Genomic DNA, 119,298 nt, shown 5'->3' on the forward strand with positions numbered 1-119,298 from the left:
TGGAATGTACAGAAGTGTCTTACCCTGGTGTTGCCCCTCAACCCTGCCTCCTGACACAAAAAAAACTCACCTGAGTTTAGTGATGCTTTCAGCCCTGACTAGCTGGGGCATGGATTCCTTTTCCTGGGTTCCTTTTCCACTTGGGCTGATGATCCACCAGCATTGCAGCGAGGAAGCAGGCTAAATTACGTGGGTGCTGATCATCCTCCACTATTTCCCCCATGTACCCAGAAGGACAAACAAGTTCTCCCACAATTCACTGGGAAAGACTCATGCAGCAGCTCAGGTTTCTGCAGCACACAGAACCCTGGGGGTGTTTCCCATAATTCCTAGCAGCGCACAGAGGGGAGTGGGGACCAGTGAGTGGAGCTGTGTCAGGAATTCTTTTGTAAAAAGAAATTGTGTCAAAAAATGCAAATTCATCAAACCTGAAACTTCCCGCAGGATCATGTTATTTTCAATGACTTATTTGATATAGGAAGGCAGATTAGGGGGGAAATGTTTTGGAAAATGTCAAAATAGCCCATTTCAACAATTCTGGAAGGAAACAGTCCGACTTCGGGTTCGCAGCGACTTACCTTTTGAACTCTTATTTAATTTTTAGTTACATTTTTAAGTGGAACAAAATGAAATGTTTCAAAGTTACCAACATTTTAAACATTTTAAAAGATCCAAACCAGCATTTTTTTCCAGGGTTTCTGTTCAGGCACATTTTCAAGATTTTGACTGCCCATCCCAGTTCAGGAGGGGAATATTTTTCAAATGCTCTAAAATCCTTGTGGGTCAGGAAAACCATTTCCCACCCAGTTCTGTCAGCGAGAGCACAATACACAGAACACAGTAATTTGGGTTCAACTTTGTAGTGTGGCTGCTCACACCTGGGCTAGGCTAACCTAGGTGCTCAGTCTACCTGGGGGCCAGCCACCTAGGCTAACTCTGCAGTGAAGGCACCTGTCACAGCTGGGTCATGGGCAGCCAGACCTAGTGGTCAGAGCTGGAGTCCACAGTCATAAGACAGGAGTCGAGAGTCTGCTGATTCAGGCTACCAGCAGGTCAGAAGTAGGAGACAAACTTGAGATCAGAACCACAAGTCGGTAGGTAACCAGAGTCAGGCCAGGTCAGGATACCGGGAGGTCAGAGGCATGAGACAAACGGGTGATCAGAACCACAAGTCAAACACCAGGAGTCAAGTCGGGATGGGATGCCAGGAAGTCAAGCTCAGGGAGCAGGAGAAGGGTGGACCTCCACTTGTTCAGACAGATTCCTGTTCCTGCTGCTGGCTTAAGTAGGGTCAGCAGGCCAATCAGCTGCTCTGGGACTCCGCCAATAGGATCTTAAGGGTGGAGCCTCAGACTCGGGCTGGGGTTGATGGGTCCTAGGTAAGCAGTTATCAGCAGGCTGCCAAGTGGAGTGCATGGAGAAGGTCTGATCCTGCAGACTAAGGTTCAAGGCTTAGGGCTCATGACAACACCCTATGTGATAGCATCAAAATAACTGCTATCTCTCCCCCAAAACCAGTCCAAAGCATTTCTCCTACCAAAGGGCATCGGCATAAATCCAGTCTGATGTTTGTACACTGAGAGAGAATGAGGCAAAAAGCCATTGGAAAAATGGTCTGAAAGTGCATAGGTGAAATCTATAGCCTCAGCATCTCCAAAATGCCTTTTGTGAGTTTTGTCCCAACCTTTCCAGACATAGTCTCCCTCAGGATGAATTGTGGCATGTAAAATTTCAGGTGGTTTGGATTGTTTTAGAGGCAGTTTGTTTGTTGATATTAAATTGGATTTATAGCTGGGAAGGAAGGAAGGTAGGGAAAGGAAGAAGAGAAAACCAGCTATGAGTCAAGTCACTTAATGCAGTACTGGAAGGGCTCAGACACTTTGGTGATGAGGGGAGGCTAAGGAATAGACAAGAATCTCTCCATAAAAATACAGCTTTGCTGTAGCCCCCTTCCATTTGAACATCTCCACCTTTCAAAGGTGAGGATCTAAATCTTTTATAACTGATTTAGGATCCTCTGGCACATTCCAAGACCCCTGATCTAGCACCACCTGTCACGGAGGCAGGCAAAGCCAAAGAGAGATCTTTGCCTCCTTTGAGGGGTACATGAAGCCCTCCCAGACTGCTTGGGCTGCTGCTGGTAGCCATGCCTGGAAGCTAATTGCTGAAACCGCTCCTTGTGGCTTTCCTGTGAGGAGATCATAGAATCATAGAATATCAGGGTTGGAAGGAACCTCAGGAGGTCATCTAGTCCAATCCCCTGCTCAAAGCAGGACCAATCCCCAATTAAATCATCCCAGCCAGGGCTTTGTCAAGCCTGACCTTAAAAACTTCCAAGGAAGGAGATTCCACCACCTCCCTAGGTAATGCATTCCAGTGTTTCACCACCCTCCTAGTGAAAAGGTTTTTCCTAATATCCAACCTAAACCTCCCCCACTGCAACTTGAGACCATTACTCCTTGTTCTGTCATCTGCTACCACTGAGAACAGTTTAGAGATGATTGAACCTCCCTTAATGCTGTAGTTCTTGGGGTCTTTAATGTCTCTAAAGCCTCGTCTGTCTTAGCACCAAAGACAGCAGTTCCTACCAGAGGCAAATCCAGTATTTTTTCTTGAACCTCTGTGAAAAGACCTGAACTCCTGAGCCACAGATTTCACCACAGATTAAAGGACGCTTCAGATTCAAAGGGCATCCAGGTGAGTCTTAGCCTGTATCCCCCCATGTGGGGCCAGATAACCATTCCTGTGGGATCGTATGCCTCCTCTTTGTACCCCCTCCCAACCGTTGGCTGCACGTCTCAGGGAGGAAGGCTCTGTTCCACCCCCATCATCCCCGGTCGAAGCCCCCTGGCATTACAGCTACTGCTCCTGGAGTTCCTGCCCCAGGCGCAGCTGAGAGCAACTTTTCCTCCTTGGCTGCTACTCATTCCGCTCCTGGGCAGGTGTTTAGAAGTGGAGAGTGTGTGGCTGAGGGTGCTGAGCTCCCTGTCTTGCTCCTGGCTTTGCTGAGCATTGAGGTTGCTCAGGGGACGCCCAGCACCTCACAGAATCAGGCCTTTCACTTTACGGTAGAATGAAACAGGAAAAAACGGGGCCCTGACTATCGGCATCGCGCACCTCAGAGCACTAATGGGCATGGAGCGGTTCGTTCTCCCCAGCTAACCTACATTTCCACAAAGCTTTCCTAAGGGGGTGGAGGGCTGGAGAGGAGGGAAGATGGTGGTTGCCATGGTTACTCTGCTATCATTAACTCCACCAGGAACCTGCCAGGGGTTCTGGGTCTCATCTGCGGGAGTCGCCGTTGCTCCATTACAGTTTACATGCTGTAATTAAGCAGCAAGGGGATCACATCTGCTGACACAGCGGCTGCGTGAGTGGCAGGAACCTCCAGCTGCTCACTGAGTAGTGAGGCTGCTAAAGAGCTATGGGCCTGTCAAATGCAGACAGCGCTACCTGTGGCCAAAGTGTCAGGCTGCCAGTCCCCCTCTCCTGCAGGACAAAGTAATCCGGGAGGTCACACAGGCAGACTGTGCCTAGAATAAACAGACGGTTCTTTGATGTCCTGCACATGCAGCTGGGAATCCCGGTACAGGGGGAAACGGGAGAGTCCTTCCAACTTTTGCACAAGCATTACCTGGGCAAGGCAAAATCTCTGAGCGGGCAGCTGTGCTGATGCGACACTGAGAGTGTGGCTTGAGGATGCCAGCTCAGACTCTCCTATGTTTACATGTATTCACTACATGAGTCTATTTCAGGGAGAGCTGGTAGCTCTGTGGATTGGCAGATAGCTGGCTTATAGAATTTTTCACCTCTAGGGTGCTAGTTCAAATACAAGCCAACAGTGACTGCAAGTCATCACCAGCTGATGTCTGTCTGTTGGGGTGGGCAAAATTAATTCAGTGACCTCAGTGGACAAGTGTCCCCATCATAGGGCCCACCAGGCCAGTTGGCCTAACTGCCCTGTGATGGCTGGCTCATGCCACCTTTGTGGCTTGTGAATCCCAGGGGCCAGCAAAGAGGAACTTTCACATTTGTAAACCCTGACAACTGCCATCCGCACCAGCTGGAGCTCAGAACCCAATCCCTCCCGCCCGCCCCCAACTCCAGGCCCTGCAGCTTGTCATCTTCTTCCTCGCTGTTCTGTGCAGAACACGGTGGCTGCACCACTGCCTTCTATTTTGCTGGTCTGCTGCAGTGTTAGCTTCTTCCCAAGTCATTTTGATAGCTTTCAATTCTGCCTCTATTGCGTGTTTCCATGTTATCCTTGGTCTAGTCACCTCTTGATCTGGGGGTTCTCGTCCACCTGTCCAGGTATGTTGTTCTGCTCTTTCCTCCATGTATGTCCTAACCATCTCCATTTTCAGTCCGGAATTTCCTGCCTATCGGTTTCTGTTTCGTCCTCCTCCAGAGTGAGTTTTTCTGGCCATCTGACACTGAGATTTGGCTGCAGAATCTTGTTTCAGAAAAGCAGGAATTTAGATAGGAAGAGCTTACTAGGTTCCTTGCATACACTTATGTTATACTGGCCCCACACCACCTGTACAAGGGGAATTCTCAGCCCAGAACTGGGGGGTCAGAATCTCCTCACTCCCCAGCTGTTTTATTCTAATTAAGGCAGCCACTTGTTCTTTTCTCCGTGAACCAATCGTGTCTGCTGCTCTGCTGAGTAAATCCTGCCTCGTGGGAGCCAGGCAGGTTCCTCATCAGTTCGGCTAATTAACGACGGGGTTAATACACTTTGCAGTTCTGAGGGCAATCGCCTCTCTCTCTCTGACAGCAAACTTCAGGACAGTTTCTCCCTCCTGCCCCCTAACCACCCTCCCTGCAGAGATAATCTTAGGGAAGGCTCACAGGAAAAGGCAGGAGGGGAGCAGCCCCTGGTGCAAACATTGAGGGGACGGGGGAAGAGCTGATGGATGGGGTGGCTGAGGTATTAAAATAAAGGCTACCCCTAATAGAATATGAACTTGCTGCCCCTGCAGAACAAGGCAGAGGCTTCAACCACAGGGCTGCACAAACTGTGCTAACAAGGCTTAAATTAGATATAGGTGAGCTCAGATTTTCTTCTCTAAGGGCCTGCTCCTGAAAGGCATTCTCCACTCCCACTGACTGGGGTGAGAGCTGAGGACCCTCAGAGCCTGAGAGGGGGCTCTTGGCACCTTGCACAGGGGGCAGGGCTTTGGAAAGAACACAGATGAATGGGGTTTGCAAAGTAGTTTGTGAATCATCCCAGCGGGACCCATCCCACTAACCCCTTTGCTTTACAGAGTTGGCGTGCCCCTGTGTCTGGTGATCTAGTCAGAGCCTTGGTGGTACAGGGCTATGCTCAGCAAGCACCTGAACACTGGTGGGGCGGCATTCCAGTTGGTGGGTGGTTTGGTTCCTCCCCTAGTAGATCAGCAGGGCCTTAGTGGCTTGGGGGCAGGCGGGGCAGAGACAGCCTAGCGCTTAGCAGCCTGCGTGAATTGCAGTGCAAGCTGATCAATGACCCCAGCGCCAGAAGAAGAGCATCCCTCGCTCATCCATGCACATTTAAATTGAATTGCTCTGCAAATGAGCTTACTTAGGAGGGCAGCCTGTGGCGCAGAGGCAATTTGCAAACTAACAGTTCCCTTGGGGAGCCCTTTTCCCGCTCCAGGCCAGGGAGAACAGCAACGTTTGAGACCAGACAGATGCTTTGCCACTAGCTCCCCGTGAAGAGAAGCGACACCCTGAAACAAGAGAGTCAACCCAGAACAGGGTTGTATTGTGCTTTCTGTAGCACCATCCCCGTCTGCAGGGCTTCACAAGCGCTCAGAGATGCAGCCTTTGCCCTGGGATGCTGACGCTAACTCAGAGTGAAAGATTAGGGTCAGGTGTGGGCGCAGCTGGTGTCAGAGAGGAGATGGGGGGTGGTGAGGCAAAGGGAGGGAGTGTATCTCAAAGAGGTGAGATGGGGCAGTTAGGGGGCACCAGATGGGGAGGCCTCCTCAAGCACGGGGAGCAAGGTAACAAAGGTGGAAGGGCCCATGGGAATTAGTCACCTAAATGCCTATGAGGATCTGGGCCAAGGTCCATTTGTGGGAGGAGGAGCTAAAGGGAGCGCTGCAGAAGGGGGCTGGGTGGGGAGCAGAGCTATAAGGGTCATGCGTTCGTACAACTCCTCAAAGGGGAGGAAGAGCAGCAGAAGCAGATCACTGCGAGGGCTGGGAAGGCGTCCCCATCCGCCCATGAGCTAATGTGCTGTAATTAGCTAAGTGCCTGGTGGTGGGGAGGGAAGGATGGTTTGCTGAGGTATAGATTACCTGGCCTTCTCTTCCCCTGCCAGGCCCAGTCTGGGATGAGCTGTCAGATTCCTGCCCACATTCCTAGACTGACTGACTGTCTTTTCCACCCTTCTTACAGCGGAGTGGAGCAAACTGCAGTGAGGCCCAGCTTGGGCAGGTTCCTGGCATGGAGCTCACCGGCCTTCAGGCTACATAAGTGCCCCGTGCACCACACCATGTTGCTGTTGCTGCTCCTGTGCCCCGAGCTGCCCAGGGGTCATAACCTAAAGCCATCCTTGCCCCCCATTGTGCCAGACCGGCCCTTTCTGGTGGCCTGGAATGCGCCAACGGCTCGGTGCTGGACTTCCTATGAGGTGCCCCTCAGCGTGGCCTCCTTCAGCCTCCTGGTGAACGCGCAGGAAGACTTCACAGGCGGCAACGTCACCATCTTCTACTATGACCAGCTGGGTCTGTACCCCTACTACCTGAACACCACCACGCCGCCCGTGGCCGTCAATGGCGGCTGTCCCCAGAACGCCAGCCTGCTGGACCACCTGGACAAGATGGCCAGCGACATCGCCGCCACCATGCCCTCGGCCTCCTTCGCTGGCCTGTCCGTGATCGATTGGGAGAACTGGAGGCCCCAGTGGATCCGGAACTGGGACAAGAAGAACGTCTACCGGGCCATGTCCGCCCAGCTGGTGAGGCAAAGGAACCCACGCTGGCCCGACGAGCAGGTGGAGCTGGAGGCTAAGTGGGAGTTTGAGACGGCTGCGGCCAGGTTCATGGTGGAGACCCTCAAGCTGGCGCAGTTGCTGCGCCCCGGCGGCTGGTGGGGCTACTACCTCTTCCCCGAATGCTACAACTACCACTACTGGGATGACTTTGAGAACTTCACTGGGGGCTGCCCCCAGGTGGAGGTGCAGCGCAACAACAAGCTGCTGTGGCTGTGGGAGCAGAGCAAGGCGCTCTACCCCTCCATCTACATGGAGGAGGTACTGAGAGCCTCCCCGCAGGGCAAGAAGTTTGTGCAGGCCAAGCTAAGTGAAGCTCTGCGTGTGGCTCAGCTGCCCTCTGCCAACCACTCCCTGCCTGTCTTCGCGTATGCCCGGCCCTTCTACAGCTACACCCTGAAGGAGCTAACCCAGGTGAGATACCGTCCCTCCTCCTCCTTCCCACTCTCTGGGCATAGCAACCCCTGCAACTAGTCAACAGTAGGGAGCAAGTCCAGGACCTTCAGCCCTGACGGCGCTGGGAAGGAGCAGGTCACTGCTTTGTGCATCAGGCAGGCCTGGGGGAACGGGAAGGGACCATCAGGAATTTAATTCCATGTGAAGAGTTTAGCTTCATGTGATGGGGTTTCCCCCCTAGCCGTTCCCCTGTCCCCATCATGGCTGATCCCACATTAAATGCCAGCCACTGTGAGCAGGGTTCCAGGACGCTTGCACTGCACCACCATGGGGTCAGGGATCCTTTTTAAATTCTGCTATCCCCACTAATGACTAACTCCCAGTCCTGGCTTGGGCATGAATCCCTACTCGACCCCAACTAGCAAACACCACTTGCTAGGAGGATTCCAGCCATCCCATGGGCCTGGCCTTAGCCTTTGCATAACTGAGCTAACAAAGGCGGTGGTTACCCCCAATCCTGCATAGTGCTAGGGATCAGCGTGAAGCCAGCAGGATTGAGGGTAACCACCACTCTGCCTCTTAGCAACCTGACAATGCAGAAGCCCCAGCTGCTGCCTAAGTAAGTTTCTTGGCTTGCACTGGGGAAATTCATCAGAAATTTCCTTGATTCGGCTGGAGCTGTTTCTACCACCCTTTTGCTTAGCTTTGTTTTTCTGCATGTTTTTTAACTCAAATGGTGTTAAAAGTGATTCCAGTCTTGTTTACACTGCAGCTTTGCCAGAAGTCTAGGTGAGCATCAGTGGAAACGTTTGATTAAATACAGTAGCCTCTATGTAGACCCAACCTGTCTATCTAGGGTTCTCCATTTGCTCCCCCTCAGTCCCTGTCCATCTGCGGTCTCTCACACGCTGCAGACTGTCAGTCTTTCAGAGCTGAGGCGGGGGGAGAGAGAGTATAAAGATGGATGGTCAAAGTGGGGCAATTAACATAAGATCCCTTGCTCCGCCAGCCCTCACCCTAATCTTCCACCAAGCCTCTCTTGCTGTTTGATAAAGTTAATCTAACAGCATTTAAAGGCTGGGACCAAGAGTGGAAGAGCCAAAAGCAGGCCTTCCAGGGCTCACGAGCTTTCCAGCTGAATCTTTCAGGCCCAATGCATTGGACAAACAGCTGTCTACATGGAAGCTCTGAATGGGTCCAGGTATCGCTAATTACAACCGGCTAAAGAATGCGCTCAGGGGGATCAGCAGGGTGCTACAGAAGGATTTACCTTCAGGTTACTGGTTCAAATCTGGAGCAGACAGGGACTGACCCAAAGCTGTTCCTAGTTTTCCACCCTGGAACGCCACAGAGTGAACGGGCTACGGAAGCTAATCTCCCCCCTCTTTCCTACTCATGGCCCCTTCAACTCCTGGCTCAGGCACAGCTGCGGGCTGCCATAGGGAGCCTTGCGCACCTCTGCTGCCCCCTCTGCCCCTGTCCTGTGGAAAGCGAGCTCCTGTTTCCAGCACGGTTGCTCACTCACCCTCCATAAATTCACATGAGTACTCGTCCCGCCCCCGCATACAGCGTTCTACACACTCAGTGAATGCTAAACGCCTATTACCCCACGCTCCATTTCCCAGCACTTTGCCCGGACCCTGGCTCGGCCCCGTCGTGCTTTCATGCTGCAGTGGGGGCTAGAGCTAGAATAAGGCCAGCTGCGCGGCGTGAGCCGTTGTACACTGTACAGCAGCGCCGTTAGAAACCCCGATTCTTCATGGGCACCTGTCACTGGGTCTTAAAAACTCACTCCAGGCTGCAACCTGGGGTATTAAATTTGAAGGAGCCCTTCTGCCTTTCCCTCCCCTGAGGACCCAAAGTGGTTTGGACTCGCACTCCGAACAATGAAAGGGAGGAGGCCTAGCTGATATCCTGCCCTAGAGGGGGCTATCACAAACCCAGAGAGGGCCCTGCCCTGACCACCACTGAGCACTTCCCAGGCAGCAACCCCCTACACAGGGCCTCACTGCTGTTTGGCAGCAGAACAGGGAAAGGAACTGAGTCACCTTGATGCTCGTGGACCTGGCTTTGCCGGACTCTCTCGGCTGCCCAGCCAGCTTCTCTGTGCTTGGCGTTCTCACTGGGCTGCTGGTTTCTCTTGTTGCAGACAGACCTGGTGTACACGATCGGGCAGGCAGCAGCCATGGGGGCTCACGGGATTGTCCTCTGGGGAGGTGTGGAATATTCTCGCAACCAGGTAATAAAGGCTGCTTGTGGAGTTACCATTGGCTGTTCACGTGATTTTGGGGGTGGGTGGGGGGGAAAGGGGAGACGACAGGGGGCATGCATGCACACCTGCATCTGGGATTGGGGCCCTTTACTTGCCCCCCAAATGAACACCCCATAGCTCCTCCCTGCCTTAGCAGCAGGGGGCTGGATGCACCTCCCCCTGAGTACTGCTGTTATGTACATTTGAGCTGGCCCTAGGAGTGCTTGGGGCGACACGGGGCAGATCCAGCTTCCAGCAGTGGCAGCAAACTGGCCAAGGACTGAGTAGGCTGTTGAAAGTGAGCTCCCTGCACCAACGATCCCTACTCTTAAGGGCTGAGGTGGGGCCCAGCACCTGCCAGCTAAATGCCAGTTGTTGCTAGAAGGTGGGTGAGGGTTTAAGGTAACATTTTTTTCACTAGAGGTTGGCCTGAGACCTGCCAGCTCATCACAGGGGCAAGCAAACAGCTCTTGGAGGTTAACTGCAGCCTGGTACACCGGTTTGGAATTGGAGCAGACAGCTTGCTGTGAAGGGAACTACAGCCCATTAAATAAAAAGGGAAGCTGGTGTTCTGCTTAAGGCACTGAACTAGGCCTCAGGAGAGCTGGCTTCAATTTCCAGGGCAGTTACAGAGACCCCATGTAACCTTGGGCAAGTCACTTAATCTCCTTGCCTCAATTTCCCCTCAGCAACATGAGGATAGCAGCACTGCCTTTGGCTGTCTTGTCTATTATTAAATTCTTCAGAGCAGGGCCTGGCAAGTTAGCTTTGGATGATCTATTTGCCATAAACCCACGCTGATCCCCTCTTTTTAATTCTTTATTAACAGAGTATACAACGGCCATTTGCCCAGAATTGAAGTCAGGCTGACAGGCCTACAATTATTCAGCTCATCCCATTAACCCTTCTTCAGTACGGGCATAACAGTAGCTTTCTTCCAGACCCATGGAGCTTGGTCCCTGTTCCAAGATTTATTAAAAATCAACAATGGATGCAAATGATAAAGAGCTGCTGGTTTAAAGATGTCTAACTTTAGTAGTTGCTGTTTAACATCCTCCTTAATTGCTTGTTATTAGTCTTCCAGCAGCAACAAGAGGCCTCAGCTGGATCGCTATGGGCTCCTGCTCCTAGTTGAGGTCTTTTAGGTACTCCTAGCAGACTAACAACAACAACCCTGAGGAGAGAAATTAAAAGTAATTTACATTTTCAAATGGGATTACTCAATTCCACAATTGAGAAAGGATACACTGCTTTAAAAAAAAAAAAGAGATCTAATAACAAATAGGAAAAAAAGAAGGGACGGTGATAACAATTAATGTAAATTAGAAGCCAGACATTTTAGAAGATTGATAAGGGAAGCAAAAAAACCATGAGAGGAAATCTATTGCCAGGAGAGTTAAGGACAGCAAGGAGATTTTTAAATATCAGGAACAAAAGAAATCTTAACAATGGTATTCAGCTATTACTAGGTGGAAATGGTAGAATTGTCAATAGTAATGCAGAAAAGGCCCAACTATTCAAAAATATGTCTGTTCTGTATTTGAGAACAAGCCAGCTGATGTATTGATATCAGATGATTATGGAATACTTTCCATTCTAAATGAAGGCGGCTATTGAACAGCAGCCCCTAAAGCCAGGCACTCTTAAAATCAGCAGACCCAGCCCATTTCCACCCAATACTTTTAAAAGATCTCTCTGGACCCTTAATGTTGATTTTTTAATGACTCTTGGAATACCGGGGAAGTTCCAGAAGACTGGACGGAAGCTAACATTGTTTCTGTATTTCAGGGTAAAACAGGGTGACCCAACTAATTATAGGCCTGTCACCCAGAATTTGATCCCAACCAAAATATTGGAACGGCTGATAAGGGACTCAAAGAATTTAAAGGAGGGTAATTTAACCACTGCCCATCAACATGGTTTATGGAAAATGGCTCTTGTCAGACTAACTGGATATTAACTTGATAGTGCATTACAAGTTTGGCTGATAAATAGAGTTGATGTTCTATACTTAGACCTATGTAAGGCATTTGACTTGGTACCACATAGTATTTTGATTAAGCAATTAGAATGATACAAAATCAGTATGGCACATGTTAAATTGATTAAAAGCTGGCTAGCTGTTTAATTACATTTTGGAACTTGGGAATCATCATCAAGTGGGTTGTCTGTTGTGAGGTCCTGCAGAGATGGTTCTTGGAGTAGGTTATATTACCTTTCTATTTGGCAATGAAGTAATTTCAGTGTGACAGCTACTGGAATACTGTGTCCAGTTCTAGTGTCCTGAATTCAAGACAGATGTGGATGAATTGGAGAGGGCTCAGAGAAGAGCTGCAAGAATGATTGCAGGAGTGGAAAATATGCCTTACAGTGACTGAGCTCCTGGAGTCTGTCTATTTAGCTCATCACGGTGAAGGGGTGACTTGATCACAGTGTATAAGTACTTACAGGGGCAACAGAAATTTAATAGAGGGTTCTTCAACATAGAAGACAAAGCGATAAGATCCAATGGCTGAAAATTGATGTCAGACAAATTCAGAATAGAAATAAGGCATTTTTTTAATAGGAGGGTAATTAACCATACCAAGGGTTGTGGTGGATTCTCCAGAACTAGAAGTTTTAAAGTCAAGCCTGGATGCTTTTTCTAAAAGATCTGGTCTAGTTCAGTCACAGCTTTTGGACTTGAAGCAAGAATTAATCCAGGGAAGTCCTATGGCCTGTGTTATATGGGTGGTCAGGCAGGATGATCACACTGGTTCTCTTCTGGCCATAGAATCTAGAATAGCACAGCCTGTCTCTGGTGCATAACTGCTTTAATTTTCCTTCTCCAGCCCAACTGTGTAAAGATCCAGAAATACCTGACTGGCACCTTAGGCCCTTACATCATCAATGTGACCAAGGCAACCAAACTCTGCAGCCAGTTTGTCTGCAACAACCATGGCCGCTGCCTTCGCAGGAAGATGGATTCGGACAGCTACCTGCACCTGGACGCGAGCTCCTTCCAGATCCGAGTGGACAGAGCCACCCATGGACCGCATGTGTCCGTGAAAGGAGCCCTCACCACCCAGCAGAGGGACAGGATGAAACAAGAGTTCACATGTCACTGCTACCAGGGCTGGAGTGGGGAACACTGCCATTCCCAGGGGCAGAGCAACCGGCTCTGGGCATGGGACCTGGGCATCCCCATGGTGGTGATGTCTGCAATATGGACGTGGGGCATGTGACCCACTTTTGCAACAAATTATTTTCCATGTGAATTTGTGAAGCCTGTGACATGACGTGAACCCCGGAAAAAGGAATGACAAGGAAGGAGGAAAAACAGCAGCAGGTTCTGTGCATTGGCAAGAGGTCTGGAAAGTTTCCAGACATTTGTGAATCCCACCAGCTCCCATGACCCCCTGTATGTGACCCCTCCTTCCCCAAAGGGGGTGACACAGTGTAGATTTTTCCCAGCATTCTTTGCAATATTTGCAGGGTGCTATCACATTCCTCACTTAATTCAGTGACTTTCTACCAGCACAGAAGCAGCTTTAAAAATATTTATGGTGCAAATTTTCCTGAATCACAGCCAGACAAAGAACAGTTTTCTATTGCTCCTTTTTAAAATATCACGCTGGTCAGGATTAGCTGTTTACAATAGAGTTACCAATGGCCACACTCTTGCCTCTTCAAGAACCAAACATATTTAAATACATTCCTATTTATATGCAGAGTGGACTTATCCTACTCAGATTGTTTTTAGGTGCCTTCCCAATGTGACCGGTGCTATTTTAACTCCTGGATGTGTGTGTGGTGTTGCACTCCCTCTCTTTAAGAGTGTGGGCTGATTTTTTTTAAATTAAATATTTTCCATGTGAATACCACGTTTGTGGCATACAAGCCTGGCCCCTGACTGCTCCACCTAGCCTGGAAGTGCAAGCTGCCCCAGGAATAATCTCCAGCCTAGCTTGGAGCAATCCCCTTGGAGATGGGCAGCAAAGCTGCTAACTGAAGAGGACTCCTGTCCACTAGGAAGCGCCATGAGACTAGGGAGGAGACTTTCCAAGGGCAGTCAGCCCCCCAACTCCTTTTGAATTTACCTCCCTTAGGCACCTTTAAACAGCCCAGCCTAAACTCTCTTCCCACAGAGTACCTCCCCCTGAACAAAGGCTGAAGTGGTTTGAGTCGTGGGAATTCTTTACTCACCTAACCAGGAGATTGCCTCTGACTCCATTTTAGGTAGTCCAGCATCAGAAGACGCTTAGGCCATGTCTACACTACTAAGTTCTGTAGGCTTAACTACATCAGTCTGGGGTATGAAAAAACGACTCCCCCCAGCCGACATAGCTATGCCAGTAAAACCCTCAGCCTAGACACAGCTATGCCACAGCAGAGAGCTGCTGCTGTCATAGCTAATGTCCTTGGGAGAAGTGGTGTTCCGACACTGGCAGAAAACCCCCTTCTCTTGCCATCCATTACAGCCACACGAGGGGCTCCTTTAGTATAGCTATGCCAGGAAAGCATTTACAGCATAGACAAGGCCTCAGTTGCCCCCTGCCCCCAAACAATAGCACTGCAAGACTTCCTTTCCCGTTGCAGACTGCCCTGGAGCTATATCACCCCTACGGAGAGTCAATGAAAACATTCCACTTAATTAGCCACAGCTGACACATTTACACCTTCTATCACTCCATGGCATCAGGGTGTGCTCAACATGGGCCAGTCCAGGAGACATTAGGAAGCATGAAGGGGGTCAGGGCAGAAGATATGAGAGCTCAGTCACCCACCTGTGAGATTGAGGCATTTGTCCTTACAACAAAAGAATGGAGGTATCATTTCCCACAGCGCTTTAAATTCTCAGCAGAGACTCAACAGCACATAGAGTACAGCTACTCCTCCCCATTAGCCTGGACACAGGCTTGGGCCTTGAGCCAGTCTCTTGCTACCACCACACCTTGTCTGAACCAGGGGAATCACTAATTAGCAGTTGAAAAAGGTTGAAATTAGGGTTGAAAAAAGCAAGCTGGAGATACTGCACCAGTTGAGCTAATCAGTTTATTCCTGCTTGAAAAAGGGGTAAATACCAAATTGGTGCAAACTCTGCCTTACCTTTGTCTACACTTAGAGTTCGTCTGGACTCTGATTTAAAAGGGGACAGTTAGACACGTTAGCAGACACATTCTATAACTCTAGAGTAGATGAGACAGCCTAGACTTCAATGTGAGTTAATTGGTAGACAGGAACCCAAGCCTATACCCTAGGATTCAGCTCCACCCATTTAGAGCATGTTAAAATCGACAGGGTCTTGTCTACACTAGTTTTAGAACATGCTAGCCAGCACCTTTGAATGATGCACCTTCAAACTCTAATCAGCTTGTCCACAGCCAGCTGCTCAAACTGGGTTCTTCCTGAAGGTAAACTCGGTCAGCTCAAACCACGGTTGTATTTTAGTCACCCTGGCCATGCCCTTTAAAAGCATGGAAAACAGAGTGGAGAGTCAGGTCTGGGCCACCCCTGGGAACTCTGACAGGCACAAGTTTGAGAGGGCATTTGGAAACCCACTGCAGAGGGGGCCCTGCCTCTAGCACAAGCTGGAATCTGCTCCCTCTCTGTGTACTGGTGCTCGCACTTCTAGGCCCAGGCCTTCCAGGAAACTGGAGCAGGGTTAATAATAAATAATAATAATAATAATGCAGTGACATGCTTAGAGCGATTAGTTTGATCCTCCTGGTGTTTTGCTGCCTGAATGCCCAGCCTCCTTTTCCACAAGGATTTCAAATACTCGTTTGACCTGGGGCCCATAGTTTTACTACTCACCCATCTGCTCTGGCCCCTCGCCCACTGCCTTCCTCTGCTACAGGACGGCGTTCCCTGCTGCAGACGGCTGAGCCCCGCAGAAGGGCCTGTCCACACTAGCACACTGACTATGCTGGGGGATTGTGTGGGAATCAGAGTGCGCCTCAGCTGTGTTACAGCATGGCATGGGAGTGGAGCGAACGAGTGGTCACAGCCACACTCCCGACGAGTTACACATCCTGACTCCGGGAAGCTACATGAGCATGGGACAATCACACAGGCTCCACCCACAACACTTATGTACAAGGTGACAGTGGGTCTACCTAGGTCTGTATATACAGAGAGCGCAAGCTTCCAGGCTTCCCTCGCAGTGGGTGCCATATTAGTGTCCTTTTAATCCTTACACGGTGTCAACAACAGAGCTTCCTCTCAGAACTAAGTGGACAATGGGTGAGCTAGAACAGACTCCAGCTCAGTTACCCATCACTACACCACACAGCTAACGAGTCAAACTAGTCTGGCAGTGCCTCAAGAAGATCTGTTATGAAAATGCCAGTTATAGCCCCTTCTCCGATTACAACTGCACCAAAATAAGTGCCCCAGCCCGCCACCAGCAACCTCGAGTGTCTTAAGCATTCTGTTGTATGGGAACTACAGCAGGGTCAGAACTAGCCCAGTTCTATTTGAACCGCTATAGCCTTTGGGATGCTGCTCTTTAAAGGACAGTTGTCCAGACCCTGAGTTGGACCAAGGGTCCTTGCAGTCTTAGTATCACAAAGCAGAGCCGATGCTTTTTAAAACTGTTAAAGGATAGCTTTGTACAGCCCTCTCCCCTGGGGAAATTGTTCTGTTACAAGTCGTTCAAGAGGAAGTCTCCATGAATCACCAGCGCAATAGCTGTACAGCATCTGATCTAGAGAGATGACTGCCATGAAAGTGATTCTTCTCCAGCCCAAAGCTGGGAAAGAAAGGTGTCATTTAGAGCAAGGAGCTGGGTAGCTGATGTTAGCCTAGTCCAGGAAATAAGTGGATGGAAAGCGGAGCTATAAAAGCCACCAGATCCTTGATAGAGTACGCGGACTTGAAGCTGCAGATACACAGAGCTCTTTGGGGCAGGGAATATATCCTCATATACATTTGTCTAGGGTCTATCACAATAGAGACCCAGTCTTGAGGGGGGCTTTGGTCATTACTGTAATATAAAATATTGAACAAGAGTATCCACCCAGAGACTTTATGACGTGTAAGAGAAGAGTCCTACAGAACATAGTAGTGAAGGAAATGGAGTTTTTAAATCAACTCTCAGAATTCTAAAGCAGGGACAATTTTAAAAAAACTCATCAAGTTCTATGGGGCAATGTAAAAGCTCTATTGGAAAGACTCAAGTCCCATGGGTTTCTTAGGGTAGTTTCCACCTGGGAACTAGCCCCCTTCTTATAGGTTAAGTAGATTTTTAGAGAGGATGTAGAACAGACATGAATTATCTTGCTTCAACATTGCTAGCAGCTAAAAGTTACCCTGACTAGGAGAGAGAGTTAACGATTATTTAAGAGGGGCAGAGGAGAAGGAACGAGAATTTCCAAAAGTCAGTCTGGTTTGGTTTCTCCCTTCCTATCCTAAAGTTTTCTACTGAGGAATTCAGCTCTGGCAATGTTTTGAAGAAATATAACTAAATTCCATGTTTTTACAGTGACTTGGAAGAAGATGGCAAAATAAACTAGCAAACTTGAGTGAAGCAGCTGCTAGGGGGAGAAACAACAGAGAGTTTATATTACAAATTGCAGCATTACAGTGTAGACTTCAGAACATTCATTTCATCCCTGGGTTACCGTCACTGCACCTAGGGCTTTTGCAAGGTGAATTACGGGCCCGACCTGGCACCTGTCAAGTGTGGGTGCACCAGGCCCTACCCAGGAAGGACTGTGTTAGCGCGAGGCAGGGTGCGATAGCTAGAGATCTTCCACTCGAACCACAGCAAATTGTTTTAAAAATATTTTATTCTTTAGAAAATACAGTGTTGAAGACAGTGTGTTCTGCTTCTCCTCGGCCCAAGCTCAAACCCACACTGCCGCCCAGCCTGCTCCCCCTCTCCCGCACAGGCTACGTCTGCCACGTGGCTATCGCTGGTTCAGCTGCGCAGCGGCAGCTCTTGTGCACATAAGGCAAAGGCCACTTCTAGCACATGACCTGGCAATTTTATCACCATGACCTACTGGTAAAATCTCCAGAAGCTGACAGAATCTTGCCTAGGGCTGCCCCTGCTGCAGCTGTAAAGACTGATAGCACCACTAGAGAATTTCCCCCTAAAAATCCTTAGTGTAGACAAGCTCACAGTACTAGCAATGTGTGCCGTTTGGGTAGGCACTGGAGGACTCATGGGAACCCTGAGAAATCCCCCATCCTCCTACAGAAGAGGCTCATGTCCAGTTATCCTTAACCATGCAGTTGGCAGCTGAGATAGCCCCCAGATCAAAATCAATTCCATTTGGTGCTGGTTGTACCAAGAATTTCACCATTCAGCAACATCTGGATGGCCTATGTGACACCCAGGACAGACTGGAAACCAGGTCTTCATAGATTTGGCGTCCTCAGGACAGAAACCAACCCGATAGCATCCTAGCAGGAGGAATGAGCACCTCAGCCCATTGCTCCCACACATGCCAGCTCTGAGTTGGCCTGACTAACCCCGAGAATGTTTAAGCTGGTGTAGCAGGGGACTCAGAAGGCCTACAGAGCCGCCCTATGGTAGGGACTGATGGAGCTATTCAGAGGGCAGAAAGTTCATGGAATGAGCTCTGTGGTCCCACTCTCCACCCCATCTGTCTCTCTAGGGAAGGATCAGAGAATGTGACTCCAAGGCTGCTGTGACATCTACACAGTAGCCTAAGGAGCTCAGGACAGTTCCATCAGTGTGCCCTCCCTAAAAAAGCAACTTGAGGGCAGAGTGGGGGTAGGTGGTCCTTCCTTCAACTCAAAGGAAATGGGGGTGAGGGAAGGAACTACTGCAGACAGCCCCATTGTGGAAGTGGCAGACAGACAATCTTCAGGCTACATGACTCCTTTAAGTTCCTCAATGAGCCTCCGAAGATCCCAGACACTTTCCATGCCCAAGGCCTGCCAGACATCATTCCCAAACATCTGGTGGTCAGAGTCAACAACTCCACCCCAGGCACAAATTTAGAGGGGGGAGAAAAGTGGCTTCATGGTTACCCCTTCATCCCACATGATTCCAGTTACTCCAGGACCAGAATTTGCCTTAAGCATGGGGTTACTTTATGGAACAAGCAGGGCATGGAGGGGAAGTAGTGACGCTGGCTATGGGCTCTCTCTTCCTTCACTGAAGTTCTGATAGGTCCTATAGCTACATTTGATCTGGACCTTCGCCGTTACTACATGACAATATTTTGCATCAACAGAGCACAACAATGGGATCAAAACTAACTGACGAGCCCAAACAACATAAGGTCTAGATACAGTCTGGGTGATCTAGTTTACATTGTAGACTCTTTTCTAAAATGGATTAACTTTTTTTTAAAATGGGAGAGAGACTTAGGAGACGGACATCAGTGAATAGGTCAACAGCTACCATCACCCCAGATATACTTAGTGCCTACAAGATGACCAGGTCTCCATGTCTTTTCCTGGGATCAAGGGTGGCCAGAAGCATGTAATCCAACACTTCCTAAACACTTCCCATGAACCCTCCATGCCCAGAGGAGGATGTGGAGATCAATTCCTCGCTCAGTGAAAGAGACTAATACTCTCCTAACACAGCTGTTCCAGCACTTGCTGTCCTGGCCTACTATAAGCTCCTGAAAAGTGGATTGTGCACACATTCCTGATGGAATGAGATAACATGAGGCACCAACATGACAAATTAACCCCCTGCCTTGACAGAACACACACAGATCACTTATTCACTGGATCTCACCGTGGCAGAGGGATGCCCTGGCAGGTGTTAGTGTCCCACAGCACAATATAAAACATGGGTGGAATAGGTCCTTGCATGCATAGGATACCCACCCCATATGTGGACCCTTTCACATAACTTTCCCAAAGGTACAGAGCTATGGTACAGATAGGCGGACAGTTCAGCAACATCCAGAAATGTCAGCAATGGCTGTGCAATTAGAACAGGAGCCACAGAAGATGCAACTACATCACTTCACGAGGAAAGCAGGAGTCCAGGTCTGTAAAGCCATTGACCTCTAGAGAGAGGGAGGAAAGGATACTTCTCTCCCTCCCACATGGCTGGATATTTCATGGTTTGGTCACAAGAGAATCCCACTGACTAGTTCCCATCACTCTTGGCAGGAAACACAAGAGTTCTACTGAAAAGCCAGGGAGGTGAAAACCCAGCTCGGACTGGGACCTGTTGGATAGTCTGTGCTTGGGAAGGTGAGTGAGGCCCCTAAGCTAAAATCCCTGGCAATGACTGCCTATGTCTCCTGCCAGGTCAAGACTTACCCCTAACCCACTGACAGGCATCAGGAAGTCGGCTGCCCCAACGCTGCCATGATCCGCTCCAGGCGGTAAGGCCAGCAGCCAAACTCTTGGGGGCTAAAGGACTGCTGAAAACCTAGCAACAAGGAGACAGATGGGCTGACCCAGGGGGCTGGTAAAATCCCTTCCTCACCACCTCCCTGTCTTGCGCTGTACACCAAGCCACCACCATTTCCTGCCCAGAAGGGACGAGCTGACTTCAATCCAGACTCTTCCTCCTCAGGGACTGGGACGATCCCTGCTGCAGAAAAATCAACCTGGCTGACAGCTCCTTCAAAAGTTTCCATGGCAGCCAAGAGAACAAAAATAAACAATGGCTTCGAGTCTAATGGAACAGACTGTGTAGAAAGGCCGAGTCCCCTCAGATGTGATACAAACAGACGAATCAGAGGCTGCCTAGGGGGCGGAATGACGTGTGCATTAAATATTGTGACCCACAGGAACAAACATCTACTAGGTGGATTTTCAAAAACTGCAACTCTCCCCCTTTCCCAGCAACTGTCCTGACGCTCTAATATGGCCTGGACAGCACAGCACATGCTCCTTCCTCATCACCACCACAGCTCACCTCACCTTTCCTCATGGGCCACTGCTCTCACCTCTGTCCCTGGGAAACCCTCTTCCTAGACACCTCTTCGCCCAACCTGGTTTACGTGGATCTACAACAGTCTTTTTCAGGCACCAAGCGCTCCCGGTCAGGGTGAACGGACAGCCCTGCTAACCAGAGTGCAGAATGCAACAGATAAACCTGCTGCTGTTAATGTTCCCACAGCCCAGCAAAGCCGCACTGTTAATGATCAGTGTGACCGCGTACTGTAGCCCACAGCTATAAGTGGCTACCCCCTCTACCCTGGTGGATGAGTGCAGTGCTGGAATGAAGGATGGGGATGCAACTGCTGGGCATAATGAAAGGTTAAACCATCGCGTGAGGATGAATGAGGTTATGGGTGGACTGGGATGCACAATGCACACCTGGTTGGCTGTGGGTTGCTACCCTGTGTTCAGAAGTCCCTGTGGCTTTGGACAGTGAATTCAGGACTGAATGAGTGTCAGAGGTTCAGGAGTGGATCTTGGTGGCAGGATGGTAATGCAGCCGTGGGCTGGGAGTGAGGGTCACAAGATACATTCCTGCACCAGTGTGGTACGGTGAGGCAGCCCAGAGCCAGGTACTGGAGATCATGGGTCCAGTGGATCTGCCTGGGTTCAGCTCCACTGGACCCATGATCTAGTGAGGTGGCTGGAGCTGCGAGAGGATCAAAGCCCAGGCAAAGAAGAGCTGCCAGCAGGGGTTGATGGCTCAGGGCTAGCCTCCCTTGTCCTCTCAACTCAGCTGTCATGAAGCAAACCTGAGACAAAGGGAAAACAGCACTTGGTTTAACTGCCTGCCAGAGAATTTCACACATCACAGGTAGGATACAGCTTGAAATGTCTTTAGTAGAGCAGAATCCAGTGCCACAGACCTAGGACAGAGGGTTGCTTCTTCTGGGCTGCTCTGTCAGAAAAACCAATGGATGGAAATGGAGGTGACAAGAGGAGCCTTCATACCTGGATACACAAATCCAAGGCAAATCATGGACTGTGAAACACACAGAACAGCTCTCCGCAAGCCACAGCCTTTCCGCCCACAGGTGAGGAACTGCCTGGCTTTCACTCACCTAGGCAGCATGCCATTGCTCTTGGGGGGTGCTGATCACAGACCACCTGCCCCTTGAGTGCATTCACGCCAAGCCTGCCAGCCTCAGGGTGAAGTTGCCCTACTGTTGTTGGGAATGCCAGGGCAGCGTTCCTGCCCCATGTTCCCCAGATCCCACACACCAGTAGAGCTGCTGGGCCCCTTCCTCAGGGAAGCAGCTGTCTGGCACATATGTACCAGGGCACAGGCTAGCTGAGGACACTGTTCCACAGAGGGGAGTTGTCAAGATTTAGGGACTTGGACACAGAGAGCAGAGGTCTGTAGCAACACATTCAAGGTGAGGGGGAAAGCCTTTGGCTTTCACCATCAGATCAATCCCTACCAGGATTTAATTCCAAGGCCGCTGCATAACATGGCTTATTGGTAAGTGAGCCCTTCAAACAGTGCAGGCACCAGGTAAACCAGGTCACAAGGCAGGTCAAGTCACAAGAGCATCAGTTTAAACATCATTTCAGACTAGAACAACCATTCTGCTCAGGAATTACACAACAAAAGAGCGAGGGGGAAAGAAAATAAAAACACCCACAGACCCCTGCCCCCAGATTCTTTGCCCCCTCCTACTCCCCGAATGAAGCTAGGTGTTCATGATTTTACTAAAGAAGAGGGGGAGGGAAAGCCTCTCTGGGTTCAGTGGGCAGGCTCAGAAGTAGAGACGTGGATCCCGTGGAAACGACCCTTCTGGGTTCCATCGGAAGTTCACAGGCCTGTTCCTGACCCAGCTTCCTGCCCTTTGGGATCTAACTGTCCTCGCCGTTCTCCCCTGGCCCTTTGATCAGTCGCTTCTGTCCCCGTTTCCCCACGGGGCCCCTGGGCTTGGCGAATGCCTGCTTGAAGGCATGCTGCTTGGGGTGGACCTCGTCGTACAGGAACTCCGCAGTCAGCTCGGCTCCGTCGTCAATCTCGATCTGGCACACAAATGGCACAGGAGGGGGGGGATTAACTCCACAACACTGGTTTCTGATGCCCTCGAGCCATTGTGAGGAGAGAACGGGGGCCTTCTCCCCCCTCAGCTCTGAGACAAGAGCCCCTCACCTCTGCACCTTGATGACCCATGGAGGAAAACCAACTCCCTCCTTCCCACTCACAGTGTCCTCTCCACTCCCATCATCTGGCTGGGCTCAGGGAGCTGAGACTTCTTGTTCTTCAGAGCCATATGGCTTCCTGGGGCATCACTGACACAATCGCCATGCTCCAGACAGCCTTTGGCGGGAAGCAGTTACCTTGGCACCATGCCACCAGCCAGCCTCTCCACCATACATTCAAAATGCTTGCTCTGTGGCTGTCCGCGGGACCGTAGCAACGGATATGATAGACAACACCCCTAACACCTACACATCAGTGCAGGTGAACGCTAGTTCAGATTTGCACCCACTGTGAGGGGATGGATCAAAGGGCACCAGATCCTCGCAGTGAAAGGCCATGAAAAGCAGGAGGAGGAAGGACAGGGGCAGCCAACAGCCTCACATAGCTGAGCTGGTGCCTGACACCCAAGAGGCAAGATTTCAGGCCAGACAGAAAACCCATCTCAGACCCCAAAATAAGCCCAACCTCCATTGATTTGATGCTGGTTTTTAAATCAGACATTTGAGATGGGAAGAGACTTATGAAGTCCTCTAGTCCAGTGTTTCTCCCCATCCCTGACATCTCCCTGAGGCAGCAAGCCAGTCTCTGGGATCCAAAAGGCTGAGAAACACTGTTCTAGTCTATCCCTGAGGAAACAAACAGTCCTGCACTGGCCCCTTCAGTACATTCTCCTGTACACTCCCCAGGCCACCCTGAAATGACTCAAGGGATGGGGCTTTCGCTACTTCTCTTAGACGTCGGTAGGACAGCGCCTTTGGATGTTCACATTAAATGTTCCCTTGCTCAATTCTCAGGTGGGTTCCCTTTGGAACACCCAACAATTTCACTGTCCTCCAGAGAATGGCAGAAAGGTGTGTATCTGCTCTCTCTGTTGTCCAGCTGGGGGGCATGACCTGCTGGCCTAGTGTTAGGGGACAAGGCAGGAAACACAGATTTACCTTCTTTGTAATCTCCAGGGAGAACTCCTGCTCCACAGTGTCGAGCAGCCGGCTCTTGCAGCTGGAGTACAGCATACGCTCCTTAATGCCACACCTGTACCCGGGCATGGAATAGATGAACACTGCAAGAGAGCGAGACAGTCAACATAACCCCAGCCTCAGATGTTGAGGAACATCTGCAAACGGAGATCCACCAGTGAGAATCCAGCCCTAGATCCCGCCCAGCTCGGCCCTGCATGCCCACAAGAATGCCACACATGTAGTCCCGTGCCAAGCTCGCTACCATAGACAGGACTGAGACAGCAAACCTACCATGGAGAGGAAACGAGGGGAGGGGGAGGGGGAGAACACACAAAACACCCAGAGAAAGACTCCTGTAGCCAAACAGCTTCCTCCTCCTAGGACTAAACATTCCGGTGCCAGCAACCAGACTGCCCCAGATACATCTTTGGCATTGGCTTCCATAGCACTTCTTCAGTATCAGTGTGGGTCAGGGGTCCTGGTTTAAAGGGGGCTTCTGCTGGCATGCGAGGCGCTGGTGGCAGGTGAGTGGACAAACGCCCTTCAACGGAAGGGCATGAATGGGAACTGGTTCAAGATCCCCAAACAGCTGAGGGTAAAGAACGGCATGGCGAGAACAAAACGTATAGCTATCTGCCTGCCAGGATGACAGCAGGCCAGCAAAGGCATCCGCCTACTGACTCATTCACTGGAATAGCAGTGGCCCATGCGGAGGGGAAGGTAGGCTTGGCTCCAGCCAGAGATTACACAGGAAAACTGTACTGCACATGTGGGCAGAACATAGAGCAACGCCACATCTGCCCAGGGCAGGGGGGGGACTGGGGTCCGACCCAGGCGTTGTCTCTCCTAGGGGGTACTGGTCGAGAGGGCTGAGCACTGTGCAGAGCTTACCCACAGACTCCAGGTAGTCTCCCTCATGAGAGTGCTTATACAGGAAGAAATGATAGCGAGCGGAGTCCTGGGGGATCCTTCTGGGGAGGTCTGCTAGCTCCGTGGCATTGGTATGGACCAGGTCAATAGTCTCCCGCTCAAGATCCAGTTTCTGGTTAAAGGGGAGAAGGGGAAGGGAGAAAGAGTTCAGAGTAAAACACTGAAATCAACGCTCAGAGGCTCAGCAGACTCAAGGAGAGCCTGGGGGCCGGGGCAGGAGTTGGGGGAACTGAAAAGTGCAAGGGAGATGGCCACTGCCTCCTTACCAGCTGGATGTAATTGATTTTCTTCTGCTTTAACAACTGGATGGCCTGCTGCGCATCAGCCTGCAGTGGGAAAGCCAGGCCCTGCAGAGTCTGATGTTTACTCTCCACACTGATCTCGGTCTTCACCTGGGAACAGAGACCCCAACGTCAGACTCGACCGAGACGAAGCCAGCAAGGAGGAGGAGAGGGGTTGGATAAAGGGAACAAAAAAAACCAAACACAAACTGCTACTCTAACCCAGCCAGGATGGGTCACTCACAGCTCACTGAGCAATAGGATCTCCCGGGGAGCCCTCGCCAGGAGAGCAGTGCCTGCCAGGATGGCATGCCCACTGAGCACCAGTGCATGCAAAACCAGCTGCAGTGCTTTCCAGGCTGATCAAAGCTGATTGATTCCAGCAGGGGGAACACCCTTTGCTTTGCCTCATTGAGAACATTAACCCCAGGAAGAAGGGTCATGGCCTAGCTGGCCAGTGCATGTTGTGTGAGAAACCAGCCCCAGAGAACATAGGGGGCCAGGGCTGCAGTGAGGAGTGATTCTGAGCAGCACACAGACACCCAGTCAGCAGAAGCACTCCAGAATCCTTGCAACTGACCAAGAGACTGTACACTCCCATCCCGGACTCACGGGCGTCCCCCTGCCGTGGCCCCTCGAGGCTGCACTATTGCAACATGCTGCCCCTGGGGAGGGCCCTGAAGGCCACCTGGAAACAACAGCTGGTGCAACATGGAGAGTCCCACCTGCTTAGTGCAGCAAACCATCCAGACATCACACTAACTCTGCCGGACCAGGTACAAGCCAGTGTCTTGCTGCTGATCTCTCAGGTCCTAAAAGGACACGAGGCACTCACCCCCTGTGGCAACTATATTCAACGGGGACAAGGAAACTCCTTCCCACTGGTGCCTGGGACAGGGCACTCTCCGAAGAGGGCCCTCCGCTATGGGATTCACCACCGATGGAGATCATGTTGAGCCTGGGGCTTGCCACCATTAACAAGAAGCAAGACAGGCCACTTTCAACACCTCTCCTCTTAAGGTCAAGGGGATGACCCCGCTAAGGGCTTGAGGAACTAATCTCAGAGATTGCACCAGTAAGGAAGCTGCTGAGAAGCAAAGGGAGAAGGGATAGAAGATTTCTTCTTCCCCAACCTTAGGATTCACAAGAACGTTAAAGCTAAGCAAGCAACTCAGACACCACCATCACAAGCACCTTAAGACATACCATGTAATAAAGTAGGTGGGTTATTGACCTAGAAACCCCTCATGTCCCTCATTCTCATTTGAACTTCTTCAGAATTCAGTAGCACCAGCCTGTTGCCCAGGATCTTGAGAGAGGCAGGAGAGATTCCAAGCCTGCTGCACCCTTCAAACCGATACATTTACATGGACATACAGGGGAGAGTCCTAGTGAAAAGTCACAGATGCCACAATGCCAACAAAATTCAATAGTCATCTAACTTCACTAAAATTCTCAGTTTTCTAATAAAAATACAGCCGTCAGACAGCCAACACTAAATCAAAACACCAGGCACTGGGCTGCTTATCACAATGGAAATTTAAGACTTCCCAAGGCAGGGGGATTCTTTGGTCTCAAGCAGCCCTGCTGTTCATTCTGGAGGGCTGGTTCAGAGATTTACGTGGCGATGTGAAGTGAGAGGCAAGGACCACAGAGAATCTACTCTGAATTCCACCCGGGGAGAACCATCTTCCCACAGACTTTCCAGGGCAACTTATTCACGTGGGCTGCTGTGTTCAGAGAAAGGTCTCAATGATGAGTTTTCCCCACAGCTAATCCCTGCCTAAGTGGATGAGTGGTGAGGAAAGTTTTCACTGGGGGAGATGCCCTCAGCTCATCATTGCTCATGGCTGGTTATAAATAACTGGCTGCATGAGAGAGACAATCAAGCACACGGGATTCTGCAGCTGTCATTGGGGAAACTTCAAATGAAACAGGAATGGGAAGTGACTGTGGTATTTTCTTGCTCAAACTGTATTTCCATTCTCTAGCATTTGGGGGGTTATGGTCCATATTTCTCAGCCACAAAAACCCCTTGTTGCACAATGGCTTTAGCCAGTTTTGCCATGCAAGGACATCTTCAATAGAGCTCTGAGGAGAATCTGCTTAGGGTCTCATGAGACGGCAACATCCTCGGTTGCCGGGTCCTCTACTGCCATCCCAGGACTTGCTCTGCAACTCTCCAGCTTTGTTCTGTGCTTGTACAGCACCCAGCACAATGTGGTCCTGGGGTTCCCAGGCGCTACTGCAATAAATAATCTCTCCTCCAAATTTTGGTGTTTTATGACATAGCAAGATTTTGCTTGCGATTTTTCATTCTCAATACAGGCTTCCAATGAACAATCGACTGTGATGTTTGTGCACCATTAGTTCTGGATAAAATAAGTGGATCCCCCATCCCCCACTGAGAATGCCACAGGTGATAGTGAAAATCTCTCAGAGCAAGCCCTGGAAAGTGGAGGTAAGCAGCAGGCACATGGCCCCTTATGTTAAAGTCTTACAGCGGACCACCCTAACAAGGAATACTCTGCATCAACAAATCCACTTCAAGGGGGGGGGGGGGGGAAGCAAAGGAACCACAGATTTTTCCATTGGAAATTCAACTCCCCCCCCACCAGGTAGCTTACTCTTCACATCTCTCTCAGCAGTGTGAGAGGCGCTGCTCAGAGTACAGCTTCCGTGTGCAAGTGTTTAAAAAGAAGAGACAAAAATCCCACTCAGGAGAGGAGGTGAAGAATGAGAGAAGAAAGAATCCCTCAGACACAGCTCAAAAGCACAACACAACACAGCGTACCTCCTCAGGGCTGGGGAATTCTACCAGCGCGGGGCAGCACCAACAGCCCACTACTATCTGTCACATGGAATACAGGGAGACGGAGCCACGTCAGTGACAGAGAAGGCAGAGGAGAGAATGGCTCTCTGAAAAGCCTCACACGCGCTTCAGCTCAGTGACTAGAGGCTGCTAAGCACCGAGAATACCGAATGTGCTCTGAAAGCCATGTTGGAAAGGCTGCCTCCCATTGGGGCGCAAGGGCTGTTCCACTCTAGCTGGCCCTGGTTGTACAGTGGTTTCCATTGTGACTCCCAGATTCACCTACTAGCAGCTTTCTGAAAACACTCATCTTTCAGGTTCAGGCTCTGCTTCCAGGGGAAGGTATTTTACTTGAGCAAAGATGGTTCAGCCATTTTTGAGTGAGGAAAAAATCACTCCGCACTTTCCCTTAATAAACAATGACTTTTTAAAATAAGTGACAGTACAGCCAAAATGGCTTCGAGCCGATGGATGAAAAGCACCAAGGAAATAGTCACCTCTGCGTACCAGCGCACAGCCAGACCTCACAGGGACATGGGTTTGATTTGGTGGAGTTATCCACATTTGCAAATTGCATACTGAGCAGTCAGAGTGACTTTTGTGTGTGCTAATCTTTACAGCGCTGCAAACCAGCGAGATTGTGTGTGCCACAATCTATTACTGATAACACTGTTAAGCACTTTTCAGCCATAGTGCTTTATACAAGGGAGGCAAGTAGCATTATCCTTTTTATACAGCTGGGGAAACTAAGGCATTCGAGAGATTAAGTGACTTGCCCACGGTCACACAAGGTTAGGGACAGAGCACGAACTAGAACTCAGGTCTGTCAAACACACACTGAATGTACTCCCTGAATCACTCAGAAGTGACCAGGAACCCTTCACAAATGGGAGTATCTGGTAAATGATACCCCCTCCCCTTGCTTTCCACCCCAAATGTGGCCCCCTTGGGAAAATGTGCACAGCAGGGCTGGAAGCATGGAGATCCCACTTCTTCCTGCCCTAAAATGATTCTCTGGCCTTCACAACCCTTATTTAGTGACACCTCAGAGAAAGAGGAACAGGTGCAAAGAAGAGCTACCAGGATGATCAGGGGAATGGTGGGCCTATCCTACGAGAGGAGAGCTTGGCTCCTTCAGGCTAGCAAAAAGACGACTGAGGCAATATTGCTGCTTTCTATAAATACATCGGGGTAAATATCAGGGAGGGTGAAGAGCTATTTAAACTAAAGGACAAAGTTGGCACAAGAACAAATGGATATTAACTGGCCATCAGCAAACTCAGGCTGGAAGTTAGAACATTTATAACCATGAGGGGGGTGAGGTTCAACAGCCCTGCAGCTCACTTCTGGTTTATGTCTTATGGTCCTAAAAGCTCATGCTTCAGAACTTCAGCAGGAGGGATCAGACTAACCCACTCCACCCTGTATATTCGGTTTGTTTTTTATATCTCCTTCCTCTGAAGCATCAGGGATGGCCATGGCTGGAGAGGAAGGCCAGGTGGGCCAGGGCTCTGAGGTGAACAAAAAGATTCTGTGTCTCAGGTGTTGGACTGGCTGGTTCTTGCCCACATGCTCAGTGTCTAACTGATGGCTACATGTGGGGTTGGGAAGGAATTTCCCCCCGCGTCAGATTGGCAGTGACCTTGGGCGTCTTTCCCCTTTGCAGGTCAGTTGCCAGGATTATCGGAGCATAACTCATTTCATTGTCTCCCTGCTGCAGCAGGGGCCTTGGGCACTGGTGGACCTTGGTCCCTCCTATTCTCTGCCTGTGGAATACAACCATCTAGTCTCCTGCGGGCTGCAATATTTTTGTCTAATTTGGGTTGCCGGGTTTAGTATGCAGGTGGCTGGGTGGTGTATAATGGCCTGTGAGATGCAGGTGGTCAGACTAGATGCTTTGGCGATCCTTTTGGGCTTAAACTCTGACACCCCAAGGGTAGGAGGTAGCAAATATGACCATGAAGTGATTTGCCCAGGGGTAGCTTAGCAGCTCATTCCCTACAGAAAATAATCCTAAAGGACTTGGGAGCATGGGACTGAGTAAAGCAGGCACAAGAGGAGACTCCAGAGCAAGACAGAGGCGTGGGGAGAATGTGCAAAATATCCAGAGGCCAGCCTACCATCTCAGTGCTAGAGTCCTGCAAGCAGGAGTCCTGGGAGCATGGGGAGAGGAGAAATCAGTTCAGCAACTCAGAGCAAAACAGAGGGGTAGCTCCCATACATTTCTCAAACAAACAAAGAGGGTGGAGAACACTGACTAAGGAAGGGGGGTGTCTGGACAAAGTATGGCACACAGAGGAGAGTGTTTTAAAGGAGAGGAGGGGAATGGACACACCAGAGGAGAGAGGCCTACCATGTCACTGCTGGAGGCCAGGGAGCGCAGATCCTGGGAGCACAACAACAAAAAAAAGCACAAGGAAAACATCAGTGCCAAGCAACCCACCTCCAGAAGGGAGAATACATTCACACCTGCTAATGGGATTCTGCATGGGTGGGATGGGGGCTGACAGAGCTAACACAGAGGGAGGTGGAGGATGAAGAAGACTAGAAGAGGACTCTGGACACCTTCAGCAACTCTTTGTTGTGGCCTGCTCAGCTCTTCAGTCACCACTGACCCCTCACACATTTTGGATGATTCTCTCTAGAGCAGTGGATCCCAAATTGCAGACCATGGCCCAGCTGTGGTCCAGGGCACCTCACAGTGCTCGGAAGAATTAATGAAAGCCAAGAAGTAGGAGACTGGGGAGTCAGAAGGGGAGGTGGATCCATACAAGGATCTCTCTTCTGAAAAAATAATGTTCCAGAAGCAGTGATCTAGAGGCCTTGAAGAATCAAAGACCAAACATACCTCAGCACCACAGAGGGCAGATGGCCTTCAGGCCAGGGCTGAGATTTGTTTAGTGGAGCAATGTTAGGTGCTCCATAAATAAATATTGTTGGGGGTCTGAGTACCCATCTCCTGCCCAGATCGACGCTCACACAAAAGGGCATCTGAGTACCATCTCCAAAGGCAGGACTGGCATGAATAGAGAGCGAAGGCTTCAGCATAAGCTGTAGAAATCGGTATTAAAATTGTAATGCCCTTCAATTAATTGGTCCAGCGCTCTCTCAAGAGCTACCCAGAGTATCACCATCTGAGACCTAGATCTAGCTACATTAGAATGGGATGAATATCTAATCCAGGACATCAACACCCCACAAACGTTGCCACCAGCTAGCTCTTTCGTTACTAACTTCAAACAAAGGCTTGAGGTATATGCAATGTGTTGTAACAAACTGTCTAGTGTGTGCATATCACTGCCCCCTACTGAACGACATGGGCACTGACTGATTGTGTTTCATAGGCTCTACCATGCTAAAAGAGAAACGTCACAGGAACAGCGCATCAAGTGGCCATTGCGTATGGCAAATTGGCAGCTTCAGTGGCCATGGATGTTACAATATTACAGAACCTAAGAAACTTTCAGGTTCCAGCCATTAACTCAAAAGTGTTGAGCTGAAATTTTCCATCGCTGGTCTCTGCCTGAAGGTGAGAGAGTTGCAACAAAATTTTATCAAGAGATTTTGAGTGGAGGGAAAAGAAATACACTTCTCCGTTTAAAAATATTCCAAAATAAAAATAAATAAATAAAGTTCAATTAAATTAAAAAACCCCACACTTTTAGACAGGGCTACAGGACAAATGTCTGAAGTTTGAGTTCTATGACCATGCCACATTTCATGGAGCTAGTCCTTAGCTTAGTTAAAAATGGTTTGAATTTAACCACTATATTAGTATTTGAAAATTAACAGCACGTTAGGTAAGGTGCTTAATTCTAGATGGGTGCACTTCGAACAGATGCAGTGAAGTTAGGGAAGTGGGCATGTTGATTCAAAGAGCATACATGCTTGTCTGGCAAAACTAACTAGAGGAGCTGTAAGCTGCAGAAAGCAAATCGGAGTGGAAAAAGGAATTCACTAGCACAATACCTCCAGATTCTAATTTTCCCTTAAAATGCCTAGGAAATTAAATGAAGGTGAAGGGGATCAACGTTAATGCAACAGTAAGGCTGAAAGATTGAGTGCTCAAACGTCAGCAAATCCCAAAAGGTTTAAGGTTGCTCTGGCAACATTAAATATGTCACATACCATAATCGCAGTATTCTCTCCTCCTTTCCCTTAATAGATTAAGGCTTACATTTAACATCTATAGACACCATTAAACATACAGGATGTGCAGTAAGGCAGAGTTAACTTTATATTTTGGAATTCCTGATGACTTGGAGTCTTTGCATCAATGCCACAAAGTTTGCAAGATCAATAGTTTTTGCATTTAATTATCAGTTGATTAGATCCATTCCCAACTAAGGCAGCCCTGGCTGGTTCTGAACCCATACACAAAACCGGTATTCCAGAGAGACTCTGGCTGTGGCTTCATTTAAAAAAAAAAACAAAAAAAAAACCAACCACAGATGTGGGGTTTTAAACCACATGATAACAAATATGTGTTAGCTACTGCACTGTAAAACTGTAGTGGAAACACAAGGCACCTGTAGTTTTTACCATGAGGAAGCCAGATGGGACTAACCCTACACCCCTGACCTGTGGTTCATCTAACCTAGCTACCTCACTGTAAAAACTACAACACACCTTTTTTTGACAGTGAAAACCAGACCTCCATGAACCTATTCTCTACCGCAATGCACAGTAACGGACGGTTGTGCTCTAATAAATCAAACAGCTCATCCTCACTGCTTCACCTTCTACATTCAGACCCCAACTGGGTTTGCCTTGTTCCCACCGCTCTTAAGCTATTTTTATGGCTTATGGGATACCACAGATGCCTCAGATTCCAGGTCTATTATAACAGCAGAGAGTGCAGGATTCCCATCCTGAACAGATGGGATGTACGCTGACTCTTGCCACAGACCTATCAGCAGATCCATTAGCAAACAGCTGTAATCTTTGCTTCCTGCATGTCCCAGATATAGTTTGACCCAAGCTGAAGGCCATTGCATGGTAGTTCAAACTCTCTAAAACTGAAATCGTATTTTCTGACTGTGTAAGCGGTGTTCAAATCCCCAAATGTTTTCACTTTTTTTAGTCTCCCCATTGCATTTAAAGAGCAACCTAATAGCAGCTTCTTATGGACAAAAAGGAAATTATCTGTTTCCATGTATTTCACATGAGCAGCAGCAGTCATGTAAGATGCATGGAAACATTCTCGAGGTCTTACACCATATAAGAAGTTTCCCATGCTTTCTGCAAGCCAAACATGCACAGAACTCATCCTGTCAACATGAAACCCATGGATATTTCGCTTCCTATGAATTCTAAAAAGCACAATATCATCTATGTTTCTCATATCTTTTTGCCTACATCCTCTTCTGGGCTGTGCGCTTTACGCTTTCTCAGCCTGAAGGCTTCAGTCTTACCTTCTGCTGATTCAGCCAGATGGGGTTTTTATTAATCCCCGCACCCTGCAGAATGGTTTGATGTGTTCCAGACATTTTTTACATGGATAGTCTTGTATAGACAAGTTTTGCAGAAATGTGTTTTAAAATAGCATGTAAATTGAGTGCTGATTTGAAAGTTAACACGTCTGGCCCTAGCAGCAAGAGAATCAAACTGTAGTTTATCCAACTGGAAAGCCTACTCTGGCTTGGGCAGCAAACTATACTATCGCTTGCCTTTCTGATGAGAGAACGGTCATTGAACTACCTGAGAAGCCCTCATCTCTCCCCTCTGCTGTCACCACAGAGCTCTATCAAAGCACTAACACATTCAACTGAGGCTCAGCCTCTGTCTTGTTCACCTGTTCTATATCCCAGGGCATTATTTTTGTGGCTGACATCAGCTAGACCCCTCCCCCTTCCCTTTGACCAGCAGCCGGGTTGCTTTGCTCACTCCCTTCACCTGCCATTGCCTTTGGAGAGATTCTGTTCTCTTCGCTCAGCAGCTTGGGCCCAGGACTTTCCCGCCTGAACCAATGAACCAGAGTAATGCATGACACTGCTGATGCTGGTTTGAAATTATTTCAGTGATGTAGGAGGATTTATGAACAACAGGTTAGGTCCCAGAGGGCTGGAGAAGGGCAAACAAACTACCTATCTTTAAAAATGGGAACAAAGAGGACTTGGGGAATTACAGACCATAGGCTTAACTTTGGTACCTGGAAAGATACTGGAACAAGTTATTAATCCATTTGCAATCACCTACAGGATAACAGGGTGATAAGGAATAGCCAGCACGGATTTGTCAAGAACAAATCATGCCAAACCAACCTACTTTACTTCTTTGACAGGGGAGCTTGTGGGTGGGAGGCGAAGCAGTAGACATGATGTATCATGCTTTTAGTAAGGCCTCTGACACAATCCCACATGACATTCTCGTAAGCAAATTAGAGAAATGCAGGCTAGATGAAATTACTATTAGGTGGGTGCACAACTAATTGAAAGACCAAACTCAGACCAACAGTTCACTGTCAAACTGGGAGGACATATCCAGTGGGGTGAGACAGGGTTCAGTCTTGAGTTCAGAACTATTTGATATTTCATTAATGACTTGGATAATGGAGTGGAGCATACGCTCAGAACATTTGCAGACCAAGCTGGGAGGGGTTGCTAGCACCTTGGAAGACAGGACTAGAATTCAAAATTGGTCTGAAATCAACAAGTTGTAATTCATTAAAGACAAGTGCAAAGCACTTCCCCTAGGAAGGAAAAAATCAAACACACAACTACAAAAAGGGAATAACTGGCTAGACAGTAGTACTGCTGCAAAGGATCTGGGGGGTCTGAGAGGAACATAAATTGAATATGAATCAGCAATGTGATGTAGTTGTGAAAAGGCTAATATTCTGGGGTGTATTAACAGGAGTATTGTATGTAAGACATGGGAGGTAATTACCCTGCTCTACTCAGCACTGGTTAGGCGTCAGCTAAAGTACTGTGTCCCGTTCTGGGTGCCACGCTTTAAGAAAGAGGTAGACAACTTGCAGAGAGTCCAGAAAGCAGCAACAAAAATGATTAAAGGTTGAGAAAGCTTGTCTATGAGGAAAGAGGGGGGGTGGGAAATGGGCATGTTTAGTCATGAGAAAACAAGACTTGAGGGGACTTGATAACAGTCTTCAAATATGGTTTAAATATCCTCTTATAAAGAGGATGGTGAACAATTGTTCTCTGTACCTAGGTGATGGTAGGACAAGAAGTAACTGGCTTACTTCTTTGCTTCTGGGCAAGCAAAAGTGGATAGGAGCCTGGGAGGCAGTGACCACGAGATGGTTGAGTTCAGGATCCTGACACAGGGAAGAAAGGAGAGCAGCACAATACGGACCCTGGACTTCAGAAAAGCAGACTGACTCCCTCAGGGAACTGATGGGCAAGATTCCCTGGGAGAATAACATGAGGGGGAAAGGAGTCCAGGAGAGCTGGCTGTATTTTAAAGGATCCTTATTGAGGTTACAGGGACAAACCATCCTGATGTGTCGAAAGAATAGTAAATATGGCAGGCGACCAGCTTGCCTTAACAGTGAAATCCTTGCTGATCTTGAACACAAAAAAGCAGCTTACAAAAAGTAGCAGATTGGACAAATGACCAGGGAAGAGTATAAAAATATTGCTCGGGCATGCAGGAGTGAAATCAGGAAGGCCAAATCACACCTGGAGTTGCAGCTAGCAAGAGATGTTAAGAGTAACTAGAAGGGTTTCTTCAAGTATGTTAGCAACAAGAAGAAAGGCAAGGAAAGTGTGGGACCCTTATTGAATGAGGGAGGCAATCTAGTGACAGGGGAGGTGGAAAAAGCTAATGTACTCAATGCTTTTTTCACCTCTGTCTTCATGAACAAGGTCAGCTCCCAGACTACTGCACTGGGCAGCACAGCATGGGGAGGAGGTGACCAGCCCTCTGTGGAGAAAGAAGTGGTTCGGGACTATTTAGAAAAGCTGAATGAGCACAAGTCCATGGGGCCGGATGCGCTGCATCCGAGAGTGCTAAAGGAGTTGGCGGATGTGACTGCAGAGCCATTGGCCATTATCTTTCAAAACTCATGGCGATCAGGGGAAGTCCTGGACAACTGGAAAAAGGCTAATGTAGTGCCCATCTTTAAAAAAGGGAATGAGGATGATCCTGGGAACTACAGGCCAGTCAGCCTCACCTCAGTCCCTGGAAAAATCATGGAGCAGGTCCTCAAGGAATCAGTTCTGAAGCACTTAGGAGAGGAAAGTGATTAGGAACAGACAGCATGGATTCACCAAGGGCAAGTCATGCCTGACTAATTTAATTGCCTTCTATGATGAGATAACTGGCTCTGTGGATGAGGGGAAAGCAGTGGATGTGTTGTTCCTTGACTTTAGCAAAGCTTTTGACACGGTCTCCCACAGTATTCTTGCCAGCAAATTAAAGAAGTATGGGCTGGATGAATGGACTATAAGGTGGATAGAAAGTTGGCTAGATTGTCGGGCTCAACGGGTAGTGATCAATGGCTCCATGTCTAGTTGGCAGCCGGTATCAAGTGGAGTGCCCCAAGGGTCGGTCCTGGGGCCGGTTTTGTTCAATATCTTCATAAATGATCTGGAGGATGGTGTGGATTGCACCCTCAGCAAGTTTGCAGATGACACTAAACTGGGAGGAGAGGTAGATACGCTGGAGGGTAGGGATAGGATACAGAGGGACCTAGACAAATTGGAGGATTGGGCCAAAAGAAATCTGATGAGGTTCAACAAGGACAAGTGCAGAGTCCTGCACTTAGGACGGAAGAATCCCATGCACCGCTACAGACTAGGGACCGAATGGCTCGGCAGCAGTTCTGCAGAAAAGGACCTAGGGGTTACAGTGGACGAGAAGCTGGATATGAGTCAACAGTGTGCCCTTGTTGCCAAGAAGGCCAATGGCATTTTGGGATGTATATGTAGGGGCATTGCCAGCAGATAGAGGGACGTGATCGTTCCCCTCTATTCGACATTGGTGAGGTCTCACCTGGAGTACTGTGTCCAGTTTTGGGCCCCACACTACAAGAAGGATGTAGAAAAATTAGAAAGAGTCCAGCGGAGGGCAACAAAAATGATTAGGGGACTGGAACACATGACTTATGAGGAGAGGCTGAGGGAACTGGGATTGTTTAGTCTGCAGAAGAGAAGAATGAGGGGGGATTTGATAGCTGCTTCCAACTACCTGAATGGGGGTTCCAAAGAGGATGGATCTAGACTGTTCTCAGTGGTAGCTGATGACAGAACAAGGAGTAATGGTCTCAAGTTGCAGTGGGGGAGGTTTAGGTTGGATATTAAGAAAAACCTTCACGAGGAGGGTGGTGAAACACTGGAATGCGTTACCTAGGGAGGTGGTGGAATCTCCTTCCTTAGAAGTTTTTAAGGTCAGGCTTGACAAAGACCTGGCTGGGATGATTTAGTTGGGGATTGGTCCTGCTTTGAGCAGGGGGTGGACTAGATGACCTCCTGAGGTCCCTTCCAACCCTGATATTCTAGGATTCTATGGCTTAATCTGTAGCAAAGGAGATTCAGGTTAAGAATTAGGAAAGCTTTTCAACAGTAAAGGATTGTTAAGCACAGGAAAAAGCTTCAAAGGAAGGTTGTGGAATCCTCATCTTTTGAGGTGTTTAAGAACAGGCTGGAAAAACACCTGTCAGGGATGGACTAGGTTTTCTTGGCCCTTCCTCGGTAAAGGGGCTGGACGAGAGGTCAATTCCAGCCCGACATTTCTGATTCTATGAAGCTGAAAGCCAAACCCCACTCCCTCTGGCACCAACACCACCCTTCTATTTATGGCAGTTCATCTAATTTTGAAGGACCCCCAAAAATATGAGGTTTTCCCCCAAACAGATTAATGTAAGCATCACTTCAAGCCCCCCAGAAATACATCCACCTCTGGGGTGGAGGCAACAGCAACACCACACAACAGATTTGGACCAGATATTCTTCAGCCACACATGCATTGAAACATAGGAAGTGAACAGAACAGATATGCATTTGAAATTGTATCTACAGGAAGAAGGAAAAGACACGCATGGAAAATAGTGCGGGTCACAACACATCACAAATCCTCCACCCGTCCCCCCCCCCCTTTTTTTTTTTTTTATGGTAACAGTGCCCCTTGTCACCCACAGAATTCTAGAGAGATTAATAATTAAGATTTGTGGAATTTGTAGTCAACTTTTTCCTAGTTGACTGTACAATCAAGTCCCAGCTACTTCTTATAGCTGCTTGTTAGAACTAATTTAAAGGGCACATTTCTAGGCCTCTGCCAACCTTGATCTTTAATCTACACGTTTTCTTTGTGTTCCAGGATCAAGAAATTCTCCATGCTTAAGTCCAGCCTAGCTAGCGCTCATGAGCAACCTGACAATGTAGTGGCATATGGATTGGGAAAGACAAATGAAGGGAATGATTCACCATCAGGCTTGCAAGCTACTACAGAATGAGTAAAAACCAGATACATGCCAAATGCAGTGTCAATAAGTGCGCAGTTACCTGGCTCTATGATCAGAGTTCCCTCAAAGGACATTGTTTTTTCTTCCCCCCTATACAAATTTTAAAAAGTCAGGAAATTGAAGAAGTTCTGGTTCCCAAAGCAAATGTAACTAAGTCACCTTGTATGTGGATACACATGCACACACCTTTCCCCCAGCATCTCAAAATGCTTTACAAATATTACATAATTCAGACAGACCCCCATGTGGGACAGAGTATTATGCCCTTTTTAGTAATGGGAAAACAGACTCAGAAGTCAAGTCAAGTGTTCAAACTCACAGAGAAGTGAGTGACAGAGCTGGAAACCAGGAGGTAGCTCCTGTGCTAACCACTAGACTACCCTTCCTCTCTAATAAGAACGGTATCTAGATCAATGAGCCAAGATACAGGTGCTTTGGGAGCCATCATCTAATTTCCTGGGGTTTGTGTCTTTAAAAACCCCAACCAAAACACTCAGTGACTATTTGCATTCATGCAGACAGCTTTTTTTCGTTGTTGTTGTTCTAATATTTCAGTGATTCGACTTCAGAATTCTACACAAGGGACATTGTATCCTTAGAACGCGACACACCGTGCACCTAGCAGGACACTTATTGAGAACATGTCCCCTAATTCAATGGGGGAAAGCAAACACCGGACACAGCAATCAGAAGAGGAGCATCAAAAGGAGGCACTTACCTGGGCAACTTTATCCTGCAAGACACAGCCAAAAAGCACTTAATCCAACAACACTGAGCAAGCCAGTCAGATGAGCATGACGACAACAGAGGCCAGAAGGAGAGGGCACTACATGCAAAGCTGCAGAGTCACTCCTAGCTTGACGGTCTGCCGGAACATACTAGCAACGGCTCTCGTTTACCGCCGCATTTAGCTACAAAGCTAACGCTGATCAAATTCCCTCACTAAACTATATTTGCCTTTAATCAGCTTCTCTTCTATGTATTTACGTGAGAGATTTCTGCTTCCCTGATGGAGCCCCTTGTCCCTGTTTGTCTATTACACATCATCTGCAGGGTGTCTTGATGCTATTTACTGTACATAAAGCAACATGTTTGGGACACATTTTGCATCAGCCCACACCATCCAGTACAACTGTTACCTAACCCCCAAGAACAGAAACCAGACCTAGAGAGACCAATAATTAATCATTAAGGGGCTCCCAGCATCCTCAGACCAGGAAAATGGCAAGCAAGCACCATGCTCTAAGAGCTACAAAACCTGGGCTATGCTGAACTCCCAGTGGGAAGGATTACAAGTGTCACGGCCCCCCAGAGAACGCCACACCACTGTCTCCTGGTAAATTCCAGGTTGTGGATCAAAAGCTACTGTGAAAGGGGCACGTCAGAGACTATTTAGTGTTTTATAGATGGAAATCAACATTCTGAACTGCATCCAGGACCGACACCCTGTTCAATCCCTCCACATTTCAGCACCAGGTTACAGGGAGCAGTGGCCTGGCTCAGGAGACGGGATTCTCTTTGGAGCATGTCAGCATCATCGAAAGGGCAAAGGAAGGCAGTAGCAGAGCTGGGCGCCTGATGGCAGGTGTAGGGGAAGAGATCAGAAACACGGATAGGTACATTTTAGCACCAAATGTATTACTGTAATAGATCCTATTTGACAGATGGGCTAGAATCTCAAGTGCTTCAGCTGAACAGCTTGGTGAGGGTAAAGCAAGGTCTCTTCTGGAGACGGCACCGCACAGACTGATGTGCTGAGCGAAAGAGCATGATGCCAGGGGGACAAGAGGTCAGACACCCTCTCAAAATAAGGATTATAATACAAAATGTGTGTGTGTGGTGCTGAAACATAACTATAGTTCTGGCTCCAATCCTATTGGAGTGCTAGAGGGGAAAGGAGAAAACTACTCCAGGGGAAGAGGTGACAAGTGTGTGTATCTGGGGAAGGGAGTAGAAATTGGGGAGGTCATCAGGATTTGTAGAAGTGTTGGAATTTTACCTGGGTTGAGCTCCCCAGTCTCAGCAGCACCCCAGAACCTCAAGATCCCTTCAGCATGCCCTGCAAAGCTCAAGCAGCTGAATTCGGACCCTGCCTGGTCCACTAATGACCTTGAGGGAAGAGGCACAATCTAACATCTGAGTTTGCAGAGGACACAAATTTAAGGCAGCAGCAAATGTGGAGGGACACAGCAAACAAATCCAGACCGATCTGGAGAGATTAGGTTTATGGGCTGCGGGAAGCAACAGGGAAGGGAACAATGGGGCCAGAAGCCGATTAGTGACTGCAAATCTGTAACACTGATGTCAACGCTCTAACAGACTGGTTTGAAATAAAAATCTGAAGGAAAGAGACAGGTGAAATGAAAAGCAGAAAAGTCAGGCGGCTTCTCCCCACAGTGCATTGGTACAGACTGAAGAGGTAAATATCGGAGTATGATAAGACAGACAGGCTGAGAGATCACTGGCAGGAGAAATCTCCAGCCTTGCGTCAATCAGATAAATATTGGAATCGGATCAGGTTGTATTCTGCACCTCTTATATAGGGTAGGCTTCAGAAATACAGACAAGTAGTTCTTATGCTCCCTACTTATCCAGCCGAGCCTCTCAGATCACCCCTTCAATAATGCCATCGCTGATAGCCTGCTTGTCTCTCTGTTAAGTCTCGGTGCCATTTTTATGCTGCCTCCTATACATGGAATGCTCCCCTCGCTCTGCAAGCCTCTATTCACTGAATGAAATTCCTCCTGAAATCTCACTCTTCCCAGGACATCCTCTGTAAATGAATCAACAACATTCACTGTCTCCTCCCTACATTATCTGCATGCATGTGCCCACACACAGAACCACCACAAAGTACAGAGGCCAGGAAAGTATCCACTTGATCATACTGCTATCACCCCATCCTTCCTCTGCCCAGTCCCTCCCTGTGTTTCACATCCCTGCCCATCGCGTCACACCTAAAAGTTTTGTTTCCAAGCCCTTTGTGACAGGACTGTCTTTTCAGGAAGTACCTAGTACATTTATGGGCGCTAAAAGAGAATGGTGTTAAGCACATTTCAGAAAAAACATGGCTAAAAATAATTTCTTCCTGCCCTCCTCCTGAAGTACACGTTCTGGGTTCTGCTCTGATAAAACTGCTAATGCCTACAGCAGTGTTCAGAATGCAGCTCCCTGCTCTGCTTTGGATGTTAAACCATCATCATTTGCCCACCAACTACAGCAGGGGAAATTAAATAGAGCTGTGAGCAAACGTCTTAGCAGATAAAAGCCTTTAGTGAGTTTATTTTGGGAGTTAGTTTTAAAGAACACTGATGACAAATGTTGCTTTCAGAGATTTAGCCAAACATAAAATGGCAGTTGCAGCTTTAAAAATAAAGACACAAAATCATTTAAAGTGAAACTGGCTCAATTACAAGGCAGCTTTGTCATGTTTCGATTGGACCCTTTTGCTTTGGCTTCTGGTATTTTTCTTTGAGTCTTTTGAGCACTGGCAGGGGTGGCTCCCACTCCAAGGCCCACACAGAATCAGAGAGTGTCACACCCAGTCCATCTCTCTGCCAACACAGCTCTAATTCCCACAATACGTTTGCTAGCATTTTGTAGAGTCTAGTTGTGTACATTTCCAAGTAAGGAGTCAGCCAGCCTTTCCCTGGAGAGGCTATTTCACAGCTTAATGCATCTTGCTGTCTGGAAGCAACAGCTCCTAGCATTAACTGTTTTGCACCCATTGCAAATACAAATCCTTTCCCAGTCTCTTAAGCCCAGCCTCTCACCTCATTAATGCGGATTTGCTGGAGCTCCTGTTCAGCTGCAGTCAGCGGGGCTGGGGCAGAGCAAGACGACACATGCTTCTGGTAGCCACTTAGTGAGAGGTCTTCCTGCAGCCACCAGACAGTAGAGAGAGTAAATGTCATTAGCATACAGAATGAAGATAGCTCCCTCCCCGGACCACAATGCCCACCAATGCATGAGAGATGGAAGAGAACGCTCTCCTGGAAGTTCTACCTGCCGCTACTTTAGACTCTGACCACACAATCCAGTACAGTGTGAACTCACATCGTTCCCAAGGTTTCTCAAGGAAGCACAGCACAGCCTGTAAACAGGCAATATAGGGGCTCCACATTTTTGGCCACTATAAAAGGGGGCTACTTCATACAGTAACAAAAAAATCACAGATTACGATTAGCTCTATATAGCAGATAACACACTGTGTAGAGTAGGTAGCACATCCATTGTGGTACTATGACCTATATGAAGATGTAGATTTGATCCCAACTCAGGAGAACTTACAGTCTACACCAGTTGTAAGGGTTTGTCTACACTAGGAAATCTTACCAAAACAGTTATTCTGGAATAATTAATAATATGATAATTAATAATTATTCCTGAATAGCTACTTCACTGAAGTTTACAAGCACAGACAAGCCCTAAGTCTTTTTAGAAGTTAAACAAAATCTTAACTAAACTTTCTCCACATTTCAAATAATCCCCCATCTGGAAGTGGTTTCTCCTTCCAGTTGCCCGATTGCAACACAGTTTATGACCTGAGCAAATCTGTGGCAGCTGGAGATATTAGATTATTTCCATCTGTAACAGGTACTTATCCCAAGCTCTAGGCACATAAACAGCTGACCCCCAGAATTCAGGCTGGATCATGCCAGCAATTTCAGAAACTCCCAGCTCACAAAAAAGTGAGCCCCATCCCCCATCACGTCCCTTTGGGGAAAAAACCCTTGAAAAATAAGCCTACATTGGAGCATGCTCTGAAAGTCAGAAAAATGTGGGCTGTGTTGCACCAAGATGGGCGGCAGCTATTAGCGCAGGTGGCTGCCGTTAGCAAACAAGTTTTACTATAGCAACCTGGTTTCATTTATTGAGACAAGCTGCCACCTTGTGGCAGTTTTTATTTAAAACAGCAACTTTATAAAATACCATGTGCATTCCTCCTCCCACCCCACAATCTCTTCTATAAATGTAACAATAGGTTTTCTTTGGTGTTTCACTAGATTAGCAGAAAAGAAACCTTCTCTTCTGCTTAGTGCCAAGGGGCAATATGATTAATCATTTTATACAGGATTTCTTCATTCAAAAAGAAGAAGGACTAAGGACATTGCCAGGATAACCCTAAATGGATGAAGATGCAGCCTGAAGGCAGTGAAGGGGTTAAAGGAACCAGCTCTCCCGGAGCGAGCAGACTGAAAGCAGCCTGTTCCCCAGCTGCCAAGGTAGCGACCCACACAAATCTCAGCACCTGCTGCTGAGCTGAACAGTCAAGGTCAAAGATCTCAGTCAATCCCATTTGTGCACAGACACTTCAAGAACAGAGCGCCTGCAGGTACTCTCTTTAACCTTAAAAGAATGAAGACAGACTCTAAAGAAACAAAGAGAGAGCAGTAACAAAGGAGGGAAAAACCTAGTAGTGATCCAGGAATATTTTAACCCCCAGGTGTGGCATCCCAAGCAGTTTTGGCACTGGTTATTGCATCAAGCCTGATCTACACCTAAAACTAAGGTCAACCTAGCTACAGTTGTTAAGAGGTGTGAAAAATTCACACCCAAGAGACACAGTTAAACCAACCTAAGTCCCAGGTATAGACCCAGCTAGGCCATCAACCTAGCTACCACCCCTCAAGGGAGCGGATTGACAAAACCTCTCCTTATTGCTGCAGCAAAGGTCCGCCCCACAGTGCTCCAGCGGTGTGGCCAGACCCTCAGATGTTAATCAGAAGGTGCTGTGGGCTTGCAGTCCATACCTTAACTGTTCCAAACAGCTCATCCTTTATGTGTCCTCCTCCAAATTCTTTTTTCACTGTTGCTCGGGTCGCTGCATACAGCATCTTCAGCCTAACCTGGACAAGTAGAGAGTGAGCAAGATCTATTCAGTGAGGTAGAAAGGTTAACAGGACCGGAGCCTGGGCTCCTGCTCTCTGCTAATTCAAGGGCATCAGTTCTGCAGATGCTGCAGTGCTAGACTTCTATTGTTGGTGATACTACAAGGCATCGGAGAAGACAGAACTCCTCTCATTAACAGGAATCCACCCCTATTTGTTATTAACTGCACCATCCTGGCGATGCAGTCACATTCACTGTCCTAAGATATAGTCAGACTGTCCTATCAGTTTCATTTTCACACAGCTATAGAATTAGTAATGACAGCTGAGACCACAAGATGTCATTGAGATTCTAGTCAACCCAATTCAGTAACTTTACTGGCATGACAAGCCATACAAGCGTTTCCCCTACCTTTAAAGGGCTAATCTCTAAACACAGGCCATTTCTAATACTTGCTCCAAAATTGCAGCTTGCAGTTTGGATTTCAGTCCTCCTCTAAACTGGATCCTTTATTTGATTGATCTCACTGTTTAAAATTCCACTTTAAAGCAGCAGGAGAAAGCTGTGGCTTTAATTAAAGCTCATGGTTTCTAATCTTACCAAGTCTAACTCCAGAGAATAATTTCTCCTGGCTATTTTGGTTGCCTCTGGTCTTCCACCTAGAGCCAGAAGCAAATTGCCTTTCTCCCCATGCGCCCACACACCATCACAACCAACTTCTTGATTGCTTCTGTCCATAAGCTATTACTGTCCATCCCACATAAGACTGCTTTACCAGACTTTCCCTCCCCAACTCACCACCACAAAAACCTGCTGTTAGTCAGTAGCCCCCATTGCAGAAGAATTTTTGGATAGCAGGACAGTCCAGAATGGCTTAAATACAGCCAGTAATCACCTTACCACAAAGCACAACCTGACTCAACAGCCAGTGGCGATACCAGGAGGATGATCCTGGCACTGGGGGAGAAGGGTTCTGTAGTGAATTTAGGTCTGGTGGAAAGTGTCTGATTAACTGAGCCAAGCCAGCACAGGCAACAGCAGTGACAGCTTTAATAATACCACGTAACCTCTAGATTGTTCTTTTCATCAGTAGATATCAGAGCACTTTACAAAAGGAGGTCAGCATCATTATCCCCATTTTACTGATGGGGAAGCAGAGGCCCAGAGCGACGAAGTGACTTGCCCAAGTTCAGCCAGGAGAGCTGGGATAGATCCCATATCTCTCGGGTACCGTCCAAGTGCTCTATCCCCTAGACCACGCTGCCTCCCAGAGCAATCTTATTTCATTCTAACCCTCTACTGTTGACTTGAGCTGAGCTTGGATTAAGTCACCAGCTGTCACTTTCCCTCCTCTGAAAAGTGGGAATGAGAACACTTCTCTTATGGGGAGATTGGGGCTTCAAAAAAAAAAAAAAAAAAGTTAGGTGCAACGGGATCAGGTACAAACATTAATATCCTGACTGGCCACCAGGAGTCACTGTGGCTCTAGAATTAAGGTTTTTTTCTTGTGGTGTTTGATGTGTGTTGTTAGAGTAATACACGCTGATAATTGGAGACTGTGTACAGGAGAAGGAGTCTGACCCACATGCTCAGGGTCTAACTGATTGTCATATTTAGGGTCAGGAAGGAATTTTCCCCCAGGTCAGATTGGCAGAGATCCTGTGGGTTTCTCACTTTCCTCTGCAGCGTGGATCATGGGTCACTTGCAGGTTTAAACTAGTGTAAATGGTGGATTATCTGTAATTTGAAGTCTTTAAATCATTATTTGAGGGCTTCAGTAGCTCAGCCAGAGGGTAGGGGTCTGTTACAGGAGGGGATGGGTTAGGTTCTGGGCCCTGCAACGTGAAGGAGGTCAGACTAGATGAATTCATGATTGTCCCTGCTGGCCTTGAAGTCTGAGTCAACCCTGCCTGCATGCGGTTACATGTCAGATCTCAAGTAAAGCAGGGCTGGGCTGAGTCGTGACTTGGGTGGCCAGAGGATTCTGTAGATAGCTCTCTTCCCTAGAGTCAGTCCTGGATCAACCCCTGGGCAAACTGGAAGAGGACACTGCTGACAGGAACAGCTTACAAATGAGACCTAAAACCCAGGTCTTGACCACTCACGGTGGCACTTTTTGCCAGAGTAGGAGTGTTAAATCTTGGCCAAGTTTCCTCACGGATAATTACATTCCACTCCCTAAATTCTCCCTACAGGCTGGATTCACTCCTTACCTGCATCTGTCATGTAGTTTATGGGAGTCTGTTAAACGGTAGCCAAGCTTTCCCCCAGAGGAGAACTGATTGCACACGGCATTACACAAGCATGCTACAGAACAGAGCATTTGCAGAGCATGTTAGGATCCATCTGGCTAACCAGCACTATACGGAAGTTAGATGATAAGCTCTGCTAAGTGAGTCTTCAGAAAGTGATACACTAACCTTTGAATAATTCCAATAATCAGCCCTTAAATACAGATACACAAACATTCCTGCAAGTGCCAGGAAAATTACAACTCTGCAAAGAGGAATTTAGAGAGACCAAAGGCTTACGGGGGAATTGTCAGGGGACCAGGAGATGAAGAGCCACTCAAAGCCCTGTGCGTTCTGGGTGTCCAGCCGGTAGAGGATATAACATGGCTGTTGTTCATCCAGCAGCGGCAGCACAAAGGAGTCATAGTCTTTATCCCAATGGCGAGACAATTCTTTGTAGGCTCCCAGCACTAGCTGCTCTGAAAGGAAGAGAAGAACTATGAATTACAAAGCAAAAGTTAGCACAGGCCACAGGGCTGCATGACTCATTGCTCCAATGCAGGGGTCTCAAACATGCGGCCCACAGAGCTATTTCCTGCAGCCCGCCAAGCAGGCCACCCCCGGCCTACCTCCAAGCCAGGGGTGGGCAAACTACAGCCCGCGGGCCGGATCTCCCCCTGTGGCCCTGCGCCACTCCCGCTCCAGCACAACGTCCCTGCGGCCGGGGTACCTGGAGGAGCGGCAAGGCAGCGCACAAAGCCCTGTGCCCTCACTGCCCCCCCCAAACCCCCCCGGGCTGCAGGGACATGGTTTTGGCTGCTTCCCAGAGCAGAGCGGCGCAGGGGCCAGGGCAGGCAGGCAGGGAGCCTGCCCTGGCCCCGGTGTGCACCACTGCCACCCCGGAGCCCACACCCAGAACCCCTCCTGCACCCCCTGGGGGCGGGGGGGGGGAAATTGGGGTGGGGACTTTGGGGAAGGGGTTGGAAGAGGCGGGGCAGGGCCTGATGGAAGGGGTGGAGTGAGAGTGGGGCTGGGGGGGCAGCGAGTGGGGGGTGTTGTCAGTGATGCGGCCCTTGGGCCAATGCACTAGTCTTCATGTGGCCCTTGTGGTCATTTGAGTTTGAGACCCCTGCTCTAATGCCTTGCACTCCTGAGAGCTCAGATGCTGCAGCCCTATTCTCTGCTCTATCTGAGAGAGCTTGTGCAAAGCAATCCAGATGCTATTCCCTTACGTGCATTAACGTGTGGGCTGACCGTGCACTCTCAGAGCCTCTCGGGGAGCGGAGTGTACAATATCACCCCCATAAACATGTGCGGATGTTTCAAAAGTCCCAGCCACTAGAGGTAAAGGGAAGGAGAAAGGTTACATGGGATTGCAAAGGGGCTTGGTCTACCCCATACCATGATTTCTGAACACAAAATTAACACTGGAATATGAAGCTTCTCCCATATCAGGAGAGCAGGGCTCAGGAGTTGCAGCTCTAAACAGCTGGATGAAGTTACCTGTTGTATTAGAAGAGGCACCAACATGCTCAGGTTTTAATTAATCCAAATGGCAACTGCTCCGCATTGCTTTCTGCATTCAATGGAGTCTGCTGTGCTGAAATGTGCTGGGTGGCTGCCTCCTCCCAGAGACCTTCCCCACAGCGAGATACAGCCTCACCCAGTCTCTCAATGAGTGCACATTAAAGCAGGAGTTACAGGGGAGAAAGACAAGTGGGAGAAGCTGCAACCACCAGGGCTGAGGAGTGGGCACACAGGCAGGTGCCAGCTCCTCAGGGAGGGTGGAGAGGCTAGGACACCACAGCCCCACTATAGCCACTGTGGGTGTGTGGCCAGCACAAACCAACACGACTTAACTCTTCACAGCTACAGGAATCACTCAGCCACTGCCTGCAGCGAGGAACTGATCTGTCAGCAATCCCACCAGCTGCTTCTCCACATTGCAGAGCAGTTGATTTCCAGGAGTCCCAAAAGCTGGCTGGAATCCCCTGCTCAGCTGAGCTCCCCTAGAATCTCCTGTCTTCCAGCCACTCCTCATACCCATACAGCCTCCCTGGCAGACCTGGTGAGTGAGGCTCTCACAGGAGATGCTACCAGCGTTGCTACCAGCATTCCCCAGCTCTGCAGACTTTGATCAAATGCGCGTGGATAGCTTCCTTCTCCCCACAGCCACCCGGAACCCTCCCTGCCCGCTATCCCCGCTCCTGTCCAGGCTAAGGTTCCCCACCCCACCCCAGTGGTCACTGGTCTGGTCCCTAGGCTTTCAGCTGAACTACAGCAGTGACAGGGGAAGGCAGCAAAGCGTTTGGGGCCGTTTCCGGAAACCTCAGTTTCCCCTGTGATGCAAAAAGGGGAGAGAAACCACCACTGAAATACGACTGCCAACATCAGCCGCTTCCTGCCCGCAGCCTGCTGCTGTGGTTTGGTCCAAGCACGCATCCTACCATCTAGGGAGAAGGGAAGTTATGGGCACATCTCGCTGACACCATTTTGATGGCACTATGGTGCCACGCAGGGCAATACCCTGCGCCTCCTCTTCCTGCCGAGCTTGTCAAGGCTGATGCCAAGCCACGCAAAAGGTGTCGAACATGCCTGGAAAGGAAAGTACTGAGCATGCAGGGGAGGAGGAGCAGGGCAAGGCACCATTCAGGAGTAAGAGCCAACGAGATGCTAGCTCATAGAACTGGGGTTTCCCTTCCCCAGTCAAACACCCTTCTGCCGTGTTGCAAGGAGGGTGAGCAGGGGGCCATGCTGGGGGTAGGTAGTGGAGTCTGGGGAATTTGTGTAAAGGAAGGGTTGGGGTGTGCAGGAACACACTGTCCCCCGTGCTCAGAGCATGACGACATCTTCATATGAGCAAGGCACGGATTGAGGAGAGGTGCTGTGGAGAAAGGCAGGGTGGGACCCACAGATCACCTTTCATGTAGTACCTCCAAGTCAGACCCCACTAGGGCCTTCCAAAGCAGCAGGTCTTCAGCAAACAGCCCCAGCCAGAGCCCTTCGGGAAAGAGCTCACATGCAGCTAGAGAGCATTCCTAAGCCCTGCAGCCATCCCTGGAGAGAGGTGACGCTGTCAGTATGTAACAATACAGTGTGTGCAAAGAAAGCAGAAACTGTCTTCTCAGGGCCACAGTGGCCCCAAGGGGCAGAGGAGTCTTGCCTGGAAAGCTGCATTCGTCCATTCCCTAGACCCAACCCAACCCCATCAGACTCACATGTCGAGGAGCCTTGTGTTCCAAAACAAAACGACATGCTCGTGGCTAAACACAGTCCGCTAAGTGCAGGGTACCAACGGGTGGTGAGCCAGCGTGCAAACGGGAGCACAGAGCCTGCAATTTGTACTTCTCACATCCAGCCTTCCAAGAGAGGCCACAGACAGTTTGTCTGTCTTTTCTGGCTTCTTGCCACATCCCAGGATAGTTCCCATTGGTTTCAATGGGAATCTCGAGCCAGCAGAGGATTTCCACTGCTCCTTCACCCAGGGCTTAGTGACGTGACAGGGGTTTGTAAGGTTCCCACTCGTGCTGTGATAACCCTGGAGACTTAGGTTTCCCAGAAGCTGAAAGCAAAGCAGCCTCTGCAGGGTTATCAGGAAGCTGGATGAACACAGAGCTCCAGGAACAGCAGCCTACCTGCTCTGCCCCTAATATTCTTACGGCGCTACCTTTCCCAAACAACCACCATTGATATCCCGTGGGGTGGGAAAACACATGGCCGCAGGCATCTCCCCTGTGTTTTGGGATTCCCCAGGAGGATCTTCAGGAAGCCACTGATGAAGAAGGAGGAGGAGTGCACCTCCTGCACACAAGGGTAGCTGGTGAGGGGAACACGCTCTGGGTCCACCCAGAAGTGCCTCCTAATCCCTGTTTTCAGAACTGATGGGACACCCTCTAGGGATTCTGGTGCATTGCTGCTAGGGGACCTGAGTGTGCTCCTGAGCTATTGCTTGAGCAATTGTGGGGTGCCTCTCCATGTAGGGGTTTGGGAGGCAGTGGCCTACACCAGGTGGCATGTGGATGAGCCTGTTGGATTGAAGAACAAACCCACAGAAGGGGCCACCCAGTCCAGAAGGATGAGCAGGAGCCCCCAGGCTCCCACAACTTTTGAAGATGCCCTATCTAAAGCAATGGTTAAAGTCTGTTTGTGTAGGGGTTGCGCTTCCCCCCCCACACTCCCTGCACCACTGTACAAACACCCAGCCCCTGCATGGGCAATGTCAAACTCAGCAGGACTGGGTCGGAGGATAAATAGAGGTTTCATACAGCCCTAATTTCCACCTATCCTCATCACAGCTGCATCCTCCAGCATATAACCCTATCCCACACATCCACTGCACTTGACACTCCAAGGGACCTAGCATTACGGTTTTGCTCCTGAAATCACAGGAATTCAAATCCACCAAAAATGTATTCCGTTTCTACCACGCACCTCAGAAAAACTAGGTCCAGATTTCCAGAGCCATTTATACACATGTGAATAATTTCTGCACACAAATACTGAAACTGCCTGCAAAACTGCAGTTGTGCAACTACGTACCCCTTTGCCTATGAGTTTAGCAGTCCTGGACTCTCAGTAAGTTACAAGTGGCACCATGCCACAGCACTGATAATGCATGTGCGTGCAGGTGAGGGAGAGACTATTAAGTGGGCAGGTTTCAGAGTAGCAGCCGTGTTAGTCTGTATCCGCAAAAAGAAAAGGAGTACTTGTGGCACCTTAGAGACTAACCAATTTATTTGAGCATAAGCTTTCGTGAGCTACAGCTCACTTCTGACCGATGAAGTGAGCTGTAGCTCACGAAAGCTTATGCTCAAATAAATTGGTTAGTCTAAGGTACCACAAGTACTCCTTTTCATTAAGTGGACAATTACCCCTGCAGCTTGGCCCACTTCCACTGACCGTCAGCCCATCTCCAATACATCACTTGATTCAAAACAAAAGTGCTTACAGTATAGTTTTCTCTTGCTTCCAATCAGGAAAAGGAAGCTTTCAGGTTTGCAATCAGCTCTGCTGGACTTTTCCAGCAGGGTTCATGTGATCTGTAAGGTCAGGTGGCAGATTCCCACAGATTTCCTTTGCTTGCAGGGGGCAGGCATGCGTGTTCTTCAGTCTTTACCCTCATCATCCACGTCTCTGGTACCAGGACATCCTCAAACCGCTCTCCACCACAGCTGAATCAATCACACACACACACACACACACACACACACACACACACACAATCTGTTTCGCTGCAGTTGCAGCCATCGCAACTCAACCTGTTTGTTCCCAGCTGGCAGATCTGAGATCTCCCAACTGGAGAGCTGAACACTTCCTCGGGGAAAGGCACTACACTGCAAGACAGCAATAAAGAAGTCAGACTGGGGAGAACTATTAGGACACCTATCCATTCACCCACTCCCTTCTGTCGACGCAGGATTGTTCACCACAGCAACGTACCATTAAGTGCTTTGTCCAGCCTCATGGTGAATGACTCAATGTCCAGACCCATCATCTCCTCCAGGAGACTATTCCTCAGTCCAGCAGAGCTCCCCCATTATATCCTCTCTGATATTCAACCTTCACTTAACTTCATTCTGCTACCTCAACACCCCTGCTGGGTGTCAACACCCTTCGTCCTAGTGACAGACACGCGCAGTTCCCACTTCGTCCTGCCCCCAGGCTGTTTGGTTCCTTCCTCCCAATCGATCCCTTCGCGCTCTGTGCAGCTAAAACACCCAGGGTCACCGGACGTGACCTACCTTCTCTCACACACACACACTCACCCCTTAAGTCTGTAAAGTACATTTTTCCCTACAGCTACAAAGTAGACAGCTATCAACAGTACTAGATAGAGGGATCACGTTTCAGATGCAGACTTATCTATTGGAGCAACTGTTTCTATCCTCAGGTAACCAGGTTCTTGTGTTAACACAGCTCCCCTTAACTTGCATAAATGAGGGGAGTGGAGGGGGGAGGGGTCCAGTAGCAGGAGTCCTGGCTTTGGAATTTGTTTCCTTTACCTTGCTCTGCTAGAACCTGGATCAGGGAAGCATCAGAACATGCTGCCAGACTCACCTGTATCACCCTTAAAGGTGAGGTGCTGATGACTGGGGACTGGGTGAAGAAGAAGGGAGTGTTTGGAGTTGAAGAAGGTCCTACCCTTTAAGTTTTACAGTTTTTCTCCATTTGAGAGAGTTTGCTTCATAATTGTGTTGTCTATTTTAGAGTCAAATTAAATAAAACCTGCAAGTGCACCCCACCACTCTGTCAGGAGTGGATGGATTTTACTGGTTACACCAATACAGATCCTAACATAAAGGGGAGAACAATTCTGGATGCCAAGTCAGGCAACCAGGAAGATACAGCAGGGAACAGAAACCATAAGCAAGCACAGGACAGAGAGCCACTGCCAATTTCAAATCAATGGAAGTTAGTCCATTAAAAAATAAAAATTCAGATTTGGCCCATTTAGGTGCTAAAATTTTAAATATTGTTTCAAGTTCCATTTTTAGACGTCCTAAGGGGCTTTCTGCTCCTTTGGAAGGGACTGAAAGCAGGTCAATATACTCAAGTCCGGTCCTACATCCTCTCTGGGCACAGCCCCGCTCTCAACCTCCTCCATTTCAACTCTGCAGCAATTGTTGATGTGAAGCCCTTCTCATAGCGACGGGGGCCCAGCATGCCTGTGAATTTCCAAGGAGCAGCGCAGAAGAGCAAGGTCATGACACTAGCGCAGGAGAGAGAGTGCAAGTGAGCATCACCAGCGAAATGAACGATACACAAAAGGACTGGCAAACACACAAGCCTCAAGAATCCCCTTCTGTTATAGCGGTCTTGGGTACAGAACTTTCAGCTGGGAAGGTGGTTTTTCAATTGGACAGTGTCCCTTTGACTACTTCTGCTGGCTCCAGGAGGAGATGCCAAATATTCTGAAAAATTTCGCATTAACTCAGAAGGAGAATGGAGAGATTGAAAATGCTGAAGAGGAAGGGATCAGGCCATCCCTTGGTCACCATGAGATGAAGGGCTCTCTTCCAACAGCAGCCGGCCACAGCCTCAGGCAAAGAAGACAAGCACAAGTACTGACAGCACTCACACCCTGTAACAGCAACCAAGAAAACTACCTGGGCACATGAGAATAGATCAGACACAGAAGATCACCAGTGCTAGCCAGTGTGCTGTATGTGTCTCAGGCTAAAGACCATCCCGTCACAGACCCCGATCCAGGGCCCACTGAAATCTATGGGAGTCAGGCCCATGATTTTCAGGAATGCAGCCAGTCTGGGCAGTGAGGGAACCTGAAGTGAGGCCAGAGACTGCAGCCAGTAGGAGAAGCAGCCGCCAAAGCAAGGTCCTCTGGTCAGTCACAGAACTCTCTCTGCCAGGTGCTGATTGGCTGTTTGTTCCAACCTTCTCCCTCCCTCCTTGTCCTTTCACCTCTGTCACATCTGCCCTTACCTACAGGATGGTTACAGCAGACAAGAGGCACCTGCCATTTGGGTTACAGGGAGCACCTCCAAACTCCAGATGCACAGAGGTGAAGGGACAGACACCCCTGGGCAGCTCAAGAGTCAGAGGGCTGTGGTGGGGACTGAGTATGTAGGATGCCTTGTCTGCCTTTCTCTCACCAGAAAAATAGGTTGCATGAGGCAATTTTTCCCCTTTCATTTGCAGACCACCTCTCTGGACAGGTAGCTCCATCAGTCAAGTGAGGCCCTGCTGGCTCTGCAAGCGCGAACAGGCAGGAACACAATTATAAGTTGTAGAGTGGCTGGGACTTAACGATAGACTTCTGATTCCAGGACACCTCAGTCCCATCTACACGGCCACTTTCACCATTCAGTAACCGGGCAGGGGACAACAGTGTTGGAATTGAATCCCCTGGTGCGGTTACAGATGTAGCATAGACTAGCCTGAAGCTCCAAGTGTTTAGGGAGTAGACACAATCCTGAAGAAGCAGCTGACAGGGAGCCATTCCCAGGGCTTCCACACCCTCCAAAGCACCTGTCAAACAAACATGGGCATTTCCAGGCTTGAAAGGAAACTAAACCACAGAAAATCTGGTCAGGGAGAACAGTGCATTACAAGTCAGTTTCCTTAGGAGCCCTGATCTCACCAATACACGATTGCCAGTGTCAATAAGAGAAGACATTTCAGGTGCAATTCTCTAGAGTGCTCAGCATTGGCCTAACTTTGCTCCCATTGAAGTCAATGGTAAAACTCCCCTCGACTTCCAGGGCAGCAGAGCTACGTGGATGCTGAGCATTTCCTAATATCTCACCCTCTGTTTCTATTAATCCTTGTTTCTACTGGATGGATTTTTGGGGAAAACAAGATGGCACTGACTTCCAGCTATTCAGAAGTCATGCTGTCCCTGATCCTTGTCTCACCTTTAGAAATTGCCAGTGAGCATTTAAACAAGCTGTTGAAACAGACAGAAAAACTGGTAAACCAATAAGTGATTTTCTTTGGTGTATTTTAGCTTCAAACTAGCACAACATATAGGCCTGAGATGCACAAGATCGGAAATGTATTTAAAAAAAGTATCAATCCTTACGTCACTGATCAGCAAGTAGCTACCGCACTTACTATTAAACTGTTTATTCTGCAGGTGTTGCTCTGGTGAAGTATTTTAGGAGGAAAAGGAGAGATTAACTCATCAACCTGAAATGGCCTAGAATAAATAATCGCCTGCTAGGGCAGCATTTTAAATTTCTTTGCAAAATTAACCAACGGTAGGTGTGATTTTCTAAATTCTGCACATGCAACCATCTACCCAATGTGCATTGCACAACTGTCACAAATAGGTATGTAAATCAAGTCACTTTGCATACAAGCAACCAGAGAGATGCATTTGAGGAGCATCTGCACATTTGATCAGATTAGTCCCTAGGTGTGACTGTTGACAGAAACCTCAGTTTCCTTTAAACTCTCTCTCTCTCTGCTTTGATGTTTTAACAATGCTCATGCTAATTTCAGTCTCTGCTGTGCCAGTTTGTCTTTGCTGCTGCTGCAAGAGTCTGTACCACTGCTGCAGTCTGATGCATCACTTATCTTCCACTATTTACCATGCTTCCTTCAATTACTACCCTAACTAATGTGACGATTTGCCATGCAAATCCATACTATCATCTTTGTTCCTTTCTCAGCTTTAAAAGCTTTCTTCTTCTCTTAAGATTGCTCCAGACTAAAGAGAGAGAAGCACAAAACTAGATCAAAAAATGAGAGCTGACTCTTAGGGCTGGGACACTGCATGATTTCGTAACTCACTGGGCCTCAGACTTAAATAGCTCCTTCCACCTCCCAGACTGGCAGCTCCCCATCTCCTTCTTTCCAACCCCTAGCTACAGAAAAGCTCTGCTATTGAGCTAAAGGTTGTGTGGCTCCACTCTGGGCACATGGCTTGGCAAAGGCAGACAATTAATTGCGCTGATTCTTACAGAGAGGATGAACCTCATCCCCTCAGTACAATGTTCACTACTAGAGCCTTGCCTGGAGAAATGGAAGCCATTAGGTGGGTATTAACTAGGGTTGCCAACTCTGACTCAAGTTATTCCAGGAGATTTCTCCCCCCCCCCCACAACAATGTCATTTTCTTAAAATATCCTATTAAAGTCTCCCAGATTGCTTTCAATAGTCACTGGGAGACTCCAGGCCAATCCCGGAGGGTTGGCAACCCTATTATTAACAAAATACTAAACAGTAGTGAAATACCCTGTTCTCACCTCTGTAAACAACGGGTTATAGCTGGGAGGGAAGAAACCAAATGGGACTGGGGCAGTGGAGCAGGTGAAGGTCAGGAAAAACTTCAGACAACAGGAGTAACTTGTGGGTTGCCAGTAAACCCCAGGGAAGCAGTGGAAGCCCGATGGCATTAAAAAAAAATAAAACCAGGACACTTGTCGGCACATTTGTTAGGGTCAAGAAACATTTAGACAAGATGCCGAAGTACACTCTCCCCACCACCCCCCGGTGCCATTAATGCCAGCTTCTGCCTTATGCAAGACATGCATAGTTCAGAGAGCGGAGGGTTTTTCTGTCCAGTAACTGCGTGCTGTGAATGGAAGAGAAGTTGTGCAGGTGAAGACTAAGCAGAACAGTTCTGGTCATGGGTACATTCACCGTTCCTTTTGCCTTTTCACTCCCAAACATTCAGTGCCTTCGCTGTGATGCTCCACAGCATTGTTTGCTCCCAGGGAACATAAAGCTCATGTTACTACCACAAAAAGGCAATTTGGACCAAAGCAGTTAAAGAGCTCTACCTGGCAGTCAGCCCACATTTATCATGCACTTTCCACTTCTAGTCAACACACAGGTTGCCCCCAGGCTTCCCCAACAATACCCATCAGCACACCTCAGCCTGTTTCCACTGAGGAACTGAGTTTCAAAACACATCCTAGCTATATGGACGTACTCCCACTTTCTATCACTGAAGCCATGTGACTTGAACAAACATTTCACACGTTGAAATGAAAATCTGGGGCCCCACAGGGAAAACCAGGCAGATGTCTCTTTATGTGGTTTGTAACATTTAAAACTAGACTGGATAAGCAAGAAGATGTGCCTGAGAGCAATCCTGCATTGGACTCTGGCGAGCAGGTTCCATGAAGCAAGAGGAATTAGAGATAGAAAATTAACCCATCATTCAATTACCATGAGGAACCACCAATGTCCCCTGGCAGAGCAGAGATCTCTGCAGGTGTCCTAACCTGGGAAGCAGCCATTTGTTAACATTTTACACAGCTGAGCAGCAGCGGCTTTGCCACGTATCACTGGGTGCTGACTCACACCACTCCAGCACAGCACATTCCTCTCACACATCGTTCCTGGCCCCAGGAACAGAGTCTGGCTGCTTAAATGTTGATCACTCCTTCCCCCCAAGTCATCGAGCATGAGCTAGTCTGTCTGCACCCAGGCAAGAGAGCTGCACTGCGGTAACTGTGGATGGAGAGAAACAAGCCACTTAGCTTTAGGCCACGGGTAGGCAACCTGTGGCACACGTGCTGATTTTCAGTAGCACTCACACTGCCCGGGTCCTGGCCACTGGTCCGGGGGGCTCTGCATTTTAATTTAATTTTAAAAACCTTATTTACTTTATAACTAAACTATTGTTGCATGTATATTATAAACTTATAGAAAGAGACCTTCTAAAAATGTTAAAATGTATTACTGGCACTTGAAACCTTAAATTAGAGTGACTAAGTGAAGACTCAGCACACCACTTCTGAAAAGTTGCCAACCCCTGCTTTAGGCAATACCTCTGACTCTCTCAGCGTAAGTTCAGAGTTAAAGCCTCATTATGCATCCTCTTGCTACAAGTACTTGCATCTTGGATTGCGGGGAAACTGATGTTAAGCATTTTAACCCTTGGAAGGACAGGCACAGAATTTGGCAGGGATAGCAGTGACCTGCTGCCCTACTGGCTGGCATGCAGGTAAAGGGATAGACAAAGTATTTAAAAATAAAAACTGGGGGAGTGGGAGGGGGGACATGTGCTCCCACAAAGGCTAAAGTAATAAGGCACAATGGATTCCTCCAGCTGGGATACATGAGTGGCTGACAGTTGCTTTGCCTCATCTGCTGTATCTCCTGCGATCTCACGCACGTTCCAGTTCATTCTGTGGCGATGCTGATTTACTTGGAGTTCCTTAAGAATCAACTTCAAAACACAGAGCTTGAAACAACCTGGATCCCTTAGTGTTTTTGTCCAGAACCTCCAGGTCCAGATCTCAAGTAGGCTGGAAATTCTGTTTCTTTTCTCCCTGGACAACAGCATCGACACCAGAACCAAGGAACCTCCATGAGCAGGAACTGAAAGTCAGCTTGAATTTCTGTCAGGGTCACAGGTTTGTCTGATTTCAAGGCTAGAGTGAGTTTTGCAGTCAATGTATCTATTCTAAAAAGAAACAGGAGACTGACCCCCTGTCATTTCATACCTAGCGAGACTTCCTCTATTGTCCTGGCTTCCTCCTAGCTTTCCTACTGTTAGCGTGCGCTGGAGTTCTGTATTCAACGACTACTAACGGTCATGACTGTACCAAGTGGTGCTTCTAGACCACACAAGTAAAAGAAACTTTGCTTCCTTAAAAAACATGCCAAGGTTTTCCCTGGGGGAGAGGAGGGTTCTCCCTTTGCCCACTGCCTTCACCACCACTTGCTTCCATCCCGCAACGCTCACTTCTCAACTTCACATGCTCCCCACTGCTTCACGCACAAGCTCATCCCCGGATTTCCTTCCCTAGTCCTGCTTCCTTGGGCTTGTCATTTGCTACGGCTGGTCTCTAGTGACAAGGATTCTGTTATTTTGGCCAACCATTTCTGCAGGGACAGCTCTTAAAATACATCACCAGTGACTGTTCAAATGGAGCAGTGCAACATTCAGAAAGATTTCAACTTCCAACAGATCAGGCTCTGGGGAACGATAAAACTTTGATCAAGAAGCACTGCAATGGAGCTAGAAGGCAGATGGAACAAGAACAGGAGAGACAGCTGGGATGGAATTGAACCGTGCCAAGCTTAAAGTCCAGGGTCTGTGGAGATGTGAGAAATAATAAATAAAGATGCCTCCTCAACCACCCCCAACTACTGAATGACTCAACTGAGGAGAGGTTTGCACAGGCTAGGCATTTTTCTGAAAGCCTAATCCATTACACAGCATGCTATTTACATTTGGGAGAGTGCTTTGCTTCCTGACCCCTTTTAGGTTTGCTCACAGAACAGCCATTAGCAGGCTGCTTCACTTTTAATTACCTTAAAAGGCAGACTGTCCACAGCTTCGGTCTCCTGCATACTGAGCTGGCCTGCTGTTCTGCAGCAATGTCTGCAGGAGGACAGACAGACCTCAGAACAGTGGCAGGAGAACACTATAAAGAGAAGTCATAAGTCTCACGACAGTCTCTGGAGCCATCCTGCCTGGTGTTCCAAGCAAAGGCCCAGGACGCAGGGACTCCCAAACTCTAACCCTGGATCTGACACAGACCTTGGGCAAATCACAACCTCTCTGCCTCAAACTCCCCGTTTCCAAAAAAGCATAGAATTGTCCAAGAGGCAGGGAGTAGAGAGTTCTTTGGGGCATTACTAGTGTTACCACAGTAGCTCTGTGCACAGCAGTATTGGGTGAGTGGCTAACTTAAACCTACCTACTGCACAGGGTGCTGGACACTTTTTGAAGATGAGAAGTTCCAGGCAAACACTAAGTACTATTAAAAAGAACAAGGAGTACTTGTGGCACCTTATAGAATGACAAATTTATTTGGGCATAAACTTCCTACTGTATTTTCCACTGCATGCATCTGATGAAGGGGGGTTTAGCCCACGAAAGTTTATGCCCAAATAAATTTGTTATTCTCTAAGGTGCCACAAGTACTCCTTGTTCTTTTTGCTGATACCGACTAACACGGCTACCACTCTGAAACTAAGTATTATTATACCCCGAACAGGACAGCCGGTGTCAGTGTAAGACTTTGGTAGAAATCCACTCTGCCTAACACCTAGAAGCAATCCAAGCAGAACCTGCATGGATACAAAAATGCTTTGCAATAAAATTAACTTTCATAAAACCAGGAAGTGTCTCAGCATCTTCCATCTAGCCCAGTAGCTCTCAATCTGCAGGCCACTTGCGGCCTAATCAGCACACAGCTGTGGCCCATGGGACATCCTGAGGGCCATACAGGTAGCATATATATATTGTGTGGATGCGGCCCACATAACAGAGAGAGCTGCATATGCAGCCTGCAACAGTAAATAGGCTGAGAATCACTGATCTACCCCTTAGAATAGCAAACGTGATTTGACGGCCAACCTCAAAGGAGCTGGCTGCTTGCAGTCAAGTTCAAAGAGGCAATGAGTGGAAAGTTCTAACTTTGCAGCACGAAACACCCAACTAGGGAATAGCATCGTCAGCTGCCCAGCCTCAGGGTTGGCTAGATAGAGAAGGGGATGGTGGACACAGGCAGGCAGCGTCAGCCTGGCACCATATCAATCCGTTTCTCTGCTAATGTGTCCATTTAATTTCAGGCCATCTCAGCAATGCCAGCTTACGACAGAATAACGGAACGTGCCTGCTTTCATTACTCATTTGCCGAGCTTTCTAACCAAAGATGAATGGAGCATACATATTTTTAAATAAGCATCACTGCACTGTATGGGCTCAGGATAGCAATGGGCTGGTTTTCTAATACACTCCCTTCTCCCAAATCTGGTAACTCAGATGCCATTCCTGATGCAGACACACTTGGAATGGTATTTCAACCAAAGAAGTAATACCCCATCCTCAGCCTCCTCCCTTCCCCATTCCCCCATGCCAACTCCCATTTAGGGCCCAACTCTCCTCTCAGATCCACACAGTAGATCTCGATCCTCCTATTCTGCTCTCCCTAAATATGCAGAACAGGAAAGCAGAATACGGGAATATGGCTTCTGGTTATCTCAAAGGTATCACTTTCAAAAAAGGGAAATCTAGACCGAAGACCACCCTAATTATCCTAGGCCTCCAGTACTGTAGCACCTCACCATTTAATTTTTATATCCTCAAGAGTCCCCTGTGAGGCAGTACAGTGCTGCTAGCCCCATTATGCCTCAGTTCCCCACTTGGACAGCGGAAGTGATTTGCCGTAAGGTCAGACAGGGAGTCAGTGGCAGAGCAGCAATTCAATCTGGGTCTCCCACGACCCAGGCCAGCATCTCAACCACTAGTTCATCCTTCCTCATTGCAGGAGCTCCCCCTTTCTCACTCCTTAAGAGAATTGAAGAGGCTGTCCTCAGCCCAAGAGTCAAACCCGTATCAGAGCACTGGCTCGCTAGAAGGACTCAACTGGCAGCAATCATACCTTCATCAGTGGGTCTTGCCACTATGTGCTTTGATCAAGTGAAACTTGTCACTAAAGCCAACTGCTATTATCCCTCAATTCACCTTCTATCCCAACAATTCCTAGTAAACTGGTTAAATAGGTCTCTGCATTTCCTGCGACTATTCTGCTCAGACACAGTCAGGCATTTCTGATGGGTAAAAAGCCATTTGCTGATTTCCTCCACTGTACTACAATAGCCACACATAATTTAAGGACTGATGATCATTCCAGCTTAGCTGCTAGCAATTCTGCACAATCTCTGTTGATCAGATGCCAAATCCCATGGTCTATACCTATTCCCCTCTCTACTGTTGGGAGCTTGGGCTATACAAAATGTCCCCCACAAAAATAATCATGGGAAGATTCACACAGGAAAACCAGAACTCCTGCCTTGCAGATAAGGGGAGCTCACAGTTAAATCCTCCCATACAGTTCCCCATGGAGTCCTCAAGTTCTACAGCAACACGTCATGCAGATGAAGATATCCCATTCGGTCTCTGCAGAGATGACATGAGTACGGCTCTCATGAGTGGTGACGAATGTATTCTTACTGAGATCGCCAGTTGCAAATAATCCAACACTGAATCAGCTGCACTGAGGGAAAAGAGTGGGCACCCTGCTTATGCATAAACCTTACTGAATTGATCTTACCAAGAGCCCCATGAGCCAGGCAAGGATTATCCCTTGTTACCGAGGAGGAAACTGAAGCACAGAGATTAAGAGCTTTATTTTCAAAGATGCTGAGAACTCTCAGCTCCTACTAATTACTCTGAAGGGGTGGGCGATCAGAACTTCTGAAAATCAGGCCCCAAGTGACTCTGCCCAAGGTCACAGTGAGTCAGCGACAGAGCTGGGAACAGAACTTGGAACGCCTGACTTCCAACCCGTGGTTTAGTCACGAGACTGTCCTTCCTGTCCTACCAAACGTCCAGCCTCTACCTGGAAAATCCCTGGGTATTGCAACATGCTAGGGCACACAGAAGCAAGCAGAATCTGCTCAACATTACGAGCATGACTTGCACTAATCCCTCACCCAGCATGGAAAGGATACAAAACTAGCACCGAGCAGAGAGACAGATACTGACTCACACAGGAGAGGGCGAAGGGGACGATGGAACATCCTGGTATATCTGGGTAGGATAATCTATGCAAGAGAAAGCAAAAACAGAACTGATTGGACGTAAGTTCATTATGCCTCCTGCTCCATGGGTAGCAGTAACTAGTCAGTTTCCTATTATGCACTCTGGGTCCAACTCTGTGCAGCACCTCCAGCAGGTACCCTAGCAAGGCCTCAACACATGGGTGGGGTGCAGAGGTGGCTTTACGGGTCTTAGGTTCTGATGTGGGGGAGGAAGTAGCCCCTTGCGTGAGTTTGAGTACACCCTAGCTGCTCTAACTTTAGCAGCGCAACTCATATAGCACCAAGGGCTATGTGCCTGCTCTCTCCTGCTCCCTGCACATCCCCTTATGCTAGGGTCTGCACAGAGGACAGCATAGGGCTGTTTATAGTGGCCCTATGCAGTGTGCACACCACAGAAGCCAGTTGCAGTTCCTTTCCACTCCCTCTATGCAGATGGAGAAGTACGTAGGGGCTGAGGTGGGGCACAGAATCTGTCTTTAACATTTACCTCCACAAATTCATTGAGAGCTACAATGCAGATTTCATGCATTTCCACATGCCCTGGCAGTACTGCAGAGAACAAGCCCTTGCGATGCTGAGGGATCGAGCATACAAAGCACTGGCCAGAAGAGAACACAGATGCAACGAATGCTGCTGTATTTATTACAGGATAAACAGACATTGTCTTTCACCAGCTGATTTCTGAAGTCTCCACCTGATGGAACTAAAGACAAGCCTGCCCATCACCCCAAAGAGAAACATGCCCTGAGCCCTTCTGCCCTAGCAAGCAGCTGATGGGCTGGCATGGATTAACGTCTGCAGTGCAGGTTTTACAATGGTCAGCTAATCAGTAATGCAGCCTGCTCTGGGACATATTGCAGTTAGGGCTATGGAAAACCTACCAAAAAGATTCTGAAGTAAGTTAGCAGGCAAATCAATACCTTGTTCCATTTATTTATCTGATAAATGTGAGTTACTGAAAGTTACCTTTTGATAGCCCAAAAACAAAAAACATGCCACAGACTGATTTGCTCCACTCAATTTAAACCCAAAATAGAAATAGTAGGAACTGGAAAAAATCCTAAAGCACAAGAAACTGGGGATGTGAAAGCCATAAAACACACTGCGACAGGAAGAAACGCAGTCTAGGATCTGGTCTGAGTGAACACCTTCACTTACTCTCTACATCTGGGGCCAGCTCCTCGGCAGCTGTAAGTCTGACGAAGTGAAGCTGTGCCAGGTTACGCTAGCGGAGGATCTGGCTCTGGAGTTTTGCTCACCCTATCCTATGCTGCTTTCAGGTCACAGAAGGAGAAAGCATCCATTGGGCTGACTCGGCCCTGGTCCACACTACAAACATATGTCAGTATAACTACACCACTCAGGGGTCTGGACAAGGCAGTTATACCAACTGAAATCCAGCGTAGATAGAGCTATGTCGGGAGGGCTTCTCCCATCAACTGAGCTACCGCCTCTCAGGAAGCTCTCCCTTCAGCACAGGTAGCGTCTTCACTAAGCACTACAGCACCGCCAAGTGTAAACAAGCTCAGGGATGCTGCTCTTCTGAGGCTATATCTACACCAGTGGTCTCGCGCACCCTTATCAGTAAAAATTTTTTGAGCACACACCAATATATGTATATTTATGTATAAGTTATATACATGTATTACTGTACTATATATTGTGTAAATTATAAAACATACACAAAAAATAGAAATTGAAAACCAATGAGATAAAGATGAAAAATATTTTTAGAATCTTTTTTTTATTTATTCACAGTACAAAAAACCTTTTTGCTCTCACTAAAAAAAATTTATATTTTTAGTGAGAGTAATGGGATTGAATATGCTTTATTAGTTTTGAAAATCTTGGTTTAACATTGACACAGCGGGCACTCAGGGCGGGGTCTGGGAAGGAGTTAGGGTGTGGGAGAGTGCTCAGGGTGGGGGTGCGGAAGGAGGCTCAGGGCTGGGGCAGGCAGGAGGTGCACTTACCTGGGGCAGCTCCTGTTTGGTGCAGGGGGCTCTGCACAGCGCAGCACCACCCCCGTGGCCACGATTCTGAGAGCTGCCCCCCCGCCCCCGGCAGGCAGGGCCACCCAGAACGGAGGGGCTTTAGGGCCCTGGGCTAAGGGGGCCCCGGCCTGCAGCTTAAAGCCACTTTTGGAATGCAGCCCTGAGAGCATGAGCCGCAGGACTCAGGAGGAGCCGGGGCTGCCGCGCAGCCAGCGGCTGGAGAGAAGCAGCGCTTTGAAGCTGAGAGAAGCGCGGCTCCTCCACAGGCAGGAGGACTCAGGGCCGCCCCCCCGCGGCGATGCTCCTCCTGCTGCGCCGCCCTTTTGCTCCAGCGGCACTCCTGCTGCTGCGCCCCCCCAATCGATCGTCTTGCACACCCCACTTTGGAGACCACTGGTCTACACTACAGCTTATGTTGGCATAACTTCTGTCTCGGGGGGGGGGAGAGGTTAATAAATCACCCCCGAGCAACATAAATTACACCAACGTAAGCACCAGTGTGGACAGCACTATGCTGGCAGGAGAGCTTCTCCCGCCAACATAGCCACTGGTGGGGGGCTGGAGTAGTTCAGCCGATGGGAGAGCTCTCTCCCATTGGCTTCGAACAGCTACATTGGAGAGCTTCCAGCGGCACCGCTGCATTGATTCAGGTCCGCTGCTGTAAGCTCTCTAGAGACTAAAGGCACAGCTACACTAAAGAGACTGCTGAGGAAAAGCTTAAGCACCAGAATAAGGAATAAACTCCCAGACTGGGAACAATCCTATACCCACTCGTCGCCTCATTGAAAAAGGCTACACTAACAGTCCAAAGCACTACCATTTACAGTATTACTGCAGCATCTGGGGTGGTTATCCTTCTCTTAGGTGTTTCTAGAGCACCCATCACCCAGTGGGGGTCTCCTTCCTGTAGGATTCATTCAAGGGCAGTTTGGCAAACAGCCCCAGGGAAGCAGAACAGTCTACACCAGCAAAGCCATATTGTCAGGACGCAGCCCCAACATCCAAGAGACCTGACAGAGAACAGCGAAGCAGATACCAGCACTGCATCAGGCCACACTGACTGTGAACCCCTTACTGCCACTGGGAAGCGGTACTAGCTGCCAGTACAAGTGACTGCTCCCCATTGGAAACAGGTGGATCACAGTGGGTCCCATAGAGATACTGCTGAAGAAAATAAAAGGCATCAGAATTCTGCTCCTTCAAAATGTCAGCTGTGTTCACTCCACACAGTCTATTCTGAGCGGCCACATTCCAGGAGCCCCTAGCAGGATTTTCCATCGGCAGCAGCAAGGTCTCCTCCGTTATAGCAGGATCGGCCACAGCCATAGAGAAAAACAAGGCAGCACAAAGAAATGGAATTAAACAGAACTTACCATCCTCAATGACGACTTTGATGAGACGGATCGAGCCATTCCGGGCCTTGGCAAAAAAGTCCTTTAACTCTGTGGTGGCTAAAAGAACCAGAAACATTGTGATCAAACTTAGTAGACAAACCAAATGTTATTCTGCTCTTCAAACCAAGTAAAGGGGGGGGGGGGGAGGGGGGGAGGAGAAGGTGACAAAAACTAAGAAAGAACTAAGTGGAAGAGAGTCAAAAATCCCTGATGGTAAAAAGTGGACAGAATAAAAACAAAGCAGCCGATTTCACTTGTTGTGTGATCTACACTGTGAAGGATACAAAGTCCTGTCTCTCAGAGGTTTCAGAGTTAAATACTGTCTAGGAGCACATGTGATCCAGAGAACTTGATACTTAGACTGGGTGAACATAATAGCCCAAATTTAGATGATAGTTTGGCTGGGGCAGGGAGGGCAGGCTCAAGTGTCAGTTTATTAAGTGTGCAGCGTATCCTGGTTTGCATGTGGGGTGGGGGAGGAGGGCAGCTGGAAGGTGTGATGATGGGTAGAGGCAGCTCTGTTGTGTTCAAACACTTTCCTTGGTTACGTTTTGCTTTGGATGCTGTATGCTGGAGCGTGTGACCTCCAGCGGGAAGGCTGCATAACACAGAAGCTGCCAGAATTTTATAGGAATCGGAACTGTAGCCACTTTGAATTTCACTCTCTGCTTGTCCCACCATGACCCCTCAAGGATGAGCGGTGGTAAGCCTTGGGACTTGAGGACTCAGATCCTGCAGAACAGAGACCTGTTTGTGTGTTAGCAACAACTGGCTGTATTGCCTAGTAGGCTTTCCCCCAGGGCCTGAGTAGCTTCGGTTATAAGAAAATGAGGCAGGCCAGTTTGGAATACAATTCCTAGGATGCCTTCCTTTCCTCCCACCAACCAAGGTTACCGGTGACTGTGGATACTTATCTAGTTAGAATCAAAATCCTAGGGACGCTAGCAGACAACCCCAGTCATTCATCCCAGAGGATCCTCTAGCACTTTATATGCTCTCAAACATACAAAGGAATCGCTCCACCCCTGGCCTCACTGAGAGGAAGCCACCTCTGAGTTAAACTCATCAGCTGTTTAACAAAAAGGAAAGGAGTACTTGTGGCACCTTAGAGACTAACAAATTTATTTGAGCATAAGCTTTTGTGAGCTGCAGCTTGCTTCATCGGATGCCACTACATGCATCCGATGAAGCGAGCTGTAGCTCACGAAAGCTTATGCTCAAATAAATTGGTTAGTCTCTAAGGTGCCACAAGTACTCCTTTCCTTTTTGCGGATACAGACTAACACGGCTGCTACTCTGAAACCAGCTGTTTAACAGCATCCAGCAACACTTGTAACAACAGCCTAGGGCAGGAAGTGGAGAAGAGCCCCAGCCCAGTAACGATCAGCACTAGTATTTAAGCTAGGAATCTGGGATTGGCATCCCTATTCTTGCTCAACATCTTAATAAAAATGAGCCATCAGAACTTTAGCTACATCTAACCTGCAAGAAAGCACCTCCAACAGACAGCACCCCAGCCTACCTCCAACACCAGGGTTTCCTGCTGGCCTTTGAAATGCTACACGTTGGATCACAGGTAAAGCAGCCATCATAAATATTCAGAGAGGGGAAAGACTTGGGTTAGAACAGGAAGTGCACCATACAGCAGTAACCTGGCCAGTATCACATCACTACTGCATGTGGCCAGTCATCCCTAGTGCACAGAGGGAACCTGGCTGCTTTGTGGAGAGATAAGACATGCCAGATGGGTAGCTGAATCAAAGGGTACCTCAATACTGCAAAACACACCACAAACTAGGGCAGTGAGTCTCTGAGCCTGGGTCAACTGACTCAGGCTCAGCTAAAAACAGCAGCGTAGACATTCCCACTGGGGCTGGAGCCCAGGCTGAGAGAGCCCACTCACCCATAGCCCTACATCGAGTTTCAGAGCCCGGACTCCAGCTCCTGCGGAAACATCTACACTGCTATTTTTATCCCCATAGTACAAGCCCGAGTCAGTTGACCCAGGCCCAGGCTTGCTGCCGTGGTGTGCTGCTGGGTTGTTGGGGTTTTTTTTGGCAGCGTAAACATACTTTAAGGAGCTTAATGAAGTATTAATACAACCCTAGAGTTTGCAGTTTTACTGGGGACAGACTGACAAGAGGGCCAGGGAATGCCACCAACTCTGACTGCCCATTACATTTTTATGTGTAAACGTAACAATGTCCTAAAGCCTGCAGCCAAATGGAGCATTAGACTGGCTCAATGGGATTTTGAATACATAATGTCAATGGACGGTCAGGGTTACAGGCTGCCTTTCCCAGGCCATTCAGTTTGACTGGAGGAGGAGGAAAGAAGAAGAGGTTACATTAAGTTCAAATAATATTGAATTTTCTGGACTGCTGTTCCAGCTGAAGTTTCATTTGTCACCCATCACAGGAAGTGCCTACAAGGCTTACTTGTCTGCATTACAGTGCCTGACCACTCCGATTTGCTCTGCTCTCTTACAGCCCAGGGTCAGAACTTCAAAGGCAGCTTCCCTTGAACTCCACAGAGTTAACCTCAGAAGCACTTACTAAACCTGAGCGACATACAGACTGGGTGTCTGCAAAGTCTGGCCCAACACCTCTGCAGTGTTTCTAGGCTTTTTTGAGGGTGCAGTGTCTCGGAGATGGGACCAAACGGAAAGAGAGGGATATTTTGGACAAGAGTGGGAGATGAAAGGAAAGGCCACTACTGTTCTAAGCATCAGGTTTTTCTAAACACCATCTGGTTTTCCCATGGCTTAATCTTTCACTGAACATGCCAGCCAGATGGTCACAAGCCCAGCCCTCTATTTTATAGCACAGGTCCAGGTTGCTTGATTACGATGTGGAGCACATGCACTTCCCCTCCACGCTTCCAGGGGCAAGGAACTCCCTCGAATGAAGTCTTCAAACCACTGGGAATCGGCAGCGACAGCAATAGTTCTAGCTGGGGACGACTTGTTTCCTCTATCAGGGACACACAAAGATCTCTGGAGCTCACCTTTCAGCCAAGTGCCTACGGTATCTCTACAAATATTGGGAAGGGCCTTTAATTTCTTCCTCCCACCCCTCTTCACTGAAGAAAGATGTACCTCTCACGTTAGTTACGGGGTATATCACAGTCCTTGCAATGGACAGCCCTTTCAAGGAGCCCAATTAGTGTCTATATTATTCAAGTGCATCCTGTTAGGTGATTTGGATGCTGTGCACAAGCATTTCTAAGCATTTCCTACAGATCAGCCTAGAACACACCAGTGCTCTAAGTGTCAATTATCTGATTCTTTACCATCCAGCTGTGCTGGTAAATCTCCATTCTGTACCCCATAAGCCACCTCAATATCAATACTTGATTTGTCAAGAGCAAATTTTCCCCTCCCCTCCCAGAGTCACACTGCAAGTGCTCATTACAAACCTTCTTGCCAAAGGCAGATTTTAATCAGACTTTGCAACAAAGGGACTTGCATCCATCTGCAGAGGTGGCCAACAAATGCTTCAATATCCACAGGTAAGTAGTATTACAAAGGAAGCTGTCACAATCTCACTTGTTAGCAAAGAGCTGCACTGAATGGCTGTTGGAGTCAGCACTCAACATGATCAATTTCCTTCCACCTGGGGCCAAATCTCTTCCACTTAGTCCTGTGATGTGAACAGGAACATCAGACACCTGGGTTTTTACCGTGGAAACACTGCAAGAAACTTGAATCTTTCCTGTGCAAACCACCCAATCTCCCTACCTCCTTCCACAGAAACATTTTGGAGAATGCAGGAGATGTGGACAGCACAGAAGATGGAAAGTAATGGCCCTCCGGGAACCCTCTGTGCTTGCAGATCACTAGCATAGCTGAACTGAGCGGACTAACTCCCCAAGGATAGCTGTTGGTGACTGAGTGGGCTAATAACGAGGGAGAGAGCTCACAATCAGCTCCTCTTCCAGGTCTCTGCTCTTCCACTGAAGTGCAGTGCTCAGCCCCAAGCAGCCATACTCTTCATTGTGGGCCACCCCCTCATTGTGACCATTCCGACAGGGCTTCTTCCAAAAGATCACAGGCAAGGCACCGCTTTTGAAGAGTAGTGGAAACTGGCGCAAAGTATTCTGGGGCACATCCGAGAACCATTTGAAAGGGAACACATAGAAAGAGATTGAAAACTCATTTGGAAATGAGACATTCACAAAAAAGCTCCTTAGTACAGGATCTTCCTTGCAGCTGCCCGTCAAACAGGCCAGGGCCTCTCTTCTCTCTATTCCACAGGCAGAACTCTTGTTAAAGCAAATGCTAATCCGTGGGCAGACAAGGACAGCCTAAAGCACTAAAATGCATTAAGATGTTACTGTTTATGTAAATTCACAACAGCTTATTTGCAGCTGGGACAGTTTTCAGATGCCACAGCTTAAAGAATAGAAATATCTCAGAGGCCACTAACTTCTCTCTCCCTCCATCTCCCAGTTGGAGGGAGTGGGAGAGAACTGTCCACCAGGCTGGGACTTTGTGAATTAGAGCAGTTATAAGCCCCTTCGAAATGTAGAGATTTGAAATAAACTCCAGAGACTTAACGATTTCAGGTTAGGGTGTGTGACTGGGTGGGAAGAGCCCCATAATTAAGATCTGTTGAGATGAAACAGCAATGCAGGCAGTGTGACTGGGGGAAGGGGACCCCTAAAATTAAGGCATTTTAGGGGAGACAGGAACTCTATAAGCCAAATGGTATTGCAGCCAGAAAATTGCCCAAAGAAACTGGAAATGCTCTCTCCTTTTCAAAAAGACTGATCACACTTTCAACTTATCCCAGCACCAGCTCTGCTGTCAGAGACAAGCTGGTTTTAACATATTCGCCACATGAGTTTCCTCTGATATTTTTATCCCCTTTGCCACAAACAGGGCAGGAAGGAAACAGCCTGCCCACGTATGGGAATCTACCACTCAACAAGGTCCTCTGAGGGGAAAAGAGATATACAGTTGTATTCACTGGAACCCATGAAAGTGAACAAAACACCCCAGTAAGTCTTTTCTATCCCGAATTTCTATTGCACTGGCAAAGCGGAGAGACTGTCTTGCTTATAGAATCATAGAATATCAGGGTTGGAAGGGACCCCTGAAGGTCATCTAGTTCAACCCCCTGCTCGAAGCAGGACCAATTCCCAGTTAAATCATCCCAGCCAGGGCTTTGTCAAGCCTGACCTTAAAAACCTCTAAGGAAGGAGATTCCACCACCTCCCTAGGTAACGCATTCCAGTGTTTCACCACCCTCTTCGTGAAAAAGTTTTTCCTAATATCCAATCTAAACCTCCCCCACTGCAACTTGAGACCATTACTCCTCGTTCTGTCATCTGCTACCATTGAGAACAGTCTAGAGCAATCCTCTTTGGAACCCCCTTTCAGGTAGTTGAAAGCAGCTATCAAATCCCCCCTCATTCTTCTCTTCTGCAGGCTAAACAATCCCAGCTCCCTCAGCCTCTCCTCATAAGTCACGTGTTCTAGACCCCTAATCATTTTTGTTGCCCTTCGCTGGACTCTCTCCAATTTATCCACATCCTTCTTGTAGTGTGGGGCCCAAAACTGGACACAGTACTCCAGATGAGGTCTCACCAATGTCAAATAGAGGGGAACGATCACGTCCCTCTATCTGGTCGCTATGCCCCTACTTATACATCCCAAAATGCCATTGGCCTTCTTGGCAACAAGGGTACACTGCTGACTCATATCCAGCTTCTCGTCCACTGTCACCCCTAGGTCCTTTTCCGCAGAACTGCTGCCGAGCCATTCGGTCCCTAGTCTGTAGCGGTGCATTGGATTCTTCCATCCTAAGTGCAGGACCCTGCACTTATCCTTATTGAACCTCATCAGATTTCTTCTGGCCCAATCCTCCAATTTGTCTAGGTCCTTCTGTATCCTATCCCTCCCCTCCAGCGTATCTACCACTCCTCCCAGTTTAGTATCATCCGCAAATTTGCTGAGAGTGCAATCCACACCATCCTCCAGATCATTTATGAAGATATTGAACAAAACCGGCCCCAGGACCGACCCTTGGGGCACTCCACTTGATACCGGCTGCCAACTAGACATGAAGTTATGTATTTATATAGCTCCAATCACTGAATAGAAAACACGGGGAGAGCTCTAACGCAGATAAACAGGTTTTTCTTCATTTTTCACCCTAGGTAAACCTTAGAGTTGGTAAAAGGTGCCGACTGATAGCCCTCCAAATTTATCCATTCTATTTAGCTGCATATCAGGTACTTAAAGAGTCACTTAAAGTAGAGAGCATTATTTTCCTAGTAAAAATGGTGTGTGGGCTTTCCAAAAGCACCAGAGTGACTCTGGAGCACAAATCCCATTGCAAGTCAGTGGATTTGTGCTCCTAGATCACCGGGGGAATTTTCAAAATCCCATCATGGAGCTGAGGAAGGTCAAGTAGCAAATACACCAGAGGGAAAAAGGAAAACGTTAGTCAAGAGCATTTTCAGTATGAGCGCAGAGCACCTGAACTTGACCACTTCTCTTAGCAGCCTGTAATAAAACTTGACGAGTGTCAGAGGTTGTCCCACTCATCTCACTCCCTAATAAGTAGGGCCCTACCAAATTCACGGTCCATTTTGGTCAATTTCACGGTCAGAGGATTTAAAAAATTTCGTGATTTAAATCTGAAATGTCAGTGTTGTAATTGTGGGGGTCCTGACCCGAAAAGGAGTAGTTTGGGGGGGAGGGGTCGGGGGTCACAAGGTTATTGTGGTAGGGGGATGTTGTGGTACTGCTACCATCACTTCTGTGCTGCTGCTAGCAGCGGTGCTGCCTTCAGAGCTGGGCAGCTGGGAGAGCGGTGGCTGCTGGACGAGAGCCCAGCTCTGAAGGCAGAGCCATTGCCAGCAGCGGCGCAGAAGTAAGGGTGGCAATACCATATCATGCCACCCTTACTTCTGTTCTGCTGTTGGCAGGGAGCTGCCTTCAGAGCTGGGTGCCTGGCCAACAGCAGCCTGTCTCAAGCCACCTAGCTCTGAAGGCAGCGCAGAAGTAAGGGTGGCAATACCACAGCCCCCCTAAAGTAACTTTGTGACCCCCTGCAACTCCCTTTTGGGTCAGGACTCCCAATCTGAGAAACACTGGTCTTCCCTATGAAATCTGTATCGTATAGGGTAAAACCACACAAAAGAGTGGATTTAATGGGGAAAGACCAGATTTCATGGTCCACGATGCATTTTTCATGGCCGAGAATTTGGTAGGGCCCTACTAAGAAAACATTCCTGAAAACCTGCTAGGACATTACCATATTCACCTAAGGTTCTTGATTAACTTTGTGCAGAGCAGTGACTGCTCTAAATAATAAGATAGGTGAACTACAGTGCCTCGTATTAAATGAAGATATTGATATAATAGGCACCACAGAAACTTGATGGAACAAGGATAATCAATGGGACACAGTAATACCAGGGTACAAAATATATCGGAAGGACAGAACAGGTTCTGCTGGTGGGAGAGTGGCACTATACATGAAAGAAAACGTAGAATCAAATGAAGTAAAAATCTTAAATGAACCAATCTGTACCATAGAACCTCTATGGATAGTAATTCCATGCTTGAATAATAAGAATATAGCAGTAGGGATATATTACCGAGCACTTGACCAAGATGGTGATAGTGACTGTGAAATGCTCAGGGAGATTAGAGAGGCTATTAAAATAAAAAACTCAACAACAATGGGGGACTTCAACTATCCCCATACTGATTGGGTACATATCACCTCAGGATGGGATGCAAAGATAAAGTTTCTTGACACCTTAAATGACTGCTTCTTGGAGCAGCTAGTCCTGGAACCCACAACAGGAGAGGCAATTCTTGATTTAGTCTTAAGTGGAGCATAGGATCAGGTCCAAGAGGTAAATATAGCTGAACCGCTTGGTAATAATGACCATAATATAATTAAATTTAACATCCCTGTGGCGAGGAAAACACCACAGCGGCACAACACTGTAGCATTTAATTTCAGAAAGGGGAACTACACAAAAATGAGGAGGTTAGTGAAACAGAAATTAAAACGTACAGCACCAAAAGTAAAAACCTTGCAAGCTGCATGGAAATTTTTTAAAGACACCATAATAGAGGCTCAACTAAAATGTATACCCCAAATTAAAAAACATACTAAGAGAACCAAAAGAGAGCCACCGTGGCTAAACAACAAAGTAAAAGAAGCAGTGAGAGGCAAAAAGGAATCTTTTAAAAATAGAAAGGAGCATAAACTCTGGAAAATGAAGTGAAAAAATATAATTAGGGAGGCCAAAAAAGAATATGAAGAACAGCTAGCCAAAGACTCGAAAAGTAATAGCAAAAAAAAAAAAAAAACCCCCACACATCAGAAGCAGGAAGCCTGCTAAACAACCAGTGTGGCGATCGAGATGCTAAAGGCACACTCAAGGACGATAAGGCCATTGCAGAGAAACTAAATTAATTCTTTGCATCGGTCTTCACGGCTGAGGATGTGAGAGAGATTCCCAAACCTGAGCCATTCTTTTTAGGTGACAAATCTGAGGAACTGGCCCAGATTGACGGGTCATTAGGAGGTGGCTCTGGAACAAACTGATAAACAGTAATAAATCACCAGGACCCAATGGTATTCACCCAAGAAGAGTTCTGAAGGAACTCAAATATGAAATTGCAGGACTACTACCTGTAGTCTGTAACCTTTCATTTAAATCAGCTTCTGTACCAAATGACTGGAGGATGGCTAATGTGACACCAATTTTTAAAAAGAGCTCCAGAGGTGACCCCAGCAATTATAGGCCGGGAAGCCTGACTTCAGTACCGGGCAAACTGGTTGAAACTACAGTAAAGAACAAAACTGTCAGACACATAGAAAAACATAATTTGTTGGGGAAGAGTCAACATGGTTTTTGTAAAGGGAAATCATGCCTCACCAATCTACTAGAATTATTTGAGGGGGTCAACAAGCATGTGGACAAGGGGGATCCAATGGATATAGTGCATTTAGATTTTCAGAAAGCCTTTGACAAGGTCCCTCACCAAAGGCTCTTGAGCAAAGTAAGAAATCATGGGATAAGAGGGAAGGTTCTCTCATGAATTGGTAACTGGTTAAAAGGTAAGAAACAGAGGCTAGGAATCAATTGTCAGTTTCAGAATAGAGAGAAGTAAATAGTGTGTCCCCCAGGGGTCTGTACTGGGCCCAGTCCTATTTAACATATTCATAAATGATCTGGAAAAAGGAGTAAACAGTGAGATGGCAAAATCTGCAGATGATACAAAACTACTCAAGATAGCAGTCTGCCTGGGACTTAACTAAGAGCTACAAAAGGATCTCTCAAAACTGGGTGACTGGGCAACTAAATGGCAGAAGAAATTCAATGTTGATAAACGCAAAGAAATGCACACTGGAAAACATAATCCCAACTATACATATAAAATGATGGGGTCTAATTTAGCTGTTACCACTCAAGAAAGATCTTGGAGTCATTGTGGATAGTTCTCTGAAAATATCCACTCAATGTGCAGCGGCGGTCAAAAAAAGCAAACAAAATGTTGGGAATCATGAAGAAAGGGTTAGATAATAAGACAGAAAATATGTTGCCTCTATATAAATCCATGGTAGGCCCACATCTTGAATACTGTGTGCAGATGTGGCCGCCCCATCTCAAAAAACATATATTGGAATTGGAAAAGGTTCAGAAAAGGGCAACAAAAATGATAAGGGGTATGGAACGGCTGCCATATGAGGAGAGATTAATAAGACTGAGACTTTTCAGCTTGGAAAAGAGACTACTATAGGGGGACATGATAGAGGTCTACAAAATCATGACTGGTGTGGAAAGAGTGAATAAGGAAGTGTTATTTATTCCTTCTCATAACACAAGAACTAGGGGCCACCAAATGAAATTAGTAGGCAGCAGATTTAAAAACAAACAAAAGGAAGTATTTTTCACACAACGCACACTCAACCTGTGGAACTCTTTGCCAGAGGATGTTGTGAAGGCCAAGACAGGGTTCAAAAAAGAACTAGATAAATTCATGGAGGATAGGTCCATCAATGGCTATTAGCCAGGATGGGCAGGGATAGTGTCCCTAGCCTCTGTTTGCCAGAAGCTGGGAATGGGCGACAGGGGGTGGATCACTTGACGATTACCTGTTCTGTTCATTCCCTCTGGGGTACCTGGCATTGGCCATTGTCGAAAGACAGGGTACCAGGCTAGATGGACCTTTGGTCTGACCCAGTATGGACGTTCTTATGTCACTTGTCACTGGACTCGACAGCAGGTGTTTCTTTTTATGAGAGCCCATGACTGAATTAATAAGGACCAATCAGTGAACAAACAGGACAGCCATTTCCAGACAATAGTACTAAACTGAGAAGCTTGCAATGAATCAGGAACCAGAGCCACAGACCTCTAATGAAGGGCTGCTACAAGAACAGGGGCCAGACAGAAGAGCCTAAGGGACAGAGGGCTACGAGTAAAATGCACAGCACAGATTCCAAGGGGGTACCTCTGGCAAATCTATTTGTAGCCATTAGAAGCTGGGCAAAAAGGCTGTTTTTCAAAAGCCTTCTAGACAACTCACTGTTCCAGTCTGAGCACTAACACACCAAATGTGGTCCAAAGAATATAAAACATGATTGCACTAACCAGAAAATGACATCAGAGCACACCAAGCCCTGCTGAAAGGGTCACTCAGCCTATAGAGTGACACTGGGAAGTGTAATTCCCATCATGGGTAGACAGACTCGCGCTAGCTCAGCTCTGCTCCAGCTACTGTGCCAAAAATAGCAGTATGGACATTGCAGTATAGGCAATGGCTCAGGTTACCCTGCCTGACTACCTGGGTCTAAGCTCAGGTGGCTAGCCCAAGCGGCTGCCCATGCCACAATGTACACACTGCTATTGAGCTAGCGCAAGTCTGTCTATCCAGGCTGGGAATCACACCTCCCAGCTACAGTGTAGACATACCCTTGGAGCGGGCAGAAGGTCTCACTGCCTCGATGCAGGCGCCAAGGCATAAACAACCTGGAGACCTTAGAATGAGAGCCACTGTGATTGGCTATTGTGTCCCACTACAAGAACACAATAAGGGCTCGGTAAAAGCGAAAGCCCCAGACCTCTGACTACCAGAGGGACAGAGGTGCTGGGCATGTTCTATGGGTGAAATGCTTATTAAACAAGTGCAGACAGAAGGCAAGCTTGTTCCACTCAGAGCAGAGAGAGACAATTCCCACATTTTGCACTGCTCGCAGACGTGTCCTGGCTGTACTACATTCCAGGGAGGATTAGAGGCCATGACCAGCTCCATTTGTATCTAGTTTGCCACCCAGACCCATTGGATAGTTAAGAATAAAGAGAACAAATAATTGCTCAGTAAGGGGAAAGCTGCACCTTTCCCCAGAGGCTGATACACCTTCCATCTATCATTTAATACCAAAGGAGCCCTTCCATAGACTGGCTCCCTCTTATATAGGCTACAAGGCTTTGTTCATCAGTCCACTTAAATGCCATTTACTCCATTCTGTGCTTAGAAACACCTTCTTCCCTCACAATTCACCTAACCTACTTGACAGTAAAGATATAATCTCTCATTTATGAGACTTATTTCCATAACAGACCAATCTCCCAGTGTGATGTGGACTACTTAGAAATGCCTGTATTACCGTAGCAGGAACACATGTTGAAGCATAGACTGTGCCCAATGTTCACCCCACCAAGTGGGGACACTCACCAATATGAAGATGCCTCAAGCCACTATGCGCCCCTCCAGAGGAGGACACAGGTCTGGGTGTCTCCAGACCCACACCCAAGCCTCACGGCACACAGGTAGATTGGTGCCCAGAGCTCAGGACTCAAATAAGAGCAAACATGTTAATAAATGCCCAAAGCTTCCCAGGCACATGTACCAGTAAAGTACAAGCTCCCCGCCCAGCTCTGGTTACATTCCTTCTAGACTCAGTCTTCTCACATATACACCTATTGGGGGGAAAGTGAGTTCGGTTTTGTTTGTGCAAACTTCACCATCAACCCCTGTCCCAGACAGCTCAATGCTTCTGGATCAATAATACATGCTTCCTGAAATGGATGCCTTTCTGAATGCATCAAGTCACTCTTTCCTCTGACAGGTAACTTAAGCCTCCGGACATCAATCTTTCATTTACTGGACATAATCCTCACATTAAAGTGACTCCAGGCAGCTGCTTTCATTTCACATTCACAATCCCTGAGTTCGGGACCAGAGATACACTGCTCCCGTGCTGCTGGAGAAGCAGGGCCTGGAAGGACAAGAGGCAACACAAAGCATTGAAGACAGTCTTGTTTCACATCTTTTCCCAGGGTATGTTTACACTGAGATAAAAGACTCACGGCATGGCTGCGGCTGGGCCAGCTGACTCAGGCTTGGGCTATAAAACTGTGGTGTAGACATTCGGGCTCAGGTTGGGGCGTGGGTTCTGAGACCCGGGGGGGAAGAAGAGAGGAAGAGAAGGTGTCTCTTGTCTCCAATCCACAATTATGTAAATATATATGCAAATGATATGCCAGCCACAGGGTTCTAGCAAGGTGCCAATATGCTGTTTGGTGTCTCAGACTGTGAGCACTCCCAGTGCACAGGGTCAAGAATGGAAGCAGTTGTTGGGTTCTCAGGGCGTTATCAGCACAATTACTGCGGTAGCTATAAGTCGACCTAACGTAGGTCAACTTAAGATCATAGTGTATACATGCCTGTGATAGCCATTCCCATATGGGGACCACATACAGCAAACAGTGAAAACACTCCAAAGCTACTGACTGCACTGTTGTACACAGAACAGGAAACTGCATGTATTTGCACAAATCGATTTACCACCACAAGAGGTTTTAGGAAGGCAAGGTCAGTCAGCCAACTTATCTGCCTGGTTTTTGTTACTCTGAACCCAGTCCCTCCCACTTTCCACCATATCCCTTACTTCTCTCCTTTCCTAAAAGGAAATCCATCTATGCTCTGGTCCCCTTTCTTGGTGAGATATCATTGCATCTTGTATTACTCCTTGGATAGGTCTTCACTGCAGAATAAACTCGAGTGACTGGCAGCCAGGTCTCAACACCAGTTAGCCTAGCCTGGGTGTGAGCAGCCACACTGCTGAGGCTTATCCAAGTTACTGTGTCCTCACGGTTGCTGCACTCACCTATGTGTAACACTAGGACTGCTGAGGCCACATCCCAGGGGGTTGTGTGTTGAAATATGCTAAGCCACTCTAAGATTTTTTCACAGCGAACTGTGTCAGAACTGTAGGGTGACCATGCATCCCATTTTGGCTGGGAAGGTCCCTTTTTTAAGCCTGGTCCCAGCCATCCCAACTTTTTTTCCCCAAAAGAAGTCATTTGTCCCATTTGCTCTTACTGACTTGCTCACTTGGCAAGAGCCAACAGGACAAATGTTCACTTTTGTCAAAAAAGTGGGATGCAGTGTGGAGTGGGGGTAAGTGGAGATGCCCAGTCCCCTGTGGGGCGGGAGGAAGCAGTGTTCCAGCATGTGGGGCCCCTGCAGGGTGTCAGCGATCAGGCAACAGCCTCCTGGCGGGGGGAGGGGGTGGTGGTGTCCCACAGGGTTCCAGGGACTGGGCAACAGGCTCACTGGGGGATGCGGGAGGGGGAGGCACAGGATTCCAGCAAGGGGCAACAGCCTGCCGCGGGGGGGCAGGGTTCCAGCAACCAGCAACAGCATTGAAGGGGGGACCTCTCGGGCGAGTGGCTGGGGGAGTCCAGTTTTCTCCTTGGGAAACATGGTCATCCTAGAGACCTGTCTATCCTTCTAGGCCAGGGGTGGCCAACCTAAGCCTGAGAAGGAGCCAGAATTTACTACTGTACATTTCCAAAGAGCCACAGTAATACGTCAGGAGCCCCCCCATCAGCACTCCCCCACCCAGAGCCTCCCACTCACCAGCAGCACCACCAATCAGCTCCTCTCCCTTCCTCCCCGCACCTCCCAATCAGCTGTTTCGTGGGATGCAGGAGGCTCTCAGGGGGAGGGAGAGGAGTGAGGGCACAGCAAGCTCAGGGGAGTTGGTGGGAAGGGGTGGAATGGGGGTAGGGCCTGTGGCCGAGCCAGGGGTTGAGGAGTGAGCACCCCCTGGCACATTGGAAAGTTGGCACCTGTAGCTCCAGCCCCAGAGTCGGGGTGCCTATACAAGGAGCCGCATATTAACTTCTGAAGAGGTGCATGTGGCTCCGGAGCCAGGTTGGCCACCCCTGTTCTAGGCACACAGGGGGAACTGTGGGAGGGCACTGGAGGACTAGCAGCACTAGAGTCATTTAGCCTGAATCCTCATTGCAAAGTGAGTGAAAGCAGAACCCAAGCTCTAGCCCACACCCTCAACGGGACCAGCTAGCCTGGGTGTAAAGCACCACTTATCTTAGATGAGAGGGGTGAGTGTACAGGAACAGTGATGGGGGCAACACCTAGGTAAGAGCTCATGCTAACTCTGCAGTGAAGGCATACCCTTTGTGGGAACAGTTCCGCCCAAGTTCAGCATTTGTTAGTGCTTGTCGACATTTTTTGAAAGAAAGAGTACTTTACTCGAGAAGGGCCTTTTGTCGAAACCAGGGGTTTTTGTAAGTTTTCCATTTTTCAAAAGTTTGCAATGTAACTCGACAACAGAAATGTTGCCTGGTCACTCTGCAAAACGCTATTTCACCTGAGTGCTCTCAGAACGCCAGTTGGGACTGAAAAAATCCCACTTGATGTTTAAGCTGACCATGGTCAAAACCGTTTTCCTTTTAGAAAATTACTGATTTTGAAACTAAAATTTTGAAACTAAAAACAAAAAATACAGCAGCAAATGGAAAAAAAAATCTGACAAGAATGAAAACTCTTTTGAATTTTCCATTAAGTTTGGTCCTATTTTTTTTCCCTATAAGCTCTAATACATATAGCTCCTTTCCTGGCTTATAAATCATGTCCCTAATTCACAACAGGTGACTGGTTTAGGAGCTATTTACCACTAAATGACTAGCTTCCCCTGGCATAAATTCTGAAAGCCTCTGTCTCCTCAACTCATCCTCTTTTCCAATCAGAATTAGTTCCACCTTTCCTCAGTTGCCTGACACAGGACACTAGTCTGGCCCACACAACCTTCATCAGGGCTCAGTCATACTCACCATAGCATCTGTACTGTGTTTGTTGGGGGAATGGAGAGAGATTGCAAGACAGACCCATGCTGTCCCAAACACAGGCCTAATGAGACAGCTTCAGAGAAGAGCAAAGAAGTTGCCCCAGTTTATATATTACTGCCTGAACTCCAACCCTGTAAAACATTCTCCCTCCCAAATCTCCTGAGAGTCAAGCAGTGATTGGGAGTTTTGGATCAGGTGTCAGGCACCCAGGACCCAAAGGACAGATTCAAGTTGTGATTGCATTTCACTTAAAGGTTCTCAGCACACTCTTTCCACGGGATTTCCTCTCCTCTGGTGCCTTTACGTGCTTAACTTCATGGGGTTTTAATTATTTACTCATCTACAAAATTACAGCTCAATATCAAGTGAAACTCCTTTGGTTTAAAATGTCTCAATTTCTGAACTATTTGCATATTAGCTGTACACATTAAATGGTGCACACAGCCACCTCTGGGTGCCCAATGTACAAAATAAGAGCTGCACATGGTAGAGTCTTGGTATGGACAGAAAAAAAATGGACCTACCTGTAAAACAGATCAATTACAGACTGCATTTGCACAGAAAGAGACCCATTAGAATGCCTGAATTGGGAGCACATACAGCTATTAGGTTTGAGATGAAACCATGGTAGGATCTATTGCAAAGTTACCCACTGTGAAATTATCTCATTTATGAGCTCCACAAATGTAAATAGGTTTCAGAGTGGCAGCCGTGTTACTCTGTATCAGCAAAAAAAACTGAGGAGTACTTGTGGCACCTTAGAGACTTACAAATTTATTTGGGCATAAGCTTTCGTGGGCTAAAACCCACTTCATCGGATACATGCATGTATATATATACACACACACACACAGAGACATGAAAAAATGTTGTATATTTGCCGTATTTCTCATCTGCAAAGAGAAGCTGTTGTCCCGATTTATGCTTGGTGCTTTCAATGCACAGCAAATGCATTCTTCAGCTAAAGTTAAAAAAAATTTAGCCTCTTGCCTCAGTTTCCTTGTAACCAAGCCCACACTGCATTATGGGACACACTGACAAATAATTAGCCCCATGTATGCTTCTTGAAAGGCAGGAGGAATCAGATGAGGAATGTGGCAAAGTAACTGGCTGGACACATGAATGACTCCTTACTTCTGCCACTTGGTGATGTTTACAAGAGGAAAGCAACAGACTAATTTTCATTTGCTGCCTCAAGTCACAAACTCTGCTTGGAAATCATAACCAGGATTTTAAAGTGCAGGTCAGCAACTTGTCTGGCAGGCAGCAAGCAATTCTGTTTCACTTGTTCAGACTGGCTTTCCTAGGATTTTTTCCTAGTTTGCCTGAAGCAACCTGTTATAATCCTGGGTCTGTAAACAGACCTATCACTGCACTATCTGTCCCCACACCAGGGAGCAGCAGACTCTGTATTCTATCACCTGCTGAGAATATCCTCTTCCCCCAAACCCAGCAAATTCCTATGGCTGAGAATAGAGGAAGTATAAGAAGATACTACTATACATGATCAAAACAAGAGTGCTTTGACTAGACTAGAAAGCTGAAGTCAATCAACTTCTCCTTTTCACTATAAGCAGAAAAGAGGAAAAAACAGTGCTCTCCACTCCATCTTGACTATGACTGACTGCTCCACTGTCAGAGGGTGCTTCAGAGTACAGTTTACACCAGACAGGTTGGTCCCTCTTTTCAGCCCTCCAGCATATCCATCATGACCTCTTGAAAGCAGAAGCCCAGCACTGAACATACACAGACATGCCATGCCCCTAGTAAGGGAAAGGACGTGCCAGCCATGTTACATTTATAGCAAGCCAGGGGAGGAGAGATTCCTGGGAAGAGCCTTTTCGTAACAGAGTATTTTGCTTAATTTTCAAGCTCTATGCGTTGAAGTCTCTGATCTGACTATGAGCACAGAGTTTTGGTACAATAAGATGAGAAACAAAGTCTGTGATATTCTCAGTGCACAAGCAGTTGGCATAGACTCAGACTAAGTCCAGAGGGGACTGTGGTGATCATTTACTCTGCCCTCCTGCACATTGCAGGCCATAGAACTTCACGCACCACCTCCTGTAATAGGCCAAAAAGCCTTAGGCTGAGTTACTGAAGTGCTCAAATCTTGAAGACTTAAAGTTAGAGAATCCACCATTTACTTTAATTCAAACCAGGAAGTGACTCATGCCCAACACTGCAGAGGAAGGCAAAAAAGCCCAGGGTCTCTGCCAATCAGATGTAGGCAAAAATTCCTTCCTGAACCCAAATATGGTGCTCAGTTAGACCCTCAGCATGTAGACACCTGGGACAGAATTCTCTCTAGTAACTCAGAACCCTCCCCATCTGGTGTCCCATCTCTGGCTATTGGAGATGTTTACTGATAGAAGTAATGGATGGGCCATGTGCCACTGTCAGCAATCTCAGCATACCATCCCCTCCATAAATTTATCAATCTGAGTCTTGAAACAAGCTAGATTTTTTGCCCGCACTGCTCCCCTGGGAAGGCTGTTCCAGTACTTCATTCCTCTAATGGTTACAATTCTTTGTCTAATTTCAAGCCTAAACTTATTGATGGCCAGTTATAACCATTTGTCTTTGTGCCAACATTGGCCCTGAATTTAAATAATTCCTCTTCCTCCCTGGTGTTTACCCCTCCGATATATTTATATCTCGAGAGCAACCATATGAAGGTTGGTCTAAAATACAGTATGGTCCTTGTCCCTTTATTCCCTCTTGGTTTCTTCCATTCTTTCCCTTCACTTTGCTTCCCTAACCCATTCTTTGGTGGGTTTGTTCTTTAGTTTTTCCTTTTTCCTCCCTCCCAACAAAAAAAACAGGGTTGGAGCTCAGAGCTTTACAATATTCTCTTGCAGCCATGTATATAAATAGAGCCAGGTGTCAATGCTGGACTTAGTTCACATCCAGTCTTTCAGCTTACTACTCCTGGGGCCCTATTCTCCCCAACTAGGACAGAAGTAAGTCCCACTGACATCCATGGGAATCACTTGAATCTATGGGTGTAGAATACAGCCTCCAGAATCTCTTATGCATTAAAGAGCTCTGTAGTCATTTCTAACTGCCAGGCGGTAGATGTCAGTAGACCTGAAGAGCCACCTGAACTTGCAAGTCCTCTCAGCTTCTATCAGGGCTGGTGTCAGGGCCTGGGCAGCCCGTGTGCAGGGGTCAGTTACCAAGTTGTGATCAGGAGAGGAGTTGCAGAGCCAGAGTCAGGAGCCAGTCAGCAGTTCACAGCAAGAAAAGGTCTGGAGCAGAAGCAAGCAGGCAGTCTGCATCATTGCTCAGACAGCTCCCTGAGACAGCTTCTTGGTTTGTATACTGGCATGGGCCAATCAGTGGGCTTCAGAGGCCCACTACAGAGGCTCCATTGGGCAGTACTTCCTGCAGTGTCTAGTCTCACAGGGTCCCACAGCAGAAACCCAGTTTGAGGGTCTGGTGACAACACAGAAGTGCTGGCAGCCCAGAATCCCCAGGTTTTAGTCCTGCAGGTTCTTACAGCATCTTTGAAAGCTACTGTTCAGATGTACAGCAGTGAGGTGGTGGAGAGGGGAACTGACACAGGAACTGGACCAACAGCCATGGGGGAGGCCATCTCATTCTCTCTGCTTGCTTGCTTTTCACGTCCATTGGTCTTTTGCAGCAAAACTGATCACATGCCACAGTTGCAGCAGTTTCTAGGGAAGTGTGTTCACTCTGGGATTAAATCTGCATTTTCAGTCCCCCTTAAAGAGTAAAAATTGGGGGAGGGAAAATATGCTGTGTTCAAGTCAGTGTATGTTACAGCCTCTTTCAAAATGCAGTGACGTCAATGGAAAGCCTCCCGGGACTTCAGTGGGCTTTGGATCAGGTCCTATATGAAAGCCAACGTCTCTTTTAGTAAGATACATAAGATCCCCAGATTTGAAAGCATAAAAGAACATTTAGTCTGAGCTTCCTGCATAGCACAGACCACAGAATTTCTCCTAGTAATTTCTGCATCAAGCCCATAAACTTCTGTCTGCGCTTTTAAGAAAAACATCCCGTCTGGATTTAAGAACTGCCATGACGGAGAATCCACCACATCCTTTGATAAGATATTCCAATGGTTATGTACCTCGCTCTTTAAAGTTTGCATGTGATTTCCAGCCTGATGAGAAGCTGGACACTCCATCTAGGTCATTTTAATGGCTGGCAGGTTCTCTCATTAACAAGGGACAATTAAAGTGAGAAACCTTATATATCCACAGCTTCATAAGACCAGGGAGGTAGCCCCAGATTTGAGATGAGGTCAAACTTCTTGAAAAGTCAGCAGTGGAAAACTCAAAGGACTCTCCTTCTTCCAGGACACCCAGCTGGGCTGCTTTTACTTCAAATTGACCACCCTGTCAGCCTGTATTTAATTGTTACTTCCTCCCCAAGCCCTCATGTGGAATTTCCATAAGACTGAGTCACAAATGAAGTCCAAGGGATTATCTGAATCCTGTAATAAGATATCTTTTCTTATTTACTCTGTGCCATCTGGACAGCCCAACCCTTTGTTACAGCTCCTGTCCTCTCATGTAGTAGGCATTGAGTATGAAGTAAACAAAGTAGCATCTATTGTTTCAGCAAGGCAGGTATTGCAAGAGCAAGCACTAGAGAAAGGTCACTATGAAACCCAATGGGATCAGAGGAGGAAAGTTATCCTCAGCTACAAAGCAAAACATATCTACATATAACAATAATTTGCAGGTCCCACCTAAGATATTCTTGGGAACAATTTGTTTTGCTGTGTTCAGCTTCCACAGCAGAGCAGAGGGTGGGTGCAGTCAGGGCAACTGACCCGTGATTTTCTGCCCCAGCTCACGTGTAAGTCAGAGCAGTCTGGGGGCTGCTCTAACTTATGCCAGCCACTTACCATTCCCTAGGAACTATATGCCAGCTGGAGACAAATACACTCTAGTCACTCCCTCATCATGTCCATCCCATGCACTGGGGGCTATGGGGAAAGGAGGCATAGTAGCCAGCTCTATGCCTGCTGGCAATGCCTTCCCCAGCAAGGGATTTAAGGGAGCATATTTGGGCCGAGACTCTACCCCATTATTTCCGCAGCCTTCCTTATGTGCAGACATGTCTCTCTGCTCTCCTTCCTTGCAGACACAAATTTAGAACTGCCTCACACAAGCCTGCTGAGTTGGCACCTTGTATCAGTGCCAATTTTTAGATATCAGACATGCTGAATCAGGGAACGGAGGACCTGAAAAGTTTTACCTATCTTGAAGAAATTATTCCCATGTCACTTCATGCTTTCTGCTCTGCTAGTATTTGGCCCTGGCTCAGGGCCATGCCCCAACTGCTGTGTCCTGCCAGATTGAAAAGTCATGCCTATAAATCTGGGACTGGGCAACAGGGAAGGTAAAGGTGGCACCTGAATCCCTGCATGCTGGAGTCCCCACAATGGAGAGCTGAAGACACAAGTGCAGAGATAAGCACTGGGAAAATGATATTCCACTAAGCCAGCCTGCACTTAGTAAAGATCCCCCGTATTTGTTCATCTTTCCATCTTGCAGCACCTAATGGGGAAAACCTCAGACATTCATAAGAGAAGGCAACACTGGAATCAGATTCAAGCCATCACCATTTCTGATATGACATCATCCATTCTTTACAGGAGGAAAAAGACGACAATAGCAGCACTATAGTGGGAAATCTCTCCATAGCAGGAGAGGACAAAGATATGAAACACACTCAGCAGATTTCCTTAAAGCATTGCCACAGCCTGAGCTCAGTGTCTCAGGCATTTGATAAGCAGATGTATATGTAAAGAGGAAATGTCTACCTCCTTGAAGTTTTAACATGAAGCACTGAATGTGCGTGGAGCCAACCATCATTGACTGCCTCCCAAAGGACAGACAAAGGCTCAGGTCAAATGGCACTGGGTGCTTTAGCCTGCAACGGACAGAGAGCGCTAAGCCTTTCCCACTCTGCCACCTTCTACACTGGGGTAAAGCATACCATTGGAAGTTCAGTAGCACAGTGTGCATCCACATAATTCAGTTTTGAAACCACACTACAAGCCTGTCCCACAATAACGTCTGAGACTTATTAAGGGAGATTGTTTCATACATGATTCTGACTTAACATGGTTCATTACATATCCAGAAACCACCTCAGATGTGCTAATAAGGTTCCTGGCGGGACAATCTGGAGGTATTAACCCAGATTGCACTCTCACAGCTAAATCCTACCAGGGGAAATTTTAAAACCAGGTTAGCTTTCCCCAGGCCAGACAGTGCTAGAGGCAGGCAGCTGCACCACTATTTGCTACTGACTAGACAAAGTCAAACTGGGTGGGATACAAAGGGGTTCTACCCACTGTTCTCCTCTGTCACTGTGGTGCTGATCTGCAATTACTTAAAAAGAAATTCAAACCTCCTTCCTGTTAACTTGCAGGTTGAGGAGGGAAAGGGTGTGTAACTGGGCTACAAGGAAGACAGGAAGTGATGATATGCATTGCCCTGGAGAGAGACCAAAACAGCACCAGGTTCATGGCTGACTGTAAGGGCGGGCACTATGAGTCACTTCTCAGGAACCTGACCACACCAACCCTGGAGAGATTTCAGAGGATGGGGGAAATAAAATTGACTAACTTTGCAATTAACTCTATTCTGCCCAATGAAGAATGCACCTGGTCTGAGAGTGGAGTGAAGAGAAGGGGGAGGAGGTGCAAGGCTTAATCTACTCTTGTATTTTTCTTTATTTCTGTGACCTACTGGGCTACATTACAATGCTGTGCACATGTCATGGGATATGGAGCTTCTCCTCCCTCTCCCCATGCAGGTCATCAGTTCAAGTTCCGCCCATAATGGCTGGAACTCATTCCTGTCTGATGGCTGCTTACTGGCTTTTGTGAAGTGAACCGAACCAATGGGTTTCACTCCAGTTTCTGGTAGCAGGGATCCAGCATCTAAATTCACACCAGGATTGGCAGCCTTAGCAGAGATGTATAGGACCGGATTGTCCATGGACTCCACCCTTATTCCAGATGAAGGAGGCAGCACTCTGGCAGAGCACCCTGGACAGCCCATGACAAAGAGGAGTGTCCTAGCCACTGGATAACAACATTGATGGTTACGCCAGAATGCTGAGATCCAATATAATGAGTCACAGATCATTGCATCAGAAGAGCCTAGAGTAACAAATATGTAATACCCTCAATAACAGTTTCTCAGTACAGTTCTTTCTGGAGTATACAAAGGGAGAGGCTATTCTTGGCTTTGTCGTTGAGTAACAGAAGTTTATACAGGAAGAAAGCGGCTGAGCCACTAAGTAACAGCAACCATAAATTCAACACACTTGCAAAAAGATCACACCAATGTGTTTAATATAAGGAAACATTCAGTATTACTGAGATCTATTATATTGCCCACTCTATCCAGGGTAGTGGAAGAAGCATCACTGCTTGATTCATTAAAATCAGACTGGACAAAACACTGAAGTATATACTTTAGAGAACAATTGTGCTTTGTTCATCCCCTTGAACAAGACGACCTCAGAGGTTGCATCTCTAACTTATATGCTCTCATAATGACAGTGTTGCTTAATTTATGCAACATTTTAAGTCTTGATTAATATTGTAAGTTAGTTACCAGGTAGAAAAACAATATAAAGTAATGAAAAGCCCCACACAGTTAGGACTCTTAAATCCATGTACAATTACCATCACCTCCCATGGCTCATTTAGCCTCCCTCCGTCAACTGTCTGGCTATTTTTTCTGAAGCTACCTTCTTCATTCAGGCACAGTCAGCTGCCACCAAAGAAGTTCTAGAGGACATTAAAAAGATAATTCTTACTAATATCCAAAAAATAGCTGCCCCCTCAGGGTAGTCAGAATTTGGAGATGCCTCCAAGGAAATTCAAGGGAAGCATTCTAAGTATCACCCCCATGGCCTCTAGCAGTAAATACGGCACCAGGGCTCCACAGCCGTTTTAGGGGGCACTGTGGTAGTGGAGGGGAGACACAAAACCAATACCCTGATCACACATGCTCATTAAAGATCCCGTGGCTAGACTAGGGCTGTTAGCACCAACGTAATAACCAGACTCTAATTTAGGGAACTATATTCTGACTATTGAAATTCCTCCAACCGAACCCCCCGAGGAAAGCATTCCTTCCTCTTGCTAAAACAAACAAAAAGCCGCATAGGTTTGCTGTTGCAGATTGGTGGTCATGTTCCAGCCCAGAGGCACCTGCAAATCTGTAAAAGGTGAACACACAATTGGCACTTAAACAGCAGCGTTAAGAACTTTGGAACAAAGCTTCTAGAACAAAGGCTCCAACCAGATATTCTATCAACTGGCATGGGACTTATCAAAGGACCAGGAGTACACCTGAAATCCAGGAAGTTAACTCTGGCTGGTCCCATGAAATGTTTGGTTGGCCATAAGACATATAGCCTCAGCAACTAGGGACGCAGTGACACACCCACAAATGTATATTTTGGTTGCATTCTCAGTTGTTAATGCCCATTCAGGACTGGGATCTGCTTTGGAGGGATGGGATCTGCCTAAACTTGTACAGCTGAATAGCTGATCTAAGGGCTTCCTGTAGATTACAAAACCACCATACCAGTGCACTGCTCTCTGCCATCGAGAGCTATCCATGCTAGAATATTTCTATTAGTAGCATAGACAACCAATGCAGTGACTGTTTCCAACAGTAATAACAGTGTTCTGATTTAGCCAAGTTTTTAAACACTCAAGGACGTAACACTACTGACATAAGAACGGCCATGCTGGGTCAGACCAAAGGTCCATCTAGCCCACTGTCCTGTCTTCCAACAGTGGCCAATGCCAGGTGCCCCAGAGGGAATGAACAAAACAGGTAATCATCAAGTGATCCACCCAGTCACCCATTCCCAACTTCTGGCAAACAGAAGCTACAGATACCATCCCTGCCCATCCTGGCTAATAGCCACTGATGGACCTATCCTCCATTAATTTATCTAGTTCTTTTTTTAACCCTGTTATAGTCTTGGCCTTCACAACATCCTCTGGCAAAGAGTTCCACAAGTTGACTGTGGAACGGATGGATAGCTGGGCCAAACCAGAGCAGTGTGGGGCCATGTGAATACCAGACAGACAATGTGAGTGAGTGGAGCTGGGGAGCCAGGATTGGGAGGAGCTCCCCTAGTCTGGGAGGGCAGCAGAGTGCTGAGCATGAAGGACCCCGGTGAATCCCAGGCAAAAGATGGGAGTGTTGGACCCTGTAGCTGGTGAGTGGAGGAGCTGGGGGCAGCCGTGAGTCAGATATATGTCAGAGTTGCTGGGATGTGCGTGAGAGCTATCAGAAGGTTGTTGCCGTATATGCGGGCAGCAAGGAGCATTCGGAGGTCTGTGTGTGAGTTGGGCAAAAAATGGCATTCTGGGGTCTCTATGGGGTGGTGCCACTTTAAGGAAGATGCCCTTCCCCAATTTCCACAACGCATAGGACCCCCAAATTCTTTAATCTGGGCCAGATTAGATATTAGTGGATCTTTAAGTGACGCTGCTGGGACAGTCTCATGCAGTTTTGAGAGATGTAATGCGTTTATCATCAAATCTGGCTTTGTATGCCTGTCTGCTCCCTGGAAATTCTTTGTAAAATTGTTACAAATAAGAGAGTAAAAGGTATGGGAGATGAATATTTCAACTCCTCCCCGCCCTCCATCCCCACATTAGCAAGGCACTGCTGCCTTTAGTTCTGGATCAAACCCTGAACTCTCTTCAAACTTTCACAGCCATGACACATCTAGAGTTGAAATGAGACCCAAGTAAATCTAAAAACTTAGATACTATTTAAGCTTCAACTAGACTTTTGTGGGACCACATTAAAAAATGACACACAAATCAAGCAGCCACCTGCTTTGCAGAAAGTGAAATGGTTCCCGAGATTATGATTCACACTGCAGAGCTAAACGTGTTGTTACGAGATAATGGAGCAGCAAAGGAAAAGCAAGGACATTCAGATGGACAAAGTTACTGATAAACAGCTTACTAGGCACAAAGACAGGACACTAAGATATCTATAGGATGCATTTGCACCCATTTTCTATAAAACCAAATATTGGCAGGGAACATTTATAGAAACCCTAGGAGAGAAGATGCTGCAGCCATACCAAGCTCAGTGCTGTAGAAGGGAAGATGCTGAAGGCTTAGTGAGAGGCAGGATGTTTAAGCCATGGAGGACAGATGCCCTGGCAAGTCTATAGGCTTTATAGCCGAGATACTACCGCATACACACGCCTAAGAATATAAGGGCAGGATGCCAGTACAGACAGCACATACAGGCTCTGTATTTAGCTTGTAAGCGCTTTGGGGCAAGGACTCATTTTTGGTCTATATCTGTACAGAGCCTGGCACAGTGGGGTCTGGGGCTCCCAGGCATTATCGCAATACAACTACTAAACAGCAGAAATACGACTGCCAGTAGGAGGAGGGAGCAGGATACACAACCTCCCCAGGGACATCTTTTGCTGTGGGTCTACGGGCTGTACAGGGCCAAGATCTGGAGAAGGGGCGCTGCGGTGGGTCGGGCAGTACATAGGGCACATGGGGAGCCAGGGGCGTCGAGGAGACATGCAACCCCCCTGGGGCAGAGATCCTGCTCCAGACTCCACAGGGTCCCGCTAGAAGGGCATCAATAAGGGAGCGAGTAGGCTGGGGGGCGCAGCCCGGACCCCCAGGGAGCCGCGGCAGCGCAGCCAGGGCCAGGGGAGGTCCGGCCCGGGCGGGTATTGCGGCCCGGTCCGCGCGGTGGCAGAAGGTTCCGGCCCGGCCCGGCCCGGCCCGGCCCGGCCCGGGCTGGCCGAGCGGCCCCGCGCCCTTACCGTGGATGCCGGTCTGGTGAGCCATGGCTCCGCTCGGCTCCGCTCCCGCCCTGGCCGCTGCGTCCCGGGCAGGAAACGGCTCTGGCAGCAGCGCCGCCCGCTTCCGGGTTCCAGCACCTCTGCGGGGCGGGGCCTGGCTGGGCTCCGCCCCAAGGCAGGGCGGTGGGGACCGCGAGGGGCCGGGACCCTGCACAGCCCAGAGATCTGGGGAGCCCTCGGGGTGAGGGGGCTGCGCCCCTGGCAGGGCTGCGATGGGCGGAGCACCCGGGCTCGCTTAGACAACTGGCCATGGGCCTTACGGGCCCCGGTACACGGGGAATGGCCTCGTGCCAGCTGGGGGAGTGGGCTGTGTTGGGCGCTGTACACGCGTCTTGTCCCTGGCCCCTGGCCTGCTCCGGGCGCTGCACACACACCTCGTCCCAGCCCCTCCCACATGCTCTGCTAGGCTCTGTACTCGCACCTCGTCACAGCTCCTGCCCCGCACCCTGCTGGGCACTGTACCCATCTCATCACAGCCTCTGCCCCGCCCCATGCTGGGTTCTGCACACACCCCTCATCCCTGCCCTGCATCGTGCTGGGCGCTGAACACACACCTAGTCCCGGCTCCTGCCCAGCCCCATGCTGGGTGCCGTACACACACTTCGTCACAGCTCCTCCCCCACGCCGTACTGGGTGCTCCCTACCCCAGCCCCTCCTCTGTACTGTGCTAGGTGCTGTACACACACCCTGTCCCAACCCCTGCCCCACGCTGTGCTGGTCACTGTACACACACCTTGTCCCAGCCCCTCCTCTGTGCTGTGCTAGGTGCTGTACACACCCTGTCCCAGCCCCTGCCCCACACCGTGCTGGGCACTGTACGCAGACCTTGTCCCAGCCTCCACTCCACTCTGTGCAAGGCGCTGTACGCACCTTGTCACAGCCCCTGCCCCACACTGTTCTAGACGCTATAGACACATGTCCCAGCCCCTCCCCCATGCTCTGTTAGGCTCTGTATGCACACCTCATGACAACCCCTGTCCTGCGCCTTGCTGGGCGCAGTACACACACCTCGTCCCAGCCCCTGCCCCGTGCTGTGTGCTGTACACACACACCTCGTCCCAGCCAGCCCTCACTGTGCTAGACACTGTACACACACCTTGGACTGCCCCTGCCCCACACTGTGCTGGGTGCTGTACACACACCTTGTCCCAGCCAGCCCCATCCCATGCTCATGCACGAATAGAAATCAACATTGGGGCTGGCACGTGCCTGGCAGAGGCAGGAATAGATCCCCGGGTTCTCAACTCCTAGTTAGGTGCCCTACACACTAGGTCATGTTACTGCTCAGACCCTGTCCCGCGCCTGGTCAGGTGAAGGGGCACTGGGAGACTGAAGCCAGGCCCAACAGGCTGCACCCTGTATCGGTGCCCACTGAACTCGGACATCTGCAGCATTGACAGGAGAGCTCCACTAAGGTGGGACCAGTAGAAAAAGTGAGCCAACATCCCAGCCTTATTATAGCCCTCAATAGACTCCACTGGGTGCTGCCCAAGAATATGGAAACTTTGCCCCTCAGGGCCTGTCCCAAAGGTGCCCCTTCAAGTCCAGCCCTCTCTTGGAGAGGAAACAAACTGGCCTCATGGCCTTGGCTGAGGAGCGGCCGTAGCTGAATTGCCGGCCAGGGTGAAAAATGTTTTTGGTGCTGCCCCCTCCACCAAGCAAAAAAGACCCCAACCCCACCAGCCAGGCAACCAGCCGAGCAAAATAAAGAGGGCGGCCAAACAGAGCAGAGGAAAAAGAAAAAGCCCAGCAGCACAGCTGCACTGCACCCCATGCAAGTCAGTGACCCACCTGCTTGCCTACCCTCGTCCCAGCCCTGCTTGGGCTGATCTCTGCCTCTAACCACCTGGTGACACATGGGGGCTATTGCATCATCACCTGAGCTCCCAGCATTGGTTGTCCCCATGAAACCACATTTGGGGGCTTCTCCTGGATAGAGAGGAGAGCTACAGCTATACACTCCTGCCCCAGCATCTGGCCTGATGTGCCCACTTCCAACCCTGGGTTGGGTAAATCCCCCTCTAAAATAGCCCCTGTAAGTGCCCGGCAGTCTTTGCTGGAGGCTGCGCCATTAAAAGTGGCAGATACTCCATCCCTGAGCCTCCTCTGCTTGGTTCCCAGAGGCTCTTCTCCCAATACAGCTTTTTAATACAGCTGCTATTTTAGATTCTGGGAGAAGTGCTGTTTTCACAAGGCCTTCCCTTGGCATTGCTAGCCACCTGTGACTGCACATTTTGCCAGCTGGGGGTTGCTTCAGTGCCAGTTTTCCCTGCAGGCTCCTACCCTGACTTTCCTGACCCTACCACCACATCCTTGACCTTGATTTTGACTTCTCCAGATCCACCAGGCAGTTATACAGCTGAGCTGCTCTTCTCCCCTTCTCAGTCCTGCTGTGGGCCAGCTCACAGCCACTCCTGGCTCCTACCCTCTGGGGTTCTAGCTGCTGCTGCTGCCACCCCTCAGAGATTGTTCCTTGATCTTCCCTTTGCACCCTCTATCCTGATGCTCACTGTAACCCTTCCTGGTCCTGATTGCTGTGTGTCACACTGGGCCCTCTACTGACCAGGTGCTGACCCGGGTGTCTTTCTCCTTCCTTAGATAACTTGTGGCTTGATTCACCTCCTCCAGCTCATCACCAGGTTGAAGACACCTATTTGTGAGTCAATCCATCACACCTGTGGCTCCAGAGAACCTAAGCACTTCAATCCTGATGCCTGGCACACTTACACATCCCCTCCTATCTAACCTTGCAGCCCCTCCTGCCTCTGCTCCAACTTTTATAGCTGGCTGCCAGGGTGGGCAGGGCTTGATGCTTCTGTCACGCCTTCCTCTGCCAGCCAATCAGTGCCCTCCCTGCCTTCAACTCCTCCCATCAGAGACTTGGTAGGAACTGAGCAAAGCTGAGAGCAGGAGCCGGATTTCTGAGCCCCAAGGTGGAAAAAAGCATCTCTGAAGTACTGCCATGCAGAGGGAGCTTGGCTAGGCCCAGGAGAAATGAAGAAGCATGACAGGTGTTATGGGGATACTGGGGAGCATTGCTGGCTTTGGGAGGGAAATTGATTAAGTTGTGGGGCAGACTGGCAGATGTCTGTACATGTTCCATACACATTTCATCCTTAAGTGGAGGTTGTGGAGAAACAGCAGCAGCAGAAGGGGAATAGGGGCACAGGAGGGGAAGGGGGGCAGAGGAAAGGGAGAGCGGGGGGCAGAGTAGCAGCAGGAGGTGTTGGGGGAGAAGCTTGAGTCAAATTGGTGACCTAAGGGCAGTGATGGAGAGTTGGGATGGAATTGAGAGGAGCTGGTGGATTTTGATAGGGAGAGGGGTCCAGTGGGACACTCCCTTTGAAATGTATGCATATTGCATGCAGATTTAATCTGTATTGTATCCACATTTTTCAGGCTTTTTGCCTTACCAACATGGAAAGGTATGTCTCTAGCCTAGATAAGGAGATGAAGGGTCTGAGGAGGGACCCTAACTAAGATTCCTGAGGAGAGGAAGCTGGGAACAGAGGGCAAAAGAGATAGTGTACTAGGCAGAGAAGGGCAGTTGAGTAATCCTGCCTGGGCAATATGGTGTCAAGAGAAGCTGTAGGAAGACATAGGACAAGGATAACACTGGAAAAAAAGGGGACATAAGAACAGCCATAGTGGATCAGACCAATGATCCAGCTTGACCAGTTTCCTGTCTTCTGACAGTGACCAATTCCAGGTACCCCAGAAGGAATGAACAGAACAGGCAATCACCGAGTGAGCCATCCCCTGTCGCCCACTCTCAACTTCTGGCAATCAGAGGCTAGGGACACCCAGAACATGGGGTTGCATCCCTGAACATCTTGGCTAATAGCCACTGATGGACTTATCCTCCATGAATTTATCTAGTTCTTTTTGGAATCCTGTTATAATCTTGGTCTTCACAGATCCCCTGGAATGAGTTCCACAGGTTGACTGTACATTTTGTGAAGAGGTACTTCTTTTTGTTTGTTTTAAACCTGCTGCCTGTTAATTTCACTGGGTTAGCCCTGGTTCCTGTGTTATGCGAAGGAGTAAATAACTCTTCATTATTCACTTTGTTCACACCAGACACGACTTTATAGACCTCTATCATCCCACCTTAGTCATCTCTTTTCCAACCTGAAAAGTCCCAGTCTTTTTAATCTCTCCTCATATGGAAGCTGTTCCATACCCCTACTCATTCCTCCGCCACTTTTCTGTACCCTTTTCCAATTCTAACATATCTTTTTTGAGATGGGGTTACCAGAACTACATAGTGTGGGTGTACCACAGACAGTCTCTCTTCCCTAAAACTTAGAAAGGCCAAATCTTAGAGTACAACGTGCAGTTTGCTGCTTCTCTCCCACTCTCTTCATCTTCACCTCCAGAAAAACCCACTGCTAGCAGAGTAGGTTCTTTACTCTCCCTGAATGAACAGCACAAAGATGCTCAAATCAGCTAGCACCACCTACTGGCAATGACACCAGCTTTCCTGCTTAAGGAACAGGTTAGAAGTCACAAGACAGATTACTTTCTTCCATGGAAGAATGTGTGGGAGGGGACATGGGAAAGAAGAGGAACTTCTCAGAGGCCTTGTCTGTATCAGAAAACTTCCACTAGTGGAACCAAATGGATTTGAAATAGATTCAGTTACACCACTGAAACCACAGTGCAGATGAACTTAAACCCTTTTAAGCCCCTGCCCTGATACCAGTTTAGTTACATTCAGTAAATTACCAAATTAATACTTAGAGAGACAGGGTGGGTGAGGTAATACCTTCTTTTATTGGACCAACTTCTTTTGGTGAGAGACACAAGATTTCCAACTTACACAGCTCTTCTTCTGACCTCATCAACAGAAGCTGCTCCAATAAAAGATATTACCTCACCCATCTTGTCTCTCTAATATCCTTGGACCAACACAGCAACACCTACACTGCATACAAATTAATACTTACACAGGTGACAAAAACAAAGGAACAGGGATTATCTTTTTATTGTGTGCCTGTATGGCGCCTGCTCTCTGGTGCTCATTGCGGTATCTGTACACTGCCTCACTACCATAATCAAACAAGCATCCTTCTCTGCTGCATTACAATCAACACGTGGAAGAAGCCAAACAGAGAGAATTTGTATAATCCAATGTGCTTTTCACCATTTGTTTTCTGCTCTTGACTCAACTTGGACAGTCAAAAGAGTTTCTCTTTTTGCCAATAGTCACTTTCACTTCCTGGTCCTAGCAGAGTGGTTATTTTGGGGTTGTGGGAGGAAATATCAAGCTAAACAAGAGCATGTTTTATTTCCAAATAGGAAAATGTTTGCAAGAACTGATGGCAGCATTTAGTTCAAACCCCACATCTGGGTGCAAAATTATCCGACAGTGTCTCTTTAATTGAATCTTTTTATTTTGGTGGGCTTTCATGCACCTCTAGGAACAACACAAATATAAATTGCAAGTCTCTGTGCTTCATCCTTTTCTCCCCGGCCCTCACAAGTTTCACTTCTGCTTTTAGGTTTCATCAGAATAATTATTTTTAGTATATGTATCACAGCAACACCCAGAGCAGCCTTTGCTCTTCCCCAGTCTTGGACTGGCCTGGTCCCAGTCCTGTTCTCTGGTATAGCCCAATCAGTTACATTGGCTTCTTGGAGTTGTCCTTTCAGGGGCACAGAGAAGTTACTAAACACACAAAAGGGGAAAGAAAGGAACAGCAGGGATAGAAAATCCAGTTCTCTTTTTGATGTCCATGTTCCATGGCAATCTCACTGCTGAAAAGTTTGGGCCCAGCACACAGTCTTATCAGCCACTGCAAGACCTGGCAAGCTGGTACCAGCATCTGGCTGTTGGAATCATTTCATTGAGCTGCCTTTCTGGTCACAAGCTTACAGTGGTCCTGCAAAATGTACAGTCTTGGCTGGCTGAGACAAACTCAGATTAGGTAGAAGGAAAAAGGAGAGGGATAGGAAAGAGAAGAAATAAGGTGGGAAGGAAAAGTACTTATGGGGGAGACAAAAGTCTCACATCCCAGGTGGCGGCTGGGATTTAGCCAGAACCAGTGGAAGTGATAATGTCATCTGAGTCCCTCTGTCTGGCCAGATCACAATAGCCTATAATAACAAATGTAGATGGGAAAAGGTGCTAAAAAAGAGACAGAAGGACTGAATTAGCCCAAACCAAAGGCCGACGGATATAAATTCAAGCTGTGTAAGATCATGCCTGGTAAACAAGAACAGTGTGAGACCAGAAATCAATAAACCAAAATAGCCGTGTCAGAAATTAGGCCTAATTGGTGAACAAAGTAATGAAGGGCTGAGCTATTCCACCCGTCACTCCCATTTGGGGTCCCCCAAAAGGACTTTGGGGGGAAATCTGGTTACTGCAGTGTGAGTGACTGAGAGACAAGAGAAAGGGAAGGAGCAAACTTCACACGGCTGCCACCCCTGCCATCTCCTGGGACCCCTGATCCAGCATAACACCATTGTGCCTTCTGTGTCCTAATCCTGGGAGCTGTCCTGAGCTCTGGCTAAATTGTGATCTCGTATGAACTTTCACTCACATTTTACAGATGAGCTCACAATTAGGGTACATTTGGAGACCCAGTTATCACAGCAGGACCAGTGTAGTCATCTAGGCTGTGCCTTCACTTGGAAAAAGGGGTATTTTTAACCCATGTCACAATCCTCATGAAGACAAGGCAGCTGTAGTTATAAGTTTCATGGTGTTGAGGCAAACTCTCGGCAATAGAATGCCAAACTCTTTGTTTTCAGCTGTTTCTCCTTGAGGCCTGGAAAAGCAGTAAGAAGCAAGGGGTAAAATCCTAGCAGAACTGAAGTCAATGGCAAAACTCCCATTGACTTTATGGGGGCCAGGGCTCCATCCATAGGTGCCAACTTTCCCCAGTGCCAGTGGGTGCTCTCCCCCCCCCCGCCCCCGCCCCTGGCCCCGCCCCGACTCCACCCTTGTTTTGAATGTATTTTTATGTGCTTGTGTTATTTCTTGGAAGTCTCCAACTACCTGGCAAGTAAGTGAGGATTACTCTGTAGTTAGAATTTTCCGCCCAAGCTGCCCTGGTGACCCTGCCAGGAAGGAGTGAGGGGGGTGGAGGCACCGCCAAATAATTTCATAGGAAAAAAGAAAAAAGATACACCCCACTGAGTGGGTGGCGGGATCCAAAAGAACCCAGACCTGGTCATCAAAACCTGTAAGCGGATTGGCATTAAAGGAGGTAACCAGGTGGAGAGGGGGCGCTACATAGGCTAGTGATGAAGACAAGGCCAAGGAGGAGATGAGCCAGTGCCATTTTTCCATAGGCCATTATTGAGTACTCTTGGGGCCACAGGTTGGGACTGCTGGTCTAATAGGTAATGAAAACGCAGAACCCAAAATGTGTATTAACTGCCCCATTTTCCAGGGTGGGAATCATAACAAATGCTATTGGGAAACATGCGCATTCAACAGCAACGTCCCGGGACCCAAGGGAGGTGTCTATGTCAGACTTGGTGACAATACTTAGCACTTAGATAACTTTACAGACACGAATTAATCCTCACAACCCTGAAGTCCCGTTAGGTAGGATGGTAAATATTATCTCCATGGGGGAGGTGCAGACAGGACAATGCAGCAGATTCAGAGCCAGAGCGGAGTCCTGCAAAGCAGCAGGATTGGGCGGAAAGGGATCCAGGCCTGGAGATCTGCTTGGAACCCACACAGCCATGAGTTAGCAAGAAACTAATATGTTCTCTGGGCTGGGGAAGGAAAGACTGTAGACATGGGGTGGAAAGTTTTGTGTAGGAGACCGGAGAAGAGCAAGCAGTGTGGGAGTGGAAGAAGCTGCTCAGTACTTTGGGGGGAATCCAGTAGTTTTGGAGGGTCAGAGGCCCATTTAATTTGCCCCTGCATTAAATGACTTACCCAAGACCATAGAGGTAGTCAGTGTCAGAGCTAGCACTAGCCTCAGGAATTGCTAACTCGCAGTCCTGTGCTCAGACCACTGCCCTTTTCTAACCTACGCAAGGGCCTCTTTCATTCTGGTTTTGTCCTTCAGTGGTTGCTCAAGTTCGTACAGTACCTTAAATGTGCCACTTTGACATCATCTTTACTAGCCATCAGGAAAACAGCTGTCCTACTGTTCCCTGTAGTATTGAGTGTCACCAGGACCAAGGAAGTCTGATCATATGGTTAGAGCACGGGACTGGGACTCAAGAGATTCAGGTTTGATTCCTGAGTGGGCAAGTCACTTCTTTTCTCGCTGGGCCTCAGTTTCCCAGCTGTACAAGGAGATAACAACACTCCCCTTGTCTGTCCCGTTTAGACTGTAAACCCTTTGGGGTAGGGACTGCTTCTCCCCATGTCTGTACAGAATCCAGCATAATAGGGCTGCAATCTTGCTAATGCAAATGACCAAAGTCTTCCCTCAAGTAACTAGGGCAACTGCCTGTGTGCGGTTCTAGGTATTGCGGAACTGTGCAAGGCGTAGGGAGAAGCAGGGGCTGAGTTCTTGTTGCAGTCAGTGCTTGTATGTGGCTGACTCACAGGCACTGAGGTCACTGATTGCCGTATAACTCGTCCCACAGCAGCCAACTTCTGTTTTTGTTTCTGAGTTGTAGAGAGCAGTCGCGGGCAGAGCACGAAGCTGACGTGGTTTCCCCCTCACTCTCCTTTTTAATGTCTTCAGTCTGGTTTAAGAAGCATTTTCTGAGACACGGATCCACAACAAACCCAGGGAAAGCCGAGTCCCTCGGGCGGGGGGTGGAGCAGCAGCTGCCAGCTGCCTCGCTGTACAGGAGGCCCAAGTTCCTGCGCGGAGTCTGCTCCGGCGAGAGGCTTCCAGGCAAGCGGCCTATTTACTGCCCACCCCGGGACAGGCCACTACAGTGGAGGACGGGCTACGCGGAGTGAGTACCCCTTGCTCAGGGTTACTGGCGGGATGGGGGAGAATCCGGTGCGTGGCTGAGCCAAGAAGATGTCTGTGTGTGTGTGTGTGTGAGAGAGAGAGTGTGAGAGAGAGAGAGAGAGCCTGGAAGATGTACGTGTATGTGAGAGAGAGCCTGGAAGACGTGTGTGTGTGTGAGTGAGAGAGAGAGAGAGAGAATATAGGTCTGCTTATAGCTGGGCGGGGGAGGGGGAGCAAAACTGTGATGGAATCAGCAGCTTTAATGCCACAGCAGCTTTATACTGAGTGTCCTGAAATCCCAGCCTGAAACCCAGGAGGAAATGCAAATGTTGGCTCTTCAGCCTACACTGCTTTTGTCTTCCCTCCCCTGCCCCTTCTTGTATCTGTTGTTGACCCTGCCAGCAGATCTAATGTCTAACACCAGCCTCAGTTCTAGTAACTAGGGTTTGGGGCTAGAAGTGCTTTCAGCATCTAACAGGGGGAGTCCTGGCCTCTAGTGGTTGTGGTCCCTGTGGGAACATGCCAGGCTGTGCCAGGGAGACGAAAGCAGGATGTCAGACCAGGGTTAGAAAGATCTGCAGGTTTACTACAGCATGGTGAAATAGGAGCTTTCTGAAAACGTGCAGAGCAGGCATGTCAGATCTTCCCTGACTGCTACAGACTAGGAGAGGGAGAGGGTTCTCCTGTTAGGGGGTGTGAGCATGTCAACAGAAATAGTGCCTGCATGCGACTGCTCGCACAGCCCCTAGGGCCAGAGGATGGACTCCCTGAGCTCCCAGTAGAGCGGCAAGAGGTGCTGCAGAGGCAGAGATCAGAGAACTACTGCCTAGTTAGGAGCTGCTTGGAGACAACCAGTGTTGTCTTCATGGACTGCCAGCTCAGCAGGGCATCAACAGCTGGTGCCAGACCAAAGACTTCTACCCTGAAGGCTCCAGATCTTCCTGATTGCTAGAAAGGAAGCAAGAGAATTAGGATGACATAGTATTTCCATTTCCTCATGCCCCTCATCCCAAAGGACTCTCCAGGGATCCCATCTCTGGGTGAAGCTCGGCTGCTGAGCAGCACCACAGCTGCTCAGGGCAGGAAGGGAAGAAAAAGAAAGGCACAGCACTTGAAACTGCAGGGAGAAGTTAAAGGCAGAATGTAGCTAATCGCTGTGGGAGTTTGGCCAGGATACCAGTGCAAGAGAGATGTCACCATCTGGCAGCAGAGAGCTCCTTAGCCTGTACTGGAGCAATGGCTCCGGTGGGTGGGGAAGAGCACCTCCTAGTTCATCAGCAGCACGGCTTTTGTAGCACGCAGGAGATTTCCCAGCCAAGTGCTCTCCACACTCAGTGCTGCTTAGCTGGGGCGATTTGACATGATTATAGGCAAAGGTTCCATGCATGGCTGTAAGGAAGGCAAGGGCTTAGCCCATCTTGCAACGGTATCCTGTAAAGCCAGCCAAACTGGGCACAGGTGAATGGGGAGACAGGCAGCCTCTCAGGTGCCAGGATCCAAGCTCATCATAGAGCAATGTCAGCACCCCTGCAATTGCAGTCAAATGAAGAGGGAGCCACTGTGGGCTTTGGAGGATCCGTTCCCCCAGCTTTACCCACTCACGCATTTCCAACAGGCCTGTGCCTCAGTTCCCGTGCTGTCATCGCTCTTCAACTCTTGGAGACAAACACTGAGCTGGTGTAAATCCGTTGGTGTAAATCCACACCTCTTCAGTGAAGCTGTGCCTGCTTTCTTCAGCTGAGGATCTGGCCCTTCCTTTTGAATGTTTCTCCCGTCCTCTGTGATGACTTTGTTTATACTGAGTTGCACAAGGTCTGCTAGAAACCTCAAAGCTGCAGAAAACTGGTCAAACAAGGCTCTTCAGAGTAATTCCTAGCATTGGAACAGGCAGGCCGGGCTACACGGTGGTGTTGTGTGAGCCAGGCTTGCAGGCAGGAGGAGGAGATGTTAATCCTTTGCTCCAAGGAAAACAGTAGAAGAATTCTGATAATGCAAATTCAAACTTGAGGAGATAAATCAGTGAGGTGCCTGCTGTGCCAGCCAGGACTGGATCAGCCCCCAGAAAAGAGCAAAGTGAATGTTTGGGCTTTGGCTGCTTTTTAGTGTTAACAATACTGCTGGTTGTAGAAGCTGTTCACTTCATCCCTGACCAAGGAAGGGCCAAGTTCTCTGGCCCACTCTACAGTGCAAAGGAAGTGGAAACCTCCCTTGAGTCCCCTGCTGAGGATTCCCTTGGTGTGGGCTGAGTCTCCAACAGGTGAAGAGCTGGTGGAACTGGCTCATGTGCCCCTTTCTCAGTGTAGGGGGCATGTTTGGGGTGGGGAGGTATATGTCTTGGGCAGATAAGGGGAATGGCTGGAGCACAAAGCTGCTTAGGGCCCCAGCCAACTGACATAATTCAGAGCAGCTCCCAGGCATCTCTAAATGCTCCGGAGCCAGGACCAGAGCTAAAAATCAAGGGTATGTACTGGCTCCCTGCCATCTCCCACTCTGCTGTGCCAGGCGTAAGCAGAGAATCAGGCCTGAAGCGCCTGGATGATAATGACTGCCTGTTCCTCTCCGTCGAAGAGCAATAAGGGTTTAAAAGCACTAAGACTGGCTGGACAGCTCACAGACGATGAGACTCCAGTAGTCCTGTGCTGCGACTTTACCGTGCTTTATCGTTGGGCCACATGTTCCTGTGGCCGTGCAGAGCAACTTACAAAAACAGTCTCAAAATCCTTACCTGATAGGCTCCATCTCTGCGCTCAACCCAAACAGCTCTGCATAACCCAGGGAATCCTTTGGGGGTCAGTTATACTGGCATTACAGGTGCTTTGTACTGCCAGAGTGGTGCAAGGAAGTGTAGCAGAAGCATAGGTCTGGCCCTGTTGGCGTTAAGATGTGAATACCAGCCAGAACATGGAGAGAGATGCCTTTAAAAGAGGGCACACTGGGACAGACGCAAACAACAACAATGCTCATGCAGGGGCATAGACACAGCACAAGTCCTGGCGTATGTATTAGTACCGTTCCTGCCAGAAATGCCAGTGCTCCCGGAGCCAATGGGAGAAGGCCACAGAGAGAGCCCAGGCTCTTAACACAGACACTCCATACTGTACACATAATAGATTATCACGCTATAATTTTCCATAGCTCCAATCACTTGCTGACATTTATGTTCTGAATAAAATCCTTTCTCCCTCCCCATTCAGCTGCTTCCTTGTTCCTGCAGTGACTGCATAATGAATCTATTTGTTCAAGCACTGTCACATGACACAGAGATGACTGAGGTTGAAAAGGGAGCAAGCATGGTATAGTGATCAGAGCACAGGACTGGGAGTCAGGAGATCTGGATTCCATTCCTTGCTCCACCTTTGCTGTGTGACCTCAAGCAAGGCCTACGATTCCGAGAGCCTCCACTGATTTGGGTGCCTCTGCTTTTGGGTGGCCAACTTGAGACACTGTCAACTGGTTTTCATAGATGCTGAGTGCCCACAATTGCAACCGACTTTAAAGAGAACTGGGGGTGCTCAGCACCCCTAGAAGTCAGGCCTTATGGATCTCAAGTGGGGCACCCAAAAATCAGTGGACACCTTTGGAAATGGAGGCCTTAACCTTTCTGTGCCTCAGTTTCGCTATCTGTAAAGTGTGTTTGTGTATCTAATGATACATGCCTCTGAGGTGGGGCTGTGAAGCTAAATGCACTGAATGTTTATAAAGCACTTTGAATGTTGAATGGAGCGTGCTAGAGAATTGCAAAGTACTATTATTACATACGTAAAATCATTCAGGCTTTGCCACTACCTAAGTACACACCTGCAGTAGCAAAAAGGGCAGTGACTGTATGCAATGACTGACATCACTGACTCCTATTGCCCGAGACACCTCCATCTCCAATAAATAACTTGGGGCTCTTCCTAGTAATTAGTTTTCTGTATTTGCTCAGACACCTAGGAGATCCATCCCTGGAATTGACTTGACCTTGTGTGCTTCACAAAGGCACTTCAGAATCATGATTCACTGTCCCCCAAAACGTGAGACTAACTTTAAAATCATGAGATTTAAAAAGGCTAAGTGTTGGGGTTTTTGTATTTGCCTCTGGCAGTTGAGCCATTGCGGATCATGTTTCTCAGTTTTTCTCTGCAGCCTGGAGGGCCAGAAATATAGTTTTTAAAAAAATAAAAGCTGAGACTCTCACAATCCCATAACTCCAGGAGCTGGGGTTTGAAGAACACCAAATGCCATTGGACTCATGATAAAATCACAAGAGTTGGCAACACAGCAATACTATAATATTCCACACAGGCTCTTTACACAAGTGTCTTGGACCTAGCATAATGCTAGGTATGTATGTCATTTCCCAGTTAATTGGAGCATTTGTCTCCTCAGAGTCATCAATGCAGAGAAATCGGAGTTCAATGAGGACCAGGCGACATGCTGTCAGATATCCATCAGGAGGAGGGAGATTGGCATGAAGGAGGAGCAGGACTGGATGATTCTTTGCGCCAATCAGGTGATTCCATGTGTTCTGTCTCATCTACCTGTATCTCATGGATGTATGTCTAGTTCCCCACTCACCATGGAACCTAGCTGAGTTGTCTGATCCTTCATACACAACTGTTTGGATGATGAGCACCCTTGCGTTGGGGTTCAGCTCAGGGGGCCTGTTCCAGTCCCCATGGGAGGCAATGGAAAGCCTCCCCTTCAGTGGGTTTTGGATTAGGTACTGAAAGAGGATGTCTGAAGAAGCAGGGCAGTGCCCTGGGGTGGAAGCAGCCACAGGACACATAATATAGGTTCCACCATCTCTGGACATCTAGACATGGGGTTCTTAAACTGGGGGTCGGGACCCCTTAAGGGGTCACGAGGTTATTACATGGGGGGTCACAAGCTGTCAACCTCCACCCCAAACCCTGCTTTGCCTCCAGCATTTATAATGGTGTTAAATATATAAAAGAGTGTTTTTAATTTATAAGGGGGGTCACACTCAGAGGCTTGCTATGTGAAAAGGGTCACGAGTAAAAAAGCTTGATAACTACTGATCTAGACGGTGTGAGGTCCACCTGCTCTGACCATACAGATGGTATGAGTATACCCGCTGCTGCCTTTCAGAGTCCCACTGCGGGAGACAAGCTGTGCTCAGTGTATATCGCATGGCCATCATGTGGCCAGTTGCTAGTAAACAAATATCCTTGATATCCCTAACTAAGTTGCTCTCATTAACCACTCCATCCTGTTTTGCCATGTCATTTACCATCATTGGGCTGCTGTCAGTGGACTGTTTGTGCCTGCATCGTAGCCATGTGGGAAAAGGAAGACAAAGGATGACCAGCTCCTGCTATGAATGAGAAATGCTGCCTCATGGTTTTAACCATGCAATGAGAGCATTAATGGTTTTGTTGGTTGGTTTTGTTAATAAATGTCCTGAATTTCCCATGAAACACTACAGGAGGCATGAGCTCAGGCATTATCCCTGCAGAACACTGCTGCAATTCTGTGCCAGGAGTAAAACAAGAATGTTCAGAAAACTTTCTGGGGCTCAGCACAGTCTGTATTTTGGGGAGGCCAAATGATGTGCTAGTGAATCTGAAAAAGCCACCGGGGTTGTGTGTCCTGCCAGGATGGCATATACATATATATGTATATATAAAACCTGTCGTCAAAAGTTCCAGGTTGTGCTCCTGCTACCTGCACAGAGCTCCTCTCACCTTCGCTCTTCTTCTCCCACTAGTATCTGGCTGGTTATTACTGGGCCCTGTTTGATGGCCACGGTGGCCCAGATGCAGCAATAATCGCCTCCAACTACTTGCATTACTGCATCAAGCAGAAGCTGGAGGAGGTGGTGGAAGGCATCACTGAAGCCCAGCCCCCCATGCATCTGAGTGGCTGCTGCATTTGCCCCAGCGACCCCCAGTTCGTGGAGGAAAAGCAAATCCAGCAGGAAGACGTGGTCATTGGAGCGCTGGAGAATGCCTTCCAGGAATGTGTGAGTGATCCGTCCGTGGGTACCCAGAGAATTGCACCACTGCTGCTCCACCCATGCCCAGTGTCAGGGATGGCCACAAACAATGAAAGCAATTTCTCAGGCCCCAGTGCTACTCAGACTTGCCCCGTCTCTCCCTCCATCATTGCCACTGGAGGATAGTGAGGCAATTCTCATCTAGCACAGCGAGGCCCAGCTCTTACCTGGTATCCCACAAGCCAGTCTGCAGTCACACTGCCCAAACTGGGATCTGCAGCCTCCCGCAGGGCCAAGCACCTCCCCTCTTGTTTGATCTCTCTAAGGCCACCCAAACTCGCACCGGTTTAGGCAACCCCTGTATCCACACTCTTAGTTCGGTTTAAGAGCAGCTTATTGTAGTTTAGCTTAAACCTGATCCTAACTGCCATAAACTAAACTGAAATAAACCTGGTCCAGACCAGATTAAGTGTGTCCACACAGCCGTTTGCACTGGGTTAACTGAATCCGTGTATATCCTGCCTGAACTAGTGCAACTGCACATATTGACAAGCCCTCAATTGGCCTCTGTTGAGAAGTTACGGGGAGACGTTCAAGGGTATAGAGGAGATAGGTGCGCAACTCCCATGGACTTTCAACAGGAGTTGGGAGCCTAACTTTGAAAATCTTCCCCTCAACCTGCTACAATACGCTCTGATGTCCAGCGGTTCTAATATCTGTCACGTACTAGGGTCCTGGGATGCTCTGGCTGCAGCTCCCCTGGTTGTGCCAGAGCAATAGCTCCATTCCCCACTATCATTTTATCAGTTCTGTAGTCACCATCCTGGATTTAGTCTGCTGCTCTTCCTGAGAACCATACTGCCACAGATCAGGTCACTAACTGGAGTTGTTCACACCAACAGGATGAAATGATTGGTCAGGAAATGGAAGCTACTAATCAGTCAGGAGGCTGCACTGCTCTGGCTGCCCTCTACCTACAGGGAAAGCTCTACGTGGCTAATGCCGGGGACAGCAGGTAAGTTCAGACCCCAGCTCATGGTGGATTTTGCTGAGCATGCTGGCTTATGGGGTGCTGAGCACAAGGATATGGCACACTGGGTTACCCCATCAATGGGTAAGATATATTCCTTTAGGCATATACAGAATTCCCTTTCATCCACGTGACAGGTTTACAGACAGACTGGCAGGGCTATTTCTAACTGGCAATGTGCAGATAGTATTAGGCTATTGGATATGAAAGGAGCTACCAAGCCAAGGGGCCCCAATTGCTTTGTTGGTTCTAGATCCATTAAGCTGCAGCTAATACTACCTCCAGCTGGGCCAGTGTGACATTAGCATTGTTTATGTCCCTTCTTCCTGATCCTGGCCTGTGGGTGCATTCAAATACAGAGCAGGGGAGGATTTTAGAGTCTCCACAGCAGTTGAGAGTCCATTGCTTCCTCCAGTAAAGTTGTGTCATTCTTAAACTGACCAGGCCAAACTCTGCTCTGGTGTAAGAATTCAATTGCAATGAAATTATGGAAGTTACATCAGCACTGAATTAGGCCAGCTGTGTCCATCTGCCTATACACAAAATTCATTCCTCGTGTAACTTTGACCTCAGTGGACTTGAGCCTTCTGACCAGTGATGAATTGGGCCCCAGGTGTTTTTGTGTGTACCTGACCCCATGGAACAAAACACTAAGTAGGGACATAAGGAAGGAGGGAGCAGAGAGTGACTATATTGCGGTTACTGACTCAGAGGAGGAGTACCGTAAATGGAAATTAAATACAAGGTAAGAAAGCATTTTCCTGATGGCTATAGGCTTAGAACCTCCTCTCTTTTCCATGCAGGGCGATCCTTGTTCGGCAACAAAGTGTAGTGCCTCTGAGCAGTGAGTTCACTCCAGAGACAGAGAGGCAGAGAATCCAGCAGCTGGTGAGTGGTGCCTTCTTTTAGCCACCTGCATGTATTGTAATGATGAATGTGTGTGCCTGTGAGATTGTACAGGTGAGCAAATGCCCTTCACCAGCCACTGCCCTGTCAGTGCCCCCAGCATCAAAGCTCCTCCTAACGTCATGGATCTTGTCCAGGCTGTCAAGAGCATCATTTGAGGTACACTGCCTCTTCGGTGCTGGGGAACTGGTAAATGCAGTATGGCCAAATTAGGAAGGAGACCACCCCCTAACACCAGCTTGAGTGGGTGGTAGATGGAGCTCAGAAAATACAGGTTCTGGCAGCCTGCACTTCAGCAATAGTAAATGCCATGCTGGAAGGTAAGGGGATCAAGTCCAGGCTCTACAGCCCCCAAGAAGGAGTAATGATGGCTGAGCTACAGCAGAACCTGGCAAATAATACCACTACTTAGCTCTTACATCGCATTTTCCATATGTAGATCTCAAGCATCTTGAGCTTAAGTGTCATTATTCCTGTTCTACTGGTGGGGAAACTGAGGCACCGAGCGATGATGAGACTTGTCTAAAATCACATGGCATGTCAGGGACAGAGCACAACCCTAATGCTGACTTCCAGCCCTGGGCTCCATCCATGAGTCCGGGGCGGCCGTCATCCTTAACCCTTGAGATGACAATTCCGTTTTGATTCCTTCTCTAGGCCTTTCTCTGCCCCAAGCTCCTGGCAGATGAGTTCACCCGGTTTGAGTTTCCTAGGAGACTGAAAGGCGATGACGTAGGCCAGAAGGTCCTGTACCGGGATTACTCCATGGCTGGCTGGTGAGTCTCCGATGTGTAGAGATATCCTTATAATTGCACTCCCTTCCCCGGGTGTCCCAGTGAGCTCAGCTGAACTCACTTTTGGCAGTGAGGAAGTACGGTGCAAAGAAAGGGGAGGTCCTGGCATGAACCCTCTGATACTGAATGCTGCTTATGAGGAGACAAGTGAATTTAGCACTGGTGACAGGAGTTGGACTAACACTCTGGAGCCTGAAGTCCCCTCTTCACCACAACATGCCCTGCTAATGGGCCTCAACATATGCCCAGGGGCAACTCGCCTTGAGGAGAGAGTTTACTTTAAATTCTGGACTCCTCTACTGCGAGTGACAACAAGGGAGACTTGAGTGAGGCAGAATCCCAGCTACCAGTTTGTTTTGTCACTGCATAGCCGTCAGATGGCAACCAGTGCAAAATGCTTATGGCCGACTGATTCCCACATTCCCTCCCCCAGCCCTTTTCCTTGCACAGAGTAGGTTGATATGTTTGTACTGGCCACATGCAGTGTGAGCAGTAAGGATGACGAGACACCTGAGTTTAGTCTCCCTGGGCAGTGCTGTTGCCCCACAGGAGGCTGCTTGCCAGCCATTAGCAAGCCCCCTGTTCTTGTCTGTCTACAAGGAAGGGCAGCGATGAGTTCAGGCCAGAGAAGTGATGATCTACGGCATAAAAGCCCTTCTGCACCTCATCTCTCTCGGTATTTGACCAGGAAGCCCAGTCTTGGTGCACCAGCAGGGGTACAGATGGAGGATGAGATGAGAGGAGAAGGGTCTGGTCTTGTCACTGAGGAACTGAACCAAGCCTCAAGAGAGCTGGGGTCAAGTCCCAGTTTTGTCAGTTTTGTCCTTGTGTAAGCTGAGGTGCATCACTTAGTCTCTGTACCTGCGTCACAGAGAGTGTTGGGAAGACAAGTTCACTGTTGTTGAGAGAGGCTCACACACTGAGTGATGGGCCCCATAGAAAAGCCTTTAAGTAAATGAAATGCCAGGGAATGACATATTATATTTATTCTAGGGGATACAAGACAGTGGAGAAAGCTGACCTCAAGTACCCTCTTATCCACGGCCATGGGAAGCAGGTAACTGAATTCACTACAGACCCCTACCCACTGGGAGGGCAAGAGCCTTACAGAGCCATGACTGTCAAGACAGTAACAGCTGCTCAGCACCCCTTCTTTAATTTAGTTATAGGCAATGCTGTGGGGCTTGGCCCTGGAGTAGCTGACCAACATGGTCTCTTCATCCCATACAGAGAGAAACTCTCGAGACCCTTCCACATCAGACACTACCATGGCTTCCCCTGCAGCCCAATCCCCCCAACACAGAGCAGCCAGGCAAGCCTCATCAGCCTGCAATGCAAACGTGCAGTGCTTTCTAATCCCTGCTGGGGGCATGGTGTTGCCCTGAGGCCAAGGACTCAACACGATTCAAAGAGGAAGAGGATAGTTATGTGGCTATCAAGACTACCTAGAGTTACAATTAATGACAGCCAAACTTTTGAAAGGGATATTAAACATCCTGCTTCAGGGTTTATGCCAACCTCTATTAGAGAGCAGGATGAGACCTCTGTGTGTAGTTCTTACACCTTCCTCTGAAGCATCTGCTTCAGACAAGACAGGACACTGGACTAGATGGACCATGGGTCAGATCCAGTCTAGCACACCATTTTCAGCACTGACCTTCACACACAAGCACCTCCAGAGCCAGCATGAACACTTTGAGGCAGGGCTACACAAGTGTCTTTCTGCCCCTGCCTCCAAACAGAACTGATTGCTATCATCCACCATGATCACCCCACTGTACGTGTGGGGCCTACGTATTCAGGGGAGTGTCAGGATTCTTTGTGTGTGTGTGTGTGCGGGGGCAGCCACCATTGTGCATAGCAAGTGCATGCATCTCAGGGTGGGACTTTGTCACCCCAGCCTCATGCTATAGCAGCCCAGCTGCTAGCTCCTTGCAGTGGCTTACGTTGCTTTATATGTGCAAGGCTCTCCAGAAGGAACAGGACTAGAACCTGCCTTTGCAAGTGAAAGCTGAGAATCTGCTTTATCTTTGTAGTTCTCCCAAAATCAAAGGAAGTTACAGCTACAGGCTTCCCTAGGCCTAAAGAAGAGCCCTGAACCCAGCCCTGCCTCCTGCAGGTTGAATCTCCATAGCACCCTGTGACCTTTGGTCCAAACCAAGGTCTAGTGGACAGGTGTATTCATGTCAATGAAAACATTCCACAGGCATTTGGCCCCTCTGACTTTTTGCTCACATTGGGCCAGGCAGAATCAGACTCTGTCTCAAGGGTTCTCTTCTCTCCCATCAGGTCCATGCTTTGTGCCAAGTGGCATGGCCTGTGGCCTTTGATCAGTTCTGCCTGGGAAGAGGCAGGACACTGACACCCAAAGTCTCAGATCTCCTTCAGAGCACTGAGTTCTGGGTTGCACTGACACATGGCTTTGTTCTGTTCCAGACACGCTTGCTGGGGACCCTGGCTGTGTCACGAGGGCTGGGGGATCATCAGCTGAAAGTTATTGACACGGACATTGAAGTCAAGCCATTCCTCTCCTACATCCCCCAGGTAAGTGACTAAGGGGAAGTGAGGATTGTGATAGTGAACATAAAAGAGTCCAGCTGCCAGAACTAGGGATCCCACTTTAGCAGAACCAGGTCATGGAACCTCCTTTCTGAAGCAGCAGGACTCAGCCTAACTTGGTATTGGTTTGCATACTGCACAGCTTCCAGCGGGTGGTATTAATCCAACAGCACGGGTTGGGGCGGAGAGGACAGGGATAGGGAAAGTTTCAGGTATATTGGCCTGTTTTCATAGCCCAGGATTCTTTCAGAGGAGCAACCCCTTGCTCATTCCAAGCTTACCCATTCAATGGTGCAGTCACCAGCCTTTTATAACAATCCACTAGAGTGGTGCCAGTGCCCCAGCTTGTTATAAACCAAGATGACCTATTTAGTTTTGGATTCAAACGCTCTTCAGGCTTCCTGACTATGGCAGAATAGGCCCACCCTCGTAGACAGCCCCTGGCCATGTGCCTTCATGAAGTTCATTAAGCATGACCATCCTTAAACGGGGAAATCAAAGAAAGATAGGATTTGCTTACATTTTTGAGGCCAAACACACTGGAGGAAACATGAAGAATACCATTTTCTGTGTACTAGAGCTGATGGGGAAAACCTAAGTAAATCACTAATTCTGTTCTCTAGGTGAAAGTGTTTGACTTTGCTTCGCATAACATTAAAGAAGATGATGTCCTTGTCCTGGCAACTGATGGCCTTTGGGACATTCTGTCCAATGAAGAGGTGGCCCAGACTGTCAGGAGCTTTATTGACAAAAACAGAACAGACCCATACAGGTAGTATTGAGCTTCTCTAGCTGTTACTACCCCATGCAGCTGGTATGGAGATGAATGGGGGCCTCTGTCTCCCCTTGCTTTGGCTGGGGGACTGCTCATGCTCTTAGTGAAGACAGTTTCGTGAAGTCACAAATCACTCCACTCTCTGGCTAACATGTCTTGCTCCTGTGTGTTAAATTAAACTCCTATAGCATTAGCTGCTGTACTCAAACCACATTAGCTTATCCTCCCATTCTCTTATGGAACATCGTGGCCCTTCTGTATTATCAGCCAGTGTAGTCTGGTCAGATGTTCATCAGCATTCCTGTAGCCATCCAAACTCATTGCTTATTCCCAAGCCCATGGACCCGGTCATACTACTGGAGGCTGTAGCTGTAGATGCATGGGGAAGATAGCATGGGTCAACGGACAGAGCATGGGCCTGGAGCCGGCGGATTCCTCACTCAGTCAGTGACTTACTGACTGACCTTGGGCAAGTCATGTCACCACTTTGTGCCTGAGTTTTCTCATCTGTAAAATTACTATAATGATACTGACCTCCTTTATAATTATTATGAGCATCATCTGTGGCCCCAGTGACACGAGAGTGAGTGGGTTGGGCTGAGCAAAAGGTGGCAACTAAAAGCACCTAACTTCTGCCTCTGAGTTGGAAGACCTTTGGGAATCTGGGGAAAGCCATAACTTTTATTTGCCCCTCCGTGAAATGGGGATAACAATGCCTTCTTCATGGGGGTGATAAGAGGCTGTCAGTCAAGCTCCAGGTCACGCTTTGAACAATGGCAGTGCTATGTATTAAGTCCTTGAGAGATAGATCCATGATAAACCCAAACTAACCTGGTTTTCCTGTTGCAGGTTTTCAGAACTGGCCAGGTGCCTGGTACACACAGCAAGGGGGAAGAAAAATGGCCATCAGTGGATTTTGGATGGCAACGGCCCAGCATCCTACGATGATATCTCGGTCTTTGTGATCCCACTATATAACAGGGATGAGGACTGTTAGTGTGTGTGTGTATGTGTGTATATATATATATATGATTCATATATCCATGTTATAGGTCATTAAGGCCTGGTATGAATGACATGTGCTTGACATGAATGCATGCATTGCAAGTTAGCAACCAAAGCAAGGACTTAAGGTCAAGGTCTATTAGAACTCCATACAAAAACAATCTTATGTTCTGAGAAAAATATGGAAAGTCATCAGAAAAGAAAAGAAAACCAGATGGACTATGTAAAATTGTATAAGAAGTGGAGGAAATGGAACATCTTGGATCATGGCAGCCTGCCCAGAATTGTTTCTTTGGAATTGGGTGGGTAGAAGGCCTAGTAAACAAAGGCAAAGAACCGATGACACGACAGAATGGACAAAAAATGGATTCCTATGATTTCTGCAAATCAGAGTTGTTCATTGATCCAGAGTCCCATGTGGCTATAGATGTGGTTTTGCCAGCTCCCTACAGCTTATGATCTTATCCTGATGGAAGGAACCTTGCTCTAGCCCTCAAGACCATTCTGACCTTTTGACTCTGGTATAGGATGTTTGGGGGTGTGAATGTGGAGTGAGTAATTTTTTTTTTTTGTAATCAATGAAGAGCATTTAGAGTATCATATACCAACCCTGGGTGTGGTATCTGCTTTCTCCCCATCCCATAGGGAGACCTGTATTGTGGGTCTAACATTAGCATCATACAGAAGCTCTAGAACTCTTGTATAATAGGGTTTTATGACTAAGTAGCACTAAGGGAGACAGGTGTACTTCAGAGAGCACGGTTGTGTGCACTTTCCAGTAAGAGGAAGAGTTACTGTAGTAAGACAGGTATTGGAACAGTGCCAGCTTGAGCAGAAGAGAACTTTCCTTTTGCTCCACCCACCTACAAAACATACTAGCCCACTGTACCATTTCTGGCATTATACCTCTGTATTACATCCCCCTCATTCCCTAATAACCTCACAAGAATGGACAAAGTCAGAGGGGTAGTATTGGATGTCCAAGAACACGAGTTGTCCTTTTCTGAGGCTAACCCAATGCATGATTTAAGTACACTACAGCAGGGTCAGGCTAAAATGGGGATTGGCTCACTGAGAAACACCAATGAACATGGTGACAATTACCACGGCCTCTGAAATAAGTTAGGCACAGTTAAAAACCTCACCCTTAAGATGAATCATTAAACAGCAGGACATCTCCAAAGGAGAAACAACCAGCTTATTGTGCTACTAACTTCCTGACAGTACTTGTATTTAACCCTTTCAAGAGAAGCCGGTCACTTACTACAATTGCTTTCGTTCTTTAATTCACATGGATTCCTTCTTTTAAGCAGTTCTCAGAGCTTGTCTACAGTTGAAATGTTACAGCTGTATCACTATAGCACTTCAGTATAGAATCTCTCCCATTGGCACATGTAGAGTCATTTGCACTGGGTGGGTAGGGAGTGCGTAAGTTTTATTTCTGGAAATCTGGTGCTCAAGCAGACTAAACAGCAGCTGAGTTGTTTTTGGTGAAGGTTTGTATACACGGCAGCATTCTATGAGGGCTTGTAGTCAGCTAGAGATGGGTTCATACCTTATGTATCACGAGTTGGAGATTTACAGTTCACTGGAAAAGCAGGGAAGCTGCTGGGAAGGACTGTAGTTCTAGGTGTGGGAACCATGCATATCTGAGGCATCCAAGTGCTGAAGCAACAGCACCAAGCTCCTCCAGATCACTAGGGTGGCCCCTGCAGCCAATGCTATTTTAAACAGAAGATGCTGGTTGGTAAAAGGAGCCCTGAATAATCCAGTACAACAAAACAAACTTCAAAGTTTCTTGTATAAAGACATACATTGGTCAGTTATTTAAGATAAAACTTGAATGGTATATTTTGCAATTTAATGTACATAATTGTTATGGACTTACATATAGATAATTATAAAACACTTGTTTATAACAAAAGAGCATTGTTCATGTAACCCAGGCCTATAACACCTCAGGACCGTGAGCTTTCATCAGATGCAAGTGGCTAAGCTGGTTCAGTTAGTACATGGATAAAAAAACCTCCAGGGAAGACTCAGCCTGCTTGAAGTAGAGGTGATGATTGAGAAGGTGGTGTTTTGTCACTGAACCAGTGCAGAGACCAATTCCCCAGGATGGTGGGAAGACAGACTATGGTGTTGGAAGCACCATCTTTCAGAGGTGACAATACTTGGATAACTGCTTTTTTAAACTCTACATCTAGGATTCAGCTCAGATTTGGGCAACTACTTGTCTTGCTGCTTTAGGATTATCTAGCCTAAATTTCGGTGCACTCAAATAGATGGTGCATTTCACAACCACAACTGCCAGATTTCTGTGACAAAAAGTCTCAGATATACTTCTTTTGTAGAGTGCTTTAAGCACCATGGGGATAAGAGAAACTAACTGAAAAATATATTTCTGTACAGATTCCCTCCACATAAGAAACCTGTTAATGCATCACTTCCAGTTCGATGGCCCCTCCTTTTCATATCTTTAACAGCCCTTTCAGATGTAGAGCAGGACATTGGAGAATTGCCCAAGTAGTGTTAGGGGTTTTCCATTAGCAGACATGCCTTACTTTTACCACAATCTGTAATAGCTTACAGGTGAATTCAGTAGGGAAGTTTATCTTGACAAAGTTGTTCTTTCGAGCCTGCTTATGGACAGCCATGGCACCACATTTATTATGTTTTGGCAGGTTAGAGAAGTCAGAGAATATAAAAAAGAACCCTTATTCCGGACCATCTGAACAATGTGTTAGGATAGGTAAGAGGCTCAGAGTAGCCATACTTAGGGGGAGAACTTTAGTAATAGAACTCATTTCCCCAATTCTGTTTTTTCCTGTTTCTCAAGTAAAAACAATAAAATTCACCTAATGGTTTAACAACTCAGATCTAACCCACATTAGCTTAGTGCAAGTCTTTGTCCTTCTCTAGCAGCCAGACCATATTAAGAGGTTTGTGTCTCCCACTACATTCAAGCCAATAGACCTTTTGCCAATAGAGCAAGCAGTTGGGTCTCATACTTTTAAATCCAGGTCACAGGTTCAATCCTAAACAATCACCTGACCAGGGTACAGTCACACACAGATGACCAAACAAGTCCCAGTACAAAACTCATGTCTAGTTATTCAAGTTACTGGTATATTTAAGGGCAAGAAAAGCATCTTTTAACAGACTGTTAGTATAGCAATAGCATAAGATGTCTGTTTCCATTACCAAAACCCTTATAATTAGGTAGAACAAACTCTTCATAGGCAGGGAACATTTTAAGTTATTTTAAATTAGTTTTCCCCTCCCCTACAAACAGTAAATAAATTTGCACAGTAAAACTAATTGTCAAGTAGTAAACACAGAATCTACATTACTAAAAAATAATCGGTCTACAAAATATTTATTTGGTAACAGCCACAACACTGAATTTTCCACATCTGCAGTACTTTATGGCATCTCATAAATTTGACATTAATGTATTTACACTCCAATAGATGGTCACCACCTAAAAGTTAAATTCACAAAACCAAGCTCACAACCAAATATATAGTCAATAAGACAGTTGCAATGGACAGCCTTTCAAAGGCAAACAGGATCCCAGCCTGCTACTCAGAAATCCTGTTGCAGATTGTTAAAGTGCAAATATAGCCAGAACTGTGATCAGAAAAGAGATTGTAGCTTCCCTATTTATTCTCAGTTGCTTCCTATCAAATCTGATTAGATTATGAATCAACGCCACAATCCTGCAAACTTTTGTACACATGCATCAATAGCATTATTCACTATACTTAAAGTTAAGCATCTGTGTTATATCTGCAGGATTGGGGTATGGACAGGATTTTTTTTTTAAATAAAGATAAACTGCCTCCTTTGCAATCATATATGGATCTGAGAAGAGGTCAAACTGGGCTCCTTTTTACTCCTATTACTGACACCACCAGTAATGAAGATTCGGAATCAGAACTTCCACTGATCAGTGCCTGAAGCAAAACAGAATCCAGCTCACTCTCCCCTATCAACTCTGCAGGGCCAATGGGAGTCAAAGTGACAGGATATAGCCACGGAGCTCTCACACAGTAGGCTGGGTATGGTGATGATATTTTTAGAGGTACTATTCTGATTATACCCAGTTCCCCTAAAAGTACTGAAGTGTCACTCCTAACATTCTTTAGTTTTCAAGCCTTGCATATTCTTTGAAAGCCTTTTTCCCAGTCTTTCAGTTTGCTCTATGAAAGTTAATGAATGCAACTGAGTTTGTTGTTTTAAAAAAGTTTCCAGATAATTGTTTTCGCAACACAGTCAGCTCTTTCCATTTTTCCCTAAAACCCTGTCAGAAACCCTGATTGCTACATTAAGATTGTGAGAGACTCATGTGACAAAGAAAATCAGTCAGCAGAAAAAAAAAGAAAAATCTAGTTCCCTAGAGACAAAAATACTACCAATTTTACACTGACAATCAGTGCTGCCTTGTGTCTGATCCTGCAAACTTCTCTTGATCTGAAAACGTTTGATGTTTCTGATGTGCAAATTCTTTGATCAACATTTCAGCCCTCTATTGTGTTAAACATTCCATGCTGCACATACCACAGAGGGTTTAAACGCAGCTGGGGATACAGAATACAGCCTTATGAAAAGTGTTTAGAGCAGATTTGCAAGTGGTACTTCTCAGAAGAAAAATCTTTTGAGTCTCTTCCCTGCTTAAGTAATATCTGATGGGGACTAACTGTTCGTTTCACGCACTTAAGAGCACCTTTGCAAAAAACTGAATGAGTTTGCTTCAGGTTATCATTGTTTCAACCTCAATTTTATTTTTAAACTCCTCACCACCACCATAAACATGCTAAGTTATAAACCTCTGCAAAATATGGCTGCTCACAGAAACACTAAATGGCAGCTATAGCATCAAACAGCCCAGAATGCAACAAGAGCGAGCTAAAAAAGAAACAGTTGCAGAAGCCTCGTCATGTGTAAGAATAGATTTTCATCTCCCTTTGCCCATGGCTTTTTGAGGGGAAATCAGCACAGTATTTGCCAGTAGGAGGGATGCTGGTGCAGCCATACAAAGGAATCTCTGATCTGGAACTCCTGCAGCATAAGTGTTTGGCGAGATCAAAAGGAAGTCAGTCAGTCTGTTACTCAGACTCGGTGGGGATGACAAACTCGCGTAACACAGAACACACCATAGAATCGGCTTTAAACATGTACAGTATAATTAGCACAGAGGCACATCACAGAGTCTAAACAGCATTTTTTTAGTCACAGCATAGAATCAAACAATTTCTCAGACTGTCTCATGCACAGCAGCCCTTTTGGTGACGTACAGAGTGCCTGTCATAGATAAAGCTGCAGCACAACATGCACCAATACCTCAAAGGGGACTGGCAGTGATGAAAAACCCATAGCCCTTGCTTATGGGAGTGTGCGTTATGCTAACAGTTGTAACAAGCAAGGGTGGAGCAGAGAAAGGGGTGGGCTGTACCACAAATCCATATATTATTCCAGTGGAACATGCTCTGCGTTAGACGCCAGGCCCTACAGTGGAGATGGAAAACTACACAACATGGAGCATCAAGATCACTATTACCAGAGATGTAACAAATTATTTTCAGGTATGAGATGACACTACAATGACATCCAGGATCAGCCTATTCCCTGTTCAGACTGCCACATTAGCAGTCCCTTGCATTTTTTGGAAGGTGGGGTGAGCAGCAGGAGAGAAAGAATGGATTTTCCAAGCCAATGTACCTAGGATGTATGCTCAGTCTCTAGGTTGCAAGTATTTGGTTAAGATGAGAGCACAGTGCATACACAGCTCCATGTACATTGTACCTTTCCCATCATGCTAATGGAGATGCATCAGACCAATTTTACAATGTGATGACTTAGGAAAAGAAAGAAAATGAAATAAT

At 47.9% G+C, this 119,298-nt stretch overlaps 2 protein-coding genes and 1 pseudogene across 4 annotated transcripts; 2 read left to right on the forward strand and 1 right to left on the reverse strand.

Moving 5' to 3' along the window:
• Window positions 1–6,475: 6,475 nt before the first annotated feature.
• On the forward strand, window positions 6,476–12,850 carry LOC144267544 (hyaluronidase-4 pseudogene; annotated as a pseudogene).
• A 4,568-nt stretch (window positions 12,851–17,418) lies between these two features.
• On the reverse strand, window positions 17,419–91,583 carry TWF2 (twinfilin actin binding protein 2). 3 transcript variants are annotated; one of them, XM_077821625.1, is made up of 10 exons: window positions 91,477–91,583; window positions 65,488–65,565; window positions 62,069–62,149; window positions 46,449–46,622; window positions 43,839–43,934; window positions 41,859–41,963; window positions 24,836–24,961; window positions 24,531–24,681; window positions 23,619–23,740; window positions 17,419–22,502 (listed from the first exon to the last, which is right to left on the reverse strand). In XM_077821625.1, the coding sequence occupies exons 2-10, from the start codon at window positions 65,524–65,526 to the stop codon at window positions 22,335–22,337; spliced, it is 1,062 nt and encodes a 353-aa protein (XP_077677751.1). In that variant the 5' UTR covers window positions 65,527–65,565; window positions 91,477–91,583; the 3' UTR covers window positions 17,419–22,334. The 3 variants fall into 3 exon arrangements, with proteins under 3 accessions (XP_077677751.1, XP_077677754.1, XP_077677753.1); XM_077821628.1 differs by lacking the exon at window positions 62,069–62,149; XM_077821627.1 differs by lacking the exon at window positions 62,069–62,149 and having other exon boundaries at window positions 46,449–46,627; window positions 91,477–91,577.
• An 8,507-nt stretch (window positions 91,584–100,090) lies between these two features.
• On the forward strand, window positions 100,091–115,372 carry PPM1M (protein phosphatase, Mg2+/Mn2+ dependent 1M). The gene is made up of 10 exons (XM_077822959.1): window positions 100,091–100,401; window positions 104,772–104,895; window positions 106,114–106,368; window positions 107,244–107,356; window positions 108,175–108,259; window positions 108,935–109,053; window positions 110,065–110,128; window positions 111,508–111,615; window positions 112,254–112,402; window positions 113,255–115,372. Exons 1-10 carry the CDS (start codon window positions 100,172–100,174, stop codon window positions 113,400–113,402), a joined length of 1,395 nt encoding a protein of 464 aa, XP_077679085.1. The 5' UTR covers window positions 100,091–100,171; the 3' UTR covers window positions 113,403–115,372.
• Window positions 115,373–119,298: the final 3,926 nt, after the last annotated feature.

This window comes from Eretmochelys imbricata, chromosome 7 (assembly GCF_965152235.1).
Source record: "Eretmochelys imbricata isolate rEreImb1 chromosome 7, rEreImb1.hap1, whole genome shotgun sequence".
Lineage (NCBI taxonomy): Eukaryota > Metazoa > Chordata > Testudines > Cheloniidae > Eretmochelys > Eretmochelys imbricata.

Coding starts and splice junctions, on each gene's coding strand:
- PPM1M (XM_077822959.1), top strand. CDS start 100,172: ATGTCTTCAGTCTGGTTTAAGAAGCATTTTCTGAGACACGGATCCACA. Junction 107,357..108,174: donor GCTAATGCCGGGGACAGCAG/GTAAGTTCAGAC, acceptor TTTTCCATGCAG/GGCGATCCTTGTTCGGCAAC. Junction 109,054..110,064: donor GATTACTCCATGGCTGGCTG/GTGAGTCTCCGA, acceptor TATTTATTCTAG/GGGATACAAGACAGTGGAGA.
- TWF2 (XM_077821625.1), bottom strand. CDS start 65,526: ATGGCTCGATCCGTCTCATCAAAGTCGTCATTGAGGATG. Junction 24,682..24,835: donor AAATCAATTACATCCAGCTG/GTAAGGAGGCAG, acceptor CCCTTTAACCAG/AAACTGGATCTTGAGCGGGA. Junction 22,503..23,618: donor CCCTGGAGATTACAAAGAAG/GTAAATCTGTGT, acceptor TTTGTGTGCCAG/ATCGAGATTGACGACGGAGC.